Here is a 144,179-nt window from a genome sequence, read left to right as displayed (position 1 = left end):
GCTCTACGAGTTTGTTTCAATCCATACAGTGCTTTGTGTAGTTTACATACCATAGCCTTTTGATGGAATCAAAAAATCCTTCTATTTGTTCAATGTAAACCTCTTCTTCCACTATTCTATTCATAAATTTAGATTTTACATCCATTTGATATACTTCAAATCCTTTCTAAGAAGAACATGCAAGTAGAGTTCTAACTCCTTCCAATCTTGCAACTGGGGCAAATGTCTCCCCATAGTCAGTACCTTCTTCTTATGCATATCCTTTTCATACCAATCTATCCTTGTTCCTTGTTACTTCTCCCTTTTCATTTAGCTTGTTTTTGAATACCAACATGGTTCCAATAATATTCTTGTCCTTTGATCTAGGTACTAGTGGCCAAGTTTTGTTATTCTCTATTTGTTCAATTTCTTCATTCATTGCTTGAATTCAAGATTAATTATACAAAGAATCCTTTACTAATTAAATCACAAACTCACAAAGTAAGCATGTATCACGTATTAGTCTTTTCCTTGTCATAACTCCAAAGTCTTCATTTCCAATAATTTTTTTAGGTGTGTGGTGTCTTCTCACATACTTTTCTAGTGTAGGCTTTTTTCTTCTTTCTCCTTTTTTAGGTTCATCTTGAAAAATTATTTCAAGTTCATTTTGTATTTATGCTTTTGCTTCTTGTTTCTCATCATTGGCTTCCTGGTGTTTGACAACTTCTTCTTGTATCTCAGAGCCATTATGTTGATGCTTAGCACCTATAGTATATTGCTCAACAGCATGCTGCTACAACTCAGCATTCATAGTTTGTTGTTTCTCAATAGCCTTGTTCTCTTTCTCAAGTAAGGTGTGGGGAACACCTTCATTGACATATATAATGAATATTTTTTAATCTTTCAATTTTGTGTTACATTCAACTTCATTATTTTTTGTATATTCATCAACTTTCACAATTGTGTTTTTCATGACTATGTTAGTGTTAGAGTTCAAGCACGTATAAGCTTTGCTCTTAGTGGAATATCTGAGGAATATGACTTCATCACTTTTAGCATCAAGTTTTCCTTTTCTATTTTCCTTCAATATATAACATTATCTTCCAAATACTTTAAAATACTTCACATTAGGTGCATACCCATACCATGACTCAATGGGTGTAATATTTATACCTTTCTTGACCTATACTCAGTTAAAAGTATAAACTATTGTACTTATAGCTTATCTCTAGTATTTTTGTGACATGTTCTCCATCATCAGTGTTATAGCACAATCTATTATTGATTAATTTTTTCTTTCAACTATTCTATTTATGGATGGGTTCTAGGTGCAGACATATGTCTCTTGATTCCTTTGTCATTATAGAATATGTTCAATTCATTTGACATAAACTCTTCTCCTTTGTCAAATCTCAAGCACTCTAGAATTTTTCCTATTTCCTTTTCAACTCTTGCCAAATACCATTTAAACAATTAAAAAGCATTAAATTTTTCTTTAAGAAATATTGCATTCATCATTCTAGAATAGTCATCAATAAATAGAATGAAATATCTATCTCCACAATATATTTTCACTCCAATAGGTCTACAAAGATTAGTATGAACCAATTCCAAAATATCATTAGATGAATATGTTTTACTCTTGAAACTAGACTTTGTATTTTTTCCAATTGACATTGTTTACACAAAGCATTATGAAGTTTCTTCAATTTTGGTAATCCTCTTACTATTTTCATCTTACTAATGATTACCAAATTACCAAATTTCACATGACACAACCTCTTATGTTGTAACCATTTATCGTCATATTGTGAAAATAAGCATGTCTCATCAGACAAATCTAGATAGAACAAGTTACCTCTTGTATGTTATCTACTTCCAATTAATTCACTAGCAATATCAAATATCTTGGCCTATCTATGATGGAATTCAACTCTATACCCTAATTTGTTCAATTGTGAAACACTCAAAAAATTATAGTTAAGTCCTTCAACCCAATAAATATTATCACACTTGATCTTATTAGTTAATTGTATTGATCCTTTACCTTTCACAAGACATGGTGCATCATTGCCAAACTTAACATAGCTACCTTTATAGTTTTCCATGGTTTCAAACTTAATCTTATAATCATTCATGTGATGTGAGTAGTCACTATCATTCTACCACCTTTACTCACATATAAAATTAATGCAGTCTTCTCATCTTCATAAGAATATTCTTTCATAGAAACATAGACAACTTCTTCATCATTACTATCATACTTATTGTTAGTTTCTTCTTCAACAATATAATATTATTTCTTACCTTTGTCTTTGTAGTCCTTGTTTCTTTTTTTGTCGATATCATCTCTTCTACCTTTGTACTTGCTTTCCCTTCTTTCGTCTGTGTCTTCTCTATCAAGACATCTCTTAGCAATATGGCCAACTTTGTTACATGAAAATCATATTATAGGAAGTCTACCTTTGAATTCTCCTTTTCCTCTTGGAAGTCTTCTAGCCATTAATGCTTCAAATTCATCATCAGAGATATCACTATCACTATTCACACACTTTACTTTTCCTTTCTTATTAAGAACCAATTGAGATTTGAAAAAATATTCAATAGTAGTAGGAGTAAAATTATCAAAATTTGATAATTCAAAATTAGTAAGACTACCAACTAATCCTTCCAAAGTCATATTGTTACTAGGTGTGCATCTCAGTTCTTGTATTGCAAAAACTCTAATAGAATAAATAGGAAGTAGGGTTCTCAGTACTTTTTTATCATAGCTTCATCATCAATCTTTCCATTGGATCATCTTATAGAATTTACCACTTCTTTGACTCATCCATTGTATTGAGCAATGATTTCACCTTTAGTCATTTTCATCTCATCAAAATTGCCTCTCAAACTTTCTGATTTTTCTCTCAAAATATTTTTGTCTCCTCCATAGATAGTTTGTAGTGTATCCCACATTTTCTTAGCATTAGTACACTCATTTATGTCATCAAACTTAGTATAACTTAGGGCTGATGCAATCTCCAACATAGCTCAATTTTGTTCTTGGTTCTCTTTCATATGTTGAGATGTTAAAGGTCATGGTATGTCCACATATGTGTGTTCTACATGGTATATTTCTCCTTCTCCAATTTCTATCATATGAAACTTCATCAAACTATGTCATGTAGGGAAGTTCTCCTTGTTCAACCTTGACACCTCCTTTTTGTACATATTGATCTTTACCTTTAAGTACCTTTAATTTTTTTCAAGCACCAATTCTCTAATATTAATTTTTAGAATTATTTAGATAGGGAAGGTGAATTAGTCATCCTTGGGTCCTGAACTTTTAATCACTTCAAATACTTTAGATCCAAACATTTAGTAGCTCGGTTTCTATAGTAAATAATTAGTAACATAAAACTTGTAGTCCACTGTTCTAATAGTAATAAACTTACAGAATGTAAAAAATCTCAAATAACATCCACAAAAGTATGACATCAGAATTTAATGTGGAAAACCAATTTGGGAAAAATTATGACTAGCATGTCAACAATTTTTCTCTCTTCTGAAATGAGCTCTATTAAGATCCAACCCTATTAAAGGTTACAAAATACATTGTTAAATGTGACCTTGTTAAAGGATTTAACCACCCTATAAGGAGCAACCTTGTTAGAGGACTTAAGATCATTCCATTATAATGTCACCTTGATTAAAGGGTTTACAAATGACTGTTAGGTCAACCTTGATTAAAGGATTTCAAACTGATACAATGGTTAGAAAGTAGCAATTGGTTGATCTGATAAATACAACTCACTTTGCAAATACATATCACAATTCAATCCAATAGCAGACTCATTGACTAGCTTCCATTAACATCTTCATCACTAATTTTCTTGGCAATCTGTCAAGTAGTCATTCTTCACCTTAACCTTTCACAATTTAGGCTTTATCTCAAGTTCACAAATCAATAGAATCAACAACTACTCAAACCTCTATTAGTTTATCTCTTGTGCCTACTTAAATAAGTATTTATGATCTTTTTCTACTTGGACATCATTGTAGATCTTAGGGTTAGGTCAAATTCATCAAATCCTTCCATCATTTCATCTCCTCCTTTCTCTTCTAGAAACTTCTCCAAACTTCTCCTTGAATTCATGCATAGAAATGCTCAAACATAGTTTCCCTTAAATAAAATACTCCAAGGAATCCATCCTTATCTTCAACACACTTTCCATATTCCTAGAATTCAAATATGTCATCTAGAAATCAAGATTTCCTCATAATTTGTCAAACTTTGTCACTTGGCTAACATTGGGTTGTAACACTCAGTCATCACTGAATTACTCAATCAATACTAGTTGTTCTATTTGGCATGTTTTCTAATACTCAATAAATATTGATTCTTGATCAACACTATAATTTTCTTAGATTATACTATCTCTTGGTCAACTCTAGCATCACTCAACATAAACTTCTAGTTCCTTAATCTTCTACTCTTTTGCCTAGTCAAGCCTATGCATTTGATCTTTCATTGGTCACTTCTTCTAGGCTTCAATACAACTATCTTCTCCACTTAGGTTATGATCAACAATCACATTATCTTCTCAAGGTCTAACTAATCAAGTGTCCATTCTAGTTTCTCATAAATCAACAATTCCTCTAGGCCCTTTTGTCATGTCTTCTTCTCAAATCATCTTCATCAACCTATTAGAGATTAATGACCACTGAGATAACCAGGGGGGAATTAGTTATCCAATTATTAAAACATTTATCAACCTTATTAATCCTTAACCATGTGAACAATATAACTAGATGAAGATACACATACACAATAACACTAGATGTGTTACCTAGGGAAACCCTTGATCAGAGGGAAAACCCTGGTGGGGATGGTACCCACAAAATGATGTACTAATATAAAAGCTCCTTGTAAGAGAATGGAATGAAATACATTCATTATATATTAGCCCCTATTAGGAGACTTTGAAACCCTATTAGAAGATTCCAACTCTATTAGGAGATGTAGAAAGTAGGAGGACCCACTGTCGAGACATGTCCTACATTTATAGTCACCTTGATCCTCTTCCAACTTCCAACCACTCTTTTTCTAGAAATATTTCCACCAATTGCTTATTCCATAATAATAAGAAAAAAGAGAGAAAGAGGTTCCCCTTTATTCCTTCAAAGAGTCCTTGTGGTCTACCATTGATCCAGATTGGAAATCTTGAAGTGTTAATGCAATAGTTGATCCAAGTAATCCATTTGTTTTCAAAACCCATCCTTCATAGAATAACCAAAAGGAACAATTTACCTCATCATACACTCATTTAATGTCCAATTTTTCTAGTATTATTTATGTATGAGCTTTCTATATAGAATGAACCTCTTCATGTGCCACTATGAAACCTTCAAAATTGATCTATTTGGAGAAAATCCACTTCTTCTTTTTGGGAAGATACTTAAGTAAAATACTAATTTAAGCCTATTTGTAGTGAATCTAGAAATGATTTTATAGATTGTATTACATAAACAAATTATTCTATAAGCTTAAAAAGTTTGGGGAATCATTTTTCTTTGGAATTAAATTGATAAAGGTGTTTTTCAAATCTTAGGTATGAAGCCACCTCTTCTAGATTCCTCCACCATCTCCCAAATATATTGAGTAAATATTTACCATAATTTTTGGAAGAAATTTGCAAGGAAGCCATTAGGTCTTGGAGCTCTGCCCCCCCAACACCCACCCCCCCACCCCCCACCATCCTGAAGAGGGCATCTTTGACTTTGGATAAGGATGCTTCATTTAATAACATGGTACGTTGAGCCTTACTAATGCGGGGTAAAATCAAGTTTAAGACTACTTTAGGATTTGGATGGACAACATTTTCTTTGAAACCTTAAATGAAAAATCTTACACCATCTTTGTTTATTGTATATTTCGTAATTAGTAATGTACTTGTGCAGTCCTTAATGGAATAAATTTTGTTTATAGATCATCTAGTTTTTATTGAATTATGAAAAAAAAAAGTTTTTATATCTCCTTCCTACAACCAAGTTTCTCAAGATTTCTATCTCCAAAATGTTTCTTCCTTTTGCAAGGTTTTTGAGTACTCTTCCTTTAAGTTTTTCTCTCCATCAAAGTCTACACTAGTTATCCCCTCCTTAATAATATTTTCATTTAGCTTTTAAAGTTCTCCTTCAATTATCAATTTTTCTATAAAGATATGTTTAAATACTACTTTGTTCCATTTTCCAATTGATCTTCTAGGAGCTAGAGTTTTTTGAAAAAAAATAAAATCTTTGTTACCTTCCCAATGTGGAGATGGATTCCACCAATAGGTACTGAGCTAGAACTATATGCTCCATAATGCACAAATTGAAAGGGAAATAATTTGAATATGAGATTTGGAGAATGTTTGTTGAAAGACCCTAGGGTAATGTCATCCAATCGCTAGCAGTGAAGAGTCTATCCAACTTTTCATCTATGTTTGAAAAGAATGTCCTTTTGTTATTCCAAGTGAAGTCCTCAGACTAAAAGAGTATTTCAGCAAGATTTATATTTCCAAAAAAATCATTAAATTTCCTTTGTTTAGCACTGTCCTAGTCTAAACCACCTTTATTATTTGTTGGTCTTAGAATAGAATTGAAGTCTCCTCCAATAATTAAAAAAATTGTCCCATTATTGTTGAAGGATATAAATTTTCCCATAAATCCAATAGACCTAGAGTAGTAGTTGGACCATACACATTTCAAAGATCAAACTCTCCATTTAGTTGTTAAGAAATAACATGAGCCAACTACAAGGAACACCTAGAAGCCAATACATTAATATCTATAACTTTTGGATTCCAAATTGGGCCTAACCCTCTTGAGGCTCCCTAAGCTTCAACAAGAGAACACTGCCAGTGAAAAAACTTATTACTAAACACATCCAAATCCTATCCATTTTATTTTATTTATTTCATGAGAATAATTTCTAATCTACTTTTATCAATACATATTTTGATCAAACAGACTTTATCAAGGGAACTGTAGCACCTAACTTTCCATAAGAGGATCTTCATTATCCCCAGGATAAGGAGTGATACTCCTTTCTTGATCTTAACTTGGTTTGTCCCAAGGAACAACCAACGTATTCCATCTTAGTAGTGATATTTTTTCTACCTCTTTTTTTCTTTTCACACCTTTACATTTGGTTTTCTTTAAGGATGTTTGTGAGATGAGTCTTTTCTCCTAAATGCCTAAGTAAGACTCAAGACCTAGGGTGATCTCTCCCTCCCAATCCTCATTTTTTATTTATTATGTTTCTTTACTAATAATTTTTTATTTCTCCAAAGTGTTTGGAAAGGCCTTATCCAAGTTAATTGCGAAGAAATAGGTATGTCTTTAAAGAATTATTTCACCATCTCCTCATAATCTTTTTGCACACCAAAGTCAAAACTTTCCAAAGTATTTAACTTGAAACCTAGTGCAGACCTAGATTTTATCTGATACTGATCATTTGTTGACACAATGTAAACATTGGGCTAAAAATCTAAAGGAGACTCTATCATAGTTGTAAGTGTTTTAAGAATAAGTTTTTAGAGCATTGCAGGGAATCAATAAAAAACCAGGAGTTTTGGAATTCAAAAATGGGAGGGTCTACATAGTTAACCTATGTTGCCAAAGGTGGCTCCTTCAAAAAGGAATAACTTTAGTTCTTTTTGAAAAAACCCAAGGATCAACTGTCATTTTTTTATATGAAAATTTTTCCAACAACCCAAACTTTGTAAATCATCTAAACAATGTATGGAAACCCTTATAGTGTCCTTAGGAGAGAGTGGTAATGACATCTGCATCATTAAAATATAATACTCTTCTTTCCATGACTACCTCTCTTCTTCAATAATGAGACATTGAAGATGTTCACTTTGTAGGTCTTTTCCTTTACCTTCTAAGGTCAAAGGATAGTCTTCAAGTGGATGGACACCACCCTTATAATGTATACAAGAATGTAGACAAGCCTCCACTTTAACCATTTGTTTCTAGATGTTGTCCCCCATTATGATTTCAATCATTTATGAGAGAGGATGAGTCACCAACCATAGGATGCAAATTCTTGCACACATGCTAAAATATTTATTTTCTATAGCTTGGCCCATTTTTACAAAGCTCCCTAGTTTATTGCCAATAACTTCAAGAGTGTCTTCATTATAATACGCACAAGGTAGATTATAGATTCTTACCCAAATTGGGATAAAATCCCTACATTCTATCTTGGGATTAAATTTAGGAGTCTAGTCTTTGATGTAAAATTCTTTTTCATTTATGGTGTAAGGTTCATTCTCCAAGATTCAAAAATAATTCTATGTTGTTCTCATAAATAACAAGATAAAAGTTGTTGGGGAGGGTTTTGATGGTACAACCTTTCCCCTAATGTGAAGAAACCCACTCCCTAATTATTTTTAAAGTTGACCAAGGTCCACTCCATTAAAGGGGGAATCTTTTTTTTTTCCTAAAGATCTTGACCGAGAAATTCGAGTCATTATTTTCGATGAGAACCTTGACTACTGTAGAGTGTATAATGTTCAAAGCTTGTTCATATTTTTGTCCTACCACATAGGAAGTTTTCGACCTCTGAAAATTCTACCCTTTATTTTTTAAGTTGAATGGTTTATGGATGCACATGTTTGCATAGTCCCATTGATTACTTTATGATTGTTCTTAATAAACTTGATCCAGGATCTATTGGTTGGGAGGTTGAGTATGTGGTCTTAACCTGTAACTAAGCATATGGGCTCTCTAAGATCCTAGCTAGAAAGGATTTTGTGACTAGTTTATTAAAATCCTAGCCATTTGCATGTGACTAGTGTATGGACTTTCTATGATCCTGGCTACAAAGGATGTTGGGATAGGTTTTCTTTATTAGATTATTTTCTTCTCATTTTGCATACACGTGGATTTTTTAAGTCTTTTAGAAAGTCAAAAGTTACAAGTTTGTTTTTGGTGATTTGAGAATTGAAGTTGACAAGTATTTATCCAAGCTGGGGAGTATTTTGGCTTATGTTGTGTCAAATTTTAGTCGGTGGATTTGAGTTAGGGTTTGGAAAAAGAAACCTTGCAAATATTTCTTTTTGAAAAGATTTTCTTCTGCATGTCTGTGTAGTTATGCTTGATTTAATATTTGAAATTCATGAATGGTTTTGTTAGACAATTTTAAAGAACAAAATTATTTTTGGATTTTTTTGTTTTTGAGTTATCGGGAGAAGAAAAAAAAAATTACAAAACTTTAATATTTATTTTATATTGAACTAGTTGAAAAAAATCTCTCAGACAAAAGAACCAATAAGAAAAACTTCATTCCTCACCCATTAAAATATTGGGAGAAGAAAATTTATTATTTTCTTATGTAGAAAATTATGCTAAAAAATTTAAATCTAGAAACCCTTTTGTTCAAATAAGAGAAAACTATATTGTATGAAACCTATCAAAACCCTAAGTTCTTCTTAGGAGAAATTTTAGGAAAAATAATTTTAAAATGTGAATATTCCCTCAAATTTTTATTTGATCAAGTTCTTTTGTTAAAAAATAATAAAATTAAACCAAAAATAAAATCACAGACCAATCGGACATTATTAATTGGGAATTGAATTGAATATCTAGAAAAAAATTATGATTGTGAAAAAATTATATAAATAACTATATTAATGTATGTGAGAATGAATACATGAATGTTAGAAAGTAAGTATATTATTCTTACATGTTTTAAAAGAACATAGGCATGTGAAAATTTTATATATATATATATATATATATATATATATATATATATATATATATATATATATATATAATTATAATAAATTTTCATTTAATTTTAGAAATTTAAAAAATAGTACAATTATTATTATTAGGCCTATTAATGGGTCTAGGAGGGTTAATTGTTTGAGTAGAGATAGGTCAAAGGCACTCTAGCTACCTCTTGAAAATGGTTGGACTAAGGTAAATTTTGATGGTGCCTCTAGAGGAAACCCAAGGCAATTAGACATAGGATATATAGTTGGATATGAGGTTGAAACCATCTTGGAAATTGGGTTAGAGAGCCTCCAAAGTGGAACAAATAATAAAGTTGAATGCTTGGTAATTGTGGGGGTAGTTCTGCTCTCTAGAAAGCTCAAGGTGCAAAAACTTCATTTGGAAGGGGACTCCCAACTCACGGTGAATGGAATTGCATAAGGACACATGGATACTTGGTATCTCAATAAGCATAGAAAGTGGATTAGAGAACTTTTACATGAATTTGAAGACTTCAACGTATCACATATATTTTGTCAAGTGAACTCAATGGTAGATAACTTCTTGAACTTAGGAGCTAATGGGTCCTCGAAAAAAAGTCATTTTTTTTTAAGATCTTAGGTACTTAATGTACCTAGATCTTTCTTCTTCTTTTTAGACACCTTTTGATAGCCATTTCCTATCACTTTAAGGATGGGTGCAAGGCAAGATTTTAACTTAATTGCATGCAAAGGATATAGTCTAGTTTCCAAAAAAGGTAGCAACATCATGCAATAAACATTTGGTGGTATGAGATGGAATTTTGTGATTTTATGAGTTGGTACAATGGAAATTTACAACAATCCACTCAATTTTTTAGTACAAGATTGCCTTTAAGAGGTAGATAAAGGCAGACGACTTTTCATCTCTTGCATTTTTGAGTTGGTGGTATCAGCTTGTGTAGAGAGGTGAGGGATTCACAATGAGCAGTGTCTAAAACTAAATAATGGAAGCCAATTTCTCACTCCAAATGATGGGCTAAGATCCAACATTCAAAGAGCTAATGTCAATCATCTCCATGTGACAAATTTTCAAGATTGATGATATCAAATTTTGGGAGGCAGTCGTGGAGATTTTTGGAGACAATTTTCCAACAAGGAACTCTACCCAAGATCAAAATTGGACATTTTATCACTTTTTGGGGGTCTATCTCTCATGGTGGGTTCATCTTAGGAATAGGTTTTGTGATGATGTAAGAGAGAGTTGATAAGTAGAGCCAAAGGTTCTCCTAATTACTAGTAACCTTGTAGGAACAACAACAATACAAGTAGAGAGAGATAGAACAATAATATCAATGTATTTTCATTGAATAAACTTCATGCATACCAAGTTGTCAGGCCTTCCTTGTTGTGGTTAGTATGAAAGATTCAAATTATATAACAAAATAAATCTTCTAAATTATAGATTCATAATTTGTGTCTTTCAATCTTATACTCACTTCCCCTTTTTTCCTTCCTAAACCTATAACAAAACTGGTGCAAGGAGAGATGAATAGCTTGGGCCAAAGGCACACCCAACTATCCAACCACCTTACTAAGAAAACACAATAGAAGAAAAACATAGAGAATAGCACCAAGGAGAGAGATGCTAAGATAATGGGTGTTGCACACATTGCATAATATTGTTATATTGTATTATTTTATTTTATTATGTAATGTTGCACCTAGATGGATGTGCAACATTTAAAGATTCCCATGGGATATACTTGATGAGTTGTATTTTAACATTGTGATAATATTTCATGTAATTATTTAATATTGGAGAAAATAATTAAATTTCCAATATTAGATGTGGGGTCAATGGGTTAGGTAGCACATGGTTTATGTAATACCACTTGGTAGTTTTGTGGGACTTGCTACTGTGTAAGCAACCACAAGGGTAGTTTTTGTGAGAGAAGACAAAAGGGAAAAAGCAAGAGTCAAGTGGGACAAGGCTTGATAGGTTAGCCAAGGGAGCATTTGTGAAGGTTGGAAGCATGGTATGGGATGTGTGGATTCATGCTTTCTCACATGGATTGCTTGGTTGCGGCTATGGCTTTGAAGGCTTCGATGGTTGTATAGCAATAGTATTGTTGTTGAATAATACATAGTGATGAATTCTTTTGGAGGCTACCTATTTTTTCCCTCAATGAGGGTTTCCCAGGGTATTTCTTGTGTCACATTTTTTGTGGGTATGTTGTTTATTCTCTTGCATATGGATTTTGATTGCATATTTATTTTAGATCTATTATGGGTTATGTGGAAATGATTAGATTCTTTGTTGCAAGTTTCCTCACAAGTGGTATTAGAGCTATGATTTTTTTATTGTAACCCTAGATTGAATCCATGGGAATGCATGAGAGGATAAAAGAAAGGGCAAGATATATGAGTTGTTTATTTCAGATCTGAGAGTTTTGAGTTTTCTCTTATGACGGGATACTAGTAGATTTTTGGGCATGTGAAATTGTTGGACAAAAGAGTTTTTTGGATGTTGCATTTAAATGCAAGTTTTAGGGGGTAGCTTGCAGAAATGACCTCCTAGGGAAAAAAACAAACCTCACCATTGGATCTGGGTCAATGTTTCCATAAATTTTGATATATAATATGTCCTAGTTTGGCCATGTTAAGGGGAAATGAAAGAGGTTTTCAGTTTCAGCCTTTGATGGCTATCAAATTTAATCCCGTTGAAATTTTTGTCACAAAAAAAAATCATAGTGAAAATGGGAAAAAGATTGTCTTTGTAAAATGGCCATAACTTTCTCTTAAGATATCAGATTTCAAACTTCTTACAGGCGTTGGAAAGCTAACTTAAAGAAAAACTTAGTGCAAGTTTGATTCTATGATTTTTGAAATTTTTCAGGTTTTAAGAGCTTGAAAGTTAGATGTTGTTTATTTTGAGAACAAATTAGGTCATAACTTGGGCATACAGAGTCAGATTTTGGACTTTGAGTAGTCAATGGAAATTTCTTGGAGCGCTCTACACAATGGTTTAGATTTGGTGCAAGTTTGGTATGATTAACTTGGTGATTATTGAATCTGAATAGTTATGGTATATATTGACTATGGTAGCATTGTGATTTTATGACATTGTATGTTTGGAGATTTAAGATTTGATGCCATTGTATACTCAATTTATATTTTAGATTGGTCTCATGATGATATGATTATCAGTGTTTGGTTTGGATATGTATGATGACTTGTTGGGTCTATAAGTTATGTAGTTTTGTAAGCGGTCTATACTTACATGTTGCATTTATAGCTTGGTTATGAGGTGTCTTTTCCCATTGATCTTTAATTATTGATGCATATTCAGATTGGTGGCTTGGATTTGGATTTTCTATGCCCTAAGTCAAATGATTTGTTGACTTTTTTTATTCATATAGAAGGGATGAGATATTGTTACCAGGTATAGTCATGGTGGAGGATTGTGGTTGACTATTTTATGCTAATGGATTGGACATATTGAGAGTCAGATGCTCAATTTATGGATGTGATCATGGTACCATGGATTTTGGCATGGCATGATTGGATATGTAGGTACATCCTTGATATTCATTGGCTTGGATTCTTGATTTGGTTATGGTGGTATATTTTCTTGGTTGAGGATCATGGTTATTTGGTTTCTTTTGAGGAGCTCATGATGTGCACTTTAAGTTCTTTGATGGTTTGATGCCTTGGTTTATTCTCATGGTTAGAGGATGGTTTTTTCATCATGATGTCATGGATAGCTTGGATACATAGTTTAGTGGGAGCTTCTAGTAGTAATGGGGTGATAGTGTAGGATTAGTTCCAAGTTTGGTTTGTATCTTCTTGGTTTGGAGATCTTGGTTTTACTTGGTATTGACACTTTGGTTGTGTGAGTGTAGACTTGTGGGGTCTTCATGTAAAAGATGGATTTTATGATGACATAGGTGACTTGGTACCATGGTTTAGTGGGAGCTTTTTTGGCATTGATATATTTATTGAGTGTTTGTAGATGTTGGAGATTTGTCTTAGATCATGTTGTTACAGAAGCAACTTTAACATTTGCATGGTGCACTTGGTTATCTTCATGGTTTGTGAAGATGGTTAGATCTTGATGAATCATGAGGTTCTTGGTTATCTTCATGGTGTGTGGAGATGGTTGCATCTTGAGGACTAATGGGGTTCTTGGTAAAGGTGTCATTTATGCTTTCATTTGACATGTTATCCTTAGAGTTAAGTGTTGTGGTTTCACAATGAATGCCCCATTTCTCCTAGAAATGGGGACCCCCAACTTTATTTTTTAGCTTTATGGATCCCTAGTCTATAGTCCAAGGCTTTTTAGGATTTTATCTAGTGTTTTGTGACCCGATTCGGGTCCAAATTCAAAAATTAGATTCTAAAAACATCACCAAAAATCTAAGTTATTTTGCTAAACAAAATAGGTGCACTAACACACCTCATTAGGTGTGCTAGTGCACCAAGGTACATGGAGAAGGCACCACCCTTAGGTGATCTGTAACATCATAGTAGCATAGTTGCATAGCACCAAGGGGTGTGCTGAGTCCCTGGGTCTATAAAACCTAGGACCCCCTTCCCCTTTCACTTTATTTTCTCCTTCTAGATCCCCTTCATGCACCACCACACCTAATCAGGTGTGCCTCCCCACCTCGCTTCCCATTTGCATTCACAAAAAAAAAAACTTTAAAATAAACCTAAAAGGTGCATAGCTGCACACCTTTTTATTTTTAAAACTTAACTAAAATTTAAGAAAACTTTTAAAAAAACACAAAACATCGATTTAAGGTGCACAGAAATGCACCTTAAAATATCCTTGTAGTTTAAGTGTATATGAGGGTGTGCATCAGCGCACCCCATCAGGTGCACTACTGCACACCCCATATCTTTTAAAGGCTTATGCAAAGGATAAGGCACACTAGGCACACCTAATTAGGTGTGCTAGGTGCACCTTTTTATTCATTCTTGGGTTTAATTAGGTTTTTTGATGTTTTTGAGCAATCGAGTTTTTGGGTTATGTTCATGTTAGTATTAGGGCTTGAGTTAATCAATTTTTTTGACCTCAAACTAATACAAATTATTTTTGTGCAGATTCAATGGCCTCTTCATCATCCTCCCTTTCTACAAAGATGGTTCCAAAACCCATGGTATTCAAGTTTCAAGGTGTTCTGACAAAGTCACATTTCCAGGATGATTATTCAGAGATCTGAGACACTGAATTGGGTCACACAGACTTAACTACATTCCTATCACTATGTAACAAGCCCACCAAAAGGTCCCTAATGATATCAATTTTGATCTGATCGGGACTTGTTAATGCAACATCACATCTAATGTCAGTGCAGTCCTTAGAATTGATTATGACACTCATAGAAAACTATGCCTAAAGAAAGGGTCGTAAGGTGCATAACCAGAGAGATCATCTTGGATCTTCAACCCAATAACATAGAGAAGGTGTTGCATATTTTGAGGGTAGATCAATTTATTAGGGTAACCTATCATTAAGTAGAAAGATGGTACAAGGAAAATGTTGATGAAGGTTTTGAAATCATTTAGTCCTCGTACCTCATTGAAAAGACTCCTCTGGGCCATAAAACAAGCAAAGTCGACATGACAAGAGGATATATGAAGGAAGATATTAGATATTCGATCATACTCTTGAGTATAGTCATGGGGTTGCTTGCATTGGGGCACCTAAACATTTGGATGGTGCATTTCATTGAGACTATCAAGATGGTAAAGATGCCAATTAATTGGGCTTCCATTCTCAGTGAGAACTTGAGTGAGAAGGTGGTGGCAGTTAAGAATAACCAAAAGTTTTACATGACATCATACTTGGTGTACTTGTTAGCTACAAGGGCGATAGATTACCCTGGGCTCTACAAAAAGGGCAGCATGCAAGACGAAAATGCATCTCCCTATAAAGTATATCCTCATATGGTGAAGAAGAAACTTCTAGAGCATAGCAAGGAATACAAAATAGTGAATGGTGCATTTATATTTGCAATAATCTGATTCATTAAAGGGGATTATGCAAAGAGGATTTTAGAGGAGGTAGTAGCTAAGATATTAGAGGTTGGATCCTTCTACATCTAGTTCCAAAAATTCACATATTTGAGGGTAGCAAGTACAACTATCAACCTAAAGAAGCTCCCTAGGTATCCAAGTGATAGACTTATACTATTGGAGATTGCTTGACAACTCTTGTTTGTATATAACAGAGTCAAGAAATAGCACAAAATATGTTGGGTATGGCCTATTACTATAGGACCTTTTAGTGTGGTTCAAAGACAAGATGTTCCATCTTTTAAGCCTGAATGGGATCAATATCCCTTAGAAGAACATAATTCTCATTGACCCTATTTTAATAACATTGGAGAGTGCAATATCTAGCTGGCAAGACATTTCAGCATGAATATGCAATCAAGGATCACTAGATGAATGCAATAGATGACTACGATGTCCATATAAGGGATTATTGTAGGATGACTCTCTATTTGGTAGATAGTGCTTTAAAGATAAAGATTCCTTTGAAGTTAGTGCAATAGGATACAAATGATCTTCTTGATCCATTATTCAATAGGGACAAGATTGGTGACTGATTTATCATGAATGTTAAGGTTGATAAGGAAGAAAACTCAAACATTAATCATAGGTCCAAGCATGTCATAAAATTGATAAAGGATTGGATCAAGAGACCTTTCAAACTTGATCCAATTCCTCAAGCAATATTCATCCACACTAAAGCCCACCCAGCTAAAAGTTGAGGAGCTAAGGTCATAGTACCTGCATTTACAACTCAGTCCCCAGTGAGGCCAGAAATGGTGCACCAACTTGATAGACAAGTTGGATATTATAGGGCTCAAAAGGGTAAAGGTAAGAGGAAGAGAACTTCTCCTCAACAAGTTGAGCTAGAAGAGGAAGCAACTCAAGCACCTCCACAACTATGAGAAGAAAATGTGCAAGGGTCAAAAGATGTGGAAGCCACACAAGCCCAAGACAATGCTCAAGTGCCACCAGCTAAACAAGGCCAAGGAGAAGCTAAAATTGAAGTACAAGAGATGTCCCCACATTAACAAGAGATACAAGCATCCCCTTCCACTCCTAAGAGAAGAAAGACTAAGACACCATTCAAGAGGAGGCAAAAGATCATTTGGAGAGTGGTTCCCTTCCCATCAGTTCTAGAAGCTATCCCTAAAGAAGATAAAGAAGAGGATGATGAGGAAAAAGAGGATAACCTACCTTTAAACCAGAGGACTCATCTCACAAGAGCCACAAAATCAGAATGGAGAAGAAGCTCTACAATTGCACCTCCATCCATTCTTGAGAAAACCATTCAATCTACAACCTTTGAGAATGAAGTGAAAAAATGGATAGATGAGTAGGATGTTGAGGGAATTGATGTCTTTCAAATGTTAGATTTTGATTTTATGCCGGTGGGAACTAAATTGGTCAAGGCTAAAATTAGAGATACTCCAACCAATCAACCTCAACAAGAGAATTGGAGTCAGTTACCACCTAAGCCACAAGGACCTGAAGTAGCCCTACCATTTCCCATTCATGTTACATTTTGTGTAGACAAGGGATCAACTACCCCTCTTCCTCCAAGCACCAAAGGAGAATAGGTTCAGGTAGAACAAGAGGAAGAGCCACAACAAGTATCCACCAAGGAAGTTTTAGAAGAAGGGCAGATAAGTGAGAAACATCAGCAAACTTCCCAAGACAAAAAGGTGATAACTATGGATTCCATAGATACAGAGGCTCCCAATGTGGATCCCTCATAGAAGGAGAGGACTCCAGAAAGGAGGGATAAGGGAAAGAGCATAGAAAATCAAACTTCTTCATCCTTGAAAGGTAAATCCCTAATAGAGCATGTACCAATATGGCTAAGAAAAGAGTTCATTAGAAATAAAAGGTAGAAATTCATCATTGAGGAAGAGGATAGGATGGAATTAATTGAAGTTTTAAGGAAACTTGAGTCACCACCAAAGGATACATGGGAATTAGCCTTCATCATGAGTGATTAGAACTAGGACTTATTATCTCATGTAGTTATCCCTCCTCCGAATATAGATGTTGAAGAATTGACTCCAAGAGATTACTAGATCAGGTAGGTCATGTTGGGAAAGCCTACAATAGATACTATTAAATTGATGGTAACAACAGGGATCAAAAAAGTGTTTAGACACTTAGAATAGGATGGGGTAGAATTGATAACACTTTAGAGGCAAAATGAGAATCTAAAAGGATATCTAAGTGAAGTTGTTGGTCCCTTAGATCCTATAAATCCTGAAGAGACTTTGAACACAGTATTGGAAAGAAAAGACAAAGGTACAAGCCTATTGGATCCATTTTTGAAAGCTTGTCAGCAATGGTGAGAAAGTTTTGAGGAGAAAGGTGTACAAATTATATAAGGAAATCTCAAGTTGTTATACCATATGCAAGATAATTTGGATTGGCTACTAGCCATTTTAAATCAAGATTTTGGCTTGATGGACGAAGTACATACCTAGGGCAAAGACTTGCAAGAACTTTAGTTGATAAAAGAACAAAGGCATCAGATGTTGATGGAAGTATATATAGTAGAGGAGTTAGATAAAATTGATGATTGGATAGAGAAAATTAGGGATGGCAATAAAGTAATGGAAACATGATGTAGGAGCATCTTAATTCTTTTCTATTTACCTTGGTAGAAGGATGTAGGAATCCTTGGTTTCTTATATTTCCTGCTCTTTTCAGTCAAAGATTACCAAGTAACATTACTTACTAAGTTGTAGTAACTACCGAGTGGATGTGTGGCCAAGTGGAAGACTTGACTGAGTTCATGAGTTTACTAAATTGATAGTTCTAACCGAGTTGCAGTGGTTGTCAAGTTCTTTGTTGATGCTAAGTCCCTTGTGGATGCTAAGTTCAAAGTTGTTGCTAAGTGTTCTTTGGTTGCTGAGTCATTCTTCATGTGACAAGTTACATAGTGGATGTCAAGTGACTCTTCATGTGCTGAGTGTTCTTGTTGGTGCCAAATTTTCCTATATGTGTCGAGTGTTAATATTAATTTTATGTGTCTCATTCCAATTTGGGCCAAATTTTCTTGCATTTAATTTTGGGATGGGTATTTATTATTTGTTGAGGAGCAAACTTGTGGCTTTTCTTGTTCTAGAATCTTCTATAGGCTATTTTGGCAAGTATTTAAGGGGATCTTGGGTAGAGTCTTAGGTAGATTTTGGAGAGGAGGTCATTTTTTAGGTAGAGGAATCTTAGGTGGAGCAGCTTGGAGGTCAAAGTTCCTATTTGAGTTTAGAGATCTGTTCTTCTTTGAAAGATGTATTCTTCTTTGTAATGGTTGTAACCTAGAAGGTCTTATAGCCAGGCATGTTGGATGTAAACTTATTGATTTGAATATAAGAAATATTCTCTCTCTAGATTTGAATCTCAATTTTCTTGTTCATTTTTTTCTATGTGTTGGTTTGCTGGTTTTTAGATCACCTCATTTTGGGGTACATCTAGATCCATACTGCATTAGATGGTATTAGATTCTAGTTTTTCCTAAGTGTGCAAGCAGATCGTTGAAGTGTGAGGCAGTTTGTACTAGGACATTAGTTGGGAGAAGTTTATCAGAGAAGGGTTTTGATTTCAAAAGTCCTAGCTAGTTGGCAATTTGGTGTAGGGTGGAAAATCTGTGGATTTGGTCTGCACTTGCAAAGGACTTATTGTTCGTTCTTTATTTGTATGTGTAAAGATGGTTTGAGGAAGGAGAAATGTTAATCCAGAATGATTTGACATGTTGAGGAAACTTGCAACTAGAGTTGAAGCTATTGAGTTAGTGCAAAATCATGGAAGACATCTTCATGAGGTTGAGAGTGATGAATATGATTCTTTTTAGGATGATTTACATGAAATAATTGATCATCTAGAAAAGCCTTATTTGAGTTGGCATCTAAGAATTAGAAAGAAGGTTTGTTGGGTGATTAAAAAGATTATGAAGAGAAGAAGATAGATTGTGGAAGTGCATGATGATTTCACTGGAGTTGATGAAGTATCTTTTGGTTTTCATAAGCAGATGGATAGATCTGACATGGAAATTGCAAAGCATCTTGTTGTGTGCAATGAAATTGTTGAAGAGGAGAGTTTCACTTATGTTGGTAAGGAATTGGATGTTGTTATACAAAAGGATGTTAATATTGGAATGGATTTGATTGAGAACTTATATGTTTTTGTCATTGCTGATCTGGAATTATCTACTTATCCTATTATGAATTATGTTAATTTGGATTTTGCTTGTGGTAAGAAGATAAATTTACTTGCTATTAATATGGTTGAGGGTTTCAGAGGTGTTATTGATATGGATTTACATGATGTTTTTGTTGCTGATATGGATCTGAACTTATATGTTACTACTGAGATGCTAAAGGATGAAGTTACTACTAATGTGGATTTTGATGATGTTGTTGATTTACATGTTGTTGGAAGAATGAATATATATACGCTTATGAGCATGGATGGCATAGGGTTATTGTTGCATGTTTTTGATATAGATTTATTTGATGTTGATTTGGTGGAGGATTCCTATATTATGAATTTATATGTTTTTGCTATGATGGATCTAAATTTATATATTATTGACGATGAGATTTGTGATTTGGATATTGTTGTTGATCTAGTTCTCATGTATGAGGAAGATGATGTTGATGATAAGTTACAGATGGAGCATTGTTATTTTTAATTGAATTTGTATGTTGATTGGTTGGATGAGATTTTGATTTTTGAATGGATGAAGCATAGCTGGTTGATTTTCATATTTGATCTCTTTTCTTTGATGGATTGCAAGCCTTTTGTAAAGATGAAGCTAAGTACAGAATTTTCTTTTGGGATCAAAATGTGGGACACATTTTCCTATTTACCTAGGGAGGCTAATGTAGGAGCATCTGAATTCTTTTCTATTTACCTTGGTAGAATGATGCAGGGGCATCCTTGGTTTCTTATATTTCTTGCTCTTTTCAGTCAAAGGTTACCAAGTAACAGTACTTACTGAGTTGTAGTAGCTACCGAGTGGATATGATGGTTGAGTGTAAGACTTGACCAAGATCATGAGTTTACTAAATTGATAGCTTTAACTAAGTTGTAGTGGTTGTCAAGTTCCTCATTGATGTTGAGTCCCTTGTGGGTGTCGGGTTCAAAATTTTTGCTAAGTGTTCTTTGGTTGTCGAGTCATTCTTCATGTGTCAAGTTACTTAGTGGATGTCGAGTGATGCTTAATGTGCTAAGTGTTCCTGTTGGTGCCAAATTTTCTTGTATGTGGCAAGTGCCAGTATTAGTTTTCTGTGTCTAGTTACAATTTGGGCCAACTTTGCTCACATTTAATTTTGGGATGGGTATTTATTATTTGTTGAGGAGCCAACTTGTGGCTTTTCTTGTTCTAGAATCTTTTGTTGGCCAATTTGGCAAGTATTTAAGGGGATCTTAGGTAGAGTCTTAGGAAGATTTTGGAGAGGAGATAATTTTTCAAGTAGAGGAGTCTTAGGTGGAGCAACTTGAAGGTAGAAGTTTGTATTTGAGTCTAGAGATATGTTCTTCTTTGAAAGATGTATTCTTCTTTGTAATGGTTGTAACCTAGAAGGTCGTACAACTAGGCATGTTGGATGTAAACTTATTGATTTGAATATAAGAAATATTCTCTTTTTGGATCTAAATCTCACTCCTCTTGTTCATTTTCCATTGTGTGTTGGTTTGCTAGTTTCTAGATCACCTCATTTTGGGGTACATCCAGATTCATACTACATCAAAATATTACACATGGAGATTCATAAGCTTAAGGATCAAACAGGCATTATAGTGATGTGTGTTTAAAAAATTTTGAAGATGATTCCAAAGATAAGTTAATACTAATAGAGGTAGTAATTGAGAAATTTCAAAAAACTTTTGAGGAAGCTTCTAATTATGATGACATCAAACAAGCATTGAGAATAGAGGGAGCATTATTAGAGTTGGATGTGAAACTCGGAGATTTTGTAGAGACTCACGTTAAGGTGGTCAACTATAGGTAGAAATTCAAGGACAAGTATGAGGCCTTATATTTTCCAAATGTAGCTCAAGTCACTAAGATCATTGAGAAATTCAAGGGTAAATATCCAGACATAGCTCTAGTATAAAGGGGAACAAAACCCAGAAGCCAAAATTTCAATTTTGACACTTAGTGAATTTTTGCATTTTTTTGAGGTGTGCAGGTGTGCCAGGTGCGCTGGTGTGCCAAGTGCATAGGTGTGCCAGGTGTGCAAGTATGCTTTTTCAATGGTGTTCTAGAAGATTTTGAAGAATTTAGAGGTGCACCAACAATTAACTTCTATTTCTAAATTTAGAGCTTTCCATGCATCAAAAACACATTCTGATAGTAGTTTAACTCCTACAAATGCCTAGTGAAGATGGGGCTTCTATTTTTGGCACTTTCAGACACTTCCCCATTATCTGATGGCTTTCTCTTTCTTATTTTCTCATATTTTCTTTGTTTTAAGACATGTAAAGGTTCATGCATCCAATTAATGATATTAACATGGATGGAGTCCTAATAAGCACCAGTTAGATAGTCTTTTTGTACATAAATAGATTTGTTTTATTAGTTTAGAAGCATATGATTGCATTAAGATATCTCTCACTCTCAACACAAATTGAGGAGAAATTTTTTTATAAATTCAGGAATGTAATACGTATTCTAGGCCGCCATTATTTTGATGCAATAATATATGCTATTGGTGCTTGCACTTGGAGTGTAGTTATTCTTTCCTAAATGTGTTATATTTTGTGAATGTGTATTCATAAAGTGTAATTGAGCTAATAGTTTTGTTGGATTGTTCTGGTTGTGCAATCTTCTAATTATGGTGTTTGCTACAGTTTTACAAATTTCGCTGGCATATTTAGTTCAAGAAGAGATCACCATATTGTTCCTGCATAACTTTTTGTATTGCATGAGTGCACTTTTTGTGGCTTTGTAATTTGATGTAAAGTGAAACATATTACTATTATTGAATTCCCATTGAAAATTGCATCAATGGAATTAAGGAAGCACTAGTCCTATTTTTATTGATTACCTATCAATCTTTTCAAAGGCTTAACTCGCAGACGCATTTTTTTCATGGCTTATGTCCGTTAGGATTTTACTTTCATGTTATTTGCTTAAACTACTTGTTACCCTATCTTTTTTATTTGCTTTACTAACCCCTTTTTTAAATTAGGAATTCATATAGTTGCATTGTTAGATTGCAATCATCATAAAAATAGAAAAATACAAAAATATATTTCTTTTTTGTGTGTTTTATCTTTTGAAATAGCAAGTAGATTCAAAGTCTTATTTGAATTATTTAACAAACCAACAAAGGCCTCCTTGTGAACACTCACATTTATCTTCAACTGAGCGGATTCTAGTAGGTTGCAAGATCACCTAGAATCTTGGAGTTGATCCCAGATCAGATTTTCAAGAGAGGAGTTTGAAAGGATTCTTGTCGTTAAGCATTGTGAAAAATGACAGCTCAACATTAGGATGGTTTCATTTTTATGTCATGGTATACTCTTGATATGCATTTAGAGTTTTTGACATGTTATAGTATGTTTATATGGAGCATCTTATCTCTTTGGTTGAGATGGTTAGATCATGTTGTCATGTTTATGTTCTTGAGGCCATGGTTGGAACTTTGACATTGATCTTGGTTTAGTTTCTTATTATTGAGTACATTGATCATAAGCTAGACACTTCATGATATTACTTTGTTGCATTTGGAGTTGGCATGGATTGATTGGTTATAGGTGCTTATGGATACTTAGAGATGGTGGTGATGTTGATTTCTCTTAGATTGGAGAAGTATTTGTTGGAATGGTTGATGGTTTTAGCAGGAGATTCTGAGGGGCATTCACTTGATATGGACTTGAGAGGAGATTTTTCTTAGTTGAGTCTTGGTTGGAGACTTGGATATCTTGATAAGCATTCTCATTCCCCACTCTTGGTCTACTCGGTGGTTTGCTAATTGAGAGGTATAGCCCATTGTTTCTCTTAGGTGCATTATATTTATGATTGTCTTTCATGGATATGGATCTTGAGCTATGGTACTTGAGTTAGTTCTAGAGGGTTCATTTGAGAGATAGTTTAGCATTGGTTATCTCCATTGGCATATGTTGTGGTTATGTTGGTTAAGTTTGGGAGATGGTTTTATATTGGACATATTCCTTGGATTAGGAATGGTTTATGAGTTTGATCTTCTTGTGAGAGGCTAAAATCCATGATTAGTTATATGGTTTGGGTGTTGTTGAGGCTTCTTGGTTGGGGTTTTATGAGGGAGATCATACTTGCACAGTTTACATCTAGAGGTGTGCGTAGAAGGATATGAAATAGGTTATAATTTGCATGGTTTCTCTTTGGTCTTAGTTATCTTCCTGGATGTTTAGTTTTTATTACATTGGATTTGAGATTGGTTAGAGATTGGGATTACTAGTTTGTGCAAATGTATGTCATGTGAGAGATGACATGGTTATTCCTTTATATCTTTCCTCTATTGGTTGCGGAGAACTTAGGAGATTGTTGGAGATTTTTATGAGAGTTGTTCTTGCAAATTATTGGTTTGTGTTGTGGATGTCCTTGAGACTACATGGATTCACTTCTTTGAGATGTTGTGAGTGGATTGGTTATATATTTGGCATTATCTTTTGTAGTGGTAGCTTCATGTTATATATGTGGCAGGTATTGCTCTTGAGGCTTGTGATTGCAAGTTATATATTGGATATGTTGATGATGTAAGATTCACTTGGTATACCTTTGGAGGTATGGATAGTTGGATGGGTTTGGCACTTGTTGTGGGTGCGATTTCAGCTATAGTTATTTTGACAACTACAAATACATTTGATTACCTTTGGATTAGGCTTTTGTGCTTGACATTTTAGTTGGTACAAGATTTTATGATCTTCTAATGCAATAGGTTGGGTGGCTTTCTCTTTGGATGGATTCTATGTATGTCCAATGGCAATGGCATAATAGAAGGGTGGATTCATTTATGTTTGAGATGTTGAATACTTTGATTTTGTTGTGGGTACCAGGATGGAGCACATGGTGTACTTTGATCCATGATGGTGGATGTGCTAAGAGGGATTGTTCCCTTGTTCATTTATGTGACTACAGATTGACCCTATATAATGTATACAACAAGTGAGAGATTTTTGAGATAATGGGTGTTGCACACATTACATAATATTGTTATATCATATTATTTTATTTTATTATGTAATGTTGCACCTAGATGGATGTGCGACATTTAAAGATTCCCATGGGATATACTCGATGAGTTGTATTGTAACATTGTGATAATATTTCATGTAATTATTTAATTTTGGAGAAAAGAATTAAATTCCAATATTAAATATGGGGCCAATGGGTTAGGTCACACATGATTTATGTAATACCACTTGGTGGTTTTGTGGGACTTGCTGCTATATAAGCAGCCACAAAAGTAGTTGTTGTGAGAGAAGACAAAAGGGGAAAAGTAATAGTCAAGTGGGACGAGGCTTGACAGGTTAGCCAAGGGAGCATTTGTGAAGGTTGGAAGCATGGCATGGGATAAGTGGATTCATGCTTGCTCACATGGATTTCTTGGTTGTCGCTATGGCTTTGAAGGCTTCCATGGTTGTATTGCAATAGTATTATTGCTGAATAATACATAGCAATGGATGTTGTTGGAGGCTTGGTTTTTTCCCTCAATGAGGGTTTCCCAGGGTATATCTTGTGTCACATTTTTTGTGGATGTGTTTTCTATTCTCTTGCATATAGATTTTAGTTCCATATTTATTTCAGATCTATTATGGGTTATGTGGAAATGGTTTTTTTTTGTTGCAAGTTTCCTTATGAGAGAGAGAGAGAGAGAGAGAGAGAGCGCAATACTTTATTGATTCATCAAGTTATTATCATGCATGCCCTGTTGTAAGGTCTTCTAGGTTATAGCCAGATATAAAATATAACTTCAAATTTGCAATAGCTTCTCTAGACTCTATAAGTCCTTCCTTCTCCTAAATTTTCTTTCATTCTCTCTACCCTAGAGTAAACCAAATACCTCTACTTATACTTGCCAAAATGGATTACAGAATATTCTAGAACATTACATAAAGAATGGTTGACCTCAAAATGATCAACACTCATCCCTAGACAAGGTCCTATCATGAAATTCATGATCTAAATTAAATACAAGAGTTAGCTCCAACTAAGAACCAAAACACAGAAAAATCGATCAAAGAAGGAATTGAGCATCAATAACACAAGCTCATGTGGCAAACAAAGAAATTCTCAGTCAACAAAGGAAGAGCTCAGTTTAGATTGAAGGAACTTAGTTGACACTTGAAGAGCTCAGTTCACATTGAATTACTTGGTCAACACTGTAACTCGACAAACATATACAAACTTAGTTAAACTGTAATAATGAACAAAAGTGTAGGATTGCAGGGAAACCCAAAATACTTCTACATCAGACAACCAATGTTGAAAGAAATGATTCTCCTAAATCATGCAAGTGTCACAACTTGAGATGAATCCAACTCAAATTGAGAAATCCATGTAGCATCTTTAATTTGTGTATTCTTCCACTTCACCAAATACTAATCGTAATATTTTCCTCTTGTGCTCTTACCAACTCTCTGATCCAATGTATGTTCAACCTCTTCAATCTATTTCTTAGGATAATCATCTAATATAGAAAATTCATCATCTAACTCAAGATATTTATGTAGATTAGAAATAATTAATATAGGAGATATATCCATGTCATTAGGTAACTCAACTTCATAAGCATTTCCACTGTTAAACTTCCTCGAGATCTTACAAGATTGAAACTTCCTTGTCTTTAGCTTACTATATGTTCCAATAGGAAATATACCTTTCTTCAAATGAACCATCACTTCATCACCAACTTCATAAACATGATGTCTTCTAGACTTATCATCATTCTCCTTATATTTCTAATTACTTTTTTCCAACCTCAACTTCACTTCCTCGTGCAAAGACTTCATAAAACCAGCAAATTCTTCCCCTACGACACTTCTCTTCTCTTCACTAGCAACATCCCTCAAATTTGATATTCCTCTAGGTTGCATTCCTGTAACAATGTCAAAAGGTATTTTTCTTGTACTCCTATTCACATAATTATTATATACAAACTCAGTTTGTGCCATTACCAACTCCCAAATACGTGATTTGTGTCCAACTAAGCATCTCAACAAATTACCCAAGCTTGTATTTAAACCCTTTGTCTATCCATCTGTCTATGGATGGAATGTAGAACTAAATCTCAACTTAGTACCCATCTTCTTCCACAAACTCCTCCAAAAATAACCAACAAACTTCTTGTCTCTATCAGAAATAATACTCTTTGGTAATCCATGCAATCTAACAATTTCTTTGAATAAAATCTCAACAACATGCTCAACATCTAATGTCTTCTTACATGGTATGAAATGAGCCATCTTAGAAAATCTATCCACAAAAATAAATATGGAATCATACCCCTTTACTATCTTAGGCAATCCAAGGTTTTTGAGGAACAAAAATAGGTGTATACAAACCAGTATTTTGACTTACTCCTTTTGTAACTTTAAAAACTCCAAAACTCCTTACAAACTTCTAAATATCCTTATACATTTGTGTCCAATAATACTTATCCTTTAGTAAACTTAATATCTTATCAATTCCAAAATGCCTAGCCAATCCACCACAATGTTTTTTCTTAAACAAATTAACTCCCATAGCACTTCTTGATATACACAATTGAATTCCTTTGAACAACATACCTTCTTGAATGAAATACTCATCATACTTACTAATGTGATCAGATAGATTTGGTGCTCTGCACTCTCTCCATGCCTCATAAAAATCAAGCTCGGTATCATAAAACACTTTTATTTCATCAAAACCAAGAACTTCAACCTTCAGCTTGATTAACAAATAATGTCTTTTGCTCAATGCATCAACAACTCGGTTAGTAACTCCACTTTAATGCTTTATCACAAATGTGAAACTCTGCAAGTACTCAACCCACTTCATATGTCTCTAATTCAATTTATGTTGACTTTCCACATACTGTAAATCTTTATGATCAATATACAACACAAATTCCTTAGGAATCAAATAATGTCTCCACTTCTTCAAGGCTTGAACAATAACATAGAACTCTTGATCATACATATAATACTTCCTGTTAGCATCATTCAACTTCTCACTAAAGAAAGTAATAAGTTTACCTTCTTGACTCAACACATCTCCTATTGCACTACCACTTGCATCACATTCAACTTGAAATACCTTATTAAAATTAGGTAAAGCCAATACAAGTAACTCAACAACCTTTTGTTTCAAAGTCTCAAAACTCTCATTAGCTCCATGCGTCAACTTGAAATGCTTTTTATCTCCTCTCATTGTCTTAGTCATAGCATTACAAATAGAACTAAAATTATTGATAAACCTCCTATAAAACTAGCCAAACCATGAAAGATCTTACCTCACCCACATTCTCAAGTGTAGGTCATTCCAAAATTCCTTTAACCTTCTCAAGATCTATTCTCAAATCATTAGCTAAATCACAAATCTCAAGTACACAATATTTTCTTGCATAAAGGAACACTTTTTCAGGTTAATCATCAACTTCTCCTCTTTCAATCTTTGTAATACTTTTATAACATGCTCAAGGTGTTCTTCCATAGTCTTACTGAATATTAGAATATCATCCAAATAAATAATCACAAACTTGCCCAAAAATATCTTGAAAACTTCATTCATCAACCTCATGAAAGTACCATGTGCATTAGTCAAACCAAAAGGCATGACCAACCATTCATACAAACCATATTTTTTCTTGAAAGTAATCTTCCACTCATCACCTTCTCTGATTCTAATTTGATGATAACTACTCTTCAAAGAAATCTTCGTAAAAAATTTTGCTCCACTCAAACAATCCATTATATCATCCATCCTTGGCATAGGAAAACTATATTTCACTATGATCTTGTTAATAGCTTTGGAATTAGTACACATCTCCATTCTCCATTCTTCTTAGGTGCTAATACAATAGATACAACACATGGACTCAAACTTTATCTGATCGAACTTTTCATGCACTTGTCTATTAAGCTCTTTATTCTATGTAGGTGTCAATCTATATGGTGCTTTATTTGGAAAACTAGCTCCAGGAATTAGGTCCATGCAATGACTTATACTTCTTACTAGTGGTAAACCATCAGGTATATCTTCTACAATAATATCTTCATACTCATTCAACAAACTTGTAATTTCCACTAGCACTTGATCAATACTACCAGGTTCTATTGTCACTTGATCACCACTAACTTTTATGACTCAGTCACTACTGATTGGCACTCAGATATTACTGACTAGCACTCAATTACCATTTTTTTTGGTCACTCAATTGCTACTAGTACAACTCAATCTCCTAGCAATTATGAAAAAATAGACTTGATTCCTCTTCATTTCCTTTTCAAATTGCTTTCCATTAACCATGCAATTTCTTGCATTAGTACAATTTACCTCATTTGGACTTTCAATCAAAGGAAACAATATTTTATTTCTCTCATTGAGCCAAAGGTTATATTGATTCAATCTTCCATCATGCATAGAATATCTATCATATTTCCAGGTTCTACCAAACAAAATATGACAATAATCCATAGGCATAATATCACACAAAACTTCATCAAAATAATGTCCAATCTTGAACTTCACAATACATTGTTCACTTACCAATATCTTATGCTCATACTTGATCCATGAAACATTATAGGGTGTAGGATGTGTCATCCTTTGCAACTACAACTTTGTAACTTACTTTTCTAATGTCAAATTTTTTGAACTTCCACTTTCAATGATCACCTTGCAGCATTTTCTAGCCATCTTACATATGGTCTTAAAAAGACTTTTTTGTAGAATGGATTCCTCATCACTTCCCTTATTACATAAAATTCTTCTCACCATCAAATTTAATCTAGCCTCATGTCCACTTGGTAAACCCTCAGGATCTCCTTGAATCATAGCATTTTTGTTACCTTGTTCATTATCACCAAAGGATCTACACTCAAAATATCTATGCTCTTCTTTTCCACATATGAAAAAATTTCCATAGAAACCACCTCTAGAATAAGAATTACCTCTTCCTTAGTAAGAACTAGTACCTCATCGGTAAGAATTACCACCTTTCCACTCAGTCTTGCCTTTGTCATCATTTTTCCATTTAGATTTTCCCTTATCTTACATAGTACTATCAAATCTGCCACCTTCTCCATAAGATCTCCCTATGTCTCTCTAGAATCTACCACCTCTACCTGTTTGTCTTTATTCATGCTTCTTTTTCAAGATCTCCTCAGCTTTCAAGGCATACTGATATGCTTCCTCTACACTTTTTGATTTCAAAAAACTTATTTCATCTTGAATTATAGATCTCAATCCATTTAGATATCTTGCAACTTTCTCCACATCATCATCCATATGTCTAGGACTAATGTCCAATCTATAGAATTCCTTAGTATACTCCTTCATAGTCATGTCTCTTTGTCTCAAATTTTGTATTTCCTCAACAAGCTAACTTGGTAATCAGCAGAAAGGAACTTCTTCTTCACCTTGTTCACCATTTTCAGCCAAGTCCTTATCTTCTCAATTCCTCTCCTTTGTCTATCAATTTTTAAATGCTCCCACCACAGTGAGGCATGACTTTTCAACCTAGTAATTGCAATTTTCACCTTCCTATTAGCAAGAGTATTTTCAAACTCAAAGAACTTCTCCATATTAGAGATCCAATCCAACATAGCATTGATGTCCAATTTTCCATCATAAGGAACAACTTCTACAGTAGGCTTTGAATTTTCTCGAGACAATAATCTCAACAATCTTTCCTCATCTTGATCCTTTTTAGGTTTTTTATTAGGGTTTGGTGCTAAGGCTTCATCATCAAGATGTGATCTTCTCCTCTGGGTTGTATCCACAACATCTAATCTATCTATAATCTATCTCAATGTATCCAATATGGAATTGTCAGCATTTCCTCTACCTCAAATAATTTTTATAATCAGGTTCCTGCAAGATCATAACCCTCTGCAACTTATAGGTGAAATCCTTGGATCTATCACCCTACAACCAAATTCACTTAGGGTTCTACATGATCCAATCTCCACAAGGATGAACCTCAAGATTTGATACCACCTTGTGCAAGGAGAGATAAATAGTTAGGGCGAAAGGCATACCCAAATATCCAACCACCTTGCTAAGAAAACATGACAGAAGTAAAACACAAAGAACAACGCTAAGGGAGGGAGGGAGAGAGAGAGAGAGAGAGAGAGAGAGAGAGAGAGAGAGAGAGAGATACCAAATTATCAGCATACATGCCCAACTATAAGGCCTTCTGGGTTATGGCCATATACAAAATAATACTTCAAATTTGCAATAGCTACTCTAGACTCTCTCAGTCCTTCCTTCTCCTAAATTCTTCTTTCATTTTCTCTACCCTAGACTAAACTAAATAGCTCTACTTATACTTTCCAAAATGACTTACAAAATATTTTATAATATTACATTAAGAAAGGTCGAACTCAAAATAGTCAACACTCATCCCTAGACAAGGTCCTATCATTAAATTTATGATCTAAATTAAATACAAGAGTCAAATCTAACTAAGAACCAAAACATAGACAACTCCGTCAAAGAAGGACCTGAGCATCAGCAACACAACTTCACTCAACAAATAAAGAAATGCTTAGTTAGCACAGGAAGAGCTTAGTTTAGACTGAAGGAACTCGGTTGACACTTGAAGAGCTTGGTTCACACTAAACCACTCAGTCAACATTGTAACTCAGCAAGGCCTAAAGAGCTTGATCAAAACTGCAACTCAGCAAACACGTATGAACTTGATTTAAACTACCAAAATGAACAAAAGTATAGGATTACAAGGAAACCCAAGATGCTCCTACATCAAAAAATCCTTATTTATACTAAAAAAAATAGCTCATAGAACCTTATAGATCCAACATAGGAAAATAAAACAACCCAATGTAAGTTTGTACACATCCTAACGATCGATCTTATTATTAAATGCATGATCAAGAATTAAATTTACTGGTTGGCCTACAAATAGACACTCTTAGTGAAGCAAGAAATAATTAATATAGAGCAACATACTTGGTGACATAAGAACAAGACATCACTAAGAAAATAAAAATAGAAGTCACTAATGCACTTGGTGAACACAAAATATCATATATAAATCAAGACAACTCGATAAATGAAGACATGAACTTCACTGAGTCAATTGCTAGAAAATATACTAAGCAGGGTTGCTTGAAAAACCTAAGATGATATTACATTAGACACCTAGGGTTGAAAGAAATGACTCTCTAAATCATGAGCATGTCACAACCCAAGCTGAATCCAACTTAGATTATGAAATCCATGTAGAATCTTCAATTGGTTTGTTCTTCCACTTTACTGAATACTTCACATAGTCTTTACCTCTTATGATTTTACCAACCCTTAGTTCTAGAATCTATTCAACTAATTTTATCTTTTTCCTAGGATAATCATTTAGTATTGTCACTTTGTCATTGGGTTTGTAATATTCATACAAATCAAAAACATTGAATATAGGTGATATATACATGTCACTAGGTAACTCAACTTCATAAGAATTCCACTATAAAATCTCTTCAATATCTTGGAGGGACCAAATTTCTTCATCTTCATATTGATGTATGTTCCAATAGGAAATATATGTTTCTTCAAATGAATAATCTCTTCATTGCTAAGTTCAAAAGCCTTGTGTCTCCTTGACTTATCTTCATTATCCTTGTACTTTTGATTACTCAACTCTAACTTATGTTCCACTTCCTCGTGTAATGACTTCATTTATTCAGCAAATGTTTTCCCTTCAAAACTCTTCTTCTATTCTCTAGCAATATCTCTCAAATATGGTATACCTCTTAGTTTCAAACCAGTAATAATATCAAAAGATATTTTTCTAGTACTCTTGTTTATTAAATTATTGTATGAAAACTCAGCTTGTGCTAACATTGAATCTCAATTTCCCAATTTATCTCCAATTAAGCATCTCAAAATGTTACCCAAACTCCTATTTACAACATCTATTTTTTCATCAATTTGTGGATGAACTATAGAACTATACTTCAACTTAGTATCTAACTTATTCCATAGAGTCTTCCACAGATAGCCAACAAACTTACTATCTCTGTTAGAAATAATGCTCCTCGGTAACCCATGCAATTTGACAATCTCTTTAAAGAGAATATATGCTACATGAAATGCATCTAATGTTTTCCTACATGGTATGATATGTCTCATCTTATAAAAAAAATTCCACCACCACAAATATGGAATCATTGCCTCTAGTTGTCCTTGATAAGCCAAGAACAAAATTCATGTTGCTATCACTCCAAGGTATCTCAGGAATAGAAATCAATATATACAATCTAGTATTCTAACTTACTCCTTTTTCAACTTAACAAACTCCATAATGTTTCATGAATTTATGAACATCCTTATACAACTGAGGGCAAAAATACCTTTCCTTAAGAAAACTCAATGTTTTATCAAGACCAAAACGTCCAGCCAAACCACTACAATGCTTTTACTTTATCAAATTAGTTCTCATTGATCCTTTTGGTACACATAATTGAATCCCCTTGAAAAACATATCTTCTTTAATGAAATATTCTTCCTAATTAATTGATTTATCTAGTATAGGTGTAGATGTGGGTGAAGAGCACTTCTTCAATGGATAAAAAAAAATTAGGCATTTTCATAAAAATTCTTCATATCCTAAAAACTAAGAACCTCAATTCTAATCTCAGTCAACAAAAATCTTCTCCTACTCAATGCATCAGCAACTCAGTTAAACACTCCATTCTAATGTTTGAACTTAAATGTGAAATTCTACATATACTCAACCCATTTCATATGTCTCTAATTCAACTTATCCTAACTACCCAAATGCTATAAAGCCTTATGATCAGTATACAAAACAAACTCTTTTGGCATTAAAAAAGGTCTCTTCAAGGCTTGAACAATAGCATATAAATCCTAATCATACATAGAATACTTCATCTTAGCATCACTTTGCTTCTCACTAAATAAAGCAACAAGTTTTCCTTCTTGACTCAACATCACTCCTATTGCACTACCATTTGCATCACATTCTACTTGAAATACCTTATTGAAATCAGGTAAAGCTAACATAGTTAATTCAAAAACCTTCTATTTCAATGTCTTGAAACTCTTATCAACTCCATGTGTCCACTTGAGTTCTCTTTTATCTCCTCTCATTATTTTAGTCATAACATTGTAAAGTGGATTGGAATTTCTAATAAATTTATGTAAAACTTGCTAAACCATGGAAGGATCTTTTCTTACTGACTTCTCAAGAATAGTGCATTCAATAACTACTTTAACCTACTTAGGATCCATCTTCAAACCATAAAATGAAATCAAAAACCTCAAATACACAATCTTTTCTTTCATGAAGTAACACTTTTTCAAATTAATCAACAACTTCTCCTCTTTCAATCTCTATATCACATGTCTAGTGTGCAACAAATGTTATTCTCTAGTTTTACTAAATATCAAAATTTCATCTAGGTACACAATTACAAGATTTGTCTCTTTTCATTAGCCTAAATAGTATATTTTTGTAATCTTCCATTGTATAAAGCATGTCTATCATATTGCCCAAGGTCTCCCCAACAAGATATGAAAATAATCCATAGGCATAATATCACACAACACCTTATCGTAATACTTACCATTTTTTAAATTCACATAGCCTTGTTCACTTAGCATAAGTATATGCTCATCTTTGATCCGCAAAATCTAGTATGGTCTCAAGTGTTTCAACCTTTCAAGCTACAAATCAGTAACCATCATCTCAGATGCCAAATTTTATGAACTTCCACTATAAATGATCACCTTCCATAATTTGCCTGCAACTCTACATCTTGTCTTGCAAAAAATATTTCTCACTATGTTCTCCTTATTTATTTCTTACATTAAAATGATATATTTCCTTCTTCACCATAATTATAACAAATTCCTCAAAATTCTCCTCTACTATATCCACCTTGGTGATAACTACCTCTTCCTCTAGATGAACTTGTCTTGATCAGATCTAGGGTTTTCACAATAAGATTTACCCCTTCCTCTTGAAAATCTACCATGTCTTCCTCTTTGTCTTTTCTTGTGCCTTTATTTAGCATATCCTCAGCATTTAGGGAAAAATAATAGGCCTCCTCAATACTCTCCATCTTAACAAAACTAATCTCTACCCAGATAGACATTCTCAAACAATTTATATATCTTGCAACTCTTTCTACCTCATCTTCAATATGTCTAGATCTAATATCCAATTTGTAAAATTCCTCAATATAATTCTTTACCAAGCTATCTTTCTTCTTTAAGCTTTGCATCTTCCTCACCAAGTTAATCTAATAATCACAAGGTAAAACTTACCTTTCAACTTATTCATTGTCTTGTCCCAAACTTTGATTTTGGTTTTACCTTTCTTCTCCTTATCTAATTGTAGGTGCTCCCACCACAAGGATGCATGTCCTTTTAACTTAGTGTTTATAATTTACACCTTCTTTTCCTTTTCTATGCTTTCATACTCAAAGTATTTCTCGATCTCAATGATCCAATCCATCAATTCATCTAAATCTAACTTTCCACTACACTCGAGAGGGTTATGTTGGATCCTAATTTGACAAGATTTAAACTACCTCTCAATTTGTAAAGGAAAACCTAGGTGTTAGAAAAAACAAAACATAATGGGTTTTCTAATAAAAAAATCAAAAGGACAAACTAACAAGACTGCTTCGGACTTCTTCTCTTTGACCTTTGCAAGATTCAAGTGGGTGCACCTAGGAATCTATGTCTCTCTATAGTTGACACTTTACAATATAAATCCCATTTTAGTAGATGATATGCCCTATATTATTCTAATTTAATAATTTGAAAAGGAAATAAGAAATGATTAATTCTCCACTAGTAAATTTGAACTCATTTTCTATGAATTTGGGTCAAAATTTCAAACCAGGTTGGTCAAAATTTTGACCAAGTAGTTTGTGGTAATTTTTCTCATCAAAATTTTCATGAACCTGCACATTGGTCAAAATTTTGACCAATACATTCATCAAAAAAATTTAATTTTTGCTAGCTCTAATTTGTCATTGTTGGTCAAATTTTCCACCAATGTCTGGTCAAAAAAAATTTAGAATTGGTGGAAATTTCGACCAATTCTTAGTGGAAAACTATCAAGAATTGGTCAAAATTTCCACCCATGTTTGGTCAAAAAAAATTTATAATTGGTGGAAATTTCAACCAAGTCTTGGTAGAAAACTATCAAGAATTGGTCAAAATTTCCACCAATGTTTGGTCAAAATTTTTTTATAATTGGTGGAAATTTTGACCAATTCTTGGTAGAAAACTACAAGAATCGGTCATTTCCACCAATGTTTGGTCGAAAAAATTTGTATATTGTATCAAGCAATTGTTTCTTATCCAAGCCATTTAATTTGCAACCTTTTAAATCTCTACAAAGATAAAGTTGGAGCAGGAGATTTTTTCGTCTCAAAGTTGTCCTCTGATTGGATGCTTTACAATCAGAGGACACCTTTGAGAAGAAAAATTCTCCTGCTCCAACTTTATCTTTGCAGAGATTTAAAAGGTTTCAAATTAAATGGCTTGGATAAGAAACAATTTCTTGATACAACATGGAACAAAGAAGAACATAAACATATAGCATGGACATGTATTCTTTGAAATGAAAGCATCCAAGAATGTAAGCAAAAGTAGGACTATTGAAGTGTAGCATGCCTCATTATGCACTCTTGATATTGCCAAAGTTGACAGAAATTTTTTCAACTTTGAATAATGATATATTATATAATCAAAGTAACAAAGGAGTTTAATATTCATGACAGTCAGTTTTCAAAGTACAGTATGGTAGAATACACAAGTTGAAGAAGAAAAGTATCCTAAACTAAACACCACTATATGAAAATTGTGCATTTTATCCCACAAGTCAGCACTGGAACAACTACTTTTGAAGTTTACTAAAAATGAACAAGGCATAACATTTATATAGATTTGAGATAACAAAATTTCATTAAAATATAGCATATGCCCGATTGTGTGTGTTGACTATGGATGTTCATTTGCTTTGCTCTATAAGATGACTTGTAGCATTTAACTATGAGTAAATCTAAAATAAAATATTTCTAGAACTATGCATTCTACTTGGCATTTGCTAATAACAATAGTTATAAGAAAGATCTCTTTTTCACTATTCTATGAAATTTTGCATAAATATCCTTAGTATTTTGTCATTCTTCACTTTCCAAGTTGGATCAAATAGATTGTTAAAGATGTGACTCCATGTAACATGAGTGTTGTTTACAACCTCCATAATTTTAGTACACATTAAACTACCAAGCACTCTTTGCATGGAGACAAGGCAAGATACTCAACATGGATTCTTTCCTTATTAATGATATTTTGTTAAATTTTTGTGTGACCATAGGTATGCACATAATTAATATAAGTTGTTACAGATGCCAATGTGAACTCTAAGGCATACAAAATCAAAAAGTAACAATCATATATGCTCAAGCAATTTGTGATAACTAATAATTTAATAAACAAAATGTGGTGAGAAAAATTACCAATGCCACAAAACAAAGACCTATTTTTATCAACTAAAAGACTATAAGCCAAACAAGAAAAAATGAATACACAAAGGAAGTGCATCATAGTCAATAGAAAGTAATGCAAAAAAAACTTTAACCTTGTTATCAATGCCCAATCATAATAGGTATTCATAGTGTTCCTATAGTATACTCTATGACTAATACTGCATATGAATGTGAAAATTATTTCTAGATGATAGTCAAATTTCTTTAAAATATCTTACAGTCTAGGGTGAATTTGCTCAGATGGAACAAGCTAAACTTTCAAAATGTGCTCAAACAAAAGATAATTGTGCATGCAATCTGCTACAATTTCAGCAACCTACATAGAAGCACGCCATCATCACATGGCAAGAAGCCAAACATACATGAGAATATACTATTAATAATATAATCTTATGTTTGTCTTAAGTAAGATAAATTCACTTGCCTTAGGAGACTCAAACTCAATGAAACTGTAGTGTCTTGAATTCCCTGTCTAATATACATACATATATGGAAATTATTATAGTTTATCATTGTTGTCATTGATAAGATCAACAAAAAGTAGCATAAGAGTCAATGCAATATAATACAGAACTCCATCCAAAACTATTGCCATATAAAATGTTGGCTTCATATAAAAACCACAACTAAAATGTAATAATTTCTTTGCCACTTGAGTAGCTACACTCATGGCTGCAACCTATCTTGGCTATGTACATCCAATCTACAAAAACAACAATTTTTGTAAATGCAACCTGTAAAGTTAAGCAATATTTGAAATATCCTAATGAATTTTAAATTATCTGTTAAAATAATAGCTTTGGTCAGATAAACAATGGATGATAGAATTAATACAATGATTTATAGATTATATGCATGTATATACACCAATATACATTATGTTTATTGATGCATATATATACATATTAAATACCAAATCATTATATTGATTACAATAGTTGCTTATCATCCACGATAATTTGATTATGATTTTCAAGTATAAATATGAATCATCGATCTCTTTCAATCGATTTCTATTGCCTCTTATGTGTATCAATACCCAATTGATATATGATAAAATGTTATAAATAACATATCAAAATCGAGTCTGATTATATATGTAGACATTACTGATGATAATTTGCATTAGTTTCATATATATTATTGCTGATTTAAATCAATATTGTTAAGATAAAAAATAGTTGTTATTTGTAGAGAGATATGCCAATGAACAGACATGTCTCCACCCAAGTGGAGACATGTCTCTTCATTGGTAGGTCCCTAATGTGCACACTCTCTCTCACAAACACACACACACACATATATAACTTTTCCAATCGGTTTAGAAGGCAATCACAGAAAACAATAGTGCAAAGCCATTCTAGACTTTGATCTCTATCCATATTCAATTTTGTTAATACAATAATCAGAACTCAACATTATTGTTTAATAGTCATTTCAATATTGTGAACTATAATACTGATCTTATTCTGATTATAATCTGCAAGAGTAACAATAAATTAGTAAGATTATTATTCAAGAAAATTGAAAAGAGATACATATTCAAATCTACAATAAATCTAGTCAACATTAACATTATTATTACACTCTACATACAAAAGCATTACATAAGATCGACAAGATGAGAAGTAGCCATTGCAGGTGGGAAGAGTATACAAGGAATAGGTCCCTTCCCTCTTCATTCCCTACATGCTCTGCAGTCTTCGAGAGTTGCTCTACATGTTGTGGTTTTGTTGTTGATCTCCATTCACTCCTCTTGTTTAACTAAAAAATGGATGTTAATGTGAATTTCAATATTGAGAAAAGAACATAACATAGTATGATTCTTTTATTCCTTATTCCACATACTCTGACATCAATGTACATGGGCATAGGTAGTCATTGTTATCTTCATGGAAGTGGGCACATATGCCTAAAACTATGGAAAGCATGAAAAATTAATGCTTAGAATTTGAGGGACATAAATGAATTGGAAAAAGAATACACAATTTTAACTTCAAATTCAGCTTTAGCACTCTGGAGATTTACCCAAGCTTTAATTCTTGCTTCTTCTCCCTAGTACCTAGATTTGGAATTAAACTATTTAAATAATTTCTCAAGATTTTTAATGTCCATAAGTCATTCATGGAAAAGAAAATCTATTTTATCCAAGCCATAATTAAATCAATCTCAATATCAGACTCTGTATTCTAACTCAAAACTATATGATTGAAGCTTTATAGTTTTTTATCATAATATTTGCTGCTATTGTTCTTAAAAGTTTGGTAAATTGAATTGCTAATAAATGTAATTTGTTATTGTTATATGAAATTTACAGAGTTATTGCAAACTTCTATTAGTCTGCAAGTGCCTACATTAATTTCTACAAATCTTGTTATACTTGTAATTTGTTAGAACATAGGATTCGTGTAATTTGAAATAAGATCCAATCATTGGTATTTTGTGGGGTGCAATCAAATTGAAATATTTGAACATCCCTAATCAAGGATTTGGCATTAGAGCCATGATCTCGCCATCTTTTATGGAACTTTTGCTAGCTAATAGTGGGAATTTAGATGGAGAAACTATGGAGAGTTTGGTTGAATATATGAAGCAATTGGACAAACTAATAGAAATCAGAATAACTTGCAAGATAATAGAGAGGAATAGGAAAGAGTTGAGAGAGAAGGACCTTGGGTCAAAAAATCAAAAGCTTGTTACAAGGGAGGTCAAAGAACATAGTTTCTTTGAAGAATAATGAAATTTTAAACCAACAATCACTAATACCGTGTTAAGATTCCGAAGAAAATTTCTTCAAATCTATGTTACAGGGACTTTCTATAATGTTTTGGGACACCTTGATGAGTAATTAGTATTGCAAATTGTTTCCTCATATTTACAGAATGAAGATCATAAATATAATATATATTTTAAATAGTTTAGAAAAATATTGAAGCTTGAAGCTTAAAAGAGCAATCTGCAAATTGGAAGGTAAACCACAACTTCATATGACTAGTATGATTATTGAATAATTTCCATGATAAGTATCATTTTCCCTTCTTTAGTTCTTTAATTCTGATGATTATGGAATATACACTATGATCTGAAGGTTTGGTGAAAAATAAGAACATAATCAATCTCAGAAAATACAATATTTAATTTGTCATATGAATTTTACAAGCTCTGTATTTTTCTTTAGCCAAAAGTATTGATTTGTGGGTGTTGTGTAAAGTTTATATAATTATTTTTCATATGGATTTTACAAGTTTTGGTGTTTTGTAAGCCAAAAGAATTTAGGGCTAAATCCTCATCTTTGAGAGTATTGATTTTTGGTTGTTGTGTTAATGGCAGGGATAGAGACTTACAGGATGGATACATCCCAACAAAAGATGACTATGACAGGGGAGGTTGCAGCCAATGCTGCAACAATTGGTGTACTAGGCCATGGACTCCCTGCTGCAGTACTTTCCAGTGTTGGCCCAGCAACACCATGAAGAAACTCTGCCAATTTATCCAGCTTGAATGTTATTGTAAGGCTCACCAATGTAGCTAAAGGTAATGGGAGGGTTTCCTATGCATTTCCACCTACTAAAATGACCAATACACACAAAAAAAAAATCAAGACATTGTTTAGAGATTTATAAGAATTTTCTCTGAAAATACACAGTTCATTGAAATTTCAAATAGTAGACTGACTCATTTGCAAATAAGGACTGACATACCTATTAGACTTGGGACATGCACACCAATAGCAGCTAAGACCTCTTTTATCTCGGCCTCAATATTGTGAAGATTGTTGCAGGACTTTAAACCCTTCACATTCCCAGGTGCATTACCCTCATTCATAATAGTTTTCTGATCAACATCTTTCTTTGCTCTGGCTTTAGCCTTTGCTGATGTAGATAGAATAGCAATAGGCAATTTTATAGTTGAATTTTTTGTTGGAGGTGTTGTGGGATGAGGATATTCAAATAGTGAGAGCTTATCTTTTGATAAAAAATCAAACTTTTGGACCTTCAAGTCATAGTTGAGCCCAATGAAAGTAGTAGGAGCAAAAGAGAGACTCAAGAAATATATGAGGGGATACCAATACCAAAATTGGCTAAATATTGTCATACCAACAACAGCAGTAATTCTATCATGCTTTGTCCTGGAAAGCAACTTGATGGTCACATTTTGACCACCTGCATCTAAAATACCTGATGCCAAAATTGCACCCATCTTGCTCATGGTATCTTCATGCTTGTCAAGAATTATCTTCTTAAGTTGGCAACTGATATTTTATAAATGAAAAATAACCAACTTAATTAAAAGGAATCCTAGAATCACAATGCCAAAAAGAATGTATGGCTGGAAGAGACCCTTATTGCAATAAAAGATCCCAATAGAAAACAAGTTGAAATCCTACATTTTTAAAAATGTTCTTAAGATGGAGAATCTTCATTTGGTGTTCACATTTTTCAAATTCCAAAACATCAAATAACTTCAAAAAGTAAATTAATGGCATCACACCTAAAGCTACCAACACGAGGTTCACATCCCTCATTTTTTTGCATAAGAATCATAGCCATGGCTATAACAACACCTTAATGAACAAAGTCTAAAACATTTGACATTAACATCTCCAGGAGAGAAATAGCCTCACCTAAAGCTATGCCTGCACAAGAGATACCTACAGCCAAAGCCGCTCCATATCTTACATGTGGATTGTATGATTTGAATAGCAGAGATACTATTCTTGGAGTCTATAAAAATTGCTTTTAAATTTTATGTTGTTGTAAAGAATCATGATAATCTCAGAAAAGTTTGAAAATATTCACTTCTGGAAAACTACCTTTGGCCAAATTTAAGTTATAGTAAAAACATATAGGTGTACAATGATACCAAAAATAAAAACCTTCTTAGGCTCAAAGTATAGAACAAATCCAAGTGCCATCACCGCAGTTCTTCTCACATCATCACTAGCATCTGAGCAGTAAAGTGCAGTAGACAATGATTGGCTTTGTTATTTGTTGTGCCTCTATATGCTAGAGCCAAAGCATACATTCCACCATAATGCAAAATTGGATCTTGATCCCTGGTCATTTTCTCTATAAGGGTATTAGCTTCTCCTTCCCTTCCATAGACAGTTAGTGTTATTCCAAGGGCTAGGCCTCTATTCATGTTCACAAATTAAAAATATACTCTCAGAATCTAAAACATAAAATTTTGAATAACTCCTCTAATTTTTTGTTTGCAAATAATGCTAATTTAATAAAGGTTAAGAACCAATGGTTCCTTATAATCTTCTCATGTTGAGTATCATGTGCATATGCAAGCATTTTACTTGCCTTTTCACTTGATCTACCAACCATAAGCAATCCCATACTAATACCTACAGCCTCTCCAGCAACTGCACTATTTGAATAAAGAACATTCTTGATATCATCATAAATTTCTTCATTAGCAGTTCCCAAAGTAGCCAAACCCAGCCCCAAACATGCACCATGATGAATTACCTTTATAAAACACCACATATCTGGTATAAGTAGCTTGAAGGTATTATGTATTAAGTTGAGTAGTTGTTTAAATCACTTAGAAAGTTGGATGTGTTTTCAAACTAGTTAAAACTTGAGAAGACTCACTTCAACACCAGTACTACATAGGCTCTCACAAAGAAATTGTTTGATTCTTTCACTATGGTTGGCATGAATAAGCCCTAAAATAGAACCCCTCCCTCAAAATATGGGCTTCCACCACTAGTTGAACCATTCTGAGGAAGATATGGAACCATCAAAGATCAACCTTGTTGAAGGTGACCCCGGTGAATGATTCCCAAACCAGCAGTAGCACTAAACTTTGCCCAATTTGTTGCCCTACTGAGCCATTCTTGGGAACAAAAGTTAAAAATTTAGTTGCATGCATTCAACAAAATCCCATGAGTTAGCCAAATTAACATGGAAAATAAAGACACATCACCAGATTTTCTCTCAAAAATGTGTCTACAGTGGTTCCAGCGTGCATGAGTGCATTGACATATATAGTGGCACTATGGCATACATTGTTTTGCATTTCAACAGATTGTTTTATTGTCTTCAAAATGAGGAGATCTGACCTATAGCATCCATTCATTTGTTTGATTGTATAATTTGAGCTATTTGGTAAGTGATAATTAAGTGATTGAATAGATGATTGATGTTGTAATGAATGTTGGTTTTTTAATGATGATTGAATGAATGTTGGTTTAAAGGACAATTTTCTGGTTGACTATTTTCTTTATTTAGTAATTTACTTTTGTGGATTCACATAATCAAGAGTGATGATTGATAAGCAATCCTTGGATGTTTGGAAAGATTTCTCCTTTATTGGTGAAAGGGTCACCACATCTCATAACAATTGAGTCACCACCCTCTATTGCTGCCATTGAGAACAATAAATTATTTTCCAAATGTATCTCCCTTGGATGTCCTCAAGTGAAAACTTCTCCTTTTATATCTTCAAAAGTGAGGGAGAGTTGCATCTCTTCATTATGTCTGCCCTTTGCAAGGACACACAACCTTTCACAATTACCTTCATTTGAAAGAGTATATTCATATTTTCTACCTTTTGAAAGAATCACATTTTTATTTTCTTTCTATTTTTTTCTTCTTCCATTCATCCTTCCTTGATTGCCATGCTCCAACCATTGTTCCTTCCTCCATATCCCCTTTCAAATGAATTCTTCCCCCTTCCTATATTTCATGTTTGACATTAATTTCATGCCTTTTGACTATTCATTAAATTTTAATTATATTATTTTTAATTTTAATTTTAGTTATTATTAAATCATATTTCAAAAAGGGGACATCATAAATGGAGAGGTTGAGGTACATTATTTGGTTGTCGGAAGTGATTTCATGGTGATTATCGATCACCTTGGAAAAGGTTCATATTCTATTAGAAGCTAAGGAGATATGCAGAAGACGTGGTTTCTCTAGGTTTAAAAAAATAGTGAACGAACATCGATAGAGAACAGCAAGTGTAGCAACTAATTTTCTAGCCAATTATGGAGTTGAAGAGAACCCCTCAATAGCATTCCACAATAATTTTTCATCTTCGTTGTAAGGAATGAATTCCTCTATATCTTATAAGCCCCTATAGTTAATTTAAATTCCCTTTTAATGATTTGACCTATGGGTCACAATTTTGCCATAGGGCCTGATTATTATTGCATTTTTAAAAAGTATTCTTTGTATTGGGTGGCTTTAAGCTTTTGCAATAAGATGGTTTTATTCTTTAAATGTGTGGAGCCCTTTCATAATTTGTCTATGAGGTGGCTTTGGTTGATATGTCACAATGGAGATGGCTTTTGGCTTTTGTTAAGTGATCACTCAGTCTGCTACATACATGTAGTTTGTGGGTCAAGCTCATGAAGGAATAGTCCCAGAAAATTGTCTAGCCTCCATTTTCAACTACAGTGATCCTTCCACATTAGGGTTTATTAAATTGGTTCTTAATGAGGAAAGTATGGATCCAAAGGATCAACTAAGGTCCAAAGCTTCAATGCAGGAAGGTTTTGTCTCTAAACTCGCTTTGCTTGCCTTAGAAAGGACATAACCTCTAAACTTGTACTTCTAGATCATTTTGATGTAATGTCTATTCTACCCTTATTTATGGAGGAGGAGGTGAAGGGTGAGAACAAAGAAATATTAGGGAGAACCCTCAGGTTCCACCAAAAGGCACCATTGCAGGTGCTTTGGGAAGGAATGGGAAAATGAAGATTATGTGAAGAGAGTTATAGGCCATTAGGGTGTATTGTGCAAACATAGGAAAAGTGCTAGTAGGTCTCATGGTGACCCGCAATATAATTCAACTTGAGATTACATGCTACTACCATCCTTATACTATTCTATAGTGATAGTGCATGCATCACAATTGAGCATAGAAATATCTGAGTGTTGTTCAACAAATCCACCTAGCTCCCCAGCATGGTAGGGATGGGAAGGTTCTAGAATAGGATGGAACAGAGAATCTAGTATGGGTTGCTAGGTTGTTGACAATTGTTTCAGTGGTATTGTCTTGGATGGAATAGTGGTGAGCTATAGTTTGTTAAGATTGGCCCGTGCCCTTCCCTTAGAATAGTAGGAATGAATGGTTTGATGTTTGAAGATTATAGGGCTATTTGACAACCCTATAAAAGAAATATGAACCCAAAACTCCTTGCAGGTAGCTATAAGCCCTATATACTCTCTATTTTTAAATTAAAAAACACTAAAGGCAAACATAAACACAATGTCCTTAAAAAACACTTATGCTTAACCAACACTACCACTAACCAACAGTAGATGTTCTTCCCAATTGTTAGGAAAGAAGCACAAACTTGCAACAATTTGGCAGAAGCCCAGGATAAACAAGATTGACAAGTTTGAATAAAAGAAAAGTTTGAAAGTGAAACCTTAGGTTCCAAAGATTATAGGGCTATTTAACAACCCACATAACTAAAGAAAAGGAAGAAGAAGAATGGGTGAATAGTTGAAGCACTAACCAAATGTAACGCCCCGCTCGGGAACCCAAGAGAAATAAACCTAACATGTTACAATGTTTACTGAACTATTTTTTTTTTTGAAGTTTAAACAACATCAAGATAACATTAATGCGGAAGCAATATGAACATACACAACAAATACACATTTGCAATTACAGATATAGTTTCAATTCCTCAAAGGTTCCTTTACGTTGAGTCACATTTAATAATCTTAAATTAATTAGTTTAAGTTTCAAGTACAATGTCTCAAGATCATAAAGGAATAATAGATACATAGCCGCATAAGCAAATGCATAAGTATAAACAATACAATGAAAGTACATCCAATCAATAACATCCACTGCACATGTCGCAGGGTATGTGAAAATAGATATTGTACAACAGAATACATGATAACATATATACTTCATCTGAAAAGAAGTCTCTGAGATAAGAAGTAAGAATGATAAAGGTACATCTTCTACAATGAACATCCAACAACTGGCAATGTGAAGGGGAACCCAAATGGTAAGAAGGCACTACCTCCCGACCGCGTGGTTACCTAGTCAGGCTTCCACTCCCACCGTGCAGGGAAGATAATGAACGATCCACATACGGCTATCAAACATAAAACATTCCTAGACAAGGTACCCCTAATAGCCAAAACTACCTCAAAGGTAACACATACTACTTAAGAAGATAAAATAATCCAAAGAAAGAACACTCAATCCAATACCGACACCACATAACCAAACATCATACACAAACCAAGTATAAACCAAATACCAAGATCATAAGATAAAGTCAACGAAAGATAATCATCTCAAGTCAAAAACCACATGTCAAAAGTACAACATAATGAAACACCAATCATCATCAATGAAAGCAAGTAACCACAATAAACACATCCAACAATAGATACACCACCAACAATAAGTACACCACCAGAGATACACAAAAACTACAGAGGAGACTTAGGCTACATACTAGGGAGTGTCATCACATGGCTGCTTGAGTTACCTTGGACTGATCTCTTAATAGACCCCGGACCCTCAAGCGTTGAGTTACCCTAGACTGGTTACTTTGAACCTCGGACCCTCAACATCACACATATGGAAACTAGAAAGCCCTCTCAAGAAGACGAGGCACTCTTCTCATTCCCATCCTTAGCCTATACAAGCACTCAAGGCATGGGTGGATCAAATCTCTAACTTATCTTTTTAGTGTGTTTCCCCCCCCATAAATTTTAATTACTAGATTATCACTTATTACATAACTGCATTAGGTTACCCTGGTACTGACCACTTTGGGTCCCGGACCCCTATGCAAGCCACTCCCAAGTCACATACCTAGACAACCTCTCCTAAGCACATAAAAACACAGTTGTGTCCCATACCACAACACCCATAAAGATCAAACTCGGTTCCTTAACAGGCAACCTGATAACAAGATGGATCAAACTAAATCCAAATACACATAAATGCTCACAAAACAAATCTCATAAGTATAAACTCCAATTTGAATCACAAGAATCATCATAACATCTAGCCACATAATAGTATCCAAGAAATCTCACAAAACCTCTGGTGTACATCCTAGACTGGTCGACATCTAAACAACACCAAAATCCAAAAAGAAATATAGACAGTACATAGAAAACATCATAGTCTCACAGTTGGATTTGATTGATAATATATTGTTGAATTAATGTAAGGTTTCAATTTTCGTTTTCAATATAAGTTTCAATTTGCGTTTCAATGTATGTTCAAGTGTATACGATTCTCAGTATTACTCATACAATACACCCGTGTATTTGTTTGAATTAAGGTTTTAAATTTCCAGTTTAATACATGTTTTCAAGTAAGTAAGTTTTTCAGTTAACCTTCATAATTAACCCTTGCAATTAAACTCATTCTTGTTCATATAATAACATATCAAGACTTAGAAGTAATATTAATCATTTATTAAATTATTCGATTACTAAATAGAAATATTTTCCAATTCCATTAATAATTCAAATGGTTAAATAGTAAATATTATTAACCATACCACTGCTGTCATAGCCTGCGTCAGCAGCGTACGGCGCTGGCAGGGGTTATAAAAAATTTCGTTTTTTTTTTTTTTTTTTTTTTAATTTCTTTTTTTTAATTTCTTTTTTTTAAATTAATTTTTTTTTTTTTAATTATTTTTTTTTTTTTTATTATTATTATTATTTTTTTTATTTTTTATTTTTTTATTATTTTTTTTTTAACTAAGTCAAATTTCAATAATTTTGTTTATTAGAAGAACAACCCTTCTAATAAATTTAGATAAATTATTATATATGAAAATTTTAAGAATTGTATTATAATTCTATATTCTTTATTTTATAATATTTTTCTCAACGAACTTCATAACAATATTATTTTAATATATACATATTTTAATAACATTTACGATATTAAACTGATAGGAAAAATAAATTGAACCCTTCGAATTTTCAATCCTAAGATTTTCATTTCCAAAAACAAACCCCTTCCAAATTTAAATTTCTTAATTCCATTTTAATTCAAAACCCAAATTTCAATTTAATACTAAATTTCTTCTAGAAGTAAAACAAGGTTTTCTAAATAGTTTTTTTTTTTTTAATCCTGATTCCTAGAAGAAATCAAATCGCAAAAGATTTAGAAGAAAAGTAGCAAGATTCATTCAATAAAATTTGAGAAAGCAATTTCCAACAAGCACGAAGAAGACAAAGATCCGAAAGTGTTTCTAGAATGGTTCACAAACCCTACCTTGATCTGATGCTAACAATCTGGTGAAACCCTTGCTAATCCGAACCCTTCCAAGCTTCCAAAGATTTCTTTGCTCCCCTTTCCAAAAGTGTGTTCCCTGAAAACCTATGTGTGCAATAATGACCCAAAACCCTCTAATATAGAATCTAATTACCTTTTAGGGCTTCTGTCCCCACAACTCTAAAATAATAATTACTTTATTTAATTAATTCATTCATGCACAATTAATTCCCCTTTTAATTAAAATTATTATTTTATTATTCCTTTCATGCACGTTAAGTGAATTGTTAAATTACTTTATTTAACTTTCCACTTTACTTTAATAAATTTATAACTTTTTAAATCTCATGTGCACATTATTAAAATATCTTTATTCAAGTTCACATTTTTATTTTTTAATTAATTTTATTTTTAACTCATGCATAATTCATGCAAACTATAATCTTTATGATAATTAAATATCTTTTCACTTTTAATTTCATTTTTAGAAACTTAATTGATAAAATATTTATTAACTTAAATAACAATAATATTTAACATTTATTTAAAAATGCACTCTAAATATATTATTATTAAATTAAATAAATATAATCAAGTTCTAAATTTAAACTTTAACTTCTATCTCCAATATTTAATTCTCTCTTATTTAATTCATTCATTCATGCACAATTAATTTTCTTTTTAATTAAGATATTCTTTTATTAATCCTTCATGCACTTTAAGTGAATTGTTAAATTACTTTATTTAACTTTCCACTTTGACTTTGCTTTTAAAGTTAATTTATAATTTTAATCTCATGCGTACTTTATTAAAATACCTTTATTCAAGTTCACATGTTTTTATCTTTTAAATTAATCTCTTATATTTAAAACTCATTCATGCGAACTTAAATCTTTTCCATAAATTAATATCTTTTTTTTTTTTTAATATATTTTTGAACGTTTTAATTTGATAAATATTTATTAACTTAAATAACAATAATATTTAGCATTTATTTAAAAATAAACTCTAAATATATTATTATTAAATTAATGAATATTATTACGTTCTAAATTTAATCTTAAAACTTTTATCTTCAATTTAATTCTTTATATTTAATTAATTTCTCAATTAATTAAATATAATTAAATATTCATAATATCATAATAATTTTCCATTAAATTAAATTATTGATTTAATCTATTAATTAGACTTAATTAATAGAAATTTATCAAAGACTCACAAAACAACATACGCACAAAATACTCACGGGTTTTAACAAGGGTAGACAGTTTGTTACGAGTCCTCCTTGCAGGACAAGTATTTTAGGCTTATGGCTAGGATTGGACCTGATCATTATCTTCCCATTCTCACCATTTGAGTATTTGTAATAGGGCACGCTCATCCTGGCAATTCAGGGAAGTCGATGCCCGGTACCTGCATCCTGCATAAAAGAGGAGCATGAAGTGGTTCATCGTGTAGGTCCCGACTAGCAGGTGACTACGACTCCCTCCCTTAACCACATCAAACACGTCAGACAGAAAGATAAAATAAACACGCACACCATACACATGCAAGTATGGGGTAAGTATCATAAAAATCACAAGTCTAACATCAAATGCGTATATATAATAATGCATCTCTATCAATACAACATAATCATCATTAAAGACATCATGTTAACATTTTTATGAAAGAAACCACATTTACTAACTAGGAATCATCAAAATACCATTAACAACACATGAATGAAATCAACTAAGCAATAATAACTGATACATTTGTAATCAAAATCATGAAATAATATCATAATATTACAAATCTAGTATCTCTAAACTAATCAATGCATAAAATTAGCTTAAAAGAATTTGACAATGATAATAGAATGTGAACTAGGGGCAGGCACTACACCAAACAATGGAATGAAACTTGAAATAGCATACCTTAGCCAAATTGACATAGAAGAAGAGTGGCTTCTTCATATTAGAAACCGAAATGTGGTTCTTTTTTTGCATTTCCTTTTCGTCATTGAGATCCAACTTTACAATGGCTTCTGTTATTTCTTCCATCTTTTGGATATGCAGATTCTCTCTATTTCTCTTCAGGACCAAGGGAAAAAAATTGTGCACCCGAAGTTATGGAATCGCTTCAATCTATCACTATATATCTATTACAATGATGGCTTATCTAGTTCTTACGAAACCCCTAATACATTCGGAGGGCTTTTGTCTTGTCAAGTTTATCCTAGGTAGTTGTTGGAGAGACAACTATTGTTGTTCATACTCATAGAAGGAAGAGAGAAAGGGAGGGGGGGTTTTCATTTTCCCCCAATGTAGAGTTGGTGAATCACTTCATTTCAATTTTTCAGAGAGATAAGAGAGCGGGGGAGAGAATAGATATTCAATTTTTTAATACAGAGGGACTAAGGAGGCAACAAAATGAATTTGATAGTCTCCTACAAGAAAAAAAGATGTTAAATCCCCTTTAAAGGGTGTTTAATCTCCATTGAAGGGCATTCAATCTCCATTAGGGCCAGCGAACAGTAGCGTTCGGTCTCCAGCTACTCCTCAATCGCTAAGGAAAAAATAGCACCAAGACAATGGAATGAGAAAGTTTTCTCTTTGCAGTTCTACAAAAAATTGTAACCCTAATGCAGCTACTATGAAATCTCCAAATGAGCATCAAAAATCTCCTCAAGGGTTTCAAAAATTGTTTAATGGTTGCGAAAGGAATTTTAAAGTCTCATATGGGTTTGAAAAGTCCTTCAATGGGCAGCATAAAATCACTAATGAGTTTCAAAAACTTGGCAAAGGATCTCTAAAACCATCAAAGATGTCTGAATCTAGAATGCATGCATATCAAGTAGATGTAGAGTGAATTACTCAGATTGGGCTTCTAGAAATTTGAAGCCTCAACTAAGAAAGTTCCTTATGGTGAAGAGGATTGAAAAGCCAAATCAGCAGGAGGGCTCGATGTGCAAATGTTGCCAGAAGTCAAAATTTAGGTCTGTTAATATATCTACCGGTAGGAACTATATATGTAGTCACTCTCAAATATTGAGGGCTTCACAAGAGGAGTTTATGGAGGATAATTTTTCAAAAACGGAAAGATGTTCAGCAAAAATTGGAAAAACTAGAGAGGAAACCTAGATTGATGTTCAAGAGGCAATGCCCTAGGATCATGGATGTGGCTTAGCCTTCACCTCTAACTCCACCTTCTCACTCTGCTCTCAAAGAACCGTATCTCCCTTCTTGTGCTTGTCCGAATTCCAAAAGGTTGTTTTCCCATTTCTTGCCCATTTTTTGTTATGACCCCAATTGGTCAAAATTTTCAACCAACTCAAGAAAACTTAACTCAATTTCGACCAACTCAAGGATTAAAACAAAAGAAAACATGGAATCATAGCTTTGGTCAAAAATTTTGGTTGAAAAACAAGTGCAAATGTACTAGTGCTCATTACCTCTAAAAATTTGAATCAAGTGTGTGCTTATGCATTAGACTCATAGTACTGAAAAGTAAAAGGATTTTATTGATTGATTTTGTACTATATAACTTCCTCTCAAAATTCATCAGCTTCTAAAATATGACCAGTGCCTTATGTTAGAAATAGATAATACTAAGAGGGGGGGCGAATTAGTATTCTACAAACTTTTGCCCATAATTGAATAATGTTAATTACTTTATAACTTGATGCATATGAAAGTAAACCAACAATGTTGAATAGTAAATATAAACATGCACATACATAACTCATAACACCATTATTTTTTAATTAGGGAAATATTATCCAAGGGAAAACCCCGGTGGGGATGATACTTACTAGATGATTCACTAAACAATAGGATCTTGTTAAGGATATTGACCCTATTAGGAATCTATGAAGTACATATAGTGTCTCGAGTCCCTGCTAGGAGACTAGACTTTGTTAGAAGCCTCAACTCTCTTCGGAGTTGCTTCAACCCTATTATGAGTTGGTAGAACAAATACAATGTATGCAAGAAGAGCCCAATTCCCTAACATGCAATTATACAATTCAGTTCTTCACAAGAATAGATATACATACAATGCTTGTTGTATGTTGTACTTCAAACTTGTTCTAATCATACATTAGAATTCACATCACATAAGGCTCACAAATCTTTCAAGCTCTCTATAGAATAGTTCACATCATATAACACTTTATTGTCTATCATAGATAGCACACTTATCTTTGTAAGATAAGATCTTTACTTGTACCTTGCATAATTACAAAACTATGCTTAGTTGGCCTTCATGTGTTCACGTGCTTGACATGATATAAAATAATTTATGGATTAATATCCACATATTTGGCTCATCATAACTTAGTAATTATTCCATTAACCAAAATAATTCCTAAGGCCATACAATCTAATTCTCTAGTATGCTCTATTTTGCACTATTAAATACCTGCACTAATATTTTAACCATATCTCGTATCGTATTATCTATATGCACCTACACACTGGTACATGTCATCATGATAATGTGATGAAGCTTCCCTCAACTATGGCTATGTATGAGCTAACTCTTAATGAGTTGTTCATACACTTAACATTTGTTCACTATGTTGTTGCAAACTCTCTAACACTTAGACAATTTTCTAACTCTAAATACATAAATGAAATGTTGAATGTATGTTGCCATAAATAACAACCATCAAGACATCTATCTGACCATATTTCCAACAATCTCCCCCTTTGTCATTGATGGAAACATTTGGGAAATTTGGCTAAGTCCCAAAATGATGTCATACATAACAAAAATAAAATAAAAGTAACTACAAAAATTTCCTTCAAAGCATAACAATTTTATTCATGTTTTGATGGATCATTACATTCCTTATCATTCCTTTACATTGATACATACATAAGCTCCCCCTTACATATACATATACATCTATACAATTTTCCTTCTGTATAATTGTTCCCCCTTTGACATCAATGGCAAAGGTGTCAAAAACTATATCCACAAAACTTTGGGTGTTCTACTACTAATCAACCTGTTAGCCTAGAAAAATAATCTGCATAAACAACCTCTAATATTTCTAACTCTTTTCTTCTAGTTCTCCTTTACTATCTCTGAGATACTAATTAGTGTGCAAAGTGCATAGGATGTCACTTCAACTGCACTCAATTCAATATAGGCAAACTTGTCATAGGAAGCCTTAGAAGTAAGACATTCCTCAAGTTGCCTCTGCAAAATGCTAACTTTTGATGACAAAATTTTTCTAAGACTAGAGAATCTCCTTGTTGCTTTCTCTTTATTAGATTCCAAGTTTCTGACCATATCATGTATCTTCTCCACTTTTACTCCATAGTCTTCGACGCTGGATTCTGAGAGTTGTAACTTGACAATGAATGTTTCAAGTTCACTTAACTTACCTTTTATTTGACTCTTAAAGTATGCAAGGTACTTTTATGACTGTGTACATTGTCCACACAATCTTTTCCCTTCATCAATATGCTTTCTCAGTCCCTTGATGTTTCTAGATCATTACACACATTGGTGCACATTGTGTTAAATAGTGTTGCATCATGTTTTACCTAAGCTTGCACTAAAGCTACTTCTACTAAAGTTGTGAATTCCTTATTAAAGGTTTTCACCAACTCCATGGCCTTTGACTGCAAGTCTAGAATAGCTACATTTTTAGTAACTATCATCTACATTATGTCCACAACTTTAGTTAGTGTCTTCTCCAAAGACTTTACTGATTTATTTTTCTCAAACAACTTATTCAATGTGCTCATCAAGCCTTTATGATCTTCATCATTTGATATCACCACTATTGTTTCTGATGGACTAGTTGTTGATGTTGCAATAGATACAGTTGTTGGAGCTACATAAGGTATGCCAACCTCATGTTGGAACACTAGTTTTCCTATTTTTGATTCCACATGTTTCAGTTGGGCAAGAATGTTGATTCCTGCATCACAATCTTCTATTTCTGCTTGAGTTTAAGGTCTTCATTGACTTCTTCCTTCTCTCTTCTTTTGTCTTCTTTTTTTCCTCTTCCTCTTTCCTTTTCTTTTCCTCCTCTACTTTCTTCTTCTTCTTAGCTTCTTTCTTCTTTGCTTCCTCTTCTTTCATTTTCTTCTCTGTCTTTTCCCTTTGTATCCTTTCCTTTCTAATTGCCTCTTCATCTTTCTTCTTTTCTTTTTCTTCATCATTAGAGCTAGAGTAAGTAGTAATATTTCCAACAATGGATTGGCCAAATGTTGGAAAAGCATTCTCCTTTGTATCCATAGTTATGCACATACTATCCACTTGCATGGATTTAGTACCTATAACAATGTGAGGTGGTGAGAGTGTCTAATGTGTCTCCTTTGCTTCTTCCTCTTCTCTAGGTGTATGTACTTGTGCATATACTAGACTCTCAGGTTTAGACTACATACTCACCTTAGGCATTGTAGTCATATATTTTACAATTGCCTCCTTAGTTTCTTTCCTATCATCTTCATAGTTTCCTCCCATCAGAATAATTTCTCTTCTTTTGTTACTTATCAAGGCCTCAATACCTTCAAAATTCTATCTAATTCTTTGTTAGAATCAACATCACATAGTTTTTTTATCATTGTGATCCTCATATTCATATCTTCCTCTAATATTCTCCTTTTTCTATTTAGAAGCATATTATATAGATCCTCTAGTATCTTATTCTATATATTCTCAAATCTTTTGTTCCTCAAAATCATGTTCCTTATAATGGGATTTTCTAACTACCTTCTATACATATTACTATACAAATCATAATATTTATTCAACTATACAAAATTATCATCATTAATAATTTGCATGTTAAGGTTTTCTACGTTTGGCTTCCATGCTTTCTTTCTAGCTACTATTCTTCCTTCTTGCACATTTTGTACTAATAGTCTATCAATAGTTTCATCCTCTAATTCCTCAAAATCACTGACTTGTGTTATTTCTCTTCTCTTTCCAGGTCCACTGGTGGTCTACATGACCCTTTTCTTGGTTGCAGGTGCAGGTTCATTCTTTACCTTCACCAATCTCTCTAAGTTCCTTTGTGCAATAGATAATTCAACCTCGGGCTATCTACTAGCTTGATCACTCCTTGATCTAACTAGTTGCCTTGGTGTAACTGTTGCATATGGTGCAATTAGTACCTATGCACATGCTTGTGCTACTGTCACACCCTCTGAACATCTTACAATTTCAATGGGAGTTGTTGCCAACACTTTAGTCTATCCACTAGCCTTCATCTCCAACGCAATACCTTTAATCTCATCAAATTCTTTCCTTATCATGCCTGATTCCTTAAGGATGGAATCTATCTCTTTCTCAACCTTTTTCTTACTTTCTTTGCTATATATTTTTTAATGAACTATTCTCATCTTTTCCTCATAAGTACCTCATCTAGGGAACTTTGTGTCCTTCTCTAATTCAAGAATAATCTACACATACCCTTTTATGAGCTCTGTGCTCATCTCATATCCCATAGGCTCTATAAATTTAACTCTAGGTATTACTGCTTTCATGCAGATGTTTTTAGTTTTCACCATGAAGCATATTTCTTCCTTATAATTCTCTACCATAGAGGGAGGTATGTTATACCTTTGTTTCATCTCAATCTAAAAGTTCTTCATCATCCTATCAATTTCATCATCTCTAACATTTTTTGGTTTTGACCTATAGCATTGAGTCGCCAATTTCCTTGCGCACTCAGTGCTATCCCATTTTATCAATCTAGGAAACTTCCTTGTAGCATAAACAAAAATATGAGTCAACAAGGACTCAAATCTAAAAACTATATTGTTTGTCTTCTTAATCTTTGTAATGTTGTCCAGCAATTGCAATCTGATAATCTTGCATAAATTAACCATTCTTGCTTGCATAGCCATTACATAAACTGCATGAAAAAATCTAGCTAGTACTAAGTTAACCCTTGATCCATGGTTCAAATTGTACCCTAATATCTTGGTTAACAGCTTTACTCCTCTATCCTAAATGGAGTCTACCCTCGTGTTTCTTCCGTCAAACTTCATATTCAAGTTTCTCTCAACCATCTTCCTGATTTTTTTCTCATTAATAGGATTGCATCCCTCATTATTCAATATTGTGACCTTGTGAATTAGGTCATTGTCAATAAAAATCTCCTCATCTCCTAACCAAAACATATCACCATGTACCCTACTCAAAATTATCCAGGTCTAATCATGATTGTCAAACTTTGTATAAAACATATACTTCACTAGATTCAAATTCTCTAGGTGTACATACTCAAACTTCAAGGAAAACTCATTGTTACACATCTTTCCTAAATCCTCATGAATCTCTTCATCACATATGCTCTCAATCTTACAATGGATGTAACTTCGGACATCCTCGACATGTAACACATTTTTTAGAGCTTGTGAAAATGCATCCAACAGATCATCTAATACCAAAACAAATGGATGTTTCCTAGAGTCATATTACGGTCTTTCACTTACATCATACACATTTTGACTTTCCATTTGAACTAAAAATGCTAAAATACTAGATTCAAGCTTCATAAAATACCATAAAATCACAATATAGGGCTTTTGCAACTTTCTACTTCTCAAACTTCACTTCATACTTCAAATTCATTATCAAACACTCTTTAATTCACTCAAGACACTTCGCATGAATAAATGGTACATACAATCTTGCTTCCAATCCTTAAATCATTTCAAAACATATTGCGCACTAAATGTGTATCTATCACAGATTCAAATACTGTCTCTCTATAACAGTAAGCTTGATTTCTCAATTCCTTCTCAGTGCAATCATATCAAGACTTGTGCACTTAACCATAGCCCCTTCTCTCTATTTCCTTAACCTCTTTTTAAATGTGTAACTTCCAACTCTCTCTAACATCAATTCTGGCCAATTGATGCCCTGCCATAACTAAAACTACTTAATTTAGGTAGGATGAGTCACAAATAATCTGTGACTTCAATGTCTTATTAGGTGCATTGAAAAATTATTCCTCCAAAACTATATAAGAGATTTCTAGATCTTTAGTTGTCACAAATGCTTCTTTGAATTCATCAACATGTTCCTTAATTGCTTCCTTTTGATTGTTGTTACTATCATTAACATTCCTTCTATCATTTATGTTGTTGTTCCTTTTGTTATTCGAGTTCCTGTTAATGTCCCTTCTATCCATTTGGAAATATCTTGTTGGGTGTCTGAATTTATTACATAACTGACATATAGGTGCATTTCTCCTCTGATTAGTTCCATTCTGATTCTTAGGTGCTCTGCAAATCCTTGCAATGTGTCCAGGATTGTTACACTTGTAACACACAAACTAGTTCTCTCCATTAGATGTATCTCCATCATTGGATTTATTATGTGATCTTCTTCTTTCTTTTCCTGTAGGTTTAGTATTCCTAGATTTTCTAATATTTGCATTATTACCATCAAACTTTAGTTTCTTACATTCTACTACCATATGTCCATAGCCATGACAACTATAAAAATAGAAATTAGTAATGGGTTTAAAGGACTAACTGGAATAAAGTTTCTCTAATCGTTGCTTAGCTTGTGTCAATTCTCCTTTCACAATAATGTTGTACTTCTCAGCATGTTCAATCATGATAGTATCTAGTTCATATGTAACTTGACTTAATTGGGATCTAAGATCTACATTCTCAATTTTTTGTTTCGGTTCATTCTTGCTACCATTTTTCTTAAGACTCAACTTCAGCTCAACGATTTTCGGTTCATGTTTCAAGATTTCATTTTTCTTCTAAAGATCTCCTACTTCATCATTATCACTAGTGTACACAATTGATTCCTTTCCAAATTCTAAATCATCAATCTTGTCTTTTAACTTTCCAATGAAAACTTTTGCATCTTCATACCTATCTTCCAGGTTATCTCTTTCTTCTATAAGAAGATCAATCTGCTCAAGAGCTTCTTCTAGATTTTTCTTCAACTATTCCATATCTTCAAGGATCTTACTTAAGTTTTTAAAATTCTTCAAAGTAACTAGGCTCTAATACCAATTGTTAGAAATAGATAATACTAAGAGGGGGGGTGAATCAGTATTCTACAAACTTTTACCCACAATTGAATATTGTTAATTACTTTATAACTTGCAAATGAAAATAAACCAACAATGTTGAACAGTAAATATAACCATGCACATAGATAACTCATAACACCATTATTTCTTAACTAGGGAAACTTTGGCCAAGGGAAAACCCCAGTGGAGATGATACCCACTAGATGATTTACTAAACAATAGGATCATGTTAAGGATATTGACCTTGTTAGGAGTCTATGAAGTACATATAGTATCTTGTGTCCCTGTTAGGAGACTAGGCCTTTTTAAAAGCCTCAATCCTATTAGAAGTTTCTTCAACCCTGTTAGGAGTTGGTAGAACAAATACAATGTATGCAAGAAGAGCCCATTGCCCTAACATGCAGTTATACAATTCAGTTCTTCATAAGAATAGATATGCATGCAATACTTGTTGCCTATTAAATACTTCACACTTTTTTTTATCATACATCAAAATTTGTATCACATAAGGCTCACAAATCTTTCAATCTCTATGTACAATAGTTCACATCATATAACACTTGCTCATCTATCATAGATAGCACAATTATCTTCACAAGATAAGATCTTTACTTATACCTTGCATAATTACAAAACTATTCTTAGTTGGCCTTCATGTGTTCACACACTTGACATAATATAAAATAAGTTATAGATTAATATCCACATAGTTGTCTCATCATAACTTAGGAAGTATTTCGTAACCAAGGTAATTCCTAATTCTTTGCTATGCTCTATTCTACACAATTAAATACCTACACTGGTATTTTAACCATATCTTGCACCATACTATCTGCATGCACCTATGCACTAGTACACATCATCATGATACTGTGATGAAACTTCCCTCAACTGTGCATGAGCTAACTCTCAATGAGTCATCCATACACTTAACATATGTTCACTATGTTGCTACAAATTGTCTAACACTTAGATAATTTTATAATTCTAAATGCATAAATAAAATGTTTAATGTGTTTTGCCATAAATAACAACCATCAAGACATCTACCTAACCATATTTCCAACACCTTATCTATTGGGCTATTCCTAACAGCAATTTGACAAAAATGACTAGATCTATCCTATGACTTTATGAAAAGGAAAAATAGTACTCAATCTAGATCTCATTCTTATAACAATCTTCTCTAGACAACTTTCAATCCATTTATATTCATAGAAAATTATTTACATAATTATTTTATTATCAACAAAATATGAAAATAAATATAACTCAGATGAATTATAACTGAGACTTAGTAGACATATCATCAAGTTTTAGAAAATTGAAGGTCACATGAGAAAAGAAAAGATCTGAATTGAGTGATTAAATTTCAAATACTTCTTGTATTATATCCTTTGAAAACATACAATTTGGTACCAAGATCTACAAGAAAATACTCAATACTAACTCGTCTATGTAACTTTATATATTCCATTAGTGGCTTCTCTGAGATAAAATACAATTATCCAACTCTAGACCAACTCAAAAAAGAATATATGTTCTTTCTTTTATCAAAATTTGGACCCTCCTCTAGCCTTGGGAACTCATTTATATAGCATGAGTTGCAACAAGCTTTAGGAGTAGAGGGAAAAGGACACCTATCCTTTGACAAAAACATAGTTACAAAAAGGATAAGATGTCACCATCTCCCAACCATGGGAGAGCTGAATTAAGCAAATGTGGTACCTTTTATTTGATATCAAAAGTAGTTTCATGATTTTTTGTGCAGGTATACCCATAATGGATGAACCATAAAGATAAGATATACAGTAATGATGACCACTTTTCAAACAATCACTTGTCATGTGCTCTATGATGGGGCAATGGGCTCTTTGTTTTTGTCTTTTTCTTGTTCCTCAACAACCTTTGGTGTTTTATCTTCAACTTTTTGTACTGGTTGTGGGTCCACCCTTCCTATCTCCTTAGCTATTACTTGAATACCCTTGTCAAATAATTATATCTCTTTAGTGGTTGTGGATTTATCCTATGATTCAATTTCTAATGCCATCTAGAAGATTTTTGAAGCTAAAGAATATTCTAACATCCAGTTATTGAAAATTGTATCATCTGGCCAATTGAAATTAAGAATTTCCTTTTCTATATTCAAAATATTTCTTCAATACTTCTATAATTCTTCAAAATCTTGATAGAAAGAATCAAAAAAAATTTGGACATTTACTATCTCCTCTATAGTTCTAGTAAACCAAATATTACTATCTTTGTTGACAACTTCATTCATCCTTAAACTCAAAATTTCTTTCAGCTCATTTCCCCATTCCTCTTTTCTTTTGATATTACCAAGGCCTTTTAGGATATGAGGAAAAATATCAAAATTTCTACTCAGATATCTGGAGTAGCATGTTTTTTATCTTTTATGAAGCATCTCTCTCCTTGGATCAAAATTTATAAGATTAGTGGCTTGATCATATGTCATTTCAATGTGATCATCAACTTTATGAATAATAGTAGCACATAAAGTTGTGATTTCCTATACCCTATTGATCCATTTGTCCAAAATGTGTCTTGGGGCACTTTCATTATTCTTCAAAAATTTCCAAATGTCTACTAGCTTAGACATTTCAAAATGAAACAAGGGCCAATTTATTCTCTCAATAAAGAATAAAATTGTGTCTCTAATTTTATCTTTATATTTCAATTGTACATCTATCTCAACTACCTTAAGTTTATCCTTTTCCTCACCCAATTCTTATGTGATGTAGAGCTCTTGATGTTTGAGTGTGTCTGGAATATCAATGATAGGTCTAGTAGGAGGAAGTGGAGTAGGGGATGTTGCAATCATAAGTTGACTAGATTCTTCCATCATTTTCCTCTTTCCTTTCATTTTCTCCAAATTTGCAATAATTTGCTCCATCTTGCATATTTTTCTTCCCCTTTCATCATAGGCTTCTAGAATCTTTTCAAACCTAAAGTTCAACTCAATAAAAATTTTCTTGTCCTTTTTTACAACATCTAGGTTGAAAAAATCAACAACTTCTTTAATCAAGAGGGTAGATTTTTTATTATCTATATCAGAGACTCTATACACTACAAGCCTCCCTATATACTTTGAATTAGAGACTTCTTGGAGTCTAGATTCATCCTTCTTCAAGATTGACCACATTACAAGGGCCTTATGATCTCCAAGTTGTACTTCACCCCTTTATGGGCTTCCTTAAATTCCTCCTCTATTTTGAATTTAGTTTCTTCTTCTCTCCTAATGGCACAAAAAATCATTACATTAGCAATGTCCCATTCAAGGAGCACAAGGAATCTACAGTTATCTGGAGTAGCATGTTTTTAATCTTCTCTGTAGCATCTCTCTCCTTAGATGAAAATTTATTAGATAAGTGGCTTGATCATATGTCCTTTAATTGTGATCATTAACTTTATCAATAATAGTAGCACATAAGGTTGTGATTTATTGTTCCCTATTGATCCATCTATCCAAAATGCGTATTGGGGCACTTTCATTGTTCTTCAACTCATTCCATATGTCTACTAGCTTAGACATTTCAAATTGAAACAAGGGACAATTTATTCTATCAATCAGGAATAAAATTATGTCTCTAAATTTATCTTCATATTTCAGTTGCACATTTATCTCATCTGCCTTACGTTTATGCTTTTTTTGTTAGAAAGGATAGGGTTGTTGTTGCACCAAAAGATCAACATGTCAATGCTCAATGCAACCAATAGTCTTATAGAACCAAAGGAGGTGATTAGGCCATGTCACAAATCCTTTAAGGGACACTAGCCCACTGCCAAAAATCTCCCTCCCAACATCACTCATTGTGGCCTACAAGATTCAAACCTGTAACCAAGCTCTGATACCAATTGTTAGAAAGGATAGGGTTGTTGTTGCACCAATAGATTGCCCTGTCAATGCCTGATACAATCAATAGTCTCATAGAACCATAGGAGGTGGTTAGGCCATGTCGTGAATCCTACGAGGGACATTGGCCCACTGCCAATATTTTCTTCACCCAATTCTTCTAAGATGTAGAGCTCTTGATGTTGGGGTGTGTCTAGAATGTCAATGATGGGTCTAGTAGGTCGAAGTGGAGTAAGGAATGTTGCAATCATAGGTTGACTAGGTTCTTCCATCATTTTCCCCTTTCCTTGTTTTTTTCTTTAAATTTGCAATAATTCACTCTATCTCACATATTTTTCTTCCTCTTTTGTTGACATATCAGTCAAGTTTGTTATTAGTGAGACACAATTATTCAGATTTTGTATAGCTACCAAGCTTATTGAATAGTTTACAATGATTTCCATGTAATTTAGTAGCCATTGAGTTCTACAGTTGCTACTGAGTCTTTTGGACTAATCCTAGTGGTTACCGAGCAAATTCAATTAGTGTGAAGTCCAACAGTTCAAACTGTGTGTTTCAGTATTCGCCAAGTTTATCAATGGTTACTAAGCATTGCATTGTCTACTGAGTTCTTAGTTCATTTGATGTGAAGCTAGTGTTAACTGAGCTACTTTATCTTAACCAAGTGATTCAGTGTTTTCCAAGTTGCACAATATCTACTGAGTCACCATTGTAGACCAAGTTCAAGACTACTTGAAAGTCATCAGTATAGACTGAGCTTCTATGTCTACCTAGTGCATGATGATGTTGAGTATTGAAAATGGATGTTAAGTATCAGAACCTCACAGAGTTAGTTTTCAGAACCTGAGTATCTACATGTGGGCCATCTTTGTAATATTTGTGTTAACTTGTGTCATGGCCGACTTTGTAATTTTGTAATTTGGATTAGTATATATATGTAATGTATTGTATCATATCCAATGTATGAGAAAGAGAAAGAATGTGAATGTGTGAGAAGATGTATTGTAATGTGAATGTGGATGTGAAAAGTTCAAGTTATGATAGCAGCAGATAAAGAATTATAAAGGTCATATCAATATAAGGAGCAACAGAGACATATCTATCACAAAAAGGTGATCAGTATACTAAGGAATCTCTATCAGCAAACTCAGTTACAAGTCAAAGATCTATTGCTTCATCCTAATAGGTAAATGAATCAAAATCCTCTAACAAGGTAGACCTAACAATCTTGTATATATCTCTTTACCGAGTGCATACTTTATTGTGTATTTTTAAATCCTCTCACAAGGTGTACCTAGTAGTCCTATTTGCTCCTAACAAGGCAGATCATCAGAAGTGATCAATATAAGCCTTAATAGGCTAACTTTATGCTACAGTACTAAAGTTTGTGGGTATCATCCCCACCCCAATTTTACTTTTTATTTGGAAGGTTTTTGGGTCACCAAATATGTGTTAAAGTGTCATGGATACTTTCATGTTTTCAGTTTCTCATGCATGCAATTAGATTAGTTGTGATGAACTAAGTGCTAATTGATTTATTGGATTAAAATTGAAATTGGTAAAGTTTTAGAAGTTGCTGATTCACCCCTCCCCTCTTAGTAACTTAGCATAGTCTTGAATATTTCCAACACCTTTCATCATAGGCTTCTATCATCTTTTCAAAGCTAGTGTTCAACTCAATGAATTTTTTCTTGTCCTTTCTTAAAACATCTAGGTTGAAATCAACAACTTCTTTACTCATGAGGGAAGATTTTTCACTATCTCTATCAGAGATTTTGTACACTACAAGACTCCTTGTATTCTTTGAGTCTAAGACTTCTTGGATTCTAGATTCATCCCTCTTCTTAATTGACCACATTGCAAGGGCATTCTGATCTCCATTGTACTATTGGAATACTTTAGAATAATTGAGAGGTGAGTCAATTATCCAAGGTCCAAATGTGCAAATTAAAAAATTTAGTACTACAACTTATCCTTATGCATGTGTTGACCATTCAATACACTAAACGTATGCATATTGTTTTCCTCTATCAAAATAACTTTGCAGAAATGTAAACATGAAAAACTACAAAATCAATCACACATTTTGACAAAAGGATTTTACGTGGAAACCCAATTTGGGAAAAACCACCAGGAACATGCTACTAATTTTCACTCTTTTGAAGCGAGCTATGTGAGGAGCCAATCATGTCCAAGGTTACAATGCACATTGTTAAATGTGACCTGGTTAAATGATTTCAATCACCCTATTAGGAGTGAGCCTTGTTAGAGGATTTTAAAACATTCCATTAGGATGTCACCCTATTAAAGGATTTACAAATGACTATTAGGTCAACCTTAATTAAAATGATTTATCCAAACTAATACAATGATTAGAAAGTAACAGTAGGAGTTGATCTGATATTAAAACACAACTCACTTGTAGATTACAGATATCTAGTTCAGTCCTCCATTCTACTTGGTATTCAAACCCTTCATCTCTAATTTCTTGTTCACCCTTCAAGAATTCATCCTCTTAAGCCTTCTTACTTTGCATGCCAATTGCATACTCTTCTATTCAACCACCAAATGAAGCAACACCCTAGACTTCTTGTCTTCCTTAGGTTCTCACACATGTCAATAGTTGCTTATGGCCTTCTATCTCTATAAATGGAGAATTTAGGTCTTTTGTCACTTAACCAAAATTGTTGATTCTATGGTTAGGTAAGTTTCAATGAATCTACCCACTTTTCCATTTTAGTCCCTTCTAGAAACTTCTTCTACAATCCTCTTTGAATTCGCCTCAAGATGGTTTATCTTGAATTCTATGTCACTAGCTCATCATAGAAATATTCCACATGCTTCACACAATTCAAGAAATCAACTTTGTCATCTCAGATTCGTTAAATCTTTTATCCAACACATTTTACTGGCACTCAGCATCCACACTGTTCACTCAACAATAACAGTCTTTTGATGCTCGACCAACACTGGGTTTCTCATCATCAACTAAGTTTTCCTTGCTCAATCACCATTTAACTATATTTTTATGATGCTAGACACATATTTTCTTTCTAACACTTAGCACATGCTGAATTCTACTTGGCCTGAACTAAGTTTTCACGGCTTAGACTATTTGCTTAGTCAAGCTTGGTAGACACTTTTTTTAAAAACACTTCTTCTAGGCTTAGCTAAAGTAACCATTCACTTTAGCCTTAAGTGGATCAACAATACATTATATCATCAATGTCTTGCTTGGTCTTATTGCTCTTTTTATACACCAAATAACTCAACCTTTCTCTAGGTTCTCTTGTTATCCTTTCTTTTGAAATTCTCTTCATCTATCAAAAAAATGATAGAATTCAAACCAAAGTAAGCAATTGTCTCAGCAACGAGTAGTAGGTTTGACATTAGTGCCAAAATAATCATTGTTTCATGATAATTTCATCAATCTTCTTCACTTCAACAATCTCATTTCAACATGTACTTCACCCATTTATGGGCTTCCTTAACTTCCTCCTTTGTTTTGAATTTAGTTTATTTTTCTCTCCTAATGGCATCAAAAATTATTGCATTAGTAATGTCCCATTCAAGGAGCACCAAAACACCAACATCCTTTAGTAATTTCTTTCCTACTTCAGGAGTTCTTCAATCAAAATTCTACATCAACTCACTTTTGACATCTTCCTCAATTGTAGAGTTCTCTCCACTAGGTTGCTCTATTTTTATTTTCTTACATTTCACCTCAAAATTTGAAATATTAATCCTCCACAAAAATTGAGTTAAGGCCCTAGACTTGACGAAGTCATCATTAGACACAAAAAAATTGGCAACCTCTATGAAAGGGTCCATTTCCCTCTCCTTATAATCCTCAATTATGAGGTCTAAAAGTGGCATTGGGAGTTCTTGAGGCATTGCTTCTTCTAATTTTGATGTTGTTATTAAAACATCATCCTGGCCCCCCATTTGTTTTAATTACTCCCTTAATATATCCTCACTATCAAAACGTATGGGATATGTGAAGGAAAGTACTCCATCCTTGATGAAGATCCCACTTCTAATTTTTTCTTCTTGGTTGTTGGTTCTAAAGGTGGGCTTTCAGAGTATTACCTCTAATAGACTGGCACAAGATGTGCTTCCACATTTCTAGCAACTACATATCTATACTTTCTTTGGAGGGTGTATTGTGTTGGATTGATGATAGTACTACTTATTAGTCTTCTTTTAACCTCCTTAGCTTGATTTGGAAATGTCTTTATTAATGCCTCTTTTTCTAATTCAATATTTGGATAATTCAAGCAAAATGTGTCATCAACTTATTTATTTTGTCTCCCCAAAATTTGATATCTTTCAAAGGATCATATTGACTATCTAAAGCATTAATGTATTCAAGAAATTTACTAAAAACTCTCCCTTTTTTCCTTTTTTACTTCTTGTTCTTTTAGGGAAAACTCATTCCTAACTATATCCTTGGGATAGTAAAAAACATGATTATAAGTTTTAGCTTTAGTTCTTTCTTTAAATATTTCATAAAATCCTTCAAGGTCTGTAAACCTAGGATGGGATTGGGCCATTTGATGTTTATCTAAAACCTTACCCAAGTGTCTCCACCCTCCCTTCATTATTACAAAATAGTGAGCCACTGTGAAGCTTGGGAAAATTGTCCCTCTGGACCTACTTGTTAGAATATATAGTCCACCAATATAACTAGGGGGGTGAATAAATTATCTAACTAATAACACAATTATCAACCTTAATAAAATTTAACCATATAAGTAATATAATCAAAAACTACAACAAGATACTTATGCACAATAACACCAGATATGTTAACTAGGGAAACCCTTGATTAGAGGAAAAATGCCAATGGGGATGATACTCACAAGATGATGTAATAATATAAATATTCCTTGTTAGAGGATGGACCTTGTTAGGAGTCTATAACAACATTCAATACATATTAGTCCCTGTTAGGAGACTTTGAATCCCTGTTAGGAGATTCCAACCTTGTTAGGAGTTGTTCCAACCCTATTAGGAGTTGAATAAGATAGATGGACCCACTGTCCAAATTGCTTCAAGGGCAAGACCAATGAACCCACTGTCCAAATGATCTCTATATTATTCCTTGTAGAATAATAGAAATGAATAGTACTTCCTTCCTCTTTCTCTATCCTATCAACCAAACTTCTACTCCTTATGATCTTGTAACCAAATCACAAATCTAATATCCAATAATTCCTTGGATCACCTACTCACATTCACCAAACACTCTTCTCTTTTTCACATTTCACATTCAATACAATGATCACACACTTCCTCATGTCTTACAAATAAAGAAAACATATTTCCTTTATACCCTATCTTCAAAATAATTCCTTGAGTCAGCCTTGGGGCTTTCCCAATTAATTATAATAAGATAATTAATTAATTCATCATTACAATAGCACTGTTGGCTCACATTCCATACAACTTCTCACATGTATGACATAAGGGCTTGTACATTCACTGATGTTATCATTAGACTATCTTATGTCACTGGTTGACCTCGCATCTCCATATTATATCTCTGTTAGAAGATATAATACACACATCATAAATTGCTTCTTAGGTACTCGGTCTCTATATTGTTCTATGTAAATCAAGTATATCTTATGTACATCTTCAACTCAGGTACTGCACATTGAACCTTAACATCAAGACACCATATAGGACATGTCCATAAATGCGCATCACCAGATAATCAAAACTTTTTTTGTACAACTAAGATCTCTATCTACTGCACTATCAGTCTTCACAAACTTACTGTTATGTTGACGTCAATGACAAACACAAACATGAATGCAACATGTCAATCATGCTAACAATCTCCCCAAGTGTTCTAGAAATGCTTAGGATACTCCCCCAAAGGAATACCATCAACATTCATGCTAGCAATCTCCCCCCTTAGCATTGATGGCAACATAAATGAAAAACATCTAAGTTCTAAGAATACCAAATAGTACTCTGTTGTTGATGCTATTGTTCTCATCTTTTCATATCCTCTTCATCAATCAAATCTTAAAACCTCTAGAACACTGCTATGTTTTTCATCTTCATGCAGCTTTCTAAATCTCCCTAATAGAGATATGAAACTCTCTCCCCCATTCAACTAGGGTATGTTTTTTATGTACTCTCTCCCCCATTGACATCAATGAAAAAGGCCTCATTATGTCAATTTACTACTTCAATTTATAACCAGTTGGAGTGTCCAAAGACATGATTCAATACCAAATACCAAGAGTCCTTGATGACTCAACTCATCATAGATACTCCCCCATATAGGAAGCATTATCATTCAATCTAGTCTGACAATAGTGCTTTGTGCCACTGGACTGGTACACTCTCTAGATCATCTACTCAGAAGTAGGCAGGGGCATAATCCCAAGCATACCTCTTAAGTACTCAAATATATCTTTAGGTAAGGGCTTCACAAAGATATCTGCAATCTAATCTTTAGTACTCACATATTCCAATCTAATCTCTTTTTACGTTTCCTTCTCTCTCAAGACATGATACTTAATAGATATATGATTAGTCTTAGAATGCAACATAGGATTCTTAGACATAATGTACTTGTGTTATCATAGTATATGACAACAGGTTCTGTAAACTCAATCCCAATATTCTTCAACATTTGTTTCATCCACATAACTTGATTACAATTATTTGTTGCTGCTACGTACTCTTTCTCAGCCGTAGTCTATGAAATACAATCTTGTTTCTTGCTCAACCAAGAAACTAATCTTCCTCCAAGAAAAAATGCTCCACCATTGGTGCTTTTTTTGTCATCCATACTGCCTGCCCAATCCACATTAGCATATGCACATAAAGTGAAATCACTTAATCTGTCATATCATATTCCATAATTAGTTGTTCCTTTCAAATATCTTAATATCATCTTTACTATTGCATAATGATACTCCTTAGAATTAGCTTGAAATCTAGTTAAAATCCCAACTTTGTTTTCTATATATGATATGGTGTGAGTAAGCTACTGTAAACCTCCAAACATGGATTTGTACTTCTTCTTAATTGTAGGTGTCTCATCCTTGCTAGATAATTTGTGACTAGTTATCATAGGCATACCAATAGGCTTACAACTTTCCAATCCAAATCTCTTCAACAAATCGTTCAAGTACTTAGCTTATGAAATGAAAATGTCATCACTATTCTACACAATCTGCAACCCTAGGAAAAGCTTCACTTCTCTTATCATGCTCATTTCAAACGCATTCTTCATTTCTTCAGTAAACTTATCACTTGCTTCATCATTACCTCCAAATTTTGTGTCATCAAAAAATATTACTATTATCAAAAACCCATTCTCAATTTCTTTCAAATACAAATTACTATATGTCGTACCTTTAACAAATCCAAGTTTTGTTACATACTTATCCAACCTTGCATACTAGGTTCTAGGTGCTTGCTTCAGTCCATATAAATATTTCTTTAGTCTGTATAGCATATCTTTGTCTAAAGTCATAGGGAAACCATCAAGCTGCTCAATTTATACCTCTTTTTCAAGTTCTTCATTCAAGAAAGTTGATTTAACATCCATCTGCTATAATTTGAACTTCGTATTCACTACATAAGCCAAGAAAATTTGTATTGCTTCCATTCTAGCTACAGGAGCATATGTCTCCTCATAGTCTATTCCTTCTTTTTGTGAATATCCTTTGCATACAAGTCTAGCTTTGTTTCTTACAACTTCACCTTGCTTATTCATCTTTTTTATAAATACCCATTTGGTTCCTATAACATTCATGTCTTTAGGTCTAGGAACTAATTCCCATGTTTCATTGTTCACAATATGATCTAATTCTTCCTTTATTGCTTGAATCCAATGATCATCTTTACATGTTTCATCTTCACTCTTAGGTTCTACTTGAGAAATTAGACATAATTCCTATATAACTATGTTTCTTGTCATCGTGCCTTTGTCTTTTCTTCCAATTATCTACTTTGGATGGTGCTTCTTTTTCATGTTTATGTTAGAGGTAGGAGTTTCTAACTCAACTCTTATCTCTTCTCTTAGTTTGGATCTTTGTTCTCCTCTTTTCTCAATAGTTTGTACATCATTTTGTAGATCATTGTTAGTCTTAAAGAAAACTTCTACATTCTATCTAACAATTTCAGTATTATCTTCTTCTTCATCAAAATTGTAATCTAACATCTTTTCCTTAGTTCCAAACTTTTCATCAATCTTTACATTTGCACATTTAACTATTGTCTTATTTCTATGATTAAAACATATGTATGCCTTATTTTTCAATGAAGGCCAAGAAACATACCTTCATCACTTCTTGGATCAAACTTACCAATATTATCATCTCTCTTAATGTAACACTTACTCCCAAATGTTCTAAAATACTTAACTAATGGAGAATGACCAAACCATAATTCATAAGGTGTCTTGTTCATACCTTTTCTGATATGTAATATGTTCATAGTGTATACTAATGTATTGACTACTTCTTTCCAAAATGTCTTAGAAACATCATTCTCAAAAAGAATTACTCTTGCTACCTCTGCTATTGATCTATTTCTTCTTTATACAATCCCATTCTTTTTAGGTGTCCTAGGTGAAGATAATTGTCTCTTGATTCTATTCTCTTCACAAAACATGTTAAACTCTCTAGAGGTGAATTCTCCTCCTCTATCTAGTCTCAAACATCTTATCTTAACACCAAATTCATTTTCATCTCAATTCTTAAATATCTTACTTCAGATTTCTCATTATGGAATGCTACGCACATCATTCTAGTGAAATTATCAACAAAAATCATGAAATCCCTTTCACCATAGAATCCTCTTGTTCTAGAAGGACCACTTAGGTCTGTGTGAACAATCTTCAGCTTCTCTGTGGTTGTGAACTTCTTGTTGGAAAAGGGTACCTTCTTTTGCTTAGCCAAAATACATTATTTCCAAACAACATTAGTAGGCTTTACTATCTTAAGCAAGTCTCTAACTACAAACATGCTACTAACTTTCATAATATTATCAAAGTTTATATGACAAAATTTTCTATGCCATAACTAACTATTATCCACTTTTGCAATAGAACATGTCATTTGAGTGGGATTCAACTAAAATACATTACCTCTAGACCTAATTTTAGTTCCAATCATCTTACCATCTTTATCCTTGATTGTGCAAGTCTTTTCTATGAATTCCAATTAATACCCTTTGTCCACCAACTATCCGACACTCAACAAATTATGCTTTAATTCATCAACAAAATAAACACCATCAATGTTAGTCTTTCCATCTAAAGTAATGGATTCTAGTCCTATAATGTGACAGGCTACATTGTTACCAACTTTAACAATACCTCCATCATAGTTGCTAAATTTAACAAACTTATTCATATCACCAGTCATGTGATATGAACATCCACTATCTATTATCCAATCATATTTATTTTCAACTTGAGAAACTAGAGCCCTTTCTTCTCTAATTTCTTTATCAAGGTCATCTTCATTAATAGCTACAAATCCTAGCTCATCATCACTTTCACTCTAACCTTTTTCATCAGATTCCTCTTCTTCATTAGCATACGGAAAATTCCTAGGTCTTCTAAGATTAAACTTTCCTTATACTTTCCCTCTCTTTTAGGACATTTAGATGCATAATGACCAAACTCATTACAAATCCAACATTTAAAGATATTCTTACCATATTTTTCTCTTCTAGCAAGAAGGACTATACCTTCTTCAATCTTCTTATCTTCATCAGATCTGGTTTTGGTGCCACTAGCAAAGTCTCCATCTGTACTTGCACTTCTAGATAGACTTGGTCAAACATTTAAGGCACTAAAGGCTATCTACACTCTTCTTAGTTCTCCAAATTGTCTTGGACCTACTTCTATTGCTTCCCACCTTCCAAGCAATGTTTCCCCGATAAACTCCTTAGTACGGGGTATTAGTGTATGCCTAAAATGTGGGCACACTTCTATGAGTCATTATATTCAAAATTTCTCAAAAATTAGGTCTCGAATGGCGACTCATAGCTCCCTATTCATGGGGTGCAAGGGTTTGTAATGGAGGCCCTCAGTCTGACCTAGTTTGTGCCCATGCAAATACACCACGAAACAAGAGATTCAATGATCTAATATGCATGCAAATAGAAATGAAAAACTAATCTAAATGATAACAATGCAAGAAATGAAATATAATCTATGAAAAGAAATAACAATGCAGATCTAATCTATGAAAGCAAAATCTAATCTGTCAATGCAAGATCTAAGCTAACATGAAAATCAAAGGATGGATCCTGATGATGGAAGCCATGCATGCAAGAGAGAATGAGACAAGAAGTTAGAAGTTCTCCACAAAAGCTTTAATATTCAAAACTCCTTCTTCAAAAATCATTCTCCAAACCTGCAACATAACAATAGCATAATAATCGGTGTGTCTAAAATGAGGAGAGGACTCTCCCTTATAAAAAAGATTGGACGATCTAGATTTAGAGGAAAAAGATTTAATCAAGGGTGGAGAAATAATGATCCATGTGAACTAAAGATCCACCAATGAGAAAAGTGGAGTGGTTGAGAAGAAAGTGGAGAAAGGATGAAGATAAATCCCATATTAAGTGTAGATAAAAGATTTATTTAATTTTTTATTTGTTTTAACTCCTTTTTCATCAAATAGAGAGTTAAGTGAGATATTTTATTTAATTAAAAGGGAGCAAGTTCTTTTAATTAAATAGGAAATATTTAATCAAATTAAAAGAGGGGTTTTTCTCTTAATTAATTAAATGTAGATGAATTATTTAATTAAAAGAGAGGTTTTCTTTTAATTAAATGGAGACTTATTTTATTTAATTAAAAGAGAGCAAGTTCTTTTAATTAAATAGGAAATATTTAATTAAATTAAAAGAGAGATTTTTCTCTTAATTAATTAAATGTGGATGAACTATTTAATTAAAAGAGAGGTTTTTTTTTAATTAAATGGGGACTTATTTTATTTAATTAAAAGAGAGCAAGTTCTTTTAATTAAATAGGAAATATTTAATTAAATTAAAAGAGAGGTTTTTCTCTTAATTAATTAAATGTGGATGAACTATTTAATTAAAAGAGAGGTTTTCTTTTAATTAAATGAAGACTTATTTTATTTAATTAAAAGAGAGCAAGTTCTTTTAATTAAAGAGGACTTAGGATAAAATGATCGACCTTAGAAATAAAACAAATTGAATTTGATCAAGAAAATTGATTTGAATTGATTTAATAAAATATTGCAAACCATTGATTCAAGAAATTTGATAAATTGATAAATTGAATAATGGGGGCCCATAGTCTAGGTGACCATTTTAGGGTGCATACATTTGCCCCTCTTTGACTAATGTGTGATCAATTTGGGAACATATGTAGTCAAAGAAAAAAATTGAAGTGTGAGGTCGATTTGGGATCACAAAACAATCCAGATGTGTGGTCGAATCGGGAACACAACAGGACAAAGAATACAAATAAATTTTGACTTGAAAAAGTCAAGGATAAAATTGATAAAACTGAATCAAAGATTGAATTTGATAATTACTGCCCCCTCGTGATCGAAATCGAAATGAGATAGAGGAGAAATAGCAAATTGCTAATTTTGATCAAATCAAACAAAAGATAAGGTTCTTGATGTAAGATGAAAGATATAAGAATCATAGAACCAAGGTAGATCATCAAGCATGAAATATTATGCTCCAAAGGTGATTTAGAAGAAAAGAAGTGGGGAAAAAGAAAATGGAAGATAGAGGTTTGGAAGATATGGAAAGAAGAAAAGAAAATGCTCCAAAATCAATCAACTATTTAAGATAGAAATTTCGATTGAGATCACGAAAGAAGATAAGGAAATGAAGATCAAAACGTGACCATAGTTGATTAAAAGTCCACAATAAAGATGAAGGGAGAACCCTCTCAAACTCATAATGCAGCCTAAAAATGCAAACTAACATAAAGTCTAATAATGCAAGCTACATGAAAATGCAAAGGTGTACTTGCAAAAGAGCAACTGTAACATAGGATTTTTTTGTTCATCATTCATTACAAAATGTAAAAGAACTTATTTTCATCATTGGGCCATTATTAACGGACATCAAAAATCACACAATCAGCACTAATCACAAGTCCAACTATGAAGATATGAATGTAATTTATATCGGATTGGAATGTGGAAAGATTCTAACATAAGCATCAAAGACATAAAGGTCAAGATGACTTTGATGTTAGCTTACCCAATTTAATGTAGCAAAACCATGCTCGCATCAAGGCATAGATTCCAAGATGACCATAAGAACGATTGTGCAAAAACAATCAAGGATGATGCCTCAAATCTCCTAAGCATTTCAAGGGGACAACAAAAGACACTCTAGAGTTTCAAGACCACACCCACAAGGAAAAAACAAATAAAAACATGTCCCATGCCCCAAGTCGTCTAGCAATGCATCATGGAGAGACTTATCAGACAAGGACACTCGACAAAAATCAATAATAGTCAGCACACAAAGAAAAAAAAAATCATGACATAAGTCAAGCATTAAGTGTTGCGTTTAAAATTTAAGTGTGTTAATTGATATTGAGTTTGGAAGATAAGGATCAAATGCTTGTAGGAAGGGAAGATCACATGATGATACTGGGTAAGACCAAACTAATAAGTGTTGAAAAACACTCGATGTCAAAGGTTGTATTGAAAAATACAATTGGGATGGTGTTGAAAAACACCGTTTGCGAGGTGTCCTAAAGACTAACACATCCAAGAGACCAAAGCTAACATAGTTATGCCCCCTAGACAAAGACCAATTCCAAACCAAGGCAACAAGGACAAGGCATGATGGAGAAAGGCTAAGTGTCGAGAACATGCGCTAAGAAATAGGGGTGCAAAGGCCTCAAGTAGTGCCTTTTTTCGAGTTTTCACCACTTGGGTTCTTCTTCTTTTTCTTTTTCTTTTTGTTCTTTTTTTTCAGGACTTTTTATATAAAAAAAATTTTGTATTTTTGCTACCAAGGTGCCTATTTCCAGATTTTCACCAAGGCACTTTTTCTATTTTCCTTTTTTTTTTGTTTGTGAATTTTTTATTTTTTATTTTTTTTTATTTTTGGAATATATAATTTTTTTTTGGTGATACATCAAAGTGCCTATTGCTAGGTTGTCACTAAGAAGATCATTTTTTTCAGGACATTTTTCAATTTTTAGACTTTTTTACAATATATCATTTTTTTGGATTTTTGAAATATATCAATTTTATTTTTTTTCAGGATCAATAAATATGTACAAAGATACCCCTAGATAGAATGGGCATCAAACTCTTAAGCAAGATCACATCGTGCAATCCCAATGTCTAACAAGGTGGAGGACATGATGGAGCAATGAGCTAATGGATATGATGGATAAGCAAGAAGTGTATGAAGCAAGTGAAAGTGATCTTCAAAGGCTGACTCCTCAAGAGTACCTAAGCTAGAGAAAAAATTGTCATGTAAAGCACATTTGGACAAGAAATGAAAGGCCAACATAAGATAATTCATGAAAGCATAATGTAAAAGTGGGAAATATGCAATCCAAAGAAGTAGACATGTCAAGAGGATTCATAGCATCATATTTTAATTTTTTTTATTAGATCAAGACCAAAAGGGTAAATGGGAAAAGGATAGCGAAAGACTAGAATGAATGGAGGAAAATAGATATGAAGGCTAAACATGAAAGGAATGAAAACAAGATCATCATAAGATAGTTCACAAGATAGCCAAATGTTTGTGTATAGGTCAACATTGTCAAGATCAAAGGGAGAACATGAAATTAATGAAAGATATAGAAGAACTACGCATGATGCCTGATTGTCAGGTTTTCAGCATGGTACTTATCCAAGGTGCCACAAGGGAGTGGTTTTCACCATAAGACAAATTTATTTATCTTTACTATTGCTGCCAAGGTGCCTAATTACTAGGTTTTCACCAAGGCACATTTTCAAATTTTTTTCTTTTCTTTCTTTTTTTTTCAATTTTTTTTTTTTTGATTTTTTGATTTTTTTTTTGGAAGAAGTCAAGCTTTTGAGATAATGCTCCTTGAAATTTTAAACCATGATATACAAAGGATTTGAAATGATATGCTCAAAGATACTAATAGGGAAAGGAATGTGGGAGACAAAAATGGAGGATATGGCTTTATGTGAAGTAAGTGAGATTGAAAAATGAAAATCAAGGTAAGATCAACGTCAACACATGCCTTGAAAGGTGGTCAGAGGATGTAGAAAATTTGAATGAAGGAATACGTGAGTAGAAAGAAGAGGTTTTGGTTTAGGCACATGGAATGGAAGAATTCTTTTGGAAGAAGATGAAGTGGAAGTCTTTGGAAGCTTGAATGTCAACTTCAATTGTTGTTCAGCATTAGACTCTCTCAAGAGAAACTTTGGAACCCATATAGCCATAGGCCTTTTTTCATTTATTTTTGATGATGTAGAGATAATATCTTCAATGACGGATTTTGGAACCCATACTTGTCCTATAATTTTTTTCTTAGATATCTCTTTTGACTTTATGCCCCCATGTCAATTAGAGGAGACATGGTGGTGTTTTTTATATGGATTCTTGAATTGCTTCTTTTTCTTGTATTGAAAATTCAAGTTACTTCCAAAATACTTGGGACTTGTGGAAGAAGAAGGATGATATGACTGGTTTAGATAAGTGGGTGGATGAAAAGGATTCAAGGATATGCATCTACGTTGATCTTGAGGAAAGGTAGGAGAGGGAGGGATGTAAGGACCCAAAATTGATGAAGAATTAGGAGAATTGGGAGGAGAAAGTGAAGGGACATAAGGACCCAAGATGGAAGGAAGACATGAAACATTTAGTATTGATGGGGGAGGTCCAAGGATGGATGTGGAAGATGCAAAAGGGTAATCAATAAGTTCATCAACATCTATATGACAGTCAAGGACATCAGCATCTTTAGAGTGAGCATCAAGATTTTCAATAGGAACATGAACATCTTTAATAGGAGAAACTTCTTTGATGGGAGAACTTAAAGCTTGAGAAGACTTAGGAAGAGTAGAAAGTGGAAGGAAACATGGAGTGGTAGAACAAGAAGATGGAACACTTTGATCTTGACAAAGATCTTTGGATAACATAAGTGTAGAGTTTTTCTCTTGATTTTCAATAGGCTCATTATTGGAAGTAACAACACTATTTTTAATAACCTTAAAGGAAGTATCATCTTTGGAAGGCGCAACTATATTAAGGTCATTTGGATTGTCAATAAGCTCAATAGTGTAAGTAGTAGCTTGATCTTGCTTAGGAGAAGACTTAAGACATGGTGGAATGAATGAAGAAGGGCGTAAGGGATCAAAAGAACCATGAAATGGACCAGAGACATTGTGAAAATAATTAGATGACATAGGAGGTACTTGATCCTAATCTTTTTTTATATTCTTTTCTTTATCATTTTTAGAGTCCTCTTGACATGGAGCCACTCCTAAGGAGAAGGAAGCATGTTGGAATTGTATGGAAGACTTTGGAGGAGATGATGAAGGGCTAGCTGAAGTAGGCATTATAGCACATGAAGGCTTAGGCTCTTTAGGTTTAGCATTATCAAAAGTATTTGCAGCCAAGTAAAGGTTAGCTTGAGTTTCTTTAAGAGGTAGCCCTTGAGGATAACTATAGGGAACTGCATGAAAATCATCAGGATCTTTGTTGGATGAATGAGTGGTAGAAGATTTGAGAGACTTAGAATTTTTAGGGGATGTATGGATAGTGGAGGAAGTAGAAGATGGAAGGGGAGCATCAGAAGACAAAGGTTCAACATTAACATGATCTTGCTCAAGAGTGTAATCTTTATTTTCAGCATGAGGGTTCTTAGAAGAGGAACTCTTATCCCATTGATGTTGTATTTCAGCACAAAAAAAGGCTTTCTCTTCGTCAAAAAATGTAGATTTATCATTTAGATATTGTTCACAAAATTTATCAATGTTGTTTTCAAGATTTGATTCATGTGGATTCCCATTAATATTTATCTGTGACTCATCCCCTTTAAGCACAAGCATAGGACTAGGAGGACTTTTAGGAACTGTAGGAATGTAATTATTATCATCATCATAATCATTGTCACTATAGGCATTGTAGATAGGCATATCACAAGAATTTTCATGTTTTTCATTATCATATGTCTCAATAAGAGGAATAAGACTCTTGGTAGAAGTAGAAGAAGAATGATATCGTGAGGAAGAGGTAGGTGAAGACATACATGAATGATATTTAGAAGAATCATGGTAAGACTTGGAATATGAAGAATGTGAATGATATTTAGAAGAATCGTCATAAGATTTAGAAGATGAAGAATGTGAACGATATTTAAAAGAATCATGATAAGATTTAGAAAATGAAGAATGTGAATTATATTTAGAAGAATCTTGATAAGCCTTAGAAGATGAAGAATGTGAAGGATATTTAGAAGAATCACGATAAGACTTAGAAGATGAAGAATTCGAATGATATTTAGAAGAATCATGATAAGACTTGGAAGATAAGAAATATTTTGAAGAAGGATATTGTTATTTAATCTTGCACATGATCCTAGCAAAGGTGTCTGATTTATCCATTTTTTTAAGCATTTTTGTCTCAATGTTAGCATCCATGTCTCTATTGGAGCAACAACAATTTTCAAATTCAACAAGAAGGTCAAGATCATCTTCTCTCAAGTGAGGGTCCCTAACAAGATAGTTGAGATCCATGGTTCTAGAAGAAGAAGAATCAAACATTGAAGAAGAGAAAGGATGAATAGAAGAAGGTAGACTATATGATAATAAGAGGAAAAGAATCAAGAAGACATGAAGAAAAGAAAGAATAGAAATGGGAGACTAGAAAGACATGGAAGATGAAGAAGAAAGAAGACCAAGAGTCATTTTGAGAAATTTGATACCATTTTGAGTTCATTTGAATGTTGAGCAACATGTAATAGCACTTGTAACCAATATGAAAGAAAAGGTACTAGTTGATAGGATAACCCTAAGAAACATTGGTACCAAACTAGGATAGAAAAAGCACTAACTTGTCCAAAAGAGATGTGATAAGATAGAATTTTGCAAGAGGCATAAACAAACACTGCCACAGAGGTGCTCACAACTTTGGGTGAATACCCTAGCACATATGGACTAGGAGGATGATTTGCCCAAATTATAAATAATTAAAATTGAATTTTTATGAAAGTGAATGGACAAGAGATTACTAAGACTCTCCAAGTGTAATATCAAAGAATCCAAGTGTATATCTTTCTCAACAAGGATGGTTTTTAATTCACCAACTCCAAACAAGGTCTCTTGTGAAATCAATAACTACTAATTCAAGAGGTCAAAGCACAATAACCTAAGGTGCAAAAAGACTTCTAACAATGGGGTAAGTAGCCTAATCCAAATAGGATCAACCTAGGGAGACTAGAAATAATGGGATAACAAAGTTATTTGATCGTAAAGTCTCATCTCAAGAACTCATATTTTGTTCATTTTAAATATCCAACTAGATGTATCAATAGATTCTCTATCATGAACCAAGCACAAAAGATAGTAATCAAGGATTTCAAGCAAACAGTCTTCAAACAATGAGCAAGGGGTAAAGAAACCTTGCGCATGAACAAGTATAGTGACTTAGTATTTCTACTCCTTAAAGGTTCTACTTGTGTATGTTCTTGATAATGTTTTAGCAAGCACATAGAACACAACAACACCTTATCAAGTTGTCTACAAGGATATACGTGGCTTTCTAAAAGGAGTCCTCGATATACGCAAGGTACATGAGGCCCAAATTTTTAGATGAGAAGAATCCAAAATCACACAGCCGAGGGGAGACAGTTACCCAAATCTCCTCCTTTCACTTCTCAAAGGTATAAAGTTCTTTGAGGCTTAGCCAAGAGTGATATCAAACTCAATTCCCAAGAGATGTGTCTTTGAATTCACCTCCTGATATTTATACTCCACCGGAACATAGGAGTTGAGGTCATCCCAAGGGGTGATGAAATCCCCAAGTAGGCCTCCTAGAAATAAAAACTAATTAATTCACTATCATGTCCCCTATTCAAATAATTTTTAAAAAAAAATAAACTTTGTTAAGGCAGGCATGCTCCAAAAAGGTGAAATTTCGGAAAAAGGGGTTAATCTTTGGAAACCAATGGACTAATAAATAAAAATTATTATTAAATTATATTTTATTAACCCCTCTTGGACATGAGTTAGGGTTATGCCCTCTTTAAAAGGGGTTTGGAGGCATTTTGGGCTCATTCTACATCTTGATTCTTGCTAATTTTCTTGTTGTTCTTCAGAGGCTGCCAAACCTGTGGAGAAGGAGACCCAAGAATGGGAGTTTGTAGGTTTCTAGGAAGGCTAAGGATGGGATTTTGAAGCCATTCCATATGCATGCTCATACAGAGTTTTCCTTTGTGCTAAATAGTGCCGATTTGGGTGTTTTCGGGGTTGTTTTTTGGTTTGAGTTTGGGTTTTCAGTTGAGTGTTTCATATCAGTTTGGTTTGCTACTGTATTTCAGACTTTATGATGTTAAAATAGAGCTAAATATATGTATTGGGTCGTGATTAAACTTCTGAAATAGTTTATGAGTGTTTTGTGGTGTTTTCGGGCATTTTTGTGTTAATTTCGGGAGCCCGATTGAGCATAGTTTTGCCCTACATTTGTGAGCTGTTGTGTAAAGGCTATACAAATCTGGAAATGTCATTTTGTAGGCTGTTATGCTGCTGAAATTTTTGTAAAAATGTCCATTTTCAGATTTATTAATAATTTGTGAAGTTGTGAAGTTTTTGGCACTAATTTGGACATACCCGATTTGGGTTTTATTGGGAAATTGGCAGATCTTTGTAATATTGGTTGTTTGATTTTAAAGTTCTGATTTGAGGCTGGAAATATCATAAAAAATCAGTAAAGGGACATTTCATTCACTATAAAAAGTATTTAGAGCACTAAAGGTGGAACATTTAACTCTTCAAGTAAATGCGAAGTGAGTCCAAAAGTGGAACATTTAACCCTTTAAGATAATGTGAAGTGAGTCCAAAAGTGGAAAATTTAACCCTTCAAGAGAATGTGAAGTGAGTCCAAAAGTGAAACATTTAACCCTTCACACAAACTCAAATTGAGTTCAAAAGTGGAACATTTAACTCTTCACACCAACTCAAAGTGAGTCCAAAAGTGGAACATTTACTCTTCAGACCAACTCAAAGTGAGTCCACACCCTAGAAAACAAGTGAGTTCCAAAAAGCACAAAAGGTTTGCCTAGTGGAGCAATTAACGCTTCTCTCCTATAGACCCCTCCGCCTTAATGTGGCACTGATCTTGCAACCATGGGGTGGAAATGAGGGGCCGACGGATTAGCGAGTCCAATAACCCAAGATAGCAATCTAGATCAATCACAAGTAATCTAAGACTGCTAATCAATACTACTCACAAATGAAAAAGGGTTGAACAATGGAATATTTAACTTTCCAAGTAAACATAGAGTGAGTCCACAAAGTAGTGCATTCAACTCCCTATGTAAACAAGGAATGAATCCATGCCCTCAATCACTTAATGAGATATTTGATATTGGAACCAAGAATTACTTAAGGTTTAAACACAAGCATTCACTTACACAAACTTGTATGAAAGAAAATCTATGTTCATTCATTTCTCATTAAGAGCATCAATTGAAATGTGTTTTATGAAAGCATGTAAAACACTCAAGCCAAACACATGAGAGGTTTAATTTTAATCCCAAATCTAAAAGTTTTAGAGATCAAACAAAATACCTGGTAATTCTTGCAACATGTCTTTTTTTTTTTTGTACCATTTCGTTTACGCTTGATCGCTTGCTCGCAACGAACAAAGCAACAAACAACACAAGCAAACACAAGATATGCAATATATGTCAACTCATGCAAAACTAGAGTTAGATCTAAAAATCTAATTTTTAAGAGTGATAATAATCAGCAAGTAATCTAAATGAAAGCTCACATCATGCATTGATTCATTGTAAAAATTAAATGCAAGCTATTCATTAAATGCCATTTTTTTCAATTGATTTTTGACCTAGTCATAAAGATTGGATCTACATGATATGAATTCGGATCCAAAGTTCAAAATATAGAAAAGTAACCCCTATCAAAAATCAAAGAGCTTTCTAAAAATGCAAAACTTTTGAAAAGATCTTTTAATTTGTGCTCTAGGGAGTCATTTTGTCAAAACAGAGCAGTTTTTGCAAATCGAATTATTGACCCCTAATATGACCTCTAAAATCAAAACACAAAGAACCAAATTTGTTCAAAATTCTGAGATCTTTCCAAAACTATAAATTTTTCTGAAAAATATATTAATTTACTCTTGAAAATAATTTTTCATGAAAAATCATAAAATATTGAAAATATTTCAAAAAAATCTAAAAATTAGATCGAAGCTTCTTTGATGCATCAAAAGCTTACAAAAAAAAATTCAGATCAAAATACCCAACTGGCTAAAAAATATGATCAAATCTTTCAAATCTAGGGTTTCTTTGAGTCTTGAATTATTGACCCCTGATATGACCTCTAAAATTGAAACACAAAGAACCAACTTTATTTAAAATTCAGAGATCTTTCCAAAAATATAAATTTTTCTAAAAAATATGCTAATTTACTCCCAAAAATGATTTCTTATGAAAAATCAAGAAAAATAAATAAAAAATTGAAAATATTTCATAAAAATCTAAAAAAATTGACCGAAGCTTCTCTGATATATTATAACCCTACAAAAAACAATTTAGATTAAAATACCTAGCCGTTTGAAAGATATGATCAAATCTAGAATTTTTTATTTTTTTTTTTTTGAGTCTACAAACAGATCTGCATAAAATCCAGCAAGCAAAGGTGGGTTGCCCCACGGTGGGCGCCAAAAATGTATGCCTAAAATGTGGGCACACTTCTATGAGTCATTATATTCAAGATTTCTCAAAAATGAGGTTTCGAATGGCGACTCATAGCTCCCTATTCATGGGGTGCAGGGGTTTGTAATGGAGGCCCTTAGTCTAACCTAGTTTGTGCCCATGCAAGTACACCACGAAACAAGAGATTCAATGATCTAATATGCATGCAAATAGAAATGAAAAACTAATCTAAATGATAAAATCTAAATGATAACAATGCAAAACAATGCAAGAAATGAAATCTAATCTATGAAAAGAAATAACAATGCAGATCTAATCTATAAAAGCAAAATCTAATCTATCAATGCAAGATCTAAGCTAACATGAAAATAAAAGTATGGATCATGATGATGGAAGCCATGCATGCAAGAGAGAATGAGACAAGAAGATAGAAGTTCTCCACAAAAGCTTTAATATTCAAAACTCCTTCTTCAAAAATCATTCTCCAAACCTACAACATAACAATAGCATAATAATCGGTGTGTCTAAAATGAGGAGAGGGCTCTTCCTTATAAAGAAGATTGGACGATCTAGATATAGAGGAAAAAGATTTAATCAAGGGTGGAGAAATAATGATCCATGTGAACTAAAGATCCACCAATGAGAAAAATTGAGTGGTTGAGAAGAAAGTGGAGAAAGGATGAAGATAAGTCCCATATTAAGTGTAAATAAAAGATTTATTTAATTTTTTATTTGTTTTAACTCATTTTTCATCAAATAGAGATTTAAGTGGGATATTTTATTTAATTAAAAGGGAGCAAGTTCTTTTACTTAAATAGGAAATATTTAATCAAATTAAAAGAGGAGTTTTTCTCTTAATTAATTAAATGTAGATGAATTATTTAATTAAAAGAGAGGTTTTCTTTTAATTAAATGGAGACTTATAGTATTTAATTATAAGAGAGCAAGTTCTTTTAATTAAATAGGAAATATTTAATTAAATTAAAAGAGAGGTTTTTCTCTTAATTAATTAAATGTGGATGAACTATTTAATTAAAAGAGAGGTTTTCTTTTAATTAAACGGGGACTTATTTTATTTAATTAAAAGAGAGCAAGTTCTTTTAATTAAATAGGAAATATTTAATTAAATTAAAAGAGAGGTTTTTCTCTTAATTAATTAAATGTGGATGAACTATTTAATTAAAAGAGAGGTTTTCTTTTAATTAAACGGGGATTTATTTTATTTAATTAAAAGAGAGCAAGTTCTTTTAATTAAATAGGACTTAGGATAAAATGATCAACCTTAGAAATAAAACAAATTGAATTTGATCAAGGAAATTGATTTGAATTGATTTAATAAAATATTGCAAACCATTGATTCAAGAAATTTGATAAATTGATAAATTGAATAATGGGGGCCCATAGTCTAGGTGACCATTTTAGGGTGCATACAATTAGTAGTTGAATCATCTAAGCTACTTGCTTGAATGGTAGTTTCAAAGTCTTCAAGATCTTCCACACAACCTCATCTTCTTCCTTGCTTCCACCATATGTCTTGATTCTTGCAAAAATATCTGGTATCCTACCAATATAGCTTCTTACATATTCATCTTCCATCATTTTAGCATCTTGAAATGCACATATCTAATTCTGCAATCTTACTCTTTTTGTATGTGTATCACCTTCAAAAATAGATTCTAATATTGTCCAAATATTATGAGATGTTTGAAGTGACTTTACCTAACTGTATTCGTTCTTTGGAAGAGTTAATAGTAAAGCTTCTCTTGCTCTCATGTTATACATGAATAGATCTCTCTCTGCTTCACTGCATTCTTCGATCTTCTCTTCTTTTGCAATTTCCTTTTCGCTCTTTGTCAGAGATGTTAACTAGGGAAACCCTTGATCAGAGGGAAAGCCTCACTAGGGATGCTATTAGGAGTCTATAACAACATTCAGTACATATCAGTCCCTATTAGGAGACTTTGAATCCCTATTAGGAGATTCCAACCCTATTAGGAGTTGCAGAAGACAGATGGACCCATTATCCAAACATCTTCAAGGGAAAGACCAATGAACCCACTGTCCAAATGATCTTTGTATTATTCCTTGCAAAATAAAAGGAATGAATAGTACTTCCTTCCTCTTTCTCTTTTCTATCAACTGGACTTTTGCTACTTTTGATCTTGTAACCAAATCACAAATCTTGCATCTAGTAATCCCTTAGATCACTTACTCACATTCACCAAACACTCTACTCATTTTTACACTTCGCGTTCAATACAATGATCACACATTTTCTCATGTCTTACAAACAAGGAAAACATATTTCTTTTATACCCTATCTTCAAAATAATTCCTTGAGTCTGCCTTAAGGCTTTCCCAATTAATTATAATAAGATAATTGATTTATTCATCATTACAATAGCACTGTCAGTTCATAGTATATACGACTTCTCACACGTGCGACACTAGGCCTTACACATTTTCTAATGTCATCATCAAACTGTCTTATGTCATTGGTTGACTGCAATCTCCAAATTATATCTCTATTAGAAGATATAATATACACATCAAAAACCATTTCTTAGGTATTATGTCTCTGGGCTGCTCTCTGTAAATCAAGAATATCATTTATACATCTTTGACTCAGATACTGTGCTTTGAACCTTAACATCAAGACACCATATAGAACATGTTTATAAATGTACATCACCAAAAAATCAAAACATTATTTGTACAACTAAGATCTATGTCTTCTACACTATCAATCTTTACAGACTTACTACTATGTTGACATCAATGACAAACATAGTCATGAATGCAACATGCCAATCATACTAACAATCTCTTAAAGTGTTATATCAATTCTTAGGATACTCCCCCAAAGGAATACCATCAGCATTCATGCTAACACTACCAACTAGCCCTCTCTCCTCAAGCCCTCCAACTTGCTATAAGAATTCAACAACACCTACCTTAAAGGGTACCTAGTAGGACAAGACATGGGGCTTCCCTTAGAATCCATATACTCTAAAAATAGTAGAAATAGAATATAGGATGATATCACCCCAATTATGACTCACTTTTAAACCAGTGGCATGCTCCTTGGGCATGATCAATTCCAACAAGGGTTTGGGAATTCAAGGATTGCCCTGAACCAATAGTGTTCTCACTTTTGATGCAAAATATCATTCAAATCAAATAAAGCTGGCATCTATGACCTCCCAAGTCATATTAGCACTCCATAACTAAACGGGCAATTTCTCCTTGTCTCTGTCTTACTCCAATTTCATGTCCTTTTCAAAAATAGAAACACCCTTGAATAGACACATGTACATGAGAAGTGAGCCAAATGGGAAGCAAAATAAAAAGTGAAGCTCATTCCATACTGCAAGATTTGAGCCATCATTTTAAATAGGGACATTAGGACATGTTCTTTCTCATCCATGTCATAAATATTACAAAAAGAAATATACAAAGCTTGTGTCCTAGGGTTGATTTATTTCTTTAGTAGAGGCTCTAGGGTAGACGGTGTTACCAGTGTCAAGTTTCCCACCTTAGCAAAATTATCTTGTAGAGGCCCACCTTGGAGATATACCTGTTGCACATCATATCTCACCTACAAATCATCTAAATCAATTTTCTCATGTAGAGCAATGTTGGGGTTCAGCATGAAAACCTCTCTGATCTCTGTGGTTGTCACCTTGTGCAGGCCATCCTTAGCCAACATAGTCAATAAATCTATATCCATGAACACTTTTGGCACAACAAGTTTCCCAACATCAAACTCCCAAACATTACTAAGTGGTGTGTCATGGTTCCTCTATGAAAACCATATTTTAAACAATTCTAGACCACCAATTGATGTATTTACATCTCTTAACAAATTACCCTTGCCATATAGGCCTTCTTATTCTTTCAACCTTGGGCTTTTTGGGATCAATATTTTTCCCTTCATAGTTTCATTTATTGAAGTAGTCAGTTGTTCTAGGAAGTCATCATGGATGTTTTTATGTTGGTAATCTATGTTCCTGGAGAAATCCCTTGGTAGAGGCATTTTCAAAACTTTGATAATTCTAAGAGAGAAAATGTTTATTGAGAAGGGTAGTAATTTACCAACATTCCTTACAGATTGTAATTGTAGCAAACTTCACTTTGATCACAACAATTCACAATTCAAAAGTATTAAAATTCAAACACTGTGTAGAATAAGGAAAAGACATGTACATTTTATTATGAATTTATTTGCACAAGGAGAGTTTAATTCACACGATTGACATTCAAACATTGATATCACTACACTCATGTGGACCCATTGGACGTGTATCATTATCTCTTTATGTCTCTATATTTAACATCCTTGCAACTTTGAATAATGATATAGTGATAATGGTAGATCTATATTTGATTTGATGATTAAGAAAAAATCTCAATTTCAAGGGTTTACAAAAGGTAAAACACTGAGAAAATGAAACAAAGGCCATACCAGAAAAATTTCATGATAAAGGGGATACAAAACATTGAAAACTTAGGACACTGTAGTGCCTGCCCCTAGTTTACATTTTCGAGCTACATTTATGATATGATTTCCAAACTCTTTTTGGCCAATTTATGTTTGATGATCAGTATTATTATTTTAGAGATTATCAAATGATGTTTACACTCAGTTTATTATATGATGAGATTACTTGGTACTCTATATTTCATGCATGTATGATGATTATTCAATGGTTTCAGTTATCGATGATGATTAGTTAGATGGTTTATTATTCCATGTGCTTCTTATGGATACTTACCCCATACTGCATGTGTATGTTGTGCGTGTTGTTTTATTTATGTATAAGGGAGTCGTAGTCACCTGCTAGTCAGGATCTACACGATGCACCACTTCCTGCCATTGTCTGTTTAGCTTAGAATATTGTGTTTGTACATGCATGGATTTTATGCAAGTTGCAGGTACCGGGTATCGACTTCCCTGAATTGTCAGGATGAGCGTACCCTATCGCACTGTCTCAATGGTAAGAGAGGGGAGATAAACTCTTAAGTCCAAATCCTAAACCCTTTAGCCAATTGTCCTAATTGATAATTAGGACAAGTATCTGAGTTAAGTACCCTCTGAATGCATCAAATGATGTAATTTCGTGATTATAACCCTTTTGTTTGATTTGGTATGTATTTTTCTATGATGGATTTTCATATGTTGCTTTATGAGTCCTTGGTGTATTTTTTTCTATTAATTAAGTCTAATTAAAAAGACTAATTAATGATTTAATTTAATAAAAAATTATTATGATATCTTTATATTTAATTAATTAATTAATTAATTAAAAGAATTAAAGTTGGAGATTAAAGTTCAAAGATATATTTAGAACAGGATAATATTTATTTAATTTAATAATAATATATTTGGAGTTCATTTTTAAATAAATGCTAAATATTATTGTTATTTAAATTAATTAAATATGTTATCAATTAAGTTCTAAAATAAATTAAAAAGTTGAAAGATATTAATTTATTAAGAATTCTAGATCGCATGATCTAAACATGAGTTAAATATAAGAATTAAATTAAAAGATTAAATTATAAAAATTAATAATGTTATTTTAATTTCTTAAAAGTGCACATAAGATTAAAGTAATAAATTAATTAAGAATATAAGTCAAGTGAAATTTTAAATAAAGTTATTTAATAATTCAACTTAATGTGCATGAAAGTTGAATGCAAAAGAATAAGAAAAGATAATAAAAGTTAATTTGGAGTTAACTGAGTTGTGCAAAGAGTCTTCTCGGGTAAACGTACAATTAGTGCCCTGATTTGAGGAGAAATTGCTTATCACAACTTTGGGGGTTCATTTTTTTTTTAAAAAAAAGGGGAATTTGGACGGGAATTTTTGGGAGACAATTTTTGGAAGCGAATTTCAGAAAGCTGATACCAAGAAAGTTTTCCAGAGGAAGGTTATTGAGAAGAGCGAATTCTCATACAGTTCCTGGAGATTGCATAATAGCATCAGGATCAGGTAGGGTCTTGTGTTTTTGATTATCCATTAAATACGCGATTATCCTTTCCTGTCTTCTTCGTGTCTGGGGTTTGTAGATCTGAATTCTCTGTGATGAAAGTTTTAACTGTTCAATATTGTGAATTTATTAATTGTTCGTCAATAATTTATGTATCCATGAAGACTGGATGAATTATTAGAGCCCTTGTTTTTTCTTGATTTAGAAATTAAGATTTGATTTGGTAAGGGTTTGAGTGTAAAATTGAAAGTTCTAAATTCTTTATATATATATATATATATATATATATATATATATATATATATATATATATATATATTTTTTTTTTTTTTTTTTTTTTTTTTTTTTTTTTTTTTTTTTTGCTTGGAGGATATTGTCTTAATGAAAATTAAATATAACTAAATATAAAATAAACATTATTTATTTTATATATATATAAAATTATTGTTTTAATAAAATTAAAGAAATCTATATTAAAATAAAATTAATTTATTTAGTACTTTTATTAAAATTGAAATTTGAGATTTGTTTTAAATAATATAAAAAAAATAAATAAATATATATATATATATATATATATATATATATATATTTTTTTTTTTTTTTTTTTTTTGGGTGGGGCGGGGCCACCACTTCCCACGCCCCACACCATTCCCCACACTGCCGCAGCAGGTGGTACTGCTGCTGTGCAGCAGTACGAAGTACTGCTGCCTGCGGCAGCAGGTGGTACTGCTACGCAGCAGCAGTACGAAGTACTGCTACGCAGCAGCAGTATGAAGTACTGCTGCCTGCGGCAGCAGTAACACCTGCGGCAGCAGGTGGTACTGCTACGCAGCAGCAGTACGAAGTACTGCTGCCTGCGGCAGCAGTAACACCTGCGGCCGCAGGTGGACGGCAGGCCGGCGGGCCTTTAAAAACGCCGTAAGTTTTAATACGATTTCTTTTTTTTTTAATCATTTTTTTTTTTTAATAATTAGTTTATTATATATTATTGTTAGTTAATTTAAATTTTATAAAAACTTTAAATTATATTGAAATTATATTGTTTATTAATAATTTTATAAATAAATAAATTATTAAATAAACATCATATGATTCTTTATGTATCATTAATTAATCTTATTTAGGTTTGACTTAATTAGGATTAATTAAATTGAAAATTTGTTTAATCAAATTTAATATTATAACACCGATTTTCATGGAAGCGTAGATTATTATAATCAACAAGGATTATTAATAATTTAATTATTACCTTAGATTGTTTTAGGATTTTTGACTTAAAATCAATTAAGGTTAATTAGGTGTTCCATTTGGAGTTAGGAACAGGATAAGGTTCTATCTGTTTAAAACATACGTTCAACTGGAAATGGAAATCTCATATTAACTCAATAGTATATTATCAATCAAATTGAACTATAAAACTTTCTACTTGAATATAAACACTGAAAACTGAAACCTTATTGTTAAACTCATCTGTATGTTTTCAAATCAACACCAATTGAGAGACTATGATGTTTTCTATATATTGTCTATGCTTTTAGTGTTATGGGGTTGGTTTAGCTTTGACCAGTTTAGGATGTTACCAGAGGCTAGGGATTTGTGAATGTGAGGCTAGGATGATTTGTTCTCGATCTTTTCAAACCAACCAAGGTAATGTGATAGTATGCTCTATGATGGATGTATTTACTATTTGTTATTGCTTTCCAGTTTCCTTGTGTAAAGCTGAGGTGTATGTATTTGAGAATACCTAACTTAACCATTTTTGAGTCTCGATCAGTTATATTTGATAACCATTTCTGAGTCTCGATCAGTTATACTTGTATTACTTTCTGGTTGCTCATTAGAGAACCATTGGATTTTGTGACTTATCATTGATGCCTTCAGTTGCTGATAGAGAACTGTCGTGATTACATGATTACTATTTGATGTTATCTGTTGCTCATGAAGAACTGATATAATTTTGTGGATTATCTTTTTATGATGTTTTTCAGTTGCTCGTATAGGACTAAGATGGTTTTATTATGATTCTTTGATTTATGATTTCATGAGCTAGGGTAGGTTATCTATGTGTAGAGTCGGGAAGTGGCTTGCAATGGGGGTCGGAGCCCTAAGAGGCTGCCTTGAGAAACCCATCGTAAGTTGTTTTTAATAAGTGAAAACATTTACACTAAATGAGAGAAAATGAACCTAACAAGATAATTGTATGTTCTCTCCCATGCCATGAGTGCTAGTACAGAATAGGATGGGGTAGAGAGAACGCTTGGTTACGACCTTGCATTCCATAGTATGCCTCATCAGTACGAGAGGATACTAGTGGCCGTAGGATCAGTAGGGACCCGGGATTCCTAAGGGATTGCTCGGGTAACTTCTACATGACTTTTGCGATGAGACTTTCCTGCTTGCATATTAGGTTTCCTATGTGTCTTGTGGTACCTCTGGGATTTAGATGTCGATCTTTTTAAGAACCCTTGAGTTAGCATACTTATAGGATTTCCTGAACTTAGAGAGTATTTATGATTATAGGTTTTGTTATCCTATTTGGGACTTGAGACTATCTCCTCAGCGCGATGGGAGTGGACCATTTAGGTTCCACGCGGTCGGGTGGTAGTGCTTTTACTCTTACCATTGAGATCCGCTCCGTGGTCACTGTGGCTGGAGATTTTGTGATTGGAATTTACCTTCACTATGTTCTTGGATTATTATGATGGATGGTTAGATTTTATGATAGATGTTTTATCATTATAGATGTATGGATGTATCATGTATGGTGAATAGTTTCATATTTTTTTTTACTGTACTTTGTATCATGGATTTGAGGATGTTGTATCTTGATCTTTACATATGTATATTCTTTTAAGCCTTTCATACCCTGTGACATGTACAGTGGATGATTGAGCATTCCGAATTAATTTGCCAAGGAGCATTCGAAACAAATGTATATTATGGACATTGGAGTTTCTGATTATTCTTTCATATGTATGTGATAGTTGATAGACTTAGAATTAATTAAATTTAAACGTGACTCAACGTCTTGGGATCTTTAAGAAATGTAACTTACAATGTATGTTTGTCAATGATTTCATGTTATTGTTTCCGCTACTATGTGTTTGATGTGTATGTCATACTTTCTTACTTTAAAAAAAAAATGTTTAGCAAACTTAGTGAAACTATAGGTTAATTCTTTTGGATCCCTTGGCGGGGCATTACAGACACAACCCATAAAAGAATTTATCCTAATTAAGAAAAACCCTAAGTGGTTTTCAAAAATTTAGAATAGGATCTAAGCTTGGTCATTCAATACATAGGGTTTTTAGACAAGAATTCGTGCCTTATTAAAAAATTCAAAAATAAGGATGTTGCTGACAAGATTTAAAAATTCAAACTTTAAAAGGAGAAACCACTCAAAAAGGGGCTAACAGGTTATAATATGGTCTAAACTTCAAACTCATTAACACCTTCAAGAATCTCACTTCTCCTAGATCCATTTTAGGTTTAGGAGTAGCAGTACCCTATATTCCTACAACTTCATCATCACTAATGTCATCAATATATCTTCTATGATATTGGGTTGTTTCAACAGCTTCCAAACAAGCAACTATTTGTCTCAACATGTTTGCTAGAACTTATTCTCCATCTCTCCTTTCACAAACCATCTTGAAACCCTCTAGAATTGTAGGTTAGACAAGTAGGATTTACAAGAAGGATCCCTAATCATAGATCTAGATTCAAAAACCTAAATCTAAACCATGCTTTAATACAACTTGATGCAAGAGAAAGTTGATAACTAGGGCCAAAGCCTCTCCTAATTACCACCAACCTTGAATGAACAAAAACAATACAAGTAGAGAGAGATAGAACATCAGCATCAATGCATTTTTATTTAATAAATTTCATACATGTCAGACTGTGAGGCCTTCCCAGTTATGGCTAGTATGAAAGATTCAAATTATAGAACAACAAAAATCTTATGCATGCTAGATTCACAACTTGTGGCCTTTAATATTTCACTCACTTCCCCTTTTTTCCCTACCTAAGCCAGGAGAAAAAATCCCTATTTCTACCAAACAAAATTGTTAGAAATAGTGAATATTGAGAGGCGGGTGAATTAGTATTCTCTAAACTTTTGTCACCAACTGGATATTATTAATTACTTTGAACCATGCATAAAAAATTAAACAAATAATGTTGAATAGTAAAAGTAACCATACACAAAGAAAACTCATAACAACATATTTTGTTAACTAGGGAAACCCTAGCCAAGGGAAAACCCCGATGGGGATGATGCCCACAATGATATACTGATATATATGTTCCTTGTTAGAGGATAGACCTTGTTAGGAGTCAATAAGAAAATTTAGTATATAGAGTATGTATTAGGAGACTTTGAATCCCTATTAGGAGATTCCAACCCTGTTAGGAGTTGTCGAATAAAGTATGCAAGAAGAGCTCACTGCCCAAACAAGTAACTGAACTTTAAGTTCCTCAAATATAGATGTATAGATGTTTCAACTTCTTATCAATTAATATCTAACCTTAGCTCAATCTCAAATCACAAAATTAGGTTCTCAAAAACTTTGCATATATCGCTTCACAAAAAGTTTGCATATCACTTTTCACATTACAATGCACACTTAATCTCACAAGATATCCTTTGAATAATTACCATTCCTTTTCACAAATTGTTTCTAGGTCAGCTAAGACCACAATATACTTTTCCAACTTAGAGTAAACATCTAGGCTGCCGGCCCTAATTGGTCAAGTAATTATTTTTTAAACAAAATAATTTATTTACCTTTCATTACAATGTTCTATACATCTTAATTATCATTCTTCCATAATATTTGTATTGATGTTTGAGGTTATACACATCATTACCAACATGTATACTCTTTCCATCTAAACCTCGCTAGTCATAATATGACATTGAAAATATTTTACATATAAAACAATGTACTGTTGTAAACCATTGTCATACTTAGACAATTTTTTGAGTACCAAAAGGCTAAGTACCTTTATTTTTGAGGTTTACTATAAGTATGTACATCATGTGTTGCCATTAATGAGAACATTTGCATATCTATATATAGCCAATTGTTAACAATCTCCCCTTTGGCATTGATGGCAACAAAGTAAGGAAAATTGGCTAAGAAACAAAAACTTTACTGAAATCTACATTACTTATCATCTATTACATTTACTTCATATTAAAAATGCTTCCCCTTTCAATATGATTACTACATACATAACTTACTACAATTTCCTTCTACAGCTTCTCCCCCTTTGACATCAATGACAAAGGTTGGAAGGTCCAAAACTATCAAAACTTTCTATCTTGCTACTTCAAGCTAATATTATCTTCATGTAATCATCAAAATTTATCTTCAAACTATTCATACCTTTCTCCCATGTGTCCTTTGTTTCTTTGGCAGAGATGAGCATTGCACATTAGGTATATGATGCAATCTCAATTACATTAAGTTTGTAGTATGTAAAATTGGAATAAGTGTCCTTGGCTTTGACACATTCCTCCAACTGTCTCTCAATAGTTGATTTCTTAAAAGCAACAGACTCTCTGAATCATGATAGTCTTCTCAAAACTTGTTCTTTATCAAATTGCAATTTGCTAATGTTAGAGTGAACGTTGGCAACTTTTCCTTCAAACTCATCAATTCTGCAAGAGGGTTGTTGTATCTGTCTGGTTAGAGCTTCCAACTCACTTAGCTTCCCTTGAATCTTGTTATCCAACTCTATTGTCAACTTATGAGATAAAGTACATTTGATGTATAGTACCTTGCTAACTTTTTGACATTTTTGAAGTTCCTTGATACAAGTATCAAGACTCATCAAATCATTTTGAATATTCTTACAAATGGTGCTAAAAAGATTAGCATCATGTGAAATTTGAGCCTTAGACTTAGCAATGTTCAACAAATTTGTAAAGTGATCAGCAAATGATTTTACAACTACTTGGGCTCTCTATTCAAGGTTTGCTTCTGTATGTTTGGCTGAGAGGGTATTGTGCAATCTATCAATCACCTCCAATAATGCTCTTTGTAAACTCTTGAATTTTCTATTCTTCTCAATCAATTTTGTCAAAGATGAGATCAAGTTAGTTTAATCATCATCATCCCCAGTAAGGTTAGCGAGAGATATAGGAGTGGATGAGCTAGATACTTTTACCACATCTTCCTCTTGTTTCTTTTCTACTACCTTCTTTGATTTTCTCTCTTCTTCTTCTTCTTTTTCTCTTTCTTTTCTTCCTTTTTTTGCTTCTTTCTTTTCTTTTTCTTTTTCTTTTTCTCTCCTCTTTTCTTGTTCTTTTTTCTTCGTCTCCTCCTCAAGCAATTTCAACTTTGCTTCTTCAACCTTTTCTTTTCTTCTTCTAGCTATCTTTTCTCTTGTTCAATCAGTCTCAACTGATCCTGTATATCCTCTAAATAAGATTCGGGCTAATTGAAAGAGTTTTCATCAATTTTAACAGTAACATTTGTCTAATCAATCTGCATAATATCACCACTTACTGATACTTTTGAAGTTTTCTCTGTAGTGGTAGTTTATGCCTTTAACTCAATCATAATTTGATTGATGGCTATTGTAGTTTCACTTCTTGTAACATTATTTTCTCCTCCCATGAACAAAAATGGCCTCATCTTACTTCGCAAGTAAGGTGCTAGTTTCTTCATCAATTTATTGATTTCATCTTCATCATCTATCTTGCACATAGTTCTTAGCATTGACTTCCAAAGTTCCATGTCTTCTTCATGAACTGGTGCCTTCTTAGCTATAAGTCTGTCATAGACTTTTTTATTTATTGTGCCTTTAATACTCTCAAGTTTCAAGTTATTAAGTGTTGTAGTTCTACAATGCATGCCCCATTTCCTATCAGGAAATGGGGACCCCCTACTTTAAATAGCTTTTGGACTCCTGAAATCAAGATCCTAGTCATCTTGAGGTTCCCCACGAACCCCTAGTTCATGTTTGGGTCCTGCCAAAAAGCTCAAAGATCAAAATCAATCAAAAATTTAATGAAAAGGGTTAAGTGTTAAGAACTTTGGTACACTAAGAGCACCACATAAGGTGCACTAGTGCACAAAAAATTTGAAAAATGTTTTTAGGTGTAGCTGCATAATGGTACACCTGCACAACTGCGGAGATATCCTAACCCTAAAAAGCTATTTAAAGGAGGGAGGGTCTTTCCCTCCTCACTTCACACTCCCTTGAAACCTTTCCATCTCCATCTTCAAAATTCTTAATTGTAACTCTTGCACTAGGGCAGTGCGACCTCTCACTTCCTCTATTTTGTCGAACCCCCTCCTAGCATAGGATGGTGCGCATTAGTGCACCTCTTCGGGTGCACTAATATGCACCATCAATCGATCAATAGATTTCCAAAAAATGAATTAAAAACCTTTAAAACAAATCCTAAAAACCTTAAAGGACTTGGTGCACTAGTGTGCACCCAGATGGTTAAAACAAACACAAAGAAAAAACAAAACAAATAAAACACAAAAGAACTCAAAAGAATTAGGTGTGCACTAGTACACCTAACATCAAAAAAACACAACAAAAGAGCATAAAACCGTAATACTTTGAAATTTAGGTGCACACTAGCACACCTAACTCGGTGTGCTAGTGCGCACTTAGAATTTTTTTAAAGGGAAAATAGAACAAAGGTTTTCTTAGCGCATTAGGTGCACCTCCCTGGTGCACTTGGTGTGCTTAACTTTTTTTTGAGAGGTTGAAAAATGAGTTTTTGTGTTTTCAAATAATGTCACTTTGTAAATTTTGTTCACATCAATGCTAGGGACTAATTAGCGTCCTTTGTGTAGATATAATGGCATCCTCATCAGCTCCTTCAGGTGAGAAAATGACATTGAAGCCTGTAGTCTTCAAGTTCCAAGGAGTTCCATCAAAACCAAGATTTCAGGATGACTACTCAAAAAATAAGGATATGGAATTGGAACACCTAGATTTGGGGGAATTTCTTAAGATTTGCAACAAGCCCAATGAGAGGTCAGAAATGGTTTCTGCACTTATCCAATCTAGACTAGTCAACGCAACTTCACACCCAGTATCAGTGCAATCCTCAGAGCTTGTGATGACACTTGCAGAACACTTGGTCCTAGAGGAAAGGGTGGTGAAGATTGTGACTAGAGAAATTGTCCTAGATTTGTGCCCCAAGAATATCGAGAAAGTATTCCACGTCCCATGTGCAGACCAATTTATTAAACTCACCTATGAACAAGTAGAAAGGTGGTATTGGGAATGTATTGAGGAGGCATCAAAAATCATTCAGTCCTTGTACCATATCGAGAAGATTCCTTTGGGTAAGAAGACTAGCAAGGTTGACATGACTAGGGAATATACGGTTGAAGACATCAGATATTCCATTATCCTATTAAGAAAAGTTATGGGTTTACCTATAGCTAGGCATTTGGACATCTTTATGGTGCATTTCATCGAAATAATCAAGAAAGCAACAATGCAATTAGATTGGGCTTCCACTCTGAGCGAGAACTTATGTGAGCAATTGGTGGTGGCCAAGAATAAAAAGAAGTTTTATATTTAGTATACTTGCTAGCTACTAGGGCGACAGATTACCCAGGGTTGTAAAAAAGAGGTAGCATGTAGGATCCAAATGCATGGCCATATATCGTCTACCCTTAGTTGGTGAAGAAGAAGCTCTCAAAGCAAAGCAAAGAGTACATGATCATGAATGATGCATTCATATTTTCCATAATCTGATTCATAGAAGGAAATTATGTAAAGAGGTTATAAGAGGATGTAGTGGCACAGATAATGGTACTCAGAGCATATTACATTTAGTTTAAAACATTTACATATCTAAGGGTGGCTGGTACCACTGTCAACTCAAAGAAGCTTCCAAGTTACCCTTGTGATAGATTCGTCCTCTTAGAGATTGCTTGGCAAATTGAGTCTGCATACGACAGGGTCAAGAAACAACACAAACATTGTTGGACATAGACTTTAACCATAGGACCTTTTCAAGTGAAAGGGAAGCAAGATATTCCTTCTTTTGAGTGTGAATGGGATCAGTATCCCTTGGAAGATTACAATTCTCCACAGCCATGTTCTGATAATATCGGGAGAGTATAGTATCTAGCAAGCAAAGCATTCACACATGACAAGGCTATTGAAGATCATTGGATGAATGCTACAAATGACTACTACATCTAAATAAGGGACTACTATAGGATGACTTTTTACTTGGAAGAGAAGGCCCTGAAAATGATAGTTCCATTGAAGATAGGGCAGCAAGATTCTAACAAGTTGTTGGATCCTTTATTTAATAGGGATAGAATTGGTGACAGGCCTGTTATGAGTGTTGAGGTTGACAAGGAAGAAAACTCAAATATCAACCATCAGGCTAGGCACATCATTAAAATGATGTAGGATTGGATTAAGAAGCCATTTGATCTTGATCCAATACCTAAAATAGTAATCTTCCATGCACAAGCCCGCCCAGCCAAAGGTAGAGGGAGGAAAGTCACCATTCCTATCTTTGTAGCTCAATATATAGTAAGGACTGTAACTGTGCATCAACTTGATAGACTAGAAGGTTATTATAGAGCTCACAAGAGTGGAGGCAGAGGGAAGAGGAAAAGAAATTCCCCTCAAAGAGCTAAACCAGAAGAGGGTAAAATCCTAGCACCCCCATAGCATGAGGAAGTAAATGTATAAGGGTCCGAGGATACTGGGGCATCACAAGTTCAAGCTAACCCAAAATTGCCACCAATTGCTGCACTTAGCCAAATAGAGATAGATATTGAGGTTTAAGAGGTCTCTCCAACTCAGTAGATAGAACAAGCATCCCCTTCTGCAGCCAAGAAAGGAAGAAAGATCAAAACTCCTGTCAAGAAAAGGCAAAGGGTGATCAAGAGGGTAGTACCTTTCCCATCCATACTGAAACCCATTCCTAAAGAGGAAGAAGAAGAGGATAATGAGGATAACATACCTTTAAATAGGAGAACCTGACTAGCCAGAGCCACAGAGTAGGAAAGGAGAAGAAGTTCTACTGTTACACCGCCATCAATCCTAGAAGAACCTCTGTAAATGACTACATCAACAGATGAAATGCAACAATGGATTGATGAGCAAGATGTGGAGAGTACTAACATATTTAAGATGTAAGATTTTGATTTTATGTCCATAGGGATTGAATTTGTGGGAGACAAAATTAGGGATACACTGATAAATGAGCCCCAATAGGAAGACTTGACTCAAATGCCACCACACTCACAAGGTCCTAAAATAACTCCATCCCCATTGCAAGTTTCAATTGTGAATAAAGGCTCTGCTACTCCCCTTCCTTCAAGTACCGAAGAACAAATTCAAAAGGAGCAGGAGGAAGAACCATAGCAAATATCAACCGATGAAGTGTCTGAGTAAGAACAAATAGTTCAATATCCTCAGCAAGCTCCCCAGGACACTGAGGTAAGAATAGTGGACTCCAATGAAATAGAGACTATGGGGGGAGAGCCATCACAGAGGAAAAGAACCCCAGAAAGGAGTGAAAAGGGAAAAGGGGTAGCAGAGTAAATTCCTTCATCCTCAAGAGGTAGGCCTTTGGTGGAATGAGTTCTAAGGTGGTTGCATAAAGAAGTGATAAGAAATAAAAAGCCACGATTCAACGTCGATGAAGAGGACATGATTGAGTTGATTAAGGTTCTGACGAAAGTCAAGTCCCCCTCAAGAGAGACAAGAGCATTAACATTCATCAACAATGATCAGAATCAAGATTTGTTTTCACAAGTCACTATCCCTCCTCCTGATTCAGAAATAGAAGATTTGGGTCCACAAGATTATTAGATTAGAGAGGTTATGCTCAGGAAGCCCCCATTGGATACAACCAAGTTGATGGTTACAATGGGGATGAAGGAGGTGTTCAGAAGTTTAGAACAGGAGGGGGCAAAACTAATAACACTTCAGAGGAAAAATGAAATCCTAAAGGGATATTTAGCTGAAGTTGTTGGTCCCTTGGATTCTGAACACCCTGAGGAGACTCTGAATGTTGCACTAGAAAGAAGAGATAGGGGAGAAGTACGATTGGATCCATTTTTGAATGCCTATCAACATGGCATGAAATTTTTGAGGAAAAGTGCGTGTTTATCACCCAAGGAGATCTAAAGCTACTTCATGCTATGTGGGAAAATGTAGATAAAGTGGTAGCAATTTTGAAGCAAGATTTTAGTATTATGGATGAGGTACATGCATGGGGAGAAGTTTTGAAGGCACTATAGGCCATAAAGGGACAAAGGTATAGAATGCTTGTAGATGTATATACTATAGAGGAGTTAGATTTAATTGATGATTAGATTGAAAAGATAGTAGATAGTAATAAAGTAATGGAAACATTACATGCAGAGATCCATCAGCTCAAGGACCAAGCTTGAGAGCAGATTTTGCAGGCAGAAAAACATTATAGTGATGCATGTCTCAATATTTTTGAGGATGACACACATGAGAAGTTAATACTAGTTGAGGCAATAGTGTAGAGATTTAGGAAGATTTTTGATGAATTTTCTAGTGATGAAGATATTTGGCAGGCATTCAGGACAGAAGAAGCCTTGCTAGAGTTGGATACCAAACTCAGGGATTTTGCTGAGACCTATATTAAAGTAGACAACTATAGATAGAAGGTCAAGAATAAGTATGATGCCTTAGATTTACCAGATGTGGCAAAAATCACTAATATTATTGAGAAATTCAAGGGCAAGCATCCAAACATAGTTTTGGTATGAAGGGGGACAAAACCAAGAAGCCGAAATTTCAATTTTGACACTTGGCAAAATTTTGCAGTTTTGGACCTTTGAGGTGTGCTAGTGTGCTTTTTGTCACAAAGTGTTAGAACTTTTTTTTTGGAAAATTCACAGGTGCACAGGTGCACTGGTGTGCTTCTTTTGAGGTGCATTTTTTATTTCCAGAGGTGTGCCAATAGTTAACTGCTAGTTCCAAAATTAGAGCTTTTCATGCATTGGAAACGCATTCTGACAGCAGTTCAACTCCAACAGATGCCTAGTAAAGGAAGAACTTCTATTTTTGATACTTCCTAACACTTCTACTTCGACTAAAGGCTTTCTTCTTCTTCTTCTCTCATAATTTCTTTATTCTATGACATGTAAAGGGTCATGCATCCAATTAATAAATATTAAAATGGATGGAGCCCTACTAAGCACCTGTTAGATTGTTAGTTTGTATCTAATTAGTTTGTTTTATTAAATAAAAAGCATATTATTGCATGAAGATATCTCTCACTCTCAACACAAATTGAGGAGATGATTTATTATAAATACAGGATTTTAATATGTAACTAGGGTCGTTGTTATTTTGCAATAATATTATGCTTTTGGTGCTCACATTTGGAGTGTAGTGATCCTTGCCTAAATATGTCGTATTTTTTGTGAATTTATGTTCATGGAATTTTGATTGAGCCAAAAGTTTATTGTGATTATTTTTGGTTGTGCGATCTTTTAATTCTGGTGTTTGCTACAGTTTTATGAATTGCGTTGACGTATCTAGCTTGAGAAGAAATCACCAAATTGTGCCTGCCTAACTTTTTGTCCTGTATGAGTGCACTTTTTGTGGCCTTGCGATTTGATGAAGAGTGAAAGATCATATGGCTATTAAGTTTCCCATCAATGAAAGCATCAGTGGAATCAAGGAAGTTTCACTCATGTTTTCATTGGTTACCCACCAATTTCTCTGAAAGCTTAACTCACAAACATGTTGTTCCTGTAGCTTATGTCCATTAGGATTTTACTTTCACGTTATTTTCTTTAAAGTTTTTGTTATTTGCTTTGCTAACCCCTTGTTAATTTAGGAATTCATATTAGTTGCATTATTAGATTGCATACATAAATAATTAGAAAAATATAAAAATATAGTTCTTTTGCGTGTTTTATTTTGAAGCAGCGAACAAATTCTATGTCTCATTCAAACTACCAAAGGCCTCCTCATGAAAAAAAACATTTATCTTCAACTGAGTGGATTCTAATAGGTCACAAAACCACCTAGAACCTTGTTGTTGATCTACAAGATTGACTTTTCAAGAGAGGAGTTTGAAAGAATTCCTATCATTTAGCATCGTGCATGATGACAACTCTATAGAGGTGGTGCTAGAAGGAGGGCTGCCATTTTGATTTTTGAAATAGAAGGAAAGTGTACCAAAGTTTTGAAATTTTGCACTTTTTACAAGTTTAAAAAAAATTATGAGTTTTTCAAAAGATTCAGCTGCGTTGTTGTGTTGGTGTGTTGCTGCGCTAAATTCTGAGTAGCACCTTATTTGTGAGAAAGTGTGCTTCTACAGAGGTGCACGTATTCTAGAATTGATGCAAATTGGAGGATCTTGATCCAAAATCCCCATTTCAGTGAGATTTGAGATCTTCCCCAAGTGCACACGATTTTCTTGAGCTTAACCAATTCTGCAAGCCTTGCAGTGATAAAGGAATAGCTCAAATTCAACCACTTCCCTTCAATGTTTCATCATCTTCTTCAACTCCACCTCCACAACAACCACCCTTGGGTCCACCAAATCTTCCAATGGCATTTTTTGCAAACGTTGTAGACTCACCAAACAACTTGAGAGGTGCACTCCATGACCTCCCTAAGAATCCCAAGAAATTTTGCCCAAGGTTCATTTACGGACAAACATGAACTACCAAAGACCACATCGAAGTATTCAAAGGAATTTGCAACTAAAAATAGATTACCAATGAGAATGTGGTCCTTTTTTTATTCCCTTACTATTTGGGGGAAGTTGCCTATAATTGGTATGTCAATTTGCCACCTGGATGTATTGGAGATTGGGATATCTTTGACAAATTGTTCTTAGAACAATTCAAAACTTGATAACCCAGCGGTGATACATCAACAATTCGTATCAATCCAAAGAGATCTAGCTGAGACAGTTTTGTGCTTCAATCATCACTTTCATATGGCATATCACAAATTACAAACACCATACACTATACAAGTTGAAGTAGCTATTTAGATTTACCTAAATGCTATGGATCCTCTTACTACTATATTTCTGAGAAGACTTCCTGTAGAAAAAATTCGTACATTGGAAAAAGTCTTTGTAGAAGCAATAACTTTTACTAAGCAAGCCAATCCTAATGGAGGAGGATTGATGCTTCCAGCCCAAGCTATCATGGCAATGCCAACATACCCTGTCAGAATACCTATGATACCTATTCAATTCATACCTATGAATCCAATTCCATTACAATAGGCACCTGCTCTGCAAAACTCTGTTCTAACATATCTAGGGTATGAACCTCTGAAAGCTGCCTTCTTTGAGAAAAAGGCAGTAGTCCCCACTGAAGCAGACAATAGCTTTATTTTTGAGTTTGATCAAATGAAAAAGATTATGTCACAAATGAATAACAAGCTGACTTGTTTAAGGTTTTCACAGGTACAAAATAATACTTTTCAAAGGAACAATGTTGGTCCCTACAACAACAATTATGGCCAAAATTATAACAAGAACTTCAGTGGGAACAACAATACAGGAAACAATAATGTAGGGAACAACTTAAATCCTCCTAATTGTAATAATGGCTTTCAAAGAAAAAAATGACAATGGAACACTTGTCTGAATAATGGAAGCATCCTGGCGGACAATAACAACAATAATGTTCAGTATAAATATATCAATCAATATGACGATGGTCAAAATGCATCTAACAATGATAGTTCATGTTAGGATGAAAATCAAGAAATGACTCAAAATTCATAGGTAAACAACAATATTCCCCTATGTAATTTAATGTTATGTTATTATAATCCCAAGAATACAACCTTCAACATGAAGAGATGTTTGCTTTTCGCAATGACAATTGAAATACATACAATTTAAGAAGTAGAAAGGAACCTCTAATAGATGCAATTCCTCCAGCACTACAACCAACTCCTCCTGATCCAAGAATGAGTAACAATCTGGTACTAGTTAAACCACCATATGGAGGACAACAAAATTAGAACCAAGGAAATGTACCAACAATATTGAAAAACCTTGCTTGATCTATTGAAAAGTATAGTGTCGTAGAAGACCTGAAGTGAACAAAGGCCAACATGTCCATGTTTGACATGTCACAAAATTGTCCACAACAATGAGAAGTGCTTATGAAGACTTTGGACCATACAAAGACCTCCTACAATATGAATACTACCTCTCAAAAGACAACATCCCAACAAGTTAATGCTATGGAGGCATTGCCCACTATGTTTAAAGACAAGGTTGAGGTGCCCCCATTTTTGCTTAGCGTTAGAATATATGGGAAGAATCTTCATAATCGCTTAATCAATTTAGGAGCTTCGTGCAACATCATGTCATTATCCATAGTGCAAAAGTTAGGAGTCAATCCCCAACCCACCAACCAAATAGTGATACAGTTGGAAAAAACAGAGGTGAAGGTCATTGGCATATTAAAGGATGTTTGGATACAATTAACAGTCAACCCACAAATTCAAGATGTCACTGATATACACGTGGTTGATATCCCATAAATATATGGGTTACTCCTAAGTAGAGAATGGACAAAGTGCCTAAGGGGGTGGTTTTCCACAGATTTCACCCAGCTTTGGTTACTGTGGAAAGGTTCAAACAATCAAATCAAAGTAGATGTAGAGCCAAAGTTTAAAAAGATGATTACTAAATACAATGCTCCCAATGAGGTAGCCTTCTTAAAAATAGATTTGGGCTCCTACAAATTAATATTTTTTGATACAGCTGCGGTCAAAATATCAGATGATCAAGATATGGACTCCATGACTTCAACCCCAAAAAATGAGGTCGTAACACAATTCATAGACCATATGATGGCTAATTTATATTTTCTAGGAGGAGAAGCTGACCCCAATATCCTCCTCCTAGGATTTTGTCGATTGCATAAAGTTATCCATTCAGAGTTCAAATATTCATCATGTCAAGAAGTAGTTGCTAAGGTGTTAACACAAATGATAGGAGTAGAGAAATTTATTGATCCAAAATATGAACTCACAGAAAACCAAAGTTCTACAAACATGTATGATGTGTTGAAGAGATTGAAGAGGAAATTGAAGATCTAAATGCATCATATAGTGATACCTCTTCAGATGGCAGAGGTTTTTCTAAACCCAAAGTGAATGAAATCAAAGAATTGATAGGTGAAATTTAGGACAAACAAGAAAAACATATGCTTCTTGTTTTTGAGAACGACAATGGAAAATCAGTAAGCCCACCCCACAAAAGGCTACAGTGGGTACCCAAGAGACAATTATTCCAAGCTTAGGTAAAGGAAAAACTAAGGACAAATAAGCATAAGGCTAAAAAACCCAAGGAAAGTCCAATTTGGACACTTTGCTTCGATGGTTCCAAAAGCAAATCAGGAGTCGGTGCAGGTACTGAGTTGATCAGTCCAAAAGGTAAGTCTTTCTACATAGCATATTGATTGTAGTTTAGATGTACTAACAATGTTACAAAATAGGAAGCATTGATTTGAGGACTTCCTTTTGCACTCAAGAAATGAGTTACAGCTCTCATAGTTGAAGGAGATTCTCAGTTGGTTATTCGATAAGTGAAATCATTATATTCCTATAATGATAAGAGGTTGCTTACTTATAGGAAAAGGGTATGGGATCTACTAGATGATTTTGAAACTTTGAACATAAAGTCTATTCCAAGAAGGAAAAACATGTTAGTAGATGCCCTCGCTATTTTAGCAAGTGCATTACAACCAGTCGAAAGAACAAAATTAAAATGATTTTCAGTCGAATTGGTTGCTGCTTTGTCTATTCCTAACAATATCACAAACTTTCAAGTTTTTCAGGATGATCAACATATTCTTGAATTTATTATGGTCAGTGGCCACTTTAAGGGGCAAGAAATAGATTACACTCTGGACGACGCACCTGAGGATAGTGCAACTCAAGATGAAGATGGAATCTTGAATTTGAAAACTAATACTATTCCTAAGGGGATGATTGAGTTGGAGTGCATTTTTTATCATGATGAATCAGCATTTAATAAAAGGACCACTGAAGAGAAAGGGACCGAGGAATGGGATTCATACAATTTAGGAATGGAGGATGATCCTAAGATGGTAAGAATTGGGAAAGCGTACAATCCACAAGAAAGGGAAGACATGCTCAAATTGCTTCTAGAATATAAGGATGTCATTGCCTGGAGCTATGAAGAACTGAATACATATGACCCTCATATTATTGCACACAATATTCCACTCAAACTTGACACCAAACCTTTTCGACAAAGGCAAAGACCCATCAATCCTAACCTTGAATCTCTGATAATGAAGGAAGTCAAGAAGTTACTGGATGCTAAGATTATTTTCCCTGTGTCTCACTCAACATGGGTGGCTAATTTAGTTCCTGTAGAAAAGAAGACCAAGAAGATTTGACTTTGTGTAGATTTTTGTAATTTGAACTTGGCATCTCAGAAGGACAACTGCCCATTACCCTCGTTGGATGAGGTCTTACAAATTATGAATGGTTCAAAAATGATGTCTTTCTTGGATGGATATTCAAGATATAATAAACTAATGGTATAAGAAGAAGATAGGCTAAAGATGGCCTTTACAACCAAATAGGGAACCTTTGCCTATAGGAGAATGCCATTTGGATTGATTAATGTAGGGGATCCATTTCAATGAGCCTGGATGAAGCTTTTAAGGGATTAATTAATAAATGTATAGTTATCTATATGGATGACTTGACTATCTTTTCAAAGGATCAAACTACTCACATTGCCAATCTAAGACAGGTATTCAATAGGTGTCACAAATATGGCATATCTCTCAATCCCAAGAAATGTTCATTTGGGGTCACTAAGGGAAAGCTCCTAGGTCATGTCATTTCCAAAGCTGGCATCTCCATTGATCCTGATAGAGTTGAAGCTATTTAGAAGTTATCACCCCCCAACAGTCGGAAGGAACTCAAGTCTTGTTAGAGTAAATAATTATTTATTAATTATTTATTCTTGTACTTAAGTTTACTTAGGTTAATGCATTTATTTAATAGTTGTAGTTGATGAGTTGTTGACAACACGAGAGTTTGTTCCTATCTAGTCATACTTATCCTCTCACCTTGATCAAGGATATTCCACCTTTTGTGGACGTATGCTTAGTTTTCAACCTTATCTTCTATCACTTTCCAACTTGTTCTACAAGCTTCCATGAGGCCTTTATATTCGAGCTCTCTCATTGTATTTTATCATCTCATTTTCAATTGCAATACATTTTTCATTGTTTGCAATCTTCTCTCTCAAGTCTGTGTGGTGTTTTTCCAAGCTCCACCTCTTCCTTCTTTAGTTTCCCTTCGACAGGTTATTTGCATGCAGGTGATCTTGGTGCACTATGAAGTTGGCTTTCATTAGCTTCTACATGGTATCAGAGCCTCTCTGATGCTTCTTGGCTAAAGGATTTTTGAAGCCACGATTCATAGACACAAACCCTAGTTTGTTTGTGATTTTTTCTTTAATCAGGGGGAAGAGTATTTTTTTAGTATTTGGAGAAAAAGGAGAAAGAGGGTTTGATATAACATATTTGACATTTTTTGGGCTTTTTTCTTTATTTTTTGGAGGTGCGATGGCAGTGATTCAGAAAAAATAACTACATAGGTGATTTTTAAATAGCGATATCTCCCTCATACAAAATCATTTTTTTGAGCAATATTTTTTGTTTTGGGGTAGAATTTCATGATCTAAACATTGTAGGAAGTTTGACATCTTTATTCCTCAATTTTTCTACAACTCAAAAATCCCATTTTTTGCACCTTCAAAGGCTTCATTCGGGCTCATATGGACACATATTTCAATGCTATATTTTTTTAAAAGTGCATGATTTATTGTCTACTTTCTAGATCTAGAATCAATTTAGAGTAATATTGATCTCCTATTTTTGGTGCTGAAGTAGAGGCTTTAGTTTCCTCCCTCTCTGCATCCAGAATCTAGGTTATTTTCTTAGTTTTTGTGCTTTCTATAGTTGTTTTCTTTGGTATTTTAGGGATATCTTTATCAGTTGTGGGGGCAAGGGTATTTTCTTTTCTATAATTTACTTCAGAATAAGACCCTTCTACTTATGTATTCTTCTCTCAATGTCGGATCCATCTGTGACCTGGCTCATGCCGCACAACTATCACACTTGGAAGGTAGAAATGACTAGGCTTCTCATGTTAAGAGGCTTATGGTCATGTTTGGATGAGAACCAACCTACTCTAACACGCCCTTTTGAGGTTCTTCAACATAGGAATAAAATGGATGAGGCCATGGGATTGATTGCACTGAACATCTCAGATAGTCTTCTATTTCACTTAGATGGTTTGACCACTCCGCGGGCTATTTGGATGAAATTTTAGTCTTTGTTTGGCACAGTGAATGAATTCTGGGCATTGCAGCTTGATGCAGAGTTGACTTCTTTGACACCTAACAGATTTGCCACCATTGAGGACTTCTTGATGAAGTTCAAATCTTTGTGTACACTTTTGCAAGGATGTGGGAAAACCAAGACAAATGATGAGTGTACCTTTTTGATACTCTCAAAGTTGTGAGGACAATATCAGATCTTTTCTTCCACTTTCTACTCCACTATGGATGCCTTGGGTAACAAACATCAGATGCCATCTTTTAAGACATTTTTTGATCAGTTGATACGGGAACAGTTCAAGATCACTCAGATGGATTCACTTACAAGTTCACAGTCATAAGCATTGCTTGCCAAGGATACACATGAGTAGAAGCCAAAGCAGATATCTAATTCCTCCTCTCAACACTCTATTGGTCCATCCTCTTCTTCTAGGAAGAAGGAGAAAAAGAAGATTAAGACTCCTACTTGTTCCTACTGTCAGAAAGGATCTCATAATGAGGCACATTGTTTTCAAAAGAGATTTGATGGCTATGAGAAACAGATTACAGATTTGCAAGCTCTTCTTCAGAAGAGCACTATTTCTTCTCCATCCTCTTCTACCTCATAGGGGTCTTCCTTTCGGTCTTCTTCCATATCTTCATCCTCTACATTAGATTTTGGACAAGGTCATGCATTACAGGCATCCATCCCTTAGATACTGGATTCAGGTGCTTCTCACCATATGACATCTTCTCACGATGTCTTCTCTACTCTTAAGGCTTCTCCCATTCCTCATATTCACATGGGGAATAACACTACCCTACCAATCCATGGCAAAGGTTCAGTTAGCATTCAAGATGGCACCTTCAATGATGTATTGTATGTTCCATCTCTGTTTGCAAACCTTCTCTTGATTTCTCAGATTTCACATGGTGGATCAGGGAAGACAATTGGGTTTAGTGCAAATTTAGTCTTCATTCGAGATCGTGCAATAGGAGGTCTTATTGCTACAAGGGCAATTGATCCTTCCACCCATCTCTACACCTTCTCACACTTTGGTCCACCATCTCCATTGTTGGAGCACACTTCTTCTCTTTCGTAGGAATTCCAGGAAGCAAAAAAAAATTAGTGTGATTTGTCATACAAACTGTACAGACGATTCTGCACAAAAAAAAATTGGTGCTACTGCCAGCCAGCCACCACCGCACCACCATGGAGCCACTACCGCATAGCTCATGCATAGCCTAGGACCCACCATGGCCCGATTGTCATCGACGGGCCTCCCACCATCCACCACAGCCCAACAACGCCCCCTGTTCTAGCCACCTCCGCAGCTCTACCGCCCATTTTCTCTATTGTGCTCCACTTCTGCAACACCTGATAGCACACCATTTGCATGAATTTTTTCAACACACGTGGTCCAATCTCCAGCTGCCACATGGCACGGGTGCCACTTTGTCATCTACCACATCAGCCAGACACATTAGCACCGCCACGTGAATGCCATGTGGCTTCTTTTTTTGCTATGATGACTTGGAGGCTGTCAAATTTAAGCTAGGGATTTGCTGATGTCAACATGACATCACCCTACATCAACACCCCTGCCAACACTTTAGGTCCTTTTTTTACCTACTCACAATTTTTTGGCCATAACTTGAGCATACAGAGGCATTTTTTCGATCCAAAAGAAGTGACAGAAAGTTTGTTCTGAGATAGAGACATTGATGCAGGTATTTTCAGATTTTGATGCAGTTTAGTTGCTTATTTTTGCAGTCAAAGTTTGAAGTTCTACTTTTCACTCTGATAAACATATTTTTTGCATCTCATCTCCATTTTTTGGAAACATTATATTTTTTAGAAAGCTAGTTTTGTCATCTTTTCAAAAATGTTGTCATTTCCTTTAGATTCTACCCCATGCACTTTCTATCATGTTTTTGGCATTTTTTCTCTATGGTGGATATCTTGGGTGTTCCAGGTTCGAGGATCATTTTCATGGCATGGGATCTTTTATCTTGGGTTGTACTATCTTTTGTATCATCTTTTTTCCCTTTCTGATCATTGTTGATATCATTTGTAAGAATCTTTATGTAAACACACTAAGATAAAGTGCCACTCTTGCATTTTGGGTTCGTGACCATTATTTTGAGACAGTTGTACTTACACTATTTTTATAAAGCACCATGGCAGGGGGTAGTTGTTTGCCTCTTTTTTTTTCCATGCAGCGTCAATGTGACCATGCCTTTATAGATGTTTGTACCTCTTCTCTCTCATCGTTCTTGGTTCTTTCTGTAGGAGGATTTTGGCCCACCTTTCCAATTGTTATTCTATTGTTCTAATGCTTTCGTGGTTTGATGGTTTGATAGTGTGAACTATGTATTCAATACTTGATCCTATATACTAGGTGATTGTAGTGGCTGGCTACCTATGCATTTCAGTGAGATGGATCATCTACCATATAGATGCACTCAGTTCATGCCTTCTTCTTCCATGGAAGTTCTTCAGATCAGTAGTTTCTTTCTGATGATAGAATTTGTGGCTTCTTCATGCTTTAGTGATGCTCTTCATGATCACCTTTTGTTCTTGTTTTATGGACATTCCTCTAGTTGGAGGCTTCTTCAGTCCTTCACTAGGTTACCTCTTTTTGAGGGAGGGTTTTTCCCATGTGGTTCTCTCTCTTTCCCCATTTTCAGAGGTTGCATTTCTTTGCATTGTTTATGGGTACTTAACATGGCCTTGTTATCAAGGCCCATTCTGCAATTCATCTTAGTATTTGTGAGCTTAAGGCATTCCCCTAAGTTGCACTTAAGGGGGGGTGTTAGAGTAAATCATTATTTATTAAATATTTATTAATTATTTATTCTTTTACTTAAGTTTACTTAGGTTAATGCATTTATTTAATAGTTGTAGTTGATGAGTTGTTGACAACATGAGAGTTTGTTCCTATCTTGTCATACTTATCCTCTCACCTTGATCGAGGATATTCCACCTTTTGTGGACATATGCTTAGTTGTCAACCTTATCTTATAGCACTTTCTAGCTTGTTCTACAAGCTTCCATGAGGCCTTTATATTCAAGCTCTCTCATTGTATTTTATCATCTCATTTTCAATTGCAATACATTTTTCATTGTTTGCAATCTTCTCTCTCAAGTCCATTTAGTGTTTTTCCAAGTTCCACCTCTTCCTTCTTTGGTTTCCCTGCGATAGGTTATTTGCATGCAGGTGATCTTGGCACACTGTGAAGTTGTCTTTCGTCAACTTCTACAAGTCTTTCTTTTGGAAAGATAAATTTTGTGTAAAAATTCATAAGTGGATTTGCAGAGATAGTGTGTCCCCTTGATGATTTTCTAAAAAAGGGAGCTAAAACAGAATGGGTTCCTGAGGTAAAGAAATCATTCGAAGATATCAAAGTAGCCATTTCCATGGCTCCAGTACTGGTAAGTCCTGATTACAAGCTTCCCTTTAAGATATATTCCTTAACTTTAGAAAGATCCTAACCCAAAAGAAGGAGAAGGAAGAAGAAAGACTTATTTCTTTTATGAGCTGGCCTCTAAGAAATGTCGAGTTGAACTATTCCAACCTTGATAAACAATCTTTTGCCTTGATTAAAGTGGTAAAGAAGTTCTGCTATTACATACTAAGGAGCAAGGTATATTTTATTGTACTTGATCCATCAGTAAAGACCTTATTGATGCAAAATGAACTTGGTGAAAAATGAGGTAAATGGATGGCGATATTGCAAAAATTTGATCTAGAGATCCAACCCATGAGATTAGTCAGGGGTTAAGGATTATCAAGAATGATAGTTGATAACCAAATTGGTGATGAAAAGAAATTTAAGTTTGAGAATGAAACAGATATAGAAGATTAGAAGAAAATGATAGTATCTCAAGTTGACATTGGTCAAGGTGTAGTGACGGATGTCTGGCACTAGGATATTGTTTACTATCTTCTATAGAATCAATGCCCTAGCTAGATGAATAGTTCACAATGTAGAGGACTTAAAATGAAGTGTGAATCCTATATGATGCATGATAATAAGTTGTACAAAAGGAACTATGAAGGAATCTACCTAAAATTCTTAGAACATGATGAAGTGAAGGAAGTTCTAAAACAATTTCACGATAAGTATGGTACAAGGCATGGTTCAACAAAGGAAACTACTCATATGATTTTAAGATTAGGTTATTTTTGGCCCATGATATTCAAAGACACCTTTGAGCATGTACGTTCTTGTCATATTTGTCAAACTAGTGCTAATAGAGAAAGACATCAAGCTATGCCATTAAAACCAGTATATGAGGTCTGCCCCTTCACAAAGTGGGAATTGGATTTCATTGGTCCAGTCAATCCACCACCATCTACTGGGCACACTTATATTCTCACAGCCACAGATTATTGCATGTGATGGATAGAAGCAAAAAAATTTAGAAATTGCACTGCTATAGTGGTAACATATTTCTTGGAGGAACACATTGTTACTAGATTCAGGATGCCATTCGTTTTAGTGTGCAATAACAGGTCAGCTTTTCCATTAGTATTCTTGGTGCAATGGCCATTTGAAAATTAGGTTATTATCAAGTTCTCTTCAAATTATTACCTGCAAGGAAATGGGGTAGCCAAATCTACAAATAAGAACTTGATCACAGTAATAAGATGATTATTAAAGGAGAATCCTAAAGATTGGCATACGCAACTCAAAAATGCTCTATGGATAGATCGAGCAAGGGTCAAGAACACTTTGCGGACTTCTCCATATTTGCTTGTTTATAGACAAGAGCCAATGTTTCCACTTAATCTCTAAATTCCTATTTTGAAATTCATGAGTGGGTATGTTGAAGATGCTCACAAAGTACAAATTAGATTGATGAATCTTTTAGAAATGGATGAGAAATGAACAACTACATTAGAGCACATGGCTAAACATCAAGCTATCTTTAAGAAATGGTTTGACAAGAGGGCCATGATAAAATCCTTCAGAATTTCTAACCTTGTTCTACTTTGGGATAAGGTGAAAGAAAAGTTGGGCAACCACACCAAGTTTTAATGCTTGTGGATTGGTCCTTATCAAATAGCAAAAATCCTTGGAGAAAATACTTTTAAGCTCAGTTTCTTACAAGGGGAATTAGTTATGTTGCTAGTCAATGGAAAAATTTTGAAACATTATTTTGAAGCGTAGAAAACCAAAAAATATATATAGTTAGATTTTATTTCTGCAAGTGTGTTTATTTTTTGCAAGTGTGTTTGCTTTCAATTGTGTGTTTTCTTTTAGTTGCATGTTTTCTTTCGGTTGCATGTTTTCAAAGTTGTGTTAGTCCAAGGGGTAGATACACTTGAGATTTTATCTTGACATATCTTACTAACTACTCTTTTGGTTCTGATTTTAGGAAGAGGTATTTCTTTGTCAAAACATTTGGACAATTATGTGTCTTATACCAACTGAGGAATGAATGTTACTTGCAGTAATAGGGGGACTTTCAGTCTTGAATTTAGGATTCTAGACTAACAAGTTCTCGACACTTTGCAAATTTAAAGATCAATTGTTTTAGGTGCTCTCAAATTAAGGTTGAAGGCAGCAAGGGATGATTCAAACCCCAATTGGTTCAAACAAAAGGGTCTTCTTGAAGGAATTGCTAAGATCATTGTTTGGTGTGAGAGTTTCTAAAAGTTCTAAAAGAGGAACACAAGGGATGTTCACAAAAGATCAAATCCAAGAAACAGCACCAATGTCTTGGCCACACAGTCTAAGCATAGTCAAGATACAGAAGAAAATAAAAAAGGAAGAACAGTGTTAAGACTCAAGGATTCTAAGAGATCTAAAAAAGGAAAATAGATACGCATTCAAAATGAGTTATCTAGTACCAAAGCATTGCTTCATCCAAGAATCAAATGGCGATATTACATTTACATGGAGCAATTATTCAAAAGATTACCAAAAAAATTAAAAGAAATGTGGCAGCCCGCTAAGAACCCTCAAATTGATTCTCTCATCTGGTTAGGCAAAGTTCAACAAATGATCTTCATGGAGATTCCTGATGAATGAGCCAGAAGGGGTGGAAGATTTTTTCCTAATTGTCAAAAGATTTTGATAGACCACATCCTTAGATGTCAAAGGAAATGAATACATGGAAAACAAACTAAGCTTGAAAGTTTTGGATCTGGAACTCTTGACTATGAAGTCATTCAAAATATGTTTGGAATATTAAAGATTTGGTCGGTGTTTGACATGTGTCAAATGAATGTATACTAATGAAGAAATGCCTTTGTCATTTATTCCTTTTTTTGGGGCTATTTTTTGTAGTTCTATAATGCACACCCCATTTCCTATAAGGAAATGGGCACCCCCTACTTTAAATAGCTTTTGGACTCCTTAAATCAAGATCCTAGTCATCTTGACATTCCCCTCGAACCCCTAGTTCATGTCTAGGTCTTGCCGAAAAGCTCAAAGATCAAAATCAATCAAAAATTCAATGAAAAGGGCTAAGTGTTAAGAACTTTGGCACACTAAGCACACTACAAAAGGTGTGCTAGTGCACCAAAATTTTGAAAAATGTTTTTAGGCACAGTTATGTAGCAGTGCACCTTTGCAGTTGCAAAGATATCCTAACCCTAAAAATTTATTTAAAGGAGGGGGGTCTTTCCCTCCTCACTTTGTATTCCCTTGAAACCTATCACCACATCGTGCCTATCTCAATCTTCAAAGTTCTTTGTCACAGCTCCTGCACCAACGAGGTGCGACATCTCACTTCCTGCATTTCGTCGAACCCCCTCCTAGCACATGATGGTGCCCATTAGCGCACCTCTATAGGTGCGCTGATCTGCACCATCAGTGGATCAATAGCTTTCCAAAAAATGAATTAAAAACCTTTAAAACAAACCCTAAAAACCTTAAAGGGCTTGGTGTGCACTAGCACACCTGTCTTGGTGCACTAGTGCGCACCCAAATGGTTAAAACAAACATAAAGCAAGAACAAAACAAATAAAACACAAAAGAACTCAAAAGAATTAGGTGCATACTAGCACACCTAACATAGTGCACTAGTGCGCACCTAACTTCAAAAAAACACAACAAAAGAGCATAAAACCATAATACATCAAAATTTAGGTGTGCACTAGCACACCTAACTTGGTGTGCTAGTGCGCACTTAAGATTTTTTAAAAGGGAAAAATAAATAAAGGTTTTCTTAGCACATTAGGCACACCACCCTAGTGCACCTAGTGTGCTTAACATTGTTTTGAGAGGTTAAAAAATGAGTTTTTGTGTTTTCAAACAATGTCACTTTATAAATTTTGTTTGTATCAACACTAGGGACTAATGGGCATCCTTTGTGCAAATATATGGCATCCTCATCGGCTCCTTCAGGTGAGAAAATGGCATTGAAGCCTGTAGTCTTCAAGTTCTAAGGAGTTCCATCAAAATCAAGATTTTAGGATGACTACTTAGAAATCAAGGATACAAAATTGGGACACACAAATTTGGGGGAATTTCTTAAGATTTGCAACAAGCCCACTAAGAGATCACAAATGGTTTCTACACTTATCCAATCTGGGCTAGTCAATGTAGCTTCACTCCTAGTATCGGTGCAATCTTCGAAGCTCATGATGACACTTGCAGAACACTTGGTCCTAGAGGAAAGGGTGGTGAAGACTGTGACTGGAGAAATTGTCCTAGATTTGTGCCTTAAGAATATCAAGAAAGTATTCCACCTCCCATGGGTAGACTAGTTTATTAGACTCGCCTATGAATAGGCAAAAAGGTGGTATGAGGAACATATTAAGGAGGCATTAGAAATCATTTAGTCCTCGTACCTTATTGAGAAGACTCCTTTGGGTAAGAAGACTAGCAAGGTTGACATGACTAGGGGATATATGGTTGAAGACATCGGATATTCCATTATCCTATTGAGCAGAGTTATGGGTTTACTTGCAGCTAGACATTTGCACATATTTATGGTGCATTTCATCAAAACAATCAAGAAAGCAACAATGCCATTAGATTGGGCTTCCACTTTGAGTGAGAGCTTATGTGAGCAATTGGTGGTAGCCAAGAATAAAAGGAAGTTTTATATGACCTCCTATTTAGTATACTTGCTAGCCGCCAGGGCGACAAATTACCTAGGGTTGTACAGAAGAGGTAGCATGCAGGATCCAAACGCATGGCCATATATCATCTACCCTCAGTTGGTGAAGAAGAAGCTCTCAAAGAAAAGAAAAGAGTACATGATCGTGAATGATGCATTCATATTTTCCATAATCTAATTCATAGAAGGAGATTATATAAAGAGGTTATTAAAGGATGTAGTGGCACAGATAATAGTACTTGGAGCATATTACATTCAGTTCAAAACATTTACATATCTAAGGGTAGCTAGTACCACTGTCAACCCAAAGAAGCTTCCAAGGTACCCTTGTGATAGACTCATCCTCTTGGAGATTACTCGGCAAATTGAGTCTGCATACGACAAGGTCAGGAAACAACACAAACATTGTTGGACATGGCCTTTAACCATAGGACCTTTTCAAGTGAAATAGAAGTAAGATATTCTATCTTTTGAGTGTGAATGGGATCAATATCCCTTGGAAGAATACAATTCTTTGTGACCACGTTTTGATAATATCAGGAGAGTATAGTATCTAGCAGGTAAAGCATTCACACATGAGGAGGCTATTGAAGATCATTGGATGAATGTTATAAATGACTACGACATTTGAATAAGGGACTATTGTAGGATGACTTTGTACTTGGTAGAGAAGGCCCTAAAAATGACAATTCCCTTGAAGATATGGCAGCAAGATTCTGAAAAGTTGTTAGATCCCCTATTTAACAAGGATAGAATTGGCGACAAGCCTATTATGAGTGTTGAGGTTGACAAGGAAGAAAACTCAAATATCAACCATTAGGCTAGGCACATCACTAAAATGACGTAGGATTGGATTAAGAAGCCATTTGATCTTGATTCAATACCTGAAATAGTAATCTTCCATGCACAAGCCCGCCCAACCAAAGGTAGAGGGAAGAAATTCACCATTCCTATCTTTGCAGCTCAATCTCTAGTAAGGCCTGAAACTATGCATCAACTTGATAGGTTGGTAGGTTATTATAGAGCTCAGAAGAATGGAGGCTGAGGGAAGAGGAAAAAAAATTCCCCTCAGAGAGCTGAACCAAAAGAGGGCAAAATCCTGATACCCCCACAGCAAGAGGAAGTAAATGTACAAGGATCTGAGGATACTGGGGCATCACAAGTTCAAGATGACCCACAATTGCCACCAGCTACTGCACCTAGCCAAATAGAGACAGAAGTTGGGGTTCAAGAGGTCTCTCCACCTCGACAGATAGAACAAGCATCCCCTTCTGTGCCCAAGAAAGGAAGAAAGATCAAAAGTACTATCAAGAAAAGGCAAAGGGTGATCAGGAGGGTAGTGCCTTTCTCATCTATCCCGGAACCCATTCCTAAAGAGGAAGAAGAAGAGGATGATGAGGATAACGTACCTTAAAATAGGAGAACTCAGCTAGCCAGAGCCACAAAGTAAAAAAGGAGAAGTTCTACTGTTACACTACCATCAATCCCAAAAGAACCTCTACAAATGACTACATTAGAGGATGAAATGCAACAATGGATTGATGAGCAGGATGTGGAGGGTACTGACATATTTAAGATGTTAGATTTTGATTTTATGCCCATAGGGATGAAATTGGTGGGAGACAAAATTAGGGATACAGTGAAAAATGAGCCCTAACAGGAAGACTAGACTCAAATGCCACCATAGTCACAATGTCCTAAAATAACTCCATCCCCATTGCAAGTTTCAATTGTGGATAAAGGAGCAAGAGGAAGAACCACAACAAATATCAATCAATGAAGTGTCTGGGGAAGGGCCAATGGTTCAATATCCTCAACAAGCTCCCCAGGACACCGAGGTAAGAACAGTGGGCTCCACTAAAATAGAGACTACAAAGGGAGAGCCATCATAAAGGGAAAGAACCCTGGAAAGGAGCAATAAGGGAAAAAAGGTAGTAGAGAAAACTCCTTCATCCTCAAGAGGCGGGCCTTCGGTGGAATGAGTTCTGAGGTGGTTGCGCAAAGAAGTGATAAGAAATAAAAAGCCACAATTCAATGCCAATGAAGAGGACATGATTGAGTTGATTGAGGTTTTGATGAAACTCGAGTCCCCCTCAAGAGAGGCAAGAGCCTTAGCATTCATCAACAAAATCAAGATTTGTTTGCACAAGTGGCTATGAAGGCTCTTGATTTAGAAATAAAAGATTTGGGTCCACAAGATTATTAGATCAAAGAGGTTATGCTTGGGAAGCCCACATTGGATACAGCCAAGTTGATGGCTACAATGGGGATGAAGGAGGTGTTCAAAAGTTTAGAGCAAGAGGGGGCAGAACTAATAACACTTTGAAGGCAAAATGAAATCCTAAGGGGATATTTAGCCAAAGTTGTTGGTCCCTTGGTTCCTGAACACCTCTAGGAGACTCTAAATGTTGCACTAGAAAGAAGAGATAGGGGAGGAGTATAGTTGGATCCATTTTTGAATGCCTGTCAACATGGTGTGAAAGTTTTGAGGAAAAGGGCATGCTTGTCACCGAAGGAGATCTGAAGCTACTTCATGCTATGCAAGAAAATGTAGATAAAGTGGTAGTAGTTTTGAAGCAAGATTTCAGTATTATGGATAAGGTACATGCATGGGGAGAAGAATTGAAGGTGCTACAAGCCATAAAGGGACAAAGATATAGAATTCTTGTAGATGTATATATCATAGAGGAGTTAGACTTAATTGATGATTGGATTGAAAAGATAGCAGATAGTAATAAAGTAATGCAAACATTACATGCGGAGATCCATCAGCTCAAGGACCAAGCTCGAGAGCAGATTTTGGAACTAGAGAAACATTATAGTGATGCATGTGTTGACATTTTTTAGGATGATGCACCGGACAAGTTAATACTAGTTGAGGTAGTAGTGCATAGATTTAGGAATATTTTTGATAAAGTTTCTAGTGATGAAGATATTTGGTAGGCATTCAGGACAGAAGAAGCCTTGCTAGAGTTGGATACCAAACTCAGGGATTTTGCTAAGACCTATATTAAAGTAGACAACTACAAATAGAAGGTCAAGGATAAGTATGATGCCTTAGATTTACTGGATGCGACAAAAATCGCTGAGATTATCAAGAAATTTAAGGGTAAGCATCCAAACATAGTTCTGGTATGAAGGGGGACAAAGCCCAGAAGCCGAAATTTCAATTTTGACACTCGATAAAATTTTGCAATTTTGGACCTTTGACGTGTGTTGTTGCGCTAGTGCACTTTTTTTGACAAAGTATTAGAAGATTTTTTTTTGGAAAATTCAAAGGTGCACAAGTGCGCTAGTGCACTTCTTTTGAAGTGCTTTTTTTTTCCAGAGGCGCGCCGACAGTTAACTACTAGTTCCAAAATTAGAGCTTTCCATGCATTGGAAACGCATTCGGACAGTAGTTTAACTCCAAAAGATGCCCAGTGAAGGAGGAACTTTTATTTTTGATACTTCCTGACACTTCTACTTCGACTAAAGGCTTTCTCCTTCTTCTTCTCTCATAATTTCTTTGTTCTATGAAATGTAAAGGCTCATGCATCCAATTAATAAATATAAAAATGGATGGAGTCCTACTAAGCACTAGTTAGATTGTTAGTTTGTATATAATAAGTTTGTTTTATTAAATTAAAAGCATATTATTGCATAAAGATATCTCTCACTCTCAACACAAATTAATGAGATGATATCTTATAAATACAGGATTGTAATATGTAATCAGGGTCACTGTTATTTTGCAATAATATCATGATTTTGGTGCTTGCATTTGGAGTGTAGTGATCCTTGCTTGAATGTGTCATACTTTTTGTGAATTTATGTTCATGGAATTGTGATTGAGCTAAAAGTTTATTGTGATTATTTCTAGTTGTGCAGTCTTTTAATTCCAGTGTTTGCTACAGTTTTACAAATTTCGCTGACGTATCTAGCTAAAGAAGAAATTACCAAATTGTGCCTGCATAACTTTTTGTCTCGCATGAGCACACTTTCCATGGCCTTGTGATTTGATGAAGAGTGAAAGATTATACAGCTATTAAGTTTCCCATCAAAAATTGCATCAGTGGAATCAAGGAAGCATCACTTTTGTTTTCATTAGTTACCCACCAATTTCTCTAAAAGCTTAACTCACAGACGTGTTGTTCCCATAGCTTATGTCCATTAGAACTTTCACATTATTTGCTTTAAAGTTCTTGTTATTTTCTTTGCTAACCCCTTGTTAATTTAGGAATTCATATTAGTTGAATTGTTAGATTACATACATAAATAATTAGAAAAATACAAAAAACATAGTTCTTTTCCGTGTTTTATTTTGAAGCAGTGAACAGATTCTATATCTCGTCTAAAATCATTCAAACAAGAAAAGGCCTCCAAGTGAACAAAAACATTTATCTTCAACTGAGAAAATTTCAGTAGGTCATGAGATCACTTGAAACCTTGGAGTTGATCTACAAGATTGACCTTTCAAGAGAGGAGTTAAAAAGAATTCCTGCCATTTAGCATTGTGCATAACGACAGCTCAACATTAAGAATCGTATATCTCACAGTAGAGATATCTATTTGTTCCTTCTCAATATCATTGTATAAATCATAGAACTTTTTCATTTGCACAAAGTTTCCTTCATTGATAATGGTTTTATTTATTTTCTCTATATTTGGTTTCCATGGTTGCCTTGTCTTACCTACTGCTGCCTAGAAACGATAACCTTTTCTATTTGTTTGACTTCTTCTACTACTTCATCTTCATTGGGATCTTCAATTATCAACAATTCCTTCTTCCTTTTTCCAATTCCAATATCTTGTTGCTTGACTCACTTTACCTTGTGAGTTTCAACTTCTACTAACCTCTCAGACTTCCTCTTAGGTTCACTAGGTTGTTCTGTTGATACAGTAGCATATGAAATGCTCTGTTCTAGGAGTTTCTATAATAAATACACTGGATGCAACTGATAGAGATGTCACATACATCACAACTTGTTCACCAATATGTTTCAGTCCAAAGATCATTTGTCTTAATTCCTGTGACTCACTTTATGTCCTACTAGCCTCACTTAGTGTTTTCTTCACCATAGTCTAAACTTTCTTACGAGATGCTTTCTCTAATGATGCCTAGTAGGCTGACTAAGTTACCTCCTCATAAGTTCCAAATCTATATGAAGCTTGATCTATTTCAAATTTCAACATTAAATCAATGTAACCAGTAGCTACATCATCACTGAACTCATAACCTAAGGGCTCAAGAAATGTTTCCCTTGGTTCCACTACTTCAATATAGGTTAGATCTATATCCACCATAAAACATATATCATTCTTAAATCTATCAACAATTACAGGGGTAATTCTGAATCTCAATTTCATCTCATTCTGAAATGCCCTCATAATCAAATTTTTGTTGTCCAAGATTTTTTCTACAAGATGCCTTATGCACACATCTGTTATCTTATCCATAGTGCATCTTTCACTGCTCATAATATCAATAACTAATAGAAATGGAAATCTCTTAAGTAAGTGAACGAAAAATGTGATTAATCAGAAACTGAAATCTAAATACACCATTCTTAGTCCTCTTCATCCTTTCCAAATTCTCAAGGAGTTGCACTCTCAAAATCCCACTCAAATTCACTTGTTCTTTCTCAACACTAATCTTATAAGCTACATAAATGAAACTTGTTGACAACTCATCACTTTTAGAAATTACACAAATAGAATATGCAATTATTCTGCTCAAGAATCTCACATCATGTTGTCTAATGGTGTTGATTGCAGAAGTTGATGAAAGCCAACTTCACAGCTCACCAAGATCACTTGCATGCAAATAATCTATTGAAGGAAAACCAAAGAAGGAAGAGGTGGAGCTTGAAAAAACTAAACGGACTAAGAGAGAAGATATTGCAAACAAAGAAAAATGTACTGCTATACAATATTGATATGCCAAAAGGTATGAGTTGACAAATATAATGAGAGAGCTCGAATACAAAGGCCTCAAGGAGACTTCTAGAACAAGCTAGAAGATGTTAGGAGATAAGAATGACAACTAAGCATACCTCCACAAAAGGTGGAATGTCCTCAATCAAGGTGAGGAGATAAGTATGACTTAGATAGGAACAAACTCCCATGTTGTCAACAACTCCCAGACTACAATAATAAATAAATGCATTAACCTAAGTAAACTTAAGTAAAATCATAAATAATAATTATTTACTTTAACACCCCCCCTTAAGTGTAACTTAGGGGAATGCACTTAAGCTCACAAAAGCTAAGATGAAATGCAAAATGGGTCTTGGAAACAAGGCCATTTTAGATACTTATGTACAAATGCAAAGAAATGCAACCCCTAAAAATGGGGGAAGAGAGAAAACCACATGGGAAAAACCCTCCCCAAAAAGAGATAACTAATAAACTAGTGAAGGACTAAAGAAGCCTCCAACTAGAGGAATTTCCTAGAAAATAGGAACAAAAGAAGATCATGAAGAGCATCACTGGAGCATGAAGAAGCTGCAAACTCTGTCAAAAGGAAACTGCTGATTTGAAGAACCTCCATGGAAAATAAAAGGCACGAATCGAGCATGTCTATATGGTAGATGATCCATCTCACTGAAATGCATAGGTAGCCAGCCACTACAATCGCCTAGTATATAGGATCAAATACTAAATACATAGCTCACACTATCAAACCATCAAACCAAGGAAGCATTAGAAACAACATAATAACCCCCCTTAATGTAGATGGGGTGAGGTGATAAGCAATTGAAAAAGTGGGCTAAAATCCTCTACAGAAAGAACCAAGAACAACAAGAGAAATGAAGAGGTACAAACGCCTATAAAGGCACATTTCATAGACACATCATGGGGCTAATGTCATGGAAGGGACACTCACTTGACAAAGGAAGAGGGCACAAAAATTGCAACAACTAACCCCCCATGGTGCTTTATAAAATAGTGCGAGTACAACTGTCTCAAAACAATGTTCATGAACCCAAAATGCAAGAGTGGCATGTTATCTTAGTATATTTGCATAAAGATGCTTGCAAATGATATCAATAATGATCAAAAAGGAAAAAAAGCTTATACAAAAGATAGTATAGCCCAAAACAAAAGATCCCATGCCATGAAAATAATCCTCAAACCTAGAACACCCAAGATATCTACCATAGAGCAAAAATGCCAAAAATATAATAGAAAGAGCATGGGGTAGAATCTAAAGGAAATGATAGAATTTTTAAAAATATGATAGAACCAACTTTCAAAAAATATAACGTTTTCAAAAAACGGAGATGGGACGAGCAAGATAAGCTCATTAGAGTGAAAAATAGAACATATGACTTTAAAAATAGGCAACAAAACTGCATCAAAACCACAAAATACCTACATCAATGTCTCCATCGTAGAACCATCTTTTCGGTGCTTCTTTCGGATCAAAAAATACCTCTATATGCTCAAGTTCTGGCCAGAAAACCACAAGTAGGTCAAAAAGGGACCTAATGACCTTGCAAGTGTGTTGATGCAAGGCTGACATTTGTAGTTTATGCCATTAAATTTGACAGCTTGATAGTCATCATGGCAAAAAAATTGCCACATGGCATGACACATGGCAACCATGTGGCAGTACAATTGACTAGCAGTGCTGACTAGGTGGCCACATGGTAGGTGCTAACGTGGCACCCATGCCAAGTGGCACGCACTGGAAGTCCCCACATGTCAGGCATCTGTGTTTGGCCATAGGGGCAGTTGCAAAGTAAAGGAAGGTGGTCATAGTCAGTGGTGGTGGCCATAGGGGTGGCAAGCTCCAGCGGTGCTACTTGGAGGGCGAAGGGCCGACAGCACTGTGGTGGCTACGGAGCGGTGAACGTAGGCGGGTGGTGCCACAGTGACTTCACGATGCTATTGTCGGTGATGGTGGTGTTGGGGTGGTGCAAGAGCTGAGTGGTGGTGGTGCCATCGTGGCATGGCGGCAGTGCCCAAAATTTTAAATTTTTTTAATTTTTCACCAAAATTCGTTCGTACGGGTCTGTACGACCTCCTAGAAAAAAAATTTGCCTCCCAAATAAACTATGTCCAAAATGGACAAATTTTATATGGATCCTGACTGTAACAGACCTTTTGAACTCAATGGTAGCATCCATTTAGGCCCAAAGTACTTTGAAAAATTGCTCTTCCTCCTGATTGAAGAAAAAATCACAAACAAACTAGGATTTGTGTCTCTAGATCACAACTTCAAAAATCCTTTAGCTAAGGAGCAGTAGGGAGGCTTTGATACCATGTAGAAGTTGATGAAAGCCAACTTCATAGCTTACCAAGATCACTTACATGTAAATAACCTGTTGAAGGGAAACCAAAGAAGGAAGAGGTGGAGCTTGGAAAAACTAAATGGACTGAGAGAGAAGATATTGCAAACAAAGAAAAATGTATTGCTATACAATATCCCTTGAAAAGGATGTGAGTTGAGAAATACAATGAGAAATCCCAAATATAAAAGCCTCAAGGATACTTCTAGAACAAGCTAGAAGATTCCAAGAGATAAGAATGACAACTAAGCATACATCCACAAAAGGTGGAATGTCTTTGATCAAGGTGAGGAGATAAGTATGACTTAGATAGGAACAAACTCCCATGTTGTCAAAAGCTCCTAGACTACAATAATAAATAAATGTATTAACCTAAGTAAACTTAAGTAAAAGCATAAATAATTATTATTTACTCTAACGCTGATTATAAACTGCTTTGGTGTTAAGTTCCAACTTCTTCTTAACTAGTTTCTCTCCAATGGGCACATTGCCTTGCTTACTAAGACCAGTAACCTCATGTATAAGGTCAGCAAAAATATCAACTACATTTTCTCCAATCCAAATCTTTCCATTATAAATTCTACTTAATATAATTTGAGTCCACTCTTTGGTATCAAGTTCATGGTGAAAATAATATTTGACTAAGTCTAAATCCTTCAGATGCTCATATCTAGACTTTACAGTTATATCATGATTGAAAACAATTTCCATGTCCTTGTTCATGAATTCACTTCCAATAGTGTCGAATTTGCTAGATAAGTAACTTCCTACATCTTCCAAATATACTACATTGTTTAGAGTAATAGATAAAGTCAAATTAGGGTTTTCCTCTAAGGTTTTCACAAGAGCAACCTTCACTTTTGGTCTATCAACATTCTAAACTACTAATATATCCATAATTACACCAAACATAAATTTATCCAACAAATTTTGCACAAGAAATGATAAAAATACCTTTTTTAAGGTAGGGTTTTGCTCGAAATTATCTTTAAAAATTGCTTATGTATGCTCTAATCTTCTGAAATGATTCACAATGTGGAAATAATTACGTTTTGTACTCCTTTTATCCAATCTTGAACTTGCATTAATTGTATACTTTGCTAACTCAAAAAAGTTGTTAATTACATTCTAAAATCAAATATCTGCTCAAGATCATCTGTCTAGTCTTCAAATGCTACCTGAGGATAACTATAGCTTCCATCCATCATAACAATGCTTCACAAAACTTTGCCTCACAAAATTCACTATAAAAACATAGATTCCATCTACTGTTATAGAGTCAACCTTCTTTGATTACAATAACAACTCTTGTTTCCTTCATAATTTTTTATTAAAAGATTCATATTCCAAGCGAGCTTAGCCATATTCTAGAATCATCTAGATACACCTTTTCCTAACCTCACTACTCACAGTTCTATCTCTATTTGAAATTCTGAGTTCTGCTGCAAGCTTAATTCAACTTAGTTGAATCAAACTTAATTCCTGACTTTAATATTTTTTTCTATGCATCATCTAACTTTTCTTTAGAAATATTTAATCCTTTTACAAATGTGCCATCAAGTTCTTCTCAAAATTCACTAACTACATTTGTTTGATCTTCATTGTCTTTCTTAGTTTTGAAGTTGCTTTCATGATTCCTTCTATCATTTCTGAAGTTTCTTCCATTTTTGCTTCTATTCCTGAAGTTTCTTTCATGATTCCTTCTATCATTTCTGAAGTTTCTTCTATTTTTGTTTATGTCCATTCTAAAGTACTTTTTTTTATGTCCAAATTTTTTGCATAACTAACATACTGGGGTTCTACTTCTGGGATTTCGTTGACCAATAGGTGCTTGACAATTCTGGGCTATGTGTCCAAAGTTGTTACACTTATAACACATGATCTGCTTTCTTTCATCAAAAGGTCTTCTTTCTCTTGATGTCCTCTCATTAGATCTTCTTCTATCTATAGGGTTAGTATTTCCAGACATTCTACTATTCCTTGACATTCTACTATTCCTTTTACCATTATCAATGACAATTATAACAATAAAAATTTGTAACATGATTAAATGATTTATTTGTACAATTTATTTTCATATGACCTGTTTCATTACATAAAAAACACTTACCTCTAAATTCATACCTGGTTTTCTTAGGAGATTCTATTTGCTTAGGTTCATCCAATTTCTTATTTTCCTTCTCTGGTCCAACTTCTTTGGATTTATTAGAAGATTGATTGGATTCAATCTTATCATTAGATTTATCTTTTCTTTCAGATCTTATCCACTTTTAGGTTTCTTTGCAGACATGTTAAATCGGTTACCAAGACCAGTCTTATCATAGGTAGGTCTTTGTAGTGACATTGATTCATCGAGCTTTTCTTTGCTAGAATAAAGCTTTTCAAGTTGTAGCTTGCACTGAGTTTTTTCACCTTTCACAATAGTGTTGTACTTATGAAGTTCTTCATGATCTTCTTTTAATGTTTCAAATTCAGATGTCCTCTTTGCTAGTTTCACTCTAAGATCTAAATTTTCAATCTTCAAATCAAATTCTACTTTGTTAGGATCACTCTTCAAACTTAACTTCAGATTAGTAATCTTCAACTCGTGTTTCAAGATCTTGTACTCTATTTTCAACTTTGAACATTCATCATCACCATTTTCAAATCCAATAGATTCAGGCTTGGATTTGAGATGCTCAATTTTGTCCTTCAATTGTCCAATGTATACTTTAGAGTCTTCACATCTATCCTTCATCTTATTTCTTTATTTAGTAAGGAGATCAGTTTGTTCAAGTGCCTCTTCAAGGTTCTTCATTAATTGTTCCATATTCATAGGGATCTTACTCAAGTTTTTAAGCCTCTTTTGAGTAACTATGCTCTAATACCAATTGTTAGAAATAGTGAATACTGGGGGGGGGAGGTGAATCAATATTCTCCAAAAAAAATTCTCCGACTGGATATTATTAATTACTTCGAACCATGCATAAGAAAGTAAAAAAATAGTGTTGAACAATAAAAGTAACCATACACAAAGAGAAATCATAACACCATATTTTATTAACTAGGGAAACCCTAGCCAAGGGAAAACCCCGATGGGGATGATGCCCACAAAGATATACTAATATATATGTTCCTTGTTAAAGGATGGACCCTATTAGGAGTCAATAAGAAAATCCAGTATATACAATCCCTGTCAAGAGACTTTGAATTCTTTTAGGAGATTCCAACCCTGTTAGGAGTTGTCGAATAAAGTATGCAAGAAGAGCTCACTGCCCAAACATGCACTTTTAATTACAAGAAGATCTCATTACCCAAATAAGTAATTGAAATTTAAGTTCCTCAAATATAGATGTATAGATTTTGTAACTTCTTCTCGACTGATCTTTGACCTCTGCTTGATCTCGGATCACAAAATCAGGTTCTCAAAAACTTTGCATATATCACTTCAGAAAAAGTTAACATACCACTTTTCACATTACAATGCACACTTAATCTCCCAAGGTATCCTTTGTATAAATATCATTCCTTTTCACAAATTGTTGCTAGGTCAGCTAAGAACACAATATACTTTTCCAACTTAGGGTAAACATCTAGGATGTCGGCCCTAATTGGTCAAGTAATTATTTTCTAAATAAAATAATTCCTTTACCTTTCATTCTTATGTCCTGTACATCTTAATTATCATTCTTCCATACTATCCATACTAATGTATGAGGTTATACACGTCATTACCAACATGTATACTATCTCCAGCTAACCTCGCTAGTCATAATATGAGGTCAAAATTATTTTACATATAAAATAATGTACTATTGTAAACCATTTTCATACTTAGACAATTTTCTGAGTACCAAAAAGCTAAGTATCTTCATTTCCAAGGTTTACTATAAGTATGTACATCATGTGTTTCCATTAATGACAACATTTTCATATCTATATATCACCAATTATCAATAAAAATTACTTATAGAACTGAATAGAAAGAAAATAAGGTTTCCTTTCTTAACCCTAATTTCCAAAAGGAATGATCCAAATTGATTAAGCAGAAGAAAGTGATCAATGCAAAAATGGATCATGTGATGGAGAATAGGGAGAAAGGAGGTTGAATGGTCTTTCTATTATGAGGAGTATGTGCTTAAATCCTAAAATAGATAAACGACAAATACTAACCTTGAATTTGGAAAGTGTTATTTTCTTATGTTTGTGTACAATTTTGGGGGATTCTGCAACCTGTTCGAGACTGGGAATGTTGAGACAAAGAGAACTCAGAAATATTTTCTATTTTTGAAGAGAGGTCAACCTTGACCCTGATAACAGGGCACAATCTTACCTCAGGGCATAATTATACCCTGAAAAGTCAACCTTGACCTACACTACTCTGACAATTTTTTTGTCCACGGATCCTACAAGTTTGACAAAAAAGGGTATCTAAATTTACTCTTCAATTCATCGTTCCACACCTCTATCTACGAGAAAAATGGTTTGTTTGTTTTGATGGGGGGTTCTCCTTGGTCAAACCTCAATTTGGAATCAACCTTGAAATTGAATTGAAATTGCAATATATGTAAACAAAGTAAATGAAATAATTCACATTACTTATATTGAAATCCTTGTGAAGGATTTGAATCCTTGAATCCACAAGTACATATGATCTAAATGTATGTCAAATTATTTGTAGGATGTCTCAAATTAATGGCATTAGATCTTTAACAGCAATCTTGAATGTATCTTTGCATAGGAAAAGGCTTGGATGAATATGGATGGAGAAATCTTCGACAAGAGGGCTCCATAGAGATTGAATCCTTCAATGGCTAACAATGAATCTCCTTGATGAAGTGGATGCTTGAACACTTGAATGCTTGAATTCTAGTAGACTTTCACTTCATGTAAGTGGATGCTCACATAATAATCAGATAGCTTGTGGATAGATTGTTTGATATGTGTGGATGATAAAATGAGGGAAGAAGGCTTCCTTATATAGAGATCGAGGGCACTAACTCCTAGAGAAGAACAACATAGGAACATTAAATTTCATTTAACCTTAACCCCTAGGAATGGACCTAGATTAAATGTAATTTAAGAGTTTGGCATTCTAAAACCCGAAATAGCCAGCTTGAAAGTAGGAAAAGAAGTTTTTTGAAGCCCAAGATCCCAAAACTTCTAGAAATTAAAAAATGAATGAGAAAAGGTCAACCTTGCCCTAGGTCAAGGTTGAGGTCATCCATGACCTAGGGTAGGGTCAAGGTTGACCTTTGACGCACCAAGTCATCCTTGACCCATAAGTCAAAGTGTTGAGTTTCACAGAGAAGGTTGTTAGAAATAGGCTATAAATTTAGAGAGAGAAGAATAATAGGGGAAAATAGCCAAATTCATGCAAAGACCCATTCAAGACACTTGACATGACCCCATACCACTTACTCAAAGTGCTAAACACTCTTAACATGGAAGTGCTTCCATTTTAAGATGATACATTTAGCACCCACTTTAGCAAAAGTATGTACTCAATGCAAACTCTTGGTAAAGTAGATCATAATGAAAATATAATCTTATTAAAATCAAAGGGACAAAGAGATCCTCAATCCCCCAGAGACTCAATTCTTCATCAACTCTAAGATCACAATAAGAGAGACATCTCTAGAAAATGAGAACAAAAGAAAAAGAGTGTGATTATCTCACCCAATGAGAACTTATGTCCCATTCTAAACCACACAAGGAAATTGTGCAATTGGAAAGATGGAATTGAACCGCCTAGTGAATGTGGCTACTCACTAGTCAATCCATCAAGGATTCACTCTTAAGAATATTTCATTCTATAAGAGTAAAATCAAAAAGTAAAAAGAGATCTAATCTTAAGGACACCTTTGACCTCAAGGGATCAAAAATATATTTGAAATTATTGGGATCAAGAGATCCTAAAATATAAATTCATGCTTTAAGCATTAGTCATTAATCCAAAAAGGGGAGAAAAGATATCTTGAAAAATAATATATATGTATTGAAAAGTGTGTGTGTGTGTGTGTGCAATAAATGAGCAGAGTGTATGCCCCCATGTTAAAGTCATTGCTAACACTTTAACAGGAGCAATGGCTTTAACGAAAACATAAACAACTCCATTAATTATGTTTCCACTATGAAGACAAATCAAGGGAAATAATATAGAAACATACAGAGAACACAGATGGGATCTACCTACTGTGAGGTCAATATGGTCATAAGATAATATATATGATATTATTGCAAATGAATTGACATCATTCCCTAAAGAAAGTAAAACTACAATCACAAAGGAGGAAAGATCATATTTGAAATACAAAGAAGAATCTTTTTAGACCATGACCTAGAGAACAAAAAGAGTCAGTACTACCAAGTCGTGAATCCAAGTAGATTACACAAGGAAATAGGTGCAAACAATAGCATAGGTGTAACATAACATGAAACAACATATGGAAGAATAAAGATACACAAAGAGGAATAATACAACAGGTTTGATTCCTTTATCACCTTGCACCAACAAAGAAGCAAAGATCCTATAAAAGAGTCTAACAATATTTAGCAAATACATAACAAAAGAAATACAACACACAACAAAGACTACCATGAGGGACTAGCCAATCAAGCATGTTTCCTACTCTCCCCATCTCATTGTATATCATTTAGGGAAGATGGGTAACTCGCAAGAGGGACTTTATCCAATATAGTAGGAACGATAACCAGTTCCAAACAAGGATCCTCTTGAGAATCACATTGTTCAATACTAGGTGTAAGCGTCAATTGTGAGGAAAGCATATTAGGTAAATCAATGTCAATGTCAATAGTTTCATATTCATCATTAACATCATCAAGAGTATCTTCTTCATGTAAATTAATTAGAATAGGATCTAAGATATGAATAGAATCATTAACATCATGGTGCTTAACATCATTATTAGCAACAACTTCTTCTAACACATCATGCATAGTTGTATCTAAAGAAGATAAAGATTTTGGAAGAATAGAATTACAAGCTTTAGCTTAAGCATGACACTTTTTACAGTGTTCATTAGCAGATCAATTACATTTTGCCTTACTTGAAATTTGATGAGAACTAGGAGGAACAATTATAGGATGCTTCACAGGTTCTATAGGAGGATTAATAAGATTGTCAATAGACTGACAAGCAATAGGAGGAGTTTGATTAACAGTTGTAGAAGCCATAGATAAAGGAGGTGTGGAAGGTGTAGGGAAAAGACCATGATTAAGATCCACAGGAGGTAAACTTAACTCAAAAAATATTATGATGCTTATAGGCTTGATATGAATAGAAAAGATGATTAGTCGAAAAGGACATGAATTAGGTAATGAAGGCCAAAAGAAGTTAATGGTAGCAAAATCCATGGGCTTAGAGGTATGATATATACTATGATTAACTATCTTCGCTTTGTCAGCATAAACAAACTTAAGACATTTATGAATAAGTGAAGCAATAGCATGCATTCCATTTAACCATGATAAACCAAGCTTAACTTGAAACTGATCAAAAGTAGGAATAATAAGAAAAGTAGTGTTCACAATCTTTCCACAAAGTTGAACCAGTAAATCAATAGAACCAAATGATGGATAAAGAAAACCATACAAGTTTCAATCCACATATCCTATTTATCATAAAAATCACATTGCAAACTTTTCATAAAAAGATTTTCTTCTATAATAACATTAACTAAGAAGTAGGATCAACAAGACAACCACGAGTGGGTATCTCAGCAATCTTAGCATAAATATAAAGGGGACCATCAGGAGCTTTAATAGTCTCAGGATCATCAAAGGTAATCAAAAGTTCCTAAGGTCATTTTTTCTTAGGTTGTTGTTGAGGTTTAGGTTGAGGCTTCAATTTAGGCTTAGGTTGTAGTTGAGGTGGAGTTGAAACTTGAGATTGAAGTGGAGGTTGAGACTAAGGTGGAGATATAGATTGAACCAAATGCTTCACTTAATTAACCACATGATTAAGGTCATCCATCTTTTAATCATACACAATATCCATAGAAGATGGTTGAGCAATAGTATTAGTATCATGCGTAGGTAAAGGATTTGCATAGATTTGTAAATTTTGATTAGGAGGAGAAATAGATTTACTCCTACTACCATGAAAATTATCAACAGATAAAGCATTATAATCAATTAAGTCATAAACTTTATGTTTTAAAGAATAACATGTCTTGGTATCATGACCATTATGATGATGATATTGTCAAAAAACTTTCAGATCAAAAGATTTGTCCGTCATAGTAGTAGGCAAAAGAGGTTGAATAGGAGGTAAAGTAATCATATTAGCAGTTAACAACCTATTCATAATAGAATGTAAAGATTCAGAAAGAGGAGTAAATGTATGATTCAATTGAAAAGAAGTGGATGCAAAAGTGACATTATGAGACGCAACAACAACTTGATAAGCAACTGCATTTTCTTTTTTATTTATCTTGACATAGTTATTGAATTTTTGAAATTTATTTGGATCAGGAACAACATCACTTTTATCAACAAGAACATGAGCCATTGGAGTGGTGCTCTCAAATTGACTCATTTGTAATTGATAAAGATGAAGTGTTGCACAAATTTGTTGAAAAGAAGTAAATTCAATAAGCAGAATCTTATCTCTAATATCCTTTTGAAAATTTGAAATAAACATACATTGAATATCGATATTAGGACCATGCTAGGAAATTTGAGCATGCAAATGCTTAAATCTACCAATAAATTCAGTTAATTTTTCCTTAGAGTTTTGTTTATCATGCATCAAATCAATCAAAGAAACTTTTGGGTCAATGCTATTTTGAAATTGTTGAATAAAAACATTATCAAGTTGAGGAAATGAATGAATAGAATAAGAAGTCAAGGAACAAAACCATTGTAAGGCCTTGTCATGAAAAGTTTGAGCAAATAACTTAGCTAAAATCCTATGATCATGAGCATAATCACTACAAAAAAATTGAAATGTTTTAACATGATGAACAAGGTCTCCCTTACCATTATAATTCTCAAGACGAGGCATATCAGCTTGTTGATGAATGGGAGTACGAATAATATCCTAAAACAAAGGACTTCCCATGTCACAAGTAAGGATACTAAACGTGTTTTGATTCAAGGATGCAAGTTGTTGTTGTAAAGATAACACAATTTGAGCCAAACTAATAATTGTACAATCATGAGAAGAAATAGGAGGAATAGCAACATTAGATACATTAAGTAAATTGTAAGAAGTTGCAGGAATGGAAGACACAACTGGAAGAACACTAGGAACTACAGTTGGCATAGAATTAGAATAAGTAAAAGGAATAGTATGATAAGAAGGTTATGATATAGGAAGGGACAGAGGAGGAACACTCATAGGAATAAAGGGAATTGTCACAGTCACCAAAGAAGGAGTGTAAATAGGAACACTAGGAAGAGGAATAGAAGAAGGATTAACACTAGTGATAGGAGGAAACAACCCTAAATCTTGATCTTCTTGAGCTAAAGGTCTAACATTGGAATGCACAAGGTGAGTAATACCACACAAGAGATTAACATCTTGATCACTATCACGAAGAACTTCCTTAAGAGCCTCAATAGAATGAATAGAATCTTGACTATGGTTTTCTTGAAGAAGCCAATTACCCATTTCATCAAGTCTGTTTGAAAGTTTTTGGACTTGTTCAGGAGGAACTCTTAAAGCATCATCCTCATCATGAGATGAGTGATAGGATTTTTTCTCCATAAGAGGATTAGAATGAGGAAGAATCAAAGTGTCATTTGGGATCCTAAGGAAAGGAGAAGAAAACTCAGGCTCAAAGGTACCTATAAGTTGATGACTGTGTCTAACCCTAAGATTATAAGTAGGACTAGAATTAATAAATCTCATAAACCAATGGAATATAAATGAACTAAACTAAGAAAACATAAAGCATAAATATTTTTGTATTTTGAAAGAGATTTTACAATTTTTTTGTATAATTGAATTTTAAAATGCAAGAGCATAAACTAAATCTAATTTTAATGAAAGAAAAGAACTAACAAGTGTGAAATCAAATATAACACCACAAAACACAATACGACATCTAATTCCACAAAATAAAAGAGGGTAAGCATGTCGAGTTCACCAAAATGAATAGAAAGAAAATAAGGTTTCCTTTCTTAACCCTAATTCCCAAAAGGAATGATCCAAATTGATTAAGCACAAGAAAGTGATCAATGCAGAAATGGATCATGTGATGGAGAATAGGGAGAAAGGAGATTTAATGGTCTTTCTATTATGATAATTATGTGCTTAAATCTTGAAATAGATAAAAGATAAATACTAACCTTGAATCTAGAAAGTGTTGTTCTCTGATGTCTATGTACAGTTTCAAGGAATTTTGCTACCTGTTTAGGACTAGGAATGTCGAGATGAATAAAACTCAAAATATATTATCTTTTTGAAGAGAGGTCAACCTTGACTCTGATAGCGGGGCACAATCTTGTCTTGAGGCACAATTGTACCCTGAAAAGTCAACCTTGACCTGCACTGCTCCGACGAAATTTCTATTCATGCATCACACAAGTTCGACGAAAAGGGTATCTAAATATGCTCTTCAATTTGTTGTTCCACACTTGTATCTGCAAGAAAAATGGTTTTTTTGTGTGGATGGGTGGTTTGCCTTGGTCAAACCCCGATTTGGAATCAACCTTGAAATTGAATTGAAATTGTAATATATGTAAACAAAGTAAATGAAACAACTCGCCTTGCTTATATTGAAATCCTTGTGGAGGATTAGAATCCTTGAATCCACAAGTATGGATGCTCTAGATGTACATCAAATTGTGTGTAGGATATCTCAAATCAATGGCATTAGATCTTCAACACCAATCTTGAATGTATCTTTGCATAGGAAAAGGCTTGGATGAATATGGATGGAGAGATCTTCAACAAGAGGGCTCCATAGAGATTGAATCCTTCAATGGCTAACAATGGATCTCCTTGATGAATTGGATGCTTAAACACTTGAATGTTTGAATATCAGTAGATCTTCACTTCATGTAGGTGGATGCTTGCATAATAATCAGATAGCTTGTGGACAAATTGTAGATATGCGTGGATGATAAAATGAGGGAAGAAGGCTTCCTTATATAGAGATCTAGGGCACTAACTCCTAGAGAAGACCAACATAAGAACATTAAATCCCATTTAACCTTGACCCCTAGGAATAGACCTAGATTAAATTTTATTTAAGAGTCTACCATTTGAAAACTTGAAACAACTGACCCGAAAGCGAGAAAAGAAACTTTCTAAAGCCCAAGATCCCAAAACTTTCAAAAATTGAAAAATGAACCTGGGGTCAAGGACGAGGTCAACCCTTCCCTAGGTCAAGGTCAAGGTTTTCCATAACCTAGGTCAGGTTTGAGGTTGACCTTGATCCACTAGGTCATCCTTGACCCAGAAGTCAAAGTCCTTATTTTCACATAGCAAGTTGTCAAAAATAGGCTAGAAATAGAGAGAGAGAGAGAGAGAGAGAGAGAGAGAGAGAGAGAGAGAGAGAGAGAGAGAGAGAGAGAGAGAGAGAGAGAGAGAGAGAGAGAGAGAGAGAGAGAAGCACAATAGGGGAAAACAACCAAATCCATGCAAAGACCAATTCAAGGTTCTTGACATGACCCCAAACCACTTACTCAAAGGGCTAAACACTCTTAACATGGAAGTGCTTCCATTTTAAGATGATAGAAGAATGTGTTAGATAACTTAGGGGGTGAATCAATTATGTCCAGTTATCCTATAGGCCTTTTAAACACTTCAGTACCAATTCAACTTCATAAATATCAAAAGTAATAACTCGGTAATCTCATTCAACTTCTAATTCAATCTTGTAATCAATTGACTTCAAGCTATTATCTCACTATTTATGTTGTTACTAAGTATTAGAAGTATCTTATTTTTTACCTTACTATTATCTAGTTGTTACTGAGTTGCAGTATTAAGCAAATATAATGAAGATCAACTTGCAAAATAAAATCATTCACACATTTGACATCATTATTTGATGTGGAAACCTTATAGAGGGAAAAACCACTAGGACCAGCAATAATAATTTCACACTTCTGAAATGAGCTCTGCTAGGAGTCAACTTTATTAAAGGTTTACATGCACATTTTTAGTGTGAACTAGTTAGAGGATTTTAATATAAAGATCATCTATACCTTATCACTCCTTTATCTTGTATAAAGAGTGGTATGCTCTAAAGGACTTACAAACATCATCAATCGATGTTATCATAAAGGAGTTCACAAACTTGTTAGGTCCACTCGGTTAAGAGATTTTTCTACTACAATGGTAAGAAAGTAAAAATTAAATGATATGTAATATTTAGCACTACCTTGCTTGTTAATATCTTTAGTTTTCTCTATCCTTTTCATATCTAATCTCTTCTTGGCTAATTCACTTCTTTACACTTCCACTTTTCTCAAACTTTCCTTAATCTTCCTTCTACATTGCTCTGTTCTCCTTGCCTCTTCTTTTCTCTTTTCTTCCCACAAATCATCAATATAACAATATCAATCAGCAACCAAAAACTTGTCCCAACATCTCCTTAAATAGTAAACTCTTTGCTTCAAGATTCTTCCAAATTTTATCATTTAACTGCATTCGTAGATCTTAGATTCATTGTACTTATTCATTTAGAAAATAGAACTTTCATTGAACATTGTGTTTGTCCTTATCTTTTTTAAATTTCCATCATCATATCATCATTTTATTTTTCTAGTCATTGATTTTTTAACTAACTTTGACTCGTGTCTTTGATCTTCTCAAACATTCTTTGTTTTCACCATAAGTCAGCCTCAAATTCTATATTTCTTAACTTGTTATTCTATCTCATACTTAGTGAGCATAATATTTCACTTATGTAATATGGCACTCAACTAACATTTAATTTACTCAGCTAACATTGTAGATCTTAGGCACTATTACACTCCTTTCACCTTTTTACTTATTTTAGCTTCTATAGCTCAGTGAATACATAGACTTCATCATTACATTACAAAATTACATGATTGTAAAACAATCAAACCAATATTACATTATTATTGCCCAACTCATTCAAGTGACCATTAAATACCATACTTATCAACTTTTTTATCATCATAATTTCTTCAAATCATCTTCATCAATCAAATGATATGGAACTCTATTGAATTAGCATAATGTTTAGCCAACTAAGACTTTGACATCAATGATAACATATCAACTAAACTAACTCTTTCACATACATTTATATCATTAGTTAGGGATAATGATCACCCCCTTTGACATTAATGGAAACACATAAGCCTCTAATTTTACATTATAAAATATTATATAAGATAATCAAATGTATGCATTAACAACGATACAACTTTTCAGCTCCAAATTCTTGTTTAGGTTCTCTGCAATAAATTTCATCATCAGGTGTACTTAGTCTTTTATTTTATCAATATTAATATTCAACATGTATCCTCCTTAAGATATTATCTCTCTCTATTAAACAACATCTTTAATTTCTATATCATCATCTTGATTATCTCCCTTTGGTTGCTCTCTCTCCACCTTTACTTATTCGCTCTCATAGTCTGTCACTCCCCCTTTGATAGCAATGCCAAAGGTACCTATAAGCTCCAATGTGAAACTTATAAAACCCTATAGTTATACCTTGTACCTTGCATGTACTATTTACATCACTTTCATTACATTCATTTTAACAACTTCAGAACTGTGCCTAAAGTATGAAGTCTTGCATCAACTCAACAAAGATATTTATGTCCATCCATGAATTGATGCAACATGCATCTTCACTTAGTGAATTTTGGACAAGGGAAAGACCCCCAATTTACATCTTAGATGCTCAAAAGTATCCTTAGGAAATGGCTTCATATATATGTCTGCAATTTGCTCCTTAGACTTCACATACTCAAACCTAACTTGTTTATTTGTGCTTTCTCCCTCAAGTGGTGATACTTGATTTATATATGCTTTGTCTTTGCATGCATCACCGAATTCTTTGATATATTTATTGTACTAGCATTATCACAATAAATTGTAACAAACTTAGCTATCTCTTCTTGTATTTCTTCCAATAGTTGCTTCACCCAAATAATATTAGAACAATTAATTTCAATGATAACTTACCTAGCTTTAGTGATAGATTGTGAAATGCAGCTCTATTTCTTGCTCAACCATGTTATCAATCTTTCTCCTAAAAATAAAGCTCCACCACTTGTGCTTTTTATATCATCAACATTATTAGCCTAATTAGCATCAGTATAGACTCAAAGAGTAAAGTCACCATCTTATTTGTACCATAGTCCAAAATCTTTAGTCTCTTTAAGATATCTCATAATGCCCCACCCAGAGATCCTTGGAACAAGGATTCAATACAAGCCAATATATTTCTTTTTTTACAAATATGAATGCACATGACAACATCATACAAGGATCACAAAGATTGCAATAGAAGACTTCACCAATAATCCAAGCAATCAACGAATCTTCAAACACCACTACCAAACATAAATGACAAACCACAGAAGAACACAAATGATTCTGAATTCAAAATCCAATTCCAAGGTATTCAAGACCACCATAGAGGGTAGCCAAAACACCTCTCGAAAACTTCTAGCCAAATCGAAAAGTGCCCATTGTCTGCCTAGACATGTTTTTTCCAAAACCCAGGTGATACTAACTTTAAATTAGTACAATACGATACTTTCCAGTATCGTACAACCTTTCTCAAGAAGGCATGCAATACTTTACTAGTATCGTACTACCTTTCTCCAAGAGGTATGTGATACAACATTGTGTCACATGATAGAGTTTACAAGCGCGTGTGATACTTTCTAGTATCGCATATTCTTCTCCTTTGAGCGTGCAATACTTTAAAGTATCGCCCAATGCTGATGCATGGTTGCCCAGTGAAAGAAAGAATTACTCTAAGGACCAAAACAAGGGATAAAATAGGAAATCAAAGCTCCACACTCAGGAGTATCAGATCCATGTAGATTGAGCAATGAACACTCGAGTGCATAATCAACAAGATACCATGAAATAAGAAAGAGGAACATCTATCCATCTAAACCATAGCAGTAAAAAGGACGTACTGAAAACAACATCATAGTGTATAGAAGCAAAATTGCAATGTATAGAAATAAAAATGCAATAATTGAACAACCAAACTAAGTACGCAGTTCCTCCCAACCATTAATAGCATCATAAGACCATCGTGGGTCCTAACCATCCTCGGCGCATAACATCCCAAACCACCGACTAGATCATCAAAGCTATCTTATGAGTACATCACTAATAAAATGTGCTACAACATAAGAATAAGGAAATTTAATATACTAAAAGTAAAGCATAAGATAATCCTACAAATCAAACTCATCATCTATCATGTGTTAAACATCATATGAATAGGAAATCTAACATGTTAAACCAATAAGCAATAGATGCACCAATGAAGCAATTCACATCCTCTAATCATATGCTAAACATCATAATATAGGAATGCATCAAATAAAATAGCATCATCTAAACATGATATCCAAGAATTCAAATGAAAGCATAAATCACAAGAAAGCATACTCGAAACCCAAAGTATCAAGTGAAAACATCCAACAATGATTGCACTAGGATAATAGATTGTCTTTGTACACCAGTCGCCAATAGTGGTGAAGGTAGCTATGCCTCCTAACCATGTGGAACCTATAGGTCTTCACCCACTGTGTTGATGGAGATAATGATCCAACCACAAACACACATAAAGAAAATGTTCATGGCTAACACTCACGCCAGATAGTATAATGACTGAAACCAAGAACATAGACAATGCATAAACTATAGGTCCTGGTTAGACACTAAATGGGCTACTAAGTAGGGGTTGACATAATGGAGAGTCACTTGGCATTGACAAGCCCAAGCTAGTATTGGTAGCTACTCTTCTCAACAGAAGGTGCACAACCCAGGGAGAAACTCTTCTCAACGAAAGGCGCACAACCTAAACATTTTATTATCTTATAATAATTACCACCCAGTATTTTAATTTAGTTAACACTTATATAAAACATCCTCAGCCAACTAATGAAAAATAGTCACCGGGTTGCAAGATAAAAGCCCCTTCATGTGCTACCCTACCCTACCCATGCTCATCCAATGATAAGTGCCCATAGGCATGCATATTCCCAACCCAACCCCAAATGATCATAACTTTCAGCATGTCCATGGAAGATCAGGCCTCGCAAGTCACCCGACAAATGCATGTGCACATGCTCTTGTGTGGTGCACCCCCATCACAAAGATCATAACACAGGACTAGATGAGAACAGAAGCAAAATATCACTCAATTGAAAACAAACTCGGGAGGATGGATTCTACACAAATCCTAATGAACAATAAAACCATACATCATGAACTCACTCAACTAGCCTCAATCTGGGAGTATAGATTCTACACGAATCCCAATGATGCAACAAGACCAAACATCATGAACTCACTCAACCAACCTCAATCCAAGAGTATGGATTCTACACGAATCTTAGTGTCCACGAAATAACAGCAAGGGTCCAAAAGAAACAATAACATTAGGTATAAACTCACACAATTGAACACAAAGTCAAGAGTTTGGATGTGGCACACATCCCAATGCAAACATAAAAGTGAAATAATGGTCTAACTAACATCCTATGGATAATCCAAGTCCACAACCAACATCATGCCAAGAAAACCCAAGAAAATTGGGTGGCACACAAATCGAGGTAAAAACCCCAAAAATTGAAAAAACTTTAAAATTAAAACCCATTTGGTCTTAGGGCGCAAAAGCCACAAAAATCAAATAAAATCTGGGTTTGGAGTCCATATGCAAAAATGACCAACATAACAATGCAAAACCCCAAACCCTCATCCCAGAAAATAGGAAAATGCTCATACCCGCCCAACCGGGTAGAGCTAGAATACAAAAACAGAGGGGAACACTAGTTCTCAGCCTCCTAACAAATGACTACCAAAAATAGAAGTATAAATAGAGCCAAAGCAATAAAATGGGAGAGCCCTACCTCACAGCCAAAAGGGGCAAAACAGGAATCTAAACCATAAAATAAAAAGCTTGCAAAAGTAATCGAAAATCATGACAATCCAAGGTCTCCCCAAGCTAGATCCAACAAGCTTGATCTCACGATGATCCCATGCCCATAGCTCCCACAACAAACAAAACAATAATTCCTCATGAAGAGAATTTTGGGTTTTACTCTCAAACTTTCTAATTCAAAAGTGAGAAGTGAGGAATTAAATTCCTTTTTCAATACTTATTCATTTTTCAAGTGAATAATCAATTAGGGAAAATAACCAGCCAACCTAGTTAAACCCAAATCGACCCAAATGAAAATAGGCTATTCCTAGTAATAGGAATTCATCCATGGCAAAGATGTCAAAAATTAAAAGAAAATAAAATAAACCCCAAAATCACAAAAATTTCTTCAACAACTTTCTCGACAATGCGAATCTCTAAATGCACAGACATGCTCGCTAGTCTAATCACATAATGCAAATGAGTTTGGATTTAATAATCACCGAAAGGTTAATTAAACAATTAAAATAAGGATACATCCACCATACATGGACGACATTGGTAAAATATGAATGGTTGAATCACTAACTCCATGTGCCACTACTAGGGATATAAATCCTACACGCTAAACAACACAATCAAGTGCAATTTGCATATAATAACGCAACTAAAGCAATAAATACATTAAATCACCTAATTTAACCATTTATTCAATTATACCAAAATAATTCATTTACATCACTCACGTTCACATATAGCATGATGAAGAAAGAATAAAGTAAAGAACCATAACATTAAATCCATCACATAACATAAACATAGGTATGTCCAAAATACCAAATATCATCATAGACCTACTATCATCTCAAAATGGCATCCACATGCAAATATGATAAACTAAACAGTATAGTAGTATAGTATCAATGATAGTGAATCAAGGTATGACATCTAACCCTTAGGTCATCTCAAAAGTAAACATAACATGAGTAACAAGTATCTCTCATATCAAAGTACAAGCAGGTAAATATCCACAACACATAACCAAGGAATCCAACATGGATAATCCATTTCTAATTATTTAAGCATTTAATAATGGTTGTTTACACAACATGAAAAGGCACTTAAAACATATAAGAAAACATAGTCATAAATATGACTAACCATTGCTATAGGAACCTAGTCTAGTGTAGCACAATAATAGTACACTGTGCAATCCCTGCATACATCTCAGGGTAATCACGGAACAACATCATGATACCACATCGATCCTATGAACCACTGGCACAAACCTTAGTGAACAATAAATCACATCATAATCTCATAAATCAAGCAAAAGCATAATCAAAGCAATGGATACAATACATAAATCCAATCACCTCAAGGGCGTAGACCGCTCGTGGTCCCAATCACAATCCCTTCTCGAGGAGAGATCAACAAGGTTGCATCCATCGAATGACTTACATAAGTCAAATGGGAGAGGCACTACATATATGAATATCCTCTTAACATCATCAGTGTGTGTTTCCTTTGGATTAGATGAAAAAATTTCATACCATGCTCTTAGTACTTGCTTCAGTCCATATTGTATCTTGTTCAACTTATAAACCAAGTTATTCTGATCAAGTTCAAAAAATATTTCTATTTGTTCTACGAAGACTTCTTCAAGTATTCCATTTAGAAATGAAGATTCCACATCCATTTGATATACTTTAAATTTCTTATTAGTAGCATAGACCAACAATATTCTTACACCTTCCAATCATTCCACAGGTGAAATTATCTCACCATAGTCAATTCCTTCTTCTTGGGTATAACCTTCGCAAACCAATTTTGTTTTGTTTCTCACTAATTCTCCATTTTCATTCAACTTGTTTCTAATAATTTATTTTATTCCTATCACATTCTTGTCTATAGGTAT

At 34.1% G+C, this 144,179-nt stretch overlaps 1 pseudogene; it reads right to left on the bottom strand.

Annotated features, from left to right (window-relative positions):
* Positions 1-40,836: 40,836 nt before the first annotated feature.
* On the bottom strand, positions 40,837-110,292 carry LOC149551903 (26S proteasome non-ATPase regulatory subunit 1 homolog A-like; annotated as a pseudogene).
* Between the last annotated feature and the right edge of the window lie 33,887 nt (positions 110,293-144,179).

The sequence above is a fragment of the Cupressus sempervirens genome, chromosome 6 (assembly GCF_028749045.1).
Source record: "Cupressus sempervirens isolate cs-2001-9-10 chromosome 6, ASM2874904v1, whole genome shotgun sequence".
Taxonomy (NCBI): domain Eukaryota; kingdom Viridiplantae; phylum Streptophyta; class Pinopsida; order Cupressales; family Cupressaceae; genus Cupressus; species Cupressus sempervirens.
This window is presented reverse-complemented; position numbering and strand designations above follow the sequence as displayed.